This window comes from Astyanax mexicanus, chromosome 1 (assembly GCF_023375975.1).
Source record: "Astyanax mexicanus isolate ESR-SI-001 chromosome 1, AstMex3_surface, whole genome shotgun sequence".
In the NCBI taxonomy this organism is placed as follows: Eukaryota; Metazoa; Chordata; class Actinopteri; order Characiformes; family Acestrorhamphidae; genus Astyanax; species Astyanax mexicanus.
The window spans coordinates 115,672,483-115,816,661 of record NC_064408.1 but is presented as its reverse complement, the minus strand read 5'-3'; the positions used below and the strand labels follow the sequence as shown (position 1 = coordinate 115,816,661).

At 36.6% G+C, this 144,179-nt stretch overlaps 5 protein-coding genes and 1 long non-coding RNA gene across 9 annotated transcripts in view; 2 read left to right on the top strand and 4 right to left on the bottom strand.

Moving 5' to 3' along the window:
- The window catches only part of LOC111192137 (uncharacterized), an 8,117-nt gene extending 613 nt beyond the window's left edge, over positions 1–7,504 (top strand). Inside the window, exons 2-7 of the mRNA XM_022668744.2 lie at positions 972–1,137; positions 2,132–2,233; positions 3,319–3,375; positions 4,598–4,816; positions 5,508–5,630; positions 7,201–7,504. Of these exons, the coding sequence (XP_022524465.2) occupies positions 973–1,137; positions 2,132–2,233; positions 3,319–3,375; positions 4,598–4,816; positions 5,508–5,630; positions 7,201–7,260 (726 nt within the window). The 5' untranslated portion in view covers position 972 and the 3' untranslated portion in view covers positions 7,261–7,504. The remainder of the gene's footprint in view (positions 1–971; positions 1,138–2,131; positions 2,234–3,318; positions 3,376–4,597; positions 4,817–5,507; positions 5,631–7,200) is intronic.
- Positions 7,505–26,893: 19,389 nt separating this feature from the next.
- Positions 26,894–44,860, bottom strand: rpz4 (rapunzel 4). 3 transcript variants are annotated; one of them, XM_049467610.1, is made up of 3 exons: positions 44,773–44,842; positions 31,112–31,176; positions 26,894–29,851 (listed from the first exon to the last, which is right to left on the bottom strand). In XM_049467610.1, the coding sequence occupies exon 3, from the start codon at positions 29,814–29,816 to the stop codon at positions 28,626–28,628; it is 1,191 nt and encodes a 396-aa protein (XP_049323567.1). In that variant the 5' UTR covers positions 29,817–29,851; positions 31,112–31,176; positions 44,773–44,842; the 3' UTR covers positions 26,894–28,625. The 3 variants fall into 3 exon arrangements, with proteins under 3 accessions (XP_049323567.1, XP_007242220.1, XP_022524368.1); XM_007242158.4 differs by lacking the exon at positions 44,773–44,842 and adding an exon at positions 40,063–41,840; XM_022668647.2 differs by lacking the exons at positions 26,894–29,851; positions 31,112–31,176 and adding an exon at positions 41,206–43,078 and having other exon boundaries at positions 44,773–44,860.
- Positions 44,861–64,111: 19,251 nt separating this feature from the next.
- On the top strand, positions 64,112–66,850 carry LOC125784410 (uncharacterized). Of its 2 annotated transcripts, none has more exons than XR_007427202.1 (5): positions 64,112–64,322; positions 65,406–65,562; positions 66,034–66,100; positions 66,598–66,718; positions 66,829–66,850. It is a non-coding gene; the product is annotated as an uncharacterized LOC125784410 (long non-coding RNA). The 2 variants fall into 2 exon arrangements; XR_007427203.1 differs by having other exon boundaries at positions 66,579–66,718.
- An 18,060-nt stretch (positions 66,851–84,910) lies between these two features.
- On the bottom strand, positions 84,911–90,620 carry LOC103039477 (protein rapunzel). Its single transcript, XM_007242157.4, has 2 exons — positions 90,249–90,620; positions 84,911–88,126 (listed from the first exon to the last, which is right to left on the bottom strand). Exon 2 carries the CDS (start codon positions 88,122–88,124, stop codon positions 86,934–86,936), a length of 1,191 nt encoding a protein of 396 aa, XP_007242219.3. The 5' UTR covers positions 88,125–88,126; positions 90,249–90,620; the 3' UTR covers positions 84,911–86,933.
- Positions 90,621–110,796: 20,176 nt separating this feature from the next.
- rpz (rapunzel) lies at positions 110,797–140,270 on the bottom strand. The gene is made up of 3 exons (XM_007242156.4): positions 140,142–140,270; positions 125,753–125,839; positions 110,797–113,078 (listed from the first exon to the last, which is right to left on the bottom strand). The coding sequence occupies exon 3, from the start codon at positions 113,043–113,045 to the stop codon at positions 112,362–112,364; it is 684 nt and encodes a 227-aa protein (XP_007242218.1). The 5' UTR covers positions 113,046–113,078; positions 125,753–125,839; positions 140,142–140,270; the 3' UTR covers positions 110,797–112,361.
- On the bottom strand, positions 116,909–121,147 carry rpz2 (rapunzel 2). The gene is made up of 2 exons (XM_007242155.4): positions 120,726–121,147; positions 116,909–118,734 (listed from the first exon to the last, which is right to left on the bottom strand). The coding sequence occupies exon 2, from the start codon at positions 118,705–118,707 to the stop codon at positions 117,997–117,999; it is 711 nt and encodes a 236-aa protein (XP_007242217.3). The 5' UTR covers positions 118,708–118,734; positions 120,726–121,147; the 3' UTR covers positions 116,909–117,996.
- Positions 140,271–144,179: the final 3,909 nt, after the last annotated feature.

Genomic DNA, 144,179 nt, shown 5'->3' with positions numbered 1-144,179 from the left:
TATAATATAGAGTACTCAGTGTACAGCTTGTATAGCAGCATACATTTTAAATATACCAAATGCAGTTTAAAATACTTATATCAGCCTTTCAGCTCCATACTCAAATACAGTGTAGACAATATAGTACAAAGAAAATAGACTATTTTAATAAATATAAAATAAAATATAAAACAAATAAGATAAATATAAATATAACATAACTAACATACCTGACATTTGTTTCACATATATATTACCTAATTAACATTGGCTTCATAGTCCTTAAAATAGAGCCTTTTGGAATTTGATAAGCTAGTTGACCAGTACAGCTCTTGACCATCCTAGGGTATGTTTTTGTTTAAGATGTTTTTTTAATTTATTCAAGAACCTGTGACCTCTTTGTGACTTTATATGCTTCTATATGATTCTCTATATGACTATATGGTTCTCTATGGGACACTATAATATTTTCTATATGACTCTATACGACTCTATATGACTACATGACACTATATGACTCTATATGACTTTATATGCTTCTATATGATTCTCTATATGACTTTATATGCTTCTATATGATTCTCTATATGACTATATGGTTCTCTATGGGACTCTACTGGACTCTATATGACTATATGACTCTATATGATTCTCTATTACCTCTATATAGTTTTCTATAGGACTCTATATAATTGCCTATATGGTACTTTCTAGGACTCCCTATATGACTATATTACTCTATATGGTTTTCTATAGGACTATATATAATTTTCTATGGTTCTCTATAGGACTCCATATGGTTCTCTATAGGACTACTACTTTCTATTGGACTACATGACTCTATATGGTACTAGTTTATTGGATTCTATATTTCTATTATGTTTTTTTTTTTTTTTTAATCCAAGAACCTGATCTACTTGTTCACGCTTAAAAACATATAAATACATTTCTACAGTGTATTTGTGTTCATATGTGTGTTTTCTGATCTTTAGGATGTCGATGACTGTGTGTAACTCTAAGGCAGTGAATATGTTCACCTTGACCCCCAACCCCAAGAGCATATACCCACTGCTCTGCCAGCTTCTGTGCTGCAGGTCGTTCTACTCCGTGTTTGGAAGCCTGAAGCAGCACATGGCCAGCTTTCAGACAGTGCTGGGGGTAAGCTCTACATTTACCTTGTGAATTGACATGAGTTTGGTACCTCAGTTGGACCACCTTTATCTTTGATTGCTGCACACATTCACTGTGGCATTGTTTCAATAAGCTTCTACAACGTCACAAAATTTATCTTAATCCAGTGTTGCATTAATTTTTCACTAAGATCTTGCAGCAGCATTGATGATGGTAGAGTCTGACCAACCACTGCACAAAGCAGCTCTTCTCCATCCAGCACATCCCAAAGATTCTCAATGAGGTTAAGATCTGGACTCTGTGGTGAACTCTCTCTCAATCCATGTGTGAAAATGATGATCTCATGCTCCCTGAACCCTGAACTCTTTCACAATTCCAGCAAAATGAATCCTGGCATTGTCATCTTGGAATATGGCCATGCCATCAGGGAAGATAAAATCCATTGAGGGTTGCCCTCGATGTACTTCCGAGTCAAAATAAAGGTTGATTGATGGAGTGTTTAATATCTTAGTCTGATTGATACTGCCTACATTTGGTTCTAAATCTGCTGTTCAGTACACGTGGTTTGGCTCCCAGTAAACCAGAGCATTTAAGTGATAGTTTTATATTATATATAAAGATAAAGATTTAAAGACAGATTTCCATTAAGGCTGGGTGCAGCAGCATTAGCATTAGTAGCTAACCGCAAACGAGATAGTGTAGTTAGCAGCTAATACTAATGCTGTCTGATAATATAACCTCAGAGCTAGTGCTTAGTTCGGTTAGCGGCTAATGCTAATGCTCCTTCAGCCTCAGTGCTGGAGAAACTTTACTGCTACTTACTTAACCTGACTGGTAAAACTCATACATAAGGCTCATGGATTATAAGGTGCACTGACGATTTTTGGGAAAATGAAAGGATTTTAAGTGCACCTTATAGTGCTAAAAATACAGTATTATACGTAACGTGTAAAATTTTATGACATGACTCTGTTTATGACTCTTTATAAGCATGTAATAATGCCCTCATCTCTTTCTACAGACTCTACAGATCATGGTTGGATTAGTGAATGTGGGATATGGGGTCTTCATTCTTTATCTTGGCAGTATGATTTGGAGCACCTGCATTTGGCTGGGAGCAGTGGTAAGATCTGAATTTCATTAACTATTTCCTATAAATCTTGGCTTATAAATGTGAATATCAGAATTGATAACTGTTCCCCTGGTTTAGTTGTCCTCTCTGTATCCCTGACTACAAATCTGAATTAAACCAAATCACAAAAAAGGTGATTAATTTATCTTACACTCATTGGCAATAAAAAAAACACCCTGAATTGCTCCAAAACTCAGCATACAGTTAGCCTATGTCTCTGGCAGATATGTAAATGTGGTCTGATTAGACTTGTACTGCCCTAAAAAGACTCTCATTGGCTACTTTTGGGTAGTGTAGCTCTTGGTGAGAAATCATTATCTGCTAGACATGCCTGTACACAGAAAGTTCGTATCTTAACAGCTCGACACTTTTGCGCGTCTCAGCAGAGGATACTGACCTGAGCGTTCACACTGTGAAGATACGCCAACAGCTCATTTAAGGAAACAGCAATGTTATTTTATTCTGTTTATTGTTGATTTAAAAGTTGGATTTGTGCAGTGCAGCATGTCTGCTGAGGGTGCGCAGTGCGCAAGGCCCTCCTGCATGGGTAAAAAAGAACTGTTGTTAGGGTTTTAATCAGTCAGTGGCGCACCTGTGTTTCTCATTGCCAAAATAGAAACAAGCCAGAATTTTACCTAATAACACCTCACTTCCAGACCACCACACCCATCGACGTCGATATATTCCTAAACTCTGAAGCAATTTTAACAGCGCAGGTGCAAAGTCTTGAAAATAGATTGTTGACAGGGTGCAAGATAGCAAAGAGCATTACGACGCACCTTGCCAGAGTGTACGATAGGGCCCATTCTGTCTGGTACAATCATCGCACTGCCTACCACCTGGGTCATATCGTCTTTAGTAACAGATGTCAGGTTAGACTATTGAGTCCTTGGCCCTCCTGTTCCCCAATTTTCATTTATTATTTATATTTATTAGAGCCTCCTTTCAGTTGTACCCTTTTCCCCAATCAACATTTCCTTTCACTCTAATATTGTAATTACTTACATACTGTATATCATCAGTACATTCACACATATAAAGACATTAAGGAGTTTTGTTTTTCTTTATTTTATCAGTTTTTTGCATCTGGCATCTTATGTGTCATTGCAGACAAGTTTCCCAGCCCTTGCATGGTGAGTATTGTGTACCACTCAACATTTACCCAGATTGGATAGATGGATAGATCTAACAATGTATATTTATGTTAATTATATGACATGCAATATACAGAGAGGTGTCAAAAATTAAAACATCATAAACTCTATTTGTATGGTGTTGGGAGCCACTAGAACAGATTCAGGGCTCCTTAGCAAAGCTTCTATTACAAGTCTCTGGAACTGTATGTGAGGCATCTTTCCTCAGTTGACATCTGTTAGTGTTGAACTGGATTGAGATCTTATCACTGTGAAGGCCACAAAATCTGATTTATCATTAAGTGTAAAGTTTGTATAAAGCAATGGTCAATCTCTTATTCTGGTACTAGTGGCCAGTGTCTGGAAATAATTGGCCCTACAGATCCTACAAGTCCAATCAAGGCTTCTTTAGACAGAACTTCCAGAACTGTCTTTTGTATTTGTGCTCCCAGATATGTAGTGGACGTCATTGGCATGTTTCAGAGATATTAGCCATCATTATGGGGCACTGCTGGTCTGGTGATAGCCACAAAAGGACTGTAATTAGCTGTAAAGATGTTTTGATGCTGCTACATCAACTAAATCTTCTTCTCATAACTGATCTGAATAGAAATTCCACTTATTTTTTGAAGAATAAAGAATGAAGAATCTGCCTAGGTTCAGCTGATGTATGTATGGCAGCGCCACCTGAGACTTGCCATTAGTGTTGGCACAAGCGTCTTGATCCAATTCCCTTATTATACTCTGCAACCAGGGTGTTGGCACAAGCGACTCAGACCAATTGCTATATTATACTCGGCAACCAGGGTTTTGGGACAAGTAGCTTATAGCCAATTTCCTTTATTATTGTGTGCAATCAGGTTGTTGCCACAAGCGACTTGGTCCAGTACCCATTTTATATTCTGCCAAATACTCTAGTTGCACCTGCAGCACTTTGCCTAGATGTGAGAAGAGATATTTGGCCACATTTTGGTCTAAATCTTGTATTTGGCCTGGAAATGGCCAAAGTGATGGATGTAGAGTCTCTATTTTAGTCATTAAATTGTTGCAAGGATAAATAACTGTTCATTTGAGCGAAAGCAGAATTTCTTCTAAGAAATAGTAGTTTCCATAATGTAGTTTCCTTAATTGGGTTTGGGAAAGGCAATACATAATATTATTATTATACTTTTTTAAAATTATTATTATTATTTAAGGATGTCCTGATCTTTCTCTTTTACAGGTCAACCTTGCGGTCTTGGGGAATGTCCTCAGTTTTGGACTGTCTATAAATGCTATTGTGGTTTATTCAACGGATCTAGCACAGTTGCCTCGTGCTTTCAGCTGTGCTCTACCTGGCGACTCATATGGATACAGATATCGCTATTATGGGACTACACTAATTCCAACCACGATAGATGACAGAGTGGCAAACTGTGAGCGCTACAAGCACATGCTGGACGTATGTCATTTTGCAGCTTCACTTCAAAAGTTTTTCAAGGCACTTTAGTGTCGTGTTTTAAGCTGAGCTAAGTAGAAATCCTCTCTTATTCACCTTATTTTGCCACGCCCACTCTGTTTTGGAGTTTCCAGTCATTTTATATACAGTAAAATGGAAGAGACCACTTCAATTTCTTTGAATTTGCTATTTATAGGTTTATGTTTGAGTAAAATGAAAATTTTATTCTATAAACTACAGCCACCAATCACCAGCACACACTGCTTTTGAATAACTTTATGCCATTTCCTGGTGCAAAAATTCAACAGTAAATTCGGATTTGATTTCTGATTTCTAAATTGCTTGACTGTTTGCACGGATAATTCTAGCCAGATACAGTCATTCACAATCATTACCACCCACTGCTCAACTATCCACTGTGGGTGGATTATATAGCCTTCTATGATGTATTCCTGATACACACGCAACACTGTGCATCGAGGAATACCCACAAAATACCCACTAAACTTCCTGGTATTCCTTGTACACATGCCAATGAAGATCGAGGACACAGATATAATAACTTGTTCCTGTCCCAAGACTGTAGGCATGTCATTTTATTGTATAACTGTGTTATTATTACAATTATATATATATATACATAATAATTGCTTGCAACCTCTAATGGTGAATTATTCTGCTCTGCTCCACCTAGTTTTCATTAGGAGGACTGGACGTCATGATGATCCTGCTGGGCGGAATCCAGCTTTGCCTCACGTTCAGCTCATGCCTTCTGTGTCTGAAGGCTTTGTGCATGAAGATGAAAGAAGAACAAACGGTATTGATTTTATGGTTGCTGCTGACACTGTATGATACCAGAGGTGTCAGCAGAGTTAATTTACTGGGGATTTACAATGAGGAAGTGGGAGCAAAAGTTAACACATAAGCTATAATGAAGACCTGTATACTTGGACAAGCCCAAGAAAGTTTAGTTTTATAAATTCAGAAACCACATCCTTAACTGTGACGCTGCTCCACTTAATCATTCAATAAATTAAACATATAATAACCACAGACTTAAACAAAGTCACACCAATTTAAGATGAGGGCAAGACCACAGACAGTTAAATTCACTTGAAGAACCAGTCAGATTCTTGTTTTAGGTGAGATTTGGACAAAAGACAGCTAAATTCAGTAAAACAACCAGTCAGATTCTTTGTTTTAGGTGAGATTGGGACAACAGACAGCTAAATTTAGTAAAAGAACCAGTCAGATTCTTTGTTTTAGGTGAGATTGGGACAACAGACAGCTAAATTTAGTAAAAGAACCAGTCAGATTCTTTGTTTTAGGTGAGATTTGGACAAAAGACAGCTAAATTCAGTGAAACAACCAGTCAGATTCTTTGTTTTAGGTGAGATTGGGACAACAGACAGCTAAATTTAGTAAAAGAACCAGTCAGATTCTTTGTTTTAGGTGAGATTTGGACAAAAGACAGCTAAATTCAGTGAAACAACCAGTCAGATTCTTTGTTTTAGGTGAGATTGGGACAACAGACAGCTAAATTTAGTAAAAGAACCAGTCAGATTCTTTGTTTTAGGTGAGATTTGGACAACAGACAGCTAAGTTCAGTGAAACAACCAGTCAGATTATTTGTTTTAGGTGAGATTTGGACAACAGACAGCTAAGTTCAGTGAAACAACCAGTCAGATTCTTTGTTTTAGGTGAGATTTGGACAACAGACAGCTAAGTTCAGTGAAACAACCAGTCAGATTCTTTGTTTTAGGTGAGATTTGGACAAAAGACAGCTAAATTCAGTAAAACAACCAGTCAGATTCTTTGTTTTAGGTGAGATTTGGACAACAGACAATTAAATTCAGTGAAACAACCAGTCAGATTCTTTGTTTTAGGTGAGATTTGGACAACAGACAATTAAATTCAGTGAAACAAACAGTCAGATTCTTTGTTTTAGGTGAGATTTGGACAACAGACAGCTAAATTCAGTAAAACAACCAGTCGGATTCTTTGTTTTAGGTGAGATTTGGACAACAGACAGCTAAATTCAGTAAAACAACCAGTCGGATTCTTTGATTTAGGTGAGATTTGGACAACAGACAGCTAAATTCAGTAAAACAACCAGTCGGATTCTTTGATTTAGGTGAGATTTGGACAACAGACAGCTAAATTCAGTAAAACAACCAGTCAGATTCTTTGTTTCCTGTGCCTTAGAAATGTTAGCGAGACATGTTATCTCTGAGGCCTAGAAAATGCACATATGGGTGTAGTATACAGTGGCAGGTATATTCTGGACTAAAACTGTCCCAGCCAATTTTAATTTGTGCTTTAATTTGTCATGGCTGACCTTAAGTAGGTCTGTATTAACCTTTTACATATTTGTGTGATTTTTACAGGAGGATCCAGAGCTTTACAAGCCGCTCATGAAGAAAGCCCTTCCCAGCCCTGTGTGTTAGATAACATACAATGTCCAGAATTATTATGATTATTGATGATAATTCATTAAGAATTATTTGGAATTTAGATCAACTTTATATCAGATTTTCTTTATTTGCTTACATAATGAAATATAATCCACTGTAAATAAAGACCTCTCAAATAGGAGGAATGTTTAGTAGCTAATTTGTGCCTACTAACAATAAGCGTTCCCTTGATTTACAGACATAAATAAAGATGTAATACATTTTTATCTACATTAAATACTGCTTCTTTTCATGTTCATTGTTCAAACTGCCCAACACATCCCAGTCACAATTATTATGTGGTGCACCATCATTCCAGCAATAAACTGGATAAACTGAATCTATTTATTTAAAAAAATCTATAAGAGATGAGAGGACTGAACTGTTGGCCCTAGGGCCTGTCCCATAAAATACCCCATAAAATATTGAAACAATACATGGCACATTTTGTTCAAAACACATGTCTGTCACACACATCAACAGTAAAGAATGATCAGAATGGCAAAAGGCAAACTGTAAAATGTGTGGGCAAGTGCACGGTGGTCCATGGTTGGCTGTCAGCCATCAGACAGGCATGCATCAGGAGAGCAACACTGAAGACACATTAGAACAGAGAAAAGTTCCTCATTCCAGACCATCCTGAAGGAGAATGTCCGGTCATCTGTTTGTGACCTCATGCTCAGGAGTACTTGGGTTCTGCAGCAGGACAATGATCCAAAGCACACAAACAAGTAAAAGCTCTGAACAGCTTAAAAAAACTAAATGAAGGTTTTGGAGGAGTGGTCTAGTTAAAGTCTGATTGAGATGCTGTGGATGATCTTAAACAGGACTTTTATGCTAAAAAATCCTCCAATATGGCTGAATTAAAACAATTCTGTAAAGAAGAGTGGAACAAAACTCCTCCACAAAGATGTGAACGACTAGTTGTCAGTTATCAGTAAAGCTTGAGTACAGTTTTATTTACACAGGACTATTTTTTTCTTTTCATAAAGAAAATTATAATTAAAAAAGTGCTTTTTACATTTACTCAGGTTGTCAGTTGGCTGCTGACCCTATCAAGCCAGTGGACTTTCTTTGTTGGGAAGTTGTGTAGCCCATCAGTACTGGGACATCAACTGGTTTAAGGACGATGTTGGAGAAAGACTGCTTCCGGTCTCCCACCACCAGATGGCACTAAGAGAACTTACTAAACTTCCAGCTGCCATTTTAAGAAGAGGTGAAATGAAAGGGAAAGATAAGGCCTATACACAGTTGAGAACAGTCCTGAAAATATGAATCCTTATTTTGGATCAGAATTAAATTTTTCTTTAATGTCTTAAAGCTCCAATGTTCTACATTCCATTTTCTTTTTTTCAGTTTTGCTGATTTATATTGTGCCTTCTTTTAAAGGCAATTTAGACTGGAACACTAGGGCGTCAGTGGGCTGATGATGCGCTGTTTGTTATTTGTGTTATAGTTTCTTTATACTAGAAAATGTATTAAGTGGGTTGTGAATGGTACTGTTCTGAAACTGCAAAAGTGCTAACACTACATACAACTCTTATTATACCTTATAAACAAAAGCAAGTTTTTTTTGTTTTTTTTAGATTACGTAATGCTGTCCCATAACATGGCATGTCAGTGTAGAAAGAGTGGGTTGAGACGTTCATTATACCGTTAGCATAATAAATGAATAAATTAATGATAATAATACAAGCTGTGAAACCAAGCTGTTACCATGCAGGTTTCCTGGACCTTAGCTCCAGAATATTTCTGCATGTTATATTGGAATAGTAATACATAAAACTCCCAAAATAAGATTAAAAAAGATATATATATATATTTTTTTTTTTAAATCATATATCCCTTACTTACCTAGGTATTAACAGTAACATACATTTTGTCCTTTTAAGCCTTTGTTTTTGCATGACACATGTACATGTACGTACATACACATAAATACATAAATATTCAGTATATTAAATAGGATTGCCACCTGTTCTGTAAAATACAGGAAGTCCTTTGTTTGGCAATTAACTATAGTGTCCCGTATTGAACCAATATGCAAAGCGATTTGTTCTGTATTGTCCTAAATGTCTGTATGTATAGTATGCATATGTATACACCATAAATATTTGTAATTATCTGTTTATTTGGCGGGTGTCCCTTATTTTCATTTCTAAAAGGTGGCAACCCTAATATTAGAACATACACATTTTTGGGTGTTAAACTTATTGCATCAATAATCTCACTGCATCATCTGGAAACACCTGCTATAATTACAGCATTCTTTCCTTCCCACACAGAATAATGGGTTTCAGTTACAGGTGGCAGTTTTCAGTGGTTTGAGACTGAGATCAGCGAGCGATTCCCAGACAAAGACAGATATCAGAAGCTCTTCACTCAATCCCACAGGCATGTCTGTGTTTTCTGTGCTTTTGTCAGCTCTGGGCTCGTCCTTTCTCTTTCTCTCAGCCCTGCTTTAGCTGGATTAGCTTCAGAGTGAATCACTGGGTTCCAGATAAGACTCCCTTGAGGCCTAGATTACACGGTTTACGTGTCAACAGTGTCAGTACAAACCGGTTTTTGGAACAGTGCAACTAAATTTCTGTTTCACTACACAAATAAAGGTGCCAAAGTTGGTTGTTGGAGCAAACCCGTAGAAAAAAAAAACATTTTGTTTGTTTTAGTGGAGGTTCTTACAGCAGCAGTACACCCAGCATATTTGTTTTTTCTTTCAAATTAAAAGCAGTAGTATTAAAAAATATGTAATTAATTATATCAGTGTCCTCGCATGACAACCTGTACAACCTGTGGAAAAAGTACAGAAAAATTGCAATTCAGTAAAAGTACCTTTACTTTGCTAAAATTCACTTGAGTAAAAGTAAAAAAGTACTCAATTTAAAATGTACTTTGAGTAAAAGTTACATAGTTACTTTTAATTATTTGATGCAAAAAAGTACAACAAATCATATATTATGTTTTAAATGAACTATTATTTCACATAATAATTTGGACCTTTTAGGCAGTATTTGTTCAGACCACCACATAAAACACGCATCCGCGCCAATTATTATTTTTTTTAATTAAAACAATTGTTTTTTTCCCTGCATTTTATTTTTTACTTAGTAATTGTACGTTTTCCAATGTAGCCAAGTAAATTACTTGTGTCAAAATGTACTCGAGTAAAAGTAAAATGACCTATTTTAAAAACTACTTTAAAAATTTAAAATTACTCATAAAATCTACTCAATTACAGTAACTGTATTAAATGTAGTTCATTACTTTCCACTTCTGGCAAAGCCTAATAGTGTAATATATTTATTTTAAAAAACAGAGTGGTCTGTATACACTCTAAGAAATATAAGTACAGATTTGTACTTAAAAGAGTACAAAGCTTGTCGCTGGGGCTGTACCTTATATTGAGGCACAAAAAAGTACCTTTCAGTGAAAGTCCTTTTTTGTACCCATGGTTTTTGTGGCAGTAAAAATCATAAAGATTATAAACATTATCATCAACTAAATATGGCTCAAAAACTTGATGATACAAAATTGTCTGGCTTTCAAATAAAAAAATGTGCAATTTAAATATATATAATTCATTAGTACAGTGATGCAGAATACTGAATGTACCCTTTGGCTGGTTAAATGGTACAAATTTGTACTTATTGCTGTTAGAAATGACTTTGTACTTTAGAGGGAACAAATCTGACCCTGTAAAGACCAATATTATACCTTTGAGGGTACAATTATAAAGAGTGTACCTTCGAGTACAAAAAAGTACTCATATCGTACCTCTGTTTTTTAGAGTGTATGTTTGTTTTTTCTCTCTTTATTGGGGCAGAATTTCTTAAATGAACAAAACATCATCCCACATTAAAATGAATATTGCTCTGTGTAAGTACACATTCTTACCAGAGTCTCTAAATCCACAAAATGTACAGACTGTTGTTTTAAAAAAATAACGGAGTGTCTATTTGCACCCGGGTGCAAATAGCACGTGCCACACAGCAAGGCTATTTTCACCCCTTAATTAAAAAAAAGAAAGAGAACTCATCTGCGCATGTCTACCAATGAATGCGAGGGAGCGAAAAGGCGCAAATTCACAGATGGGGAAACGGAGAGCATAGGAAATGGTAAGCAGAATTTGGTTATTATTTATGTATAAAAGGCCCATCACTCAATTTAACTCTACATTTTAAGATAAATATTTAAGACAGAGTGTGAGAATTATTGTCTATCGAACACTGTTGACTGAAAACGAATAAGCTAAGCTAGTGTTTTGGTGGATCTCAGTTTAAGTTATTTGATTGAATTGAAGTTTGAGGCAGTTAGGTAACTTGTATCTAACCTTATCTTAGTTATTAAGTAAAAAGTTTTGTATTTTGTTGCTTATTCTGATTAATTTAGCTAGCTAGCTAGCTTATTGCTGGCTAGTACAGAGCCCGGGAGGGGCCGTGGGTAAAAAAAAAAATAATTAAATCGAGCGAACGATGTAGCAGTTCATGCCAACAATTTCTCTAATTCGTGTGACTACAGTAAACTGTGAATTTGAAAAAGAGAATATTTTGACAAATTAGCCGTTGCAAATGTTATGTTGCCATGTATTTCCCTGTGCTGAGGGCGCAGTTGTGAAATAAAAGTAGCTTGTTATTCTGGAGTTTGATCGTAGGGTAAAAAGGTATACTTGTTTGCTCTCTCAAAATTCTTTCACTTCTGATCAAGCACTAAATTGTAGGCCTGGCTTAAGTCCAGTGTTTTCCAACCTGATGTTCCTGGAGACAACCTGACCTGCAGATTTTAGTGATATTCCTGTTCCACAAAACACTTGAATTCACTAACCAGCTTCTTAAAAAGAAGTGGATGTGTGTTCACTCTGTGTGTGTGTGTGTGTGTGTGTGTGTGTGTGTGTGTGTGTGTGTGTGTGTGTTTGTGTGTGATTTTTCAGAATGCTGAAGCCCTTTTGAAATTTGGAGTTCCTGCATCCATAAGCCACAGCCAATTGAACGAGACCCGGCTATACATTCGGGATCGAATTGTAGCAGCAGGGACTAATAAAGACTAAATCTTGTGAGGTCCCCCCCAGCCCCCCCACCCTCCCATTTCCCCCCACCACCCCCACCACCCCATCCTACCCATTGCCCCCACACTCCCCCAACTCCACATCCCACCTCAACCTAAAAATACCATAATTCCAGAGAACACAGTTCCACTTCTCTATAGCTCAATGCTGGGGCTTTATACCCCACTTGCTCACACCTGGTATAGGCATGTTAAGAAACCTTGTTCTTTGGGTTGTTTGTTACATGTTTTTAAACATGATGTAAATAATAAAAAACCCAGTTCACTTCTTTAAAAAAATTACAAACTATCTAGAAAAAAATAATTAAAAAAGTCAAATCTGTCATCTGCATTCTGTGAAATTAAATTAAATTAAAGTGGCTGATAATAATGTACTGGTAGAAAGTAATTTTTTATATATATATAGATATATACACATATACATATACATATACATATATACGTATATATATATATATATATATATACATATACACACACACACACGCACACACACATAGAAAGTAAATTTATATATATATATATATATATATATATATATATATATATATATATATATACACACACACACACACACACACACATACAGTATGCTACATAAGGGTGCTACAGACTATATTAACTTACATTTTGTTTTAATATTAGAATTTATCACTGGCAGTGTATATTATAATGTAGTATATACTGTAGCATGTGATTACTGTCATTAGTGGCAAGCGACTTAGGATAATTAAAATGCTATTCAAATTCTAAGAGCATGGTAAAGAAAAACAAAGAAGAGACTCCCAAGTGAAAAACAAAATTCAATAAGAACAAACTTTGAGGTCCACCCCATAATCCCAAACAAAAGTATGTTCACCTCTTGTAAAATAATCTGTAAGTAAAATTTGTTTTGTCACAAAACACAAAAGAATAGTACTAATCTCTTCTAAAACCATAATGTCAGGTGCAAATAGCACACACTGCTATGTAAAGCCGGGTGCAAATAGCACACACTGCTGGATTTACCCGGGTGCAAATAGCACACACTGCTGTGTACACCCGGGTGCAAATAGCACACACTGCTGTGTACACCCGGGTGCAAATAGCACACACTGCTGCATACACCCGGGTGCAAATAGCACACACTGCTGTGTACACCCGGGTGCAAATAGCACACACTGCTGCATACACCCGGGTGCAAATAGCACACACTGCTGTGTACACCCGGGTGCAAATAGCACACACTGCTGCATACACCCGGGTGCAAATAGCACACACTGCTGTGTACACCCGGGTGCAAATAGCACACACTGCTGCATACACCCGGGTGCAAATAGCACACACTGCTGTGTACACCCGGGTGCAAATAGCACACACTGCTGCATACACCCGGGTGCAAATAGCACACACTGCTGTGTACACCCGGGTGCAAATAGCACACACTGCTGCATACACCCGGGTGCAAATAGCACACACTGCTGCATACACCCGGGTGCAAATAGCACACACTGCTGTGTACACCCGGGTGCAAATAGCACACACTGCTGCGTACACCCGGGTGCAAATAGCACACACTGCTGTGTACACCCGGGTGCAAATAGCACACACTGCTGTGTACACCCGGGTGCAAATAGCACACACTGCTGTGTACACCCGGGTGCAAATAGCACACACTGCTGCATACACCCGGGTGCAAATAGCACACACTGCTGTGTACACCCGGGTGCAAATAGCACACACTGCTGCATACACCCGGGTGCAAATAGCACACACTGCTGCATACACCCGGGTGCAAATAGCACACACTGCTGTGTACACCCGGGTGCAAATAGCACACACTGCTGCATACACCCGGGTGCAAATAGCACACACTGCTGTGTACACCCGGGTGCAAATAGCACACACTGCTGCATACACCCGGGTGCAAATAGCACACACTGCTGCATACACCCGGGTGCAAATAGCATGTGCCTTTAAATAAACGCTAATATTAATTGATAATTAATAAAGATGAAGATGGATGATCACAAGCCATCAAACCAAGCTGAACTGCTTGAATTTTTGCACCAGGAGTGAAGCAGCATAAAGTTATCCAAAGGCAGTGTGTAAGACTGGTGGAGGAAAACATGATGCCAAGATGCATGAAAACTGTGATTAAAAACCAGGTTTATTCCACCAAATATTGATTTCTGAACTCTTAAAACTTTATGAATATGAACTTGTTTTCTTTGCATTATTTGAAACTGAAGTGGTCTCTTATGTTTTTCCAGAGCTGTATTGTTAGTAAGGGAAACACCCACTCTGTACATTTTACAATATGCTCTTGTTTGAGTTTCAGTACAGATCCAGTAGAACATTTTCTTTTGCTACATTGCTAATCCTTTAATCTTTCACCATTTATTATAAAATGAAAGAGATGGTATATTATAAGATAATCCTGAGGTATGTCATTGCTAATTGTGCAATATATTATATTAATCACAAGTTGAGATATTTCCTTTCATTCGAAAGCCATCTTTGTTTAACACTCATCTGTTGCCTGCAGAATGTCATATGATTATTTTTGAAGATTTAGAGTGAATAAAACAGGTCTTACTTCAATACTGTGACTAAACTGCAATAATTAATTACAGTGTGTGTAAAGCCTAGACAACACAAGACACTGTTTTCTGTAGCTGTAAATAATCTCGTTTCATAAGAACTTGTGGAGGCCATTGTTTTTTTCAAGTTTGAACCAATAAAAAAAATACAATAGTTAAAGGGTAGGGCTGTGTATAAGCAAGAATCTAGCTATATAACACGTAGTATCATGATGATCATGGGGTTATTATTCAATTTGTTGAGATATATTGCAACACTGTATTACGTATTACTGTATAATACTGTTTTTAATCCCATTTTATTTTTTTAAAACTAGTGTGAGGTAGTGTGAGGATAAGTGGTCAGGAAGCTACTGGAGAGAGTTGATGCTGTGTTTTTTCCCTCTTTTGGTTTTCTCTGCTCCTGCCCTCTATTGTCCTGTCTTGTGTTCCCAGCCATGTGCTTTTTTGAGCACATGGCATTGTTTTATTGTTGTCCAGTCTCCATGCTATATTCCATCCATTAGTGAACTGCATTGTAGGACAAAAGGATTGGGGCACAATTCAGAAACAGCCATTTATTTTAAGCATGTTTATTACTGAAATTTAAAATGAAGTATGCGGGAACAGCGCATTTTTAATGTACAGCTGCACTCAGAATTATGTAAGGTATCAGCAAAAGTTGCTGAAAAATCTTTTAGCTATTTGCAATAAACTAATTCAAGAAGAACCATTTAAATTGTTATATATAGTAGTTTAATTTTAAATCTCTTCAAATCTCTACTTAAGTCTCAACAATTTTCAACCTCTTAGATATAAACATCTTTAGTACTTAGTAGATCATCCTTTTGTTGGTATGACCTGCTGCAAACCCAATGCAAAACCAGATATTTGCTTCTGACTGCATTCCTGAGAAATCATAGCCCATTCCTCAGTGGCAGTGGCCTTCAGTTCACTCATATATTTGGGTTTGCATGATACAACCACCTTCTTCAAACCCCATCAGAGATTTACAACAGGGGTTTAATTTAGGCAACTGTTTAAAGCTAATTCAGAATCTTCCAGGACTTCTTCTGCAACCAAGCCTTGCTTCACTTTAAGGTTTGCTGTAGTCCTCAAAGTCGAAATAAAAGCCTACATGTTGCTGATAAACCTTTTTTGATTCAAGATTCAAGATTTTTATTGTCACGTCACAGAGTACACAGTACACAGATGTAGATATGCAGATATCTAGAGTGTGTGTGTGGAAGTGAGGAAATGTTCCAGTAGGTGACAGAATTACTATGAGTAAGTGCAGGTAAGGAATGAGTTGATGGGAATTGCATAAATATGGGGAAAGTCTGATATATGCAGTGTAAAGTAAGGTGCAGGGTGCATGAGTTTGTATGGGTGTCAGTGGGGTGGGATGGGCAGAACACTGTTCTACTGGCTGTTCCACAGCCTGGTCGCCTGGGGGAAGAAGCTGTATCGCAACCGGCTGTTTCTGGTCTTGCCAATGGGGTTATTGTTTACCGGTGATAGAGCTAATGAACCAAAATACACCATAAAGATTAGACTGCCATATGTTACCATTCTCACAGATATTATACAACCTCTTTTTTATACTCCTGTTGATTTATTTAGCTTCAATGGCTGTGTGGAAATCAGAACATTGTGTTGGTGAGGTTATCTGGTAACAATTTACAGCTAAACAAATATTTGTTTTACATTTAAACACAAATTATTCAGTCTAAGTACATTTCTGAGTAAATGTATTGTAGTTTAGACAACTTTTTCGTATATCAATGGTAAAAAAAATATGTATTTTGTGATTTAATTAACAAATAATTGTATAATAATGTGTTTTTCACCCAAATTTGTATAATTCTAATTGACCTTACTCACATTTACCTGTTAATGTAGGTAATTTTCTGTATCCTTTGCATCCTGTATGTCCTAATTCTCCTTATTTTATAAATTGATTTTTTTGGTTCTCTAAATGAAAATGTAACTTTTTCTATTTATTTTAGTCAATAATGTTTTTTTCCAGTTTTTTGGATCAGGATGTATCTCAGCAGACTGCAGCTCCTCTGCAGCTCCATCAGGCTATTATATAAAGGCCTGATGGTAGAACTCGTGCTCCACAGGAGCCAATCATCTGATCTGAGGCATTTACGTGTCCTTTTTTTGGGGACAGAAATGAAATTATTTCCATAGAGATGGCATTAAGCAAGAGATGTGGTAACATTACGGTGATAAATGGCAGCACAATGTATTCCTGCATCCCGGGCGAAGGCGTCCTGATGCCACGTGATGTTTTTCTGCGTTCCTGAGGTCACCTGATGGGGCCGGACTCAATGCAGGGCTGTTTGGCCAAATCGTATTTATGGAAGAGTAATTCTGGTCTGATTAAAAGAATCTCCTGGGTTATTTCACCAGGAGAGCATCTTCATACCACTGCCAGGGTTCAACACAGCATAGACGCTGCTCCAGTGCTAATCGTGCTTTCTGGGCAAAAGGTCAACTCGTCTACAGAAACAAGTCTCAAAACTAAATCTTTTTTATCTGATGTTTTGTCTGTGCTGTGTTTAGCTTTTCATGTGTGATTACAGTGAATTTCACTGTCTTTTACTCTTTAAAACCCATGGGCAAGCATATTAGCATTGGTAGCTAATAGAGATGTGTGGCCCTATTAGAAAGTATGGGTAGATTTTATACAAAAATCTGAAATAAAAAATGGATTTTATTCCATGTAATACTACCTCAACACATTTTAAATATGTTTATTTGATACAGTGTCAATGTCAAAGCTGATTTACTTATTAATTCAGAATCAATTTACCACTTTATTTCGCTTGGTGAGAGCAACACATGTATGACATGTAACAGTTACACAGACTATTGACAAACATTACACTACGAAGGAAGGTAAAATAAACAAAAAATAGACTAAGAATATAGTTAAAAGTACTAAAGAAATAAAAAGCACTGAAGAGCAATAGAAGCTAAGAGATAAATAATTAAAAGAAAAAAAATATATATATGTATCTGTATATATTGTATCCAAAGATTCCTGAGGTAGGTTTGTGTTTAAATTTTCTTTTGGTTTTGAAAAGGCATTTTGTTCTGAAACTTGATGAACTAAACTAGATATCATGGATTTTTTTATTTGTGTAATATTTAGCGTAATATTAGTCTAAGATTTACATTTTTTCTTATAGTTTCAATAGCAAATACATCGTTTTAGAACTTACATTATGGCACAACATTTTAAAAAATACTTTAAATCATTATTAAGAATGTCCCAGCTAACAAGCTTCCTGGATGTTTTTAAAACATTTTTATTCAGCATTTTAAAGGTTTGTAACCAGGGTTGTTTCAAGGCATATAGGGATTCGGGGACACAAGCAAAAAAAAAAGTTTTTTAGCAATTAGTAGACGCTTTTATCCAAAGAAACTTACAAATAATAAGGTACATTAACAATAGAGGACATAGGAGTTCAAGAATAAAACATTTTTTGACAGGAGGCCAAAGGAATATAGTGGGATAGAGGAGTAGAAGAAGGAAATGAGGTTAGAAGTAGTTAGTGTGTTAGAGGTGTTAGGAGAGTAAGTGCTCTTTGAAGAGCTCTGTCTTCAGGAGTTTATTAAAGATAGTGAGAGATTCTCCTGATCTGGTAGTAGAAGGTAGTTAGTTAGAGGTGTTAGGAGAGTAAGTGCTCTTTGAAGAGCTCTGTCTTCAGGAGTTTATTAAAGATAGTGAGAGATTCTACTGATCTGGTAGTGGAAGGTAGTTAGTTAGAGGTGTTAGGAGAGTAGGGGCTCTTTGTAGAGCTCTGTCTTCAGGAGTTTATTAAAGATAGCGAGAGATTCTCCTGATCTGGTAGTGGAAGGTAGTTTGTTCCACCATTGGGGAACTCTGTATGAGAACAGTCTGGATTGCTTTGTGTTAATGTTCAAATTGTGCCGACTGCAGAAATGACGAACCTGGCTGGCTGGATACTGTCAGTAACTAGTGGGAGGGGCCTCAGGCCAGCTCGGGGCCATGGGCAATTAATTGTTCTGCTTGCCTTGTTGCAATGGACCTGCTGGTAAAATCTCTGCAACATAAATAACAGTGTTTTAACTTTTAGTTTTAATGTTTGTATTTATCTAGCTGAGAATGTTCTAATAACATTGTAATGCAAACCATTATAATGTCACAACTTCTTAGAACATTCTTAAAACAGTATTTGTGTTACATTTTCAAAAACATGTTGCTAAATGTTCCTATAGCATTGCCTGTTAGCTTGGGTAATTCTTTGCCCAACAAAGTTACTTTAATAGGAAAAAATAAAATCTACAGCTCTATATTATTTTTGTTACTTTGCTGACAGAATAGGCTTTTCATTGACCATTGGGAACTGATGCTAAAACTGTAGTGTTTGTTTGATTTACAGAAAGTGTGCAATAATTCTTTAAACCAAGTTTGGCAGGTGCATAAATTTGGGAACCCCAACAGAAAAAATACATCAATATTCAGTAGATCTTCCTTTTGCAGAAATAACAGCATCTAAACGCTACCTATAGCTTCCAATGAGAGTCTGGCTTTTGATTGAAGGTATTTTTGATAATTTTTCTTTACAAAACAATAAATCTCCAGTTCAGTCAAGTTTGATGGTTTCTGATCATGAACAGCCCACTTTAAATCACACCACAGATTATATTTCAATAATATTCAGGTCAGAGGACTGAGATGATCTGAGATGATCATTCCAGAACATTGTACTTGTTCCTCTGCATGAATGATTTAGTAGATTTTAAACAGTGTTTAGAGTGTTTAGGGTCGTTGTCTTGTATCCAGCCCCGGCACAGCTTTAACTTCAACTTTCTCACTGATTCTTCAACATTGTTCTCAAGAATCTGCTGATATTGACTGAAATCCATGAGACCCTCAACTGATCACACAGCCTGATCACACAGCCCCACAGCATGATGAACCACCACCAAAATTTACTGTGGTGATCAGTGTTTATCTTGGAATGCTGTGTTCTTTTAACACCATGCATAAATAACCACCATCCAAATAACTTTTACAATTTTAGTTTCATCAGTTCACAGAACCTTATTCCAAAATCCAAAAATGAAGCTGGCTTGTACAAATGTGCTTTAGCTTTAGCATACCTCAAGCGACTCTGTTTGTGGCGTGTGCTCAGAAAAGGCTTCTTCTTCATTAATTACTCTCCCATACAGCCTCTCCTTGTGTAAAGTGCACTGAATAGTGAATAGTGAACGATGCACAGTGACTCCATATGCAGTAAGATGATGTTGTAGGTCTTTGGAGCTGGTCTCATGCTTAGTTGTGAATGGGGTTTGTAGCTTGGTTGAGGCACTGTAAAAGACCAGGAGATAAAGACACAAAGAGTGCAGCGCTGTGGCAGAGTGTCCATTAAACTAACAATACAAAATACATTTCACCCTAAGCTTCCCTACAGTCTATCCCTGCAGGATAGGAGTAAAATAATGACACTGTTGAGAACTGTAACATCTATATTACCCTTGGTGGATTAAGTAACTAAAGGGAGGATGTTGAGATGTGTTTAAACTTTAAACTAAGGATATACTGTACTCTGTCCACTCCATTAAAATCATGTGGTACCACTTTAAAATAAGACTATTTTTAAAGGGTAATAAATAGTATACAATTAGTTTATTAATTGTTACTAATTAGGTTGTAAATGCCTTAAAAATAATTAATAATCAGTTATAACACATACGTAGAAAGGGCAACAATGACCTGTTGTTTGCTAAATAGTGAACCCACAGTGATCTATATTGTTGCCCTTTCTACATATGTGTTATAACTTATTATTAATGATTTTTAAGGCATTAAAAACCTCATTAGTAACCATTAATAAACTAATTGTAAACCATTTATTAACCCTTTATAAAGGTAGTCTTATTAAAAAATGTTTAATTATATAGTAAGTACAGAATTTAATACAAATATATACTGTTTTCTAAGAGGAGAAAAATCAGTACAGCTTAATAAAATTGTTTTGAAGGGATGGAATGGACAAATATCTAACTTTCTAAATGTTCTACATTTCTAAAACGATCTGAGACTGTATTGCATCATTTCTTATAACTAAATGAGCAAATGAGCAAAGGTACAGTATAACTAATATAACTATAACATCTGTTTTATGATACTTGTATATCATAAGGGGGACCGACTCCACACTAACAACTATATATTTACATATAAATACATTCTGTAATGTGTCCCGATACTTTTGTCCATATAGTGTGCGTTTTCCATATAGTGTATATAGTGTGTGCAGTTATGAAAAATACATTGGATTAGTACTTTTAGTTTTTGCCCCTTCTATAAACTCAAGCAAGGAAATTTAAAAGGCAGTGTCTGTTGGACTTTTTTTGTAATTTATTTGCTGTATTTACTTTTACCTTTTCTGCTGATCTCACTTCCTATTGGCTGTTGATGGGATACAATCAGTCTGAACTATTAATTACATACAGTAATTACAACCCAGAGCCAACTTTAAAAAAAGCTTGATTAGTCTAAAACTCAATACTCACGCAGCAAAATTGAGTGTGTGCCCCCTGACAATTTACTGAGCCAGCTGCCACAACCGACTGCTTTCAGATCTGCAGACTTCAGCAGCCCACTTTTAAAGGGCAGCTAATGTTTTCAAAAGGGAAAAAAGGAGAAAATAAATTGAAGAAATGTAATACACCTTCTTCTACACTACAAAAAATACATATACACGTAAAATTGCTTCTTTTTTACAGTAATAGTGGTGCATTGATTTGATTCGCAGTATTGGTATTGGGCACATAATGGCAATTTCATTGGATTGATTAGAATAATGATCAGAATAATGTGTCGTATGGCCCTCAAACCATTTTTTATTCCTTCGACAATTTATTAAGACTTCAGAGTACATAAAATTCATATTCCCCAGCTTCATCACCTTTTAGTTTTATTTTTTAATTGCTCTTTTGCATGCATGCATCCAATTTAATTTAATTTAGATGTTCGAATAGTATTTTAATTACCATGAACAGGGTGGACAGCCTAAGCTTTACCTCAGGTAAATATGGAGACTACATGATTACATGAAATTGCCGCAGCTAGTATTATTAGTTCCTTGAAAATAAAACAGTGTGAAGGCTGTGATGTCACTGATGCAAAAGGTTACTTTCTTAAATGGGTGGGGTTATCCCAAGATAATTATCCCAAGACAGAAAAATCTTCAAAGCTTTAAAAAAAATATATTTTTTATGAGATGTTTTATTGAGGAACTGGCAATACAGCAAATAAATAATACAAAAAACTGATGGCATAGGTTAACAAGTAGAAAAAAAGTATATTTACTAAGACTACCAGATCCCTCAGATAGTTGTTATAAACCCACAAACACAGGAGAAATGAGAAAAAGAAAGGAAAAAAAATCAGTCAACCAGTAATGTTTGAAGAGAATTAAAATATGACAAAAAAGAGTCCCATTTGCGGTAAAATGCTTACCCATTATCATTGATTGTGCATTAATTTTTTTCCAATTTAAGAAAATAAATAATATCCTTCAACCATTGTGAAACAGTAGGTGGTTTGGGAGACTTCCACAACAGCAGAATACGGCGTCTAGCCAGCAAAGAAGTAAATGCTAGCAACATTTTTTTATTTTATAATTATTTGACCATTATAAAAAAAAGTATTCAACTTAACCAGGCAAAATGTCAAAAAAATTTCACACCCCACATTTAAAAAAACTGTATAAAAAACTGCATTAAAGTGTAGCCCAACGTGTAAAATGTGTTTATTCAAAGTAAATATTGATGAATATATTTAAACAACTATGCTGCGCATACAAAAGTAAAGTATGGATTAGGGGTGGGAATCACAGGGCATCTCATGATATGATATTATCACAATACAATGCTCCCGATAAAGAAGATATTAGAATAATGTGATTCTGTGATAGTTGATACTTGGTAATCAGGGACATGCCATCTCCTTTTTAATTGCAATCAAATCAATGTAATCATATTATTTGAGGACTGATCTCTCTAAAAAATAAAGTATTCTATATGTTTATAATATGTTTATATATATATATATATATATATATATATATACAGATGGCTGTGTTAAGCAATGTGCATTCAGACAAATGTATCATTAACAGCTTAGTACAAGATGTGATGGGAAATGCCTATATGTAAATTTAGGTTGCAATATCAAGATCTGACATGAAAAAAAAAACGTTATATTATATTACACCACTCCTACTTTTTAACTCTGTTCTGCAGATGTTTTTTTTTTTTCTGTGGCGGTGTATATATATATAAACTTGTTTTGTGTGTCTGTGTGGTGGAGTGGGGTTGAACCTAATATAGCAGCACTGCTGGCCACAGTTCCTGTGCATAATTATAGAGTAAGATGGGTGTTTCACTCAGTGCAGAACCACGGCTATTCATTTATTTCTCCAGCCAGTGAGGAAATACTCCTCTACTGCTGTAGAAGAGTGAGATCTGGCCTATAAATAATTATAAAATGTGCAAGTGACTTGTGTCTGAAAGAGTATAAACACAGAACACAAAAAAGAGTATTAAATCATGTAAATGTTAGAAATAAATACTACTACACCCTGTTTGACATTCAGTCAAAAATAATGATTATAATACAACTCTAAAAAGGCAAAACATGTCAAAATAAACATGTTATGTTTGGGTGATAGAAAATTTGTGCTTCCAGACAGATGTTTTAAACCAAATCCAGAATATATGTGCAGTTTTATCTGCAATCTAAAAAGGTCCTGAGAATCTGTTTTTGCGAGTTATTAGATTAGATAGAAAAACACTTCTATGACTAATATTTACATTTGTTTGATGATCTCAAACATGTGACAAACATCCAAAAAAAAGAAGTTATTAAAAGGAGGCAAACACTTTTTCACACCACTGTATATAATAATAAATGTACATATTTGAACCAGTTAAGGGTGGATATTATGACAGTTAGCTTCAGGTCTTAACCTACAACAACAAGCAAACCAGGCCCACCTATCAGTGCTATTCTGTGTGAAGGTTACCGTTAGCAACAGCGTGAGGAACATATTTCAGTTGACATGGATCAACAACAGAAAAGCAAAAACCGTGATAACCGTCTGGCATTCCAGTGGGACTGAAAACATTCACACAGCAACAAGGTCTCCTCCTCCCAGGATCCTCACTGTGTCCCAGCATGCCCAGATGGGTCCTGGTTAAACGTACTAATTCCAGGTTTGATGGAATGTATAGTGTCATCCTCCAGCTTTAGGAGCACACAGGGACAAACAGGTGGATTATGAAGAACATCAGGGTCTCTGTGTTTTAGTGTGAACAGGTTTGATTTTTCTGTCATTAAAAACACAGATAATCTACAGGGGTTGGACAATGAAACTGAAACACCTGGTTTTAGAGCACAATAATGTATTGTGGTGACGGACAGTTCTGGTGGAAACAGGAGAGTTGAGGTGCACATTGAATTCTGCCGTGATTTGATCAGCCGTGGTTTTATGTTTTTTGGATACAATCCGGGTTAGCACCCGAACATCCCTTTCAGACAGCTTCCTCTTACAGCGTCCACAGTTAATCCTGTTGGATGTGGTTGGTCCTTCTTGGTGGTATGCTGACATTACCCTGTATACCGTGGCTCTTGATACATCACAAAGACTTGCTGTCTTGGTCACAGATGCGCCAGCAAGACGTGCACCAGCAATTTGTCCTCTTTTGAACTCTGGTATGTCACCCATAATGTTGTGTGCATTGCAATATTTTGAGCAAAACTGTGCTCTTACCCTGCTAATTGAACCTTCACACTCTGCTCTTACTGGTGCAATGTGCAATTAATGAAGATTGGCCACCAGGCTGCTCCAATTTGGCCATGAAACCTCCCACACTAAAATTACAGGTGTTTCCGTTTCATTGTCCTGTACATTTATTAAAACAAGAGAGGAAAAAGGTAAGACTTTGAGCATAAGTAATAAGCTTGATCGTCTCTTTTCTGGTCTATTTCTCCTAGTCCTCATGCTATTAGCTTAGCCACATTTAGCTATTTGTCATGTTTATGCTAGTTCTATGCTTAAAAACTAATTCCTGTTACTTTGATTCCTGCTTCTCAAAAACATAAAAAGTAACAGGACTGAGTGCCAGTAACAAGAGAGAGTTCAGGTAACAGTAATAAGTTCCAGTAACAGGAGTGAGTTCCAGTAACAGGAGTGAGTTCCAGTAACAGAAGTGTTTTTTTCACAAATATAAATTATTTGAAGATGCAGTCAACCATTTCTTTAAAATATATACTTTCTTGAGAGAAAATCAAAGGAATCAGTGGACTTGTTTTTAAACATGCTTTTTAAATGTCACGAGTTTTGTACCATATTCATCTTAAAAACCTTGTAAAAATTAAGTAAAGCTGCCTGAGTTTGATCATTACATGTTTTAAATAGTTAAATACATGTGTTATTAGATTCAGAGTTGCATTATGGGTAGTAAATCCACCGAGTCTGAAACATAACCCATTGTATTCAATAGACTTCTTGGTCCTATTCATAATCAACAAAGGATCAACAAAGTCCCTATACATCCGGGGTCAGTGGTCAGCTGACAGCATTCGTCACTCACACATGTAAGAAATCAGGTGCTGTCCATGACCATTGATAAAATATATTTATAAAAGCACTCTTGTTTTTTTGGATCTGGTTCTCTCTTAGAAACCTGACAAGGTCTCTTTTGAAGAGTGATGGCATAGACTAGTCACATGGAGTTCTTGTGAGACCCAATGGAGACTAAAACGCTATGAGATCAGCTGACATATGGTTTTGCTTTAGCATTCATTTAGAGAAAGAAGAATATATAAAAATATATATATACATTATTTTGTGACAGTGGGCAGAAAAAAATATATATTCACAAACCTAGCAGACCACTTTGTTTTAAAATTAATAAATAATTTAGATACTACCATTGCAAGGATGATTGCCCCAGCAGACTGATAGCATTATTATTAATATTATGACCCTTCCCCACTCAGGAATACTCAGAGGTGGAAAAAGTACTGAAAAATTGTAGTAAAGTAAAAGTACCTTTACTTTGCTAAAATTCTACTCAAGTAAAAGTAAAAAAATACTCAATTTAAAATGTACTTTGAGTAAAAGTTACATAGTTACTTTTAATTATTTGATGTAAAAAAGTACAACAAATCAAAAATTTTATAATTATTTAATTAAATAATTTGGACCTTTTAGGCAGTATTTGTTCAGACCACCTCATAAAACATTTTTTTACGAACAAGTGGAACAGGTTTCTATGATCCCTTTTTTTTCTTTACTGTTAAAAAGTTATGGTCATATAGATGACTATAAACCATATTTTTATAGTCTTACAGTTTATTATTATTTTTTAACTTGCCATTGCTATGTTTTAACTTATATTTATTTATTTGTTTAACATTTAAGCAGATTGTTTAATGTTTTCAATAAAAACTTAAGGAAATATCATTAAAAACATGAAAACATACAAAAAAAAGGTTGGTCGGTGCATGCGCAGTGCAGTAAAGCACATAACTCGACAACCATAATAAACACTGCTGGGAAAAGTTCAGCTGCGCTGCCATGGAGAACAAAATTTATTCCTTTTTACTCAGTAACGGGGATTTTTCCAAAGTAGTGAAGTCAATTACTTCTGTCAAAATGAACTTGAGTAAAAGTAAAATTACCTATTTTAAAAACTACTTTAAAAATGACAACTTACTCATAAAATCTACTCAATTACAGGAATGTGAGTAAATGTAATTAGTTACTTTCCACCTCTGGGAAAACTACTGCTTTCAATTTAACAGAAACAAATCTTTAGAACTAAAACTATAACTGCACTATATTTACTTCATACAAGCATCATATATATTTCAGCCAACAGTAGCCTTCATCTGGCTAGATAAATAGTGATCACCTCCAACACACAAAAAAAAACAGTTATAGATTAACTGAGACAAAGGATAAAAGGCACTTTTATTGCTATATTTAACATATCAATGTACAAACGCAGTGTAAATTTAGCACTGACGAAGACTTGATGCTGTAAGTTCTGTCATACCTCACACAGCTCAGCTCAGCAGTACAAAGGAATGTTAGTGGTGTAGATAAAGTAGTCAGTAATTGTTCTTTTACTTGGCTTAAAATAAGGAAAATTCAATTCTTAAATTGCTGGATTTGCTTGTCTATGTATATTGTGGGTACTGTCAGTACAACAAAGATAGACAGACTTATTACATCATTGCATCATTGACTTATCAAACTATATATATATATATATATATATATATATATATATATATATATATATATATATATATAGACATAGACATGACCCTAATTGTTTCTGACTAATAAAAGGTCATTAAATTAAACTGATTTGCTTTGAAATATTTAAAATAGAAATTAAACTTCATTTTGCCCTTTAAAGAGTGTAATTATATTATCAAAATATCAATGGAACAAAAGGGTCTTTAAATTACAATTACAGGTATAATTTATCGCACTTTCTCCTTAAACAGTAATGATGACAATAAGTTATCATTAAGGGTGTGACGAGATCTCGCGAGATTAAAATGTAACAGTATTTCTCATCATGTTTTAAATGCGTCTTGCGAGACTTGTGCACAGGTAACCAAAACAAATGTTTGATCATTATGGCGGCAAAAAGCAGGGTTGGTCTCCGTCATAGGTTGCCAGGTCTGTGTAGAACCCTTTGCCAGTGGAAAACAAATCCCTCACGGGGGGGGATGGGGAAGAGAGTCTGAAGAAACTTGTAAAAGATCACACAAGAGTGAAATTGTTGGGTTTATGGTAAAACAAGCTGCAATACTTACATACTGTTCTGTTTTTACTGCATATGATAAATAAAAACATAATTTATAATCGGAGTAAAAACTGATTGACATCCAGTACAAGATGATTACTCACAAAATATTTTAAATTTACCTGTTTTGCATGCTGTGAGTATTAATTAATTAAATAAAATATTTTATACTTCTATAATGTTAAAATCTAGTCTTGGTCTGTCACACTCCTAAGTCATCACAACAGGCCTACTAAGAAAGAAAGTGGATGTTTCAATAAAAAAGAGGTTTATAATATGTTCCTAAGTATTATAGATGTGTAAATAGTCTTAATTGAAGTTATACACGAATCAGGCAAAACATTTGTTAGTGCCACTGAAAAGTAATGTGAAAAAATAAAACTGAAACAAATAAAACAAACAAACAAAAAAAAAACATTGCTTTTTTTTTTAAGCTGACATCACTTATGTGGACTGTGTCTGTCTCTTGGTATCAGATAGCACAGCACACCTTTAAAAGTCTTGGAAGTCCATGCTTTGCAAGGTCAGACAAAGCGTTTTTGATGACACAATATGAGCTGGGTGGTTTTAATGTTATGGCTAATCAGTGTACATTCAATTAGTTAGAAGGCACATGGCATTTCAGCATTGGTGGATTTGGGTGGTAAAAATAGCTATAATTGCAGTGTTCCTCATAGTCATTAACATTCTACAATTATGGAACTATGATGGAATATTGCACAGATTTTGAACAGCTGGTTTATATCATGATTATATATTTAAAAATATATATATATTTTTTAAGAACTACCAAAAGTGAGTTCTGCATAAGGGCAAAAAATATTTGGTCTCTATTTATGGTCTGCTTGGATCTAAGACCTAGGCAGAATGAACAAAGACGTAGAAGTTCTTGTACTCCTCAAAGAAGTGGAGCTCATCTGTAAAGCTCCAGGCGTAGGCCATTTCTTTGCACGATGTCTTGATGACATGGACCGAACATACTGGGATCTTATCGAACAGGAGCTCCGCAACCTCTGTAATAGAAGGTTTCTTCTGGGACTCGACCAGCTGCTGGATCTGGGTTTTATCTACAGGTTCTGGGGAAGCGCTGTAAGAAACCATTACGTTCGTTTTCTCATCTGACAAGGGCACTTGAAACCTGCTCTTTCCTGCCGAGCACTGGAAGTCTTTCTTACTGGCGAATATGCCTGTGCTGAAGAGGCCTGTGGGCGAGTTGAAGACACGGATAGACCAGCCGATCCAGTCGTACTTCTTCTTCAGGGCTTCCAGAATCATGTTTGCAAGCTGCTGGTTGGGTTTGTCCCTGTTGTCCCTCACCAGTCTCTTGATGTCGATCTCGGCCTGGCTTGGAAAGCTGTTGATGCAGTCTTCGATGACTGCGTTCATTTTCAACTGCACCTCCTTCATCTTGTCAGCCCAGTCTTTCAGCAGCCCTTCTTCGTCTTCACCACCTTTGAGAGCGGCGTGCCCCATCAAGGCGATGAGGCCGACACAGAAGAGCTGCTTCAGCCTGGCGCAGAAGTCCTCCACTGCCCTGCGGCTCTTCTGCTCGTAGTTTAGAGAGATCTCCAGCACGGACTCTCCCGAGAAATTATCTCCCGTTACTGCGTTATAAAGAATATTCAGGTTTTTATCACCCCCAGTTTTGCTAAAGTGCTCCAAGAACAGCTTCTTCTTGACCTCCCTGAACTTTGGCTTGGCGTTGAGGATGTCCATGTACTTGCGGAACTGGTTGGTCAGATTCTCTTCCACAGAGAAGTAAGCAGCGTCCGCCCCGCTCTTCTTCACCTCCTCGTTTATGCGCTGGATCTCCTCCGATACCACCTCCAGGCGCTCCCGGACCCTCTGGAACTGCTCCTTCATGTACTCCGCTTCCTTGCTCTCCACGTTATCCAGTGCCAGCTTCACGATGGGAGCTGCGATTGCGAAGACCGGGAACAGATCCCCAGCAATGCTGGCCACCACCTCAGCTCCTTGCTCAAACACCTCCATCACAGTCTCCACCACGTCCTTTTTGTCAGCAACATATTTCTGGAGCTTCTCCGCCATCTTGGTTGATTGGTGTGATGTCAAACGTTAACTTGCTGTGTGGACAAAAATGTAAAAAAAGATAATATTATGGTCTGACACAATGTAATAAACAACTGACAGATTCAGATTACGTCAAAAAGTGAAAAAAAACAAAAAAAACAAACGGCACAAATGGAGATTATGTTTATTATGCAAAGTGGCAACATAATTCACTATGGGCTCTACTTTAGTGATCTATAGGCAGGCCTTCAACCGTGCAGCTTGATTTAGGCCATTAGTTAATCGATTGTGAGGCTCAAAACACATTTAAAAAAAGGCATTTATTAATTATTTTAATTGCAATAATCCCACCAATGTGTCATTTGCCATTCCCTTTAAGAGCCAGGTGTGCTCAGTCTTTGGCAGGTATTTTAACAATGCTTGTTCACACGGTTCACAGCAATGTTATTTAATTTAGTGTTCTGTTAATTGTTGATGTAAATGTTAGGTCTGTGCACTGCTGTATGTCTATGTGAAGCGAGCGGGGTGTACGGGTGGTGAACCTGCATAGCCAGACCAGGGAATCTTGTCAGGGTTTTACTGAGTTAGTGGCGCACCAGTGTTTTTCATTGCTAAGATACCAATATGCCAGAAATCTACCTAAACACACCTCACTTTTTCACCACCAAGTCCATCAGCGTAAATATATTAATAAGCTCCATCACTATTTAAACAGCGCAGGAGCAAGGCATGAAAATAGACTGTGTACGGGGTGTAAGATAGCAATAACCACTGTGACAGCCCTTGCACAGGGTGTAATATAGGGCCCTATATGTTCAAATATATGTGGACACCTGTTCTAATGAACGAAATCAGCTACTTGAAATTGTGCTCACTGCTAAAACGGATGAGCAAATCCACAATTACATTTATTCTGCTTTTGTTATTTCAACAAAAGCAGAACAAACTCTTTGGCTGAAATAAAAAACGAGAAGTCCCATTACTTTTTTTTCCATATTGTGAGTATTACTATGTATTTTGTTGGTCTATATGGTATTTTGATATGCTTTATAATATATTGCTGGTATATCATAATGTGACAACGTCAATAATATTTAGAATGTAAAAAAATAATGTACTTTTGTTGGATTACATGAGTTCACAGAAAAAAAACAGTAATAAGTAGACTGGTAAGAGTACAATAATGCAGAATTATATTTTGATAATGGCTAACAAGAATTTTTTTTTATCAGCTCTAGTAGTTTAGAACAATTCATAATAATCACTGAATCACTAATTTCTCAGGATATAAAAGTAGTAAAATTATAACTTACACTGGCAGTCCTGGATTGTGTTTTTGAGGCTTTAGGCTGAGTGTGAGAGGAGGCAGATGGGATCACTGTGTAAAAAGGAAAGAGAGAAGAGCAAGTTAGCCCAGCGATCACAGCATACCACCCCGTGACGACACACCCCAAGAGCAGTGAGGCAATACTGCAGCAGGAATTCAACACTGAAGGAGATAAGAATCAACAAGAAAACATTACTAGAATACAATTCTACAGTTTAACAGTGTTCGGTTCATCAGTGGTTATTTGTACACACTCATGAACTGAGAACAGCTTCTGAGATACTAAAAGAACAAATGTGTAACAAAAGATTTCTCCCACCTCACCCAGTCAAGCAGCGTTTATCAACCTTGGTTCTGTATTAGAGCAAGGAAGCAACGAACCAAAATTGAGGACCCCTACACAACAACATTAAACTGGTTTTATAACGGTCCTACATTCATACTGTATAATTAGGATTTGGCAGATGCTCTTATTTAGAGTTTTTGTCACTTTTACACAAAAACGTGTATATACAACTACAACTACATACATATCTGTACTTTTTTTACTTGTTGACAATGTGAACCTAATAATGACTTCAAATAATTACTTACATATAAAGGTTCTTTCTTCTCCTTTTTGGAGATACAAGGTTTTAGTGCTACAGTGAAAGTTTTAGTTATACACAATTATGACAAAAACTGATGTTGTCAGGCCACATGAACACCTGCAGTTAGTCAGAACTGTCACTAAGCATAAGAATTAGATTAGAAAGAAAAAAGATTAGATTAGGTAGTGGGATTAGGTAGTGTATTCATACATATATAACTCACAAGACAGACACTTTATTTTTACATAATTTGAATCTCAAAATATCATGGTAAAAACCCAATAAAAAAATAGAAATTTTAAAATTTCTTGGCACAATTTTGACTTTTTAGAAAATTACCTTTTTTAGACCACTTTATCTGCCATATAAAAAATACTGAACATTCATTACAAAGAGTTGATACTTGTTAGCATGCTTATATATAATTCACAAAGAAGAATGAATCTGGCAGTTGCTGTTTAAATTGTATAGAAATGAAATAAAATCTTTTTAAATCAACTTCCAATAAAAGTTTTTTTTTTTTTTTCTTAAAATCTAAAGCTGACATTTAGAAATTGCTTGGCGGTCACAATATGAATCATTTAATGCTTTTTTCCCCCACACAATTTGACCAATAAACAATGTCATCAGACAACATGACTGTCTGCAATTAGTAAGAACAATTATAACCAAATTATTAGAAACTAATAGCTCAAAATAAGATACTACTCATATTATATGAAACTCTAGGCCTACGCAGCATCACTAAAGAAAACGTGTATATGTCATAAATAAAACAAAAATAAGTTATGCACTAAATTTACTTGATTGAAGTGGGTATAGCTTTGTATCTTTAACATTTAACAATGTTAATCGTGCAGTTATTCTTTACATTGGTTAAAAAACAAATAAGACCAAAGAGAAATGCTCCAAAATCAAAGGTAGGTTAGAATGTGTATCTATACTTTATTTTAGTACATTTCCTTCACTAAAGCTCTCAGTTAAACTCAGCCATTACATTATAATTAGCTTCTTGTTTCTGTTTACCTTGTACCTTTTAATATTATAATTTAACATTAATGCTACATTTTTGTATTAATCATTTAATTAACAGAAATAACTATACTTTTTTTTAAATGTGGAAACAATCCCATTCATTGGGGTTTGTTACAGATACTTTACTTTAAAACTACCAAGTAGGCATGCAATAAGGAAAAGATGTATTGATAATCGTTTAATAATCACATTGCAGATCAAAGCATAATGGGCCTAGAGATTCCCACCCATATTGATTTCTACTGAAATTTGTGATATACATATTTTTGTCAATAACTGTCATAACTGATGATTGTTGTCATATTGTAATAAACATCAATAAACAAGGAAATTACTGACATACTCTCAGTGCATTTTAACGGCACATCTGAAACACGTGGTGGAGCAGGTGACTCATTATCTTTGTTGACCTTATACTCAGACACATACGCTGTCTACGGTTAGGACTGTAAACACAGACTGAGAAAAGATGATGCCAAAACTACAAATTACATGCAATCAGAAAACAAACACACTGAAGAACCTACAGGGGTGAAGTAATGACACAAAACACTCCCATAATATCCATAAACACGCCGGAGAGTTGTCTGTTTCTCCAGTGTGTGAGTGGCACAGTGGGTGGGGGAAAATGATTAATAAGGTGGTTCAACTTGCTGGGCAAGAGTACATTTTCCAAAGCAGATCAGACGGTTACCATGGAAACTAGACAAAGAGAACCTGGCTGTCAGCTTTTCTCCTGATGGCAATTCGTTTTTGCCCACCTTGCCCGCCATCTCCCTCTCTCCATTTTCACACAGCTTCTTTTCCAACATCATGCACTAAACTGAACATACAGCTCTGGAAAAAAAAATTAAGAGACCACTTCAGTTTCTGAATCAGTTTCTTGGATTTTGCTATTTATAGGTATATGTTTGTGTTAAATGAACACTGTTGTTTTAAGTTTTAAGAGTTCAGAAATCAATATTTGGTGGAATAACCCTGGTTTTAATCACAGTTTTTATGCATCTTGGCACGTTCTCCTCCACCAGTCTTGCACACTGCTTTTGGATAAATTTATGCCACTCCTGGTGCAAAAATTCAAGCAGTTCAGCTTGGTTTGAGGGCTTGAAATAATCCATCTTCCTCTGGATTATATTCAGTCAGCACCACAAAAAAGGTGACATACTCTAATATTTGGTTGGACCACCTTTTCATGATTAAAAATGTGTGGGATGCTATTAACACTTCACCTTAACTCCAAAATCTGCAGGAATTGTCTCAATATTCACTTGCATTGAATAGATTACCATTAATTTTGCCCACATCAGAACAATGTTCAATCACATATTGTTCCTGTTATCCTTTATCTTTCTCAGAATAGCTTTAGAATCAAAGATTTCTATCTGGGTAAAGCTGTTTGTCTTTACGCGGAATGTGGCGTAAAAAAAAAATCATATTATTATCATGATTATATACTTTTGGCAGTGTGGGCTTGTACCAAGTCCTGCTGGAAAATGAAATCTGCATCTCCATTACTGAAGTAAAGTAACTTTTAATGATATCCTAATTTTTTGAGACGCACTAGTATACATCTTGAATGCTCACAGAATTTAATGTCTAATCTATATTTAATATAGATTTAATAGGACACATAACAGCTGTATATGTACATAATTACAAGAAAATTATCCACAACATTGTCTCCCTACTGATTTAACAAGTACAATACAGAAACACTGATAAACATTTGATATTAAAATGTCATGTGGTTAGAAGGATTTCAATTTGACCAAAAATTATTCTATGAGACCACATGAACGCCCGTAATTAGTCAGAACACTCACAGAACATTCATTAGAAACATCTGAGTACGGTTAGTGTGATATATAACTCACAAGACACATTCTTTATTATATAAAATCGCCTAAACAGCACTGAGAAAGCCTATATTGTGATAAAGATTGAATAATGTTATATTATGCTACTGAAACCTGTTTCTATACTGCACGTTTTTCTCTGCACCATAAAGCACCAGACAGAACCAGTACAGCCCCCTCCTCCCTTGGGTCTCTGCAGCACTTTTGTGAGGGAGTGAGTGAGTCTGTATGAAGGGGATTACACAGAACACACCACTAATGCAATCATAATATATTGGGTAGTGGCTGAGGTTTCATACTTCTTATGAGAAGAATCCTGAGAAGCTGTAAAGAGCTTTCTAAATATCCGTACAATGATAAAAAATAGAGAAAAAAAGATTATACAAGCTCCCTATCTGCTTCTGCACTGTTGGTATTGAATTACTATTTTTCTCAAGCTACTCTGCAATTTTTGTTTTGAGATTAAGTTATTTACCCAAATCTATCCAATTTAGTTAAATAAAAAAAGATTGCCAGATTTAAAACCCATGCCATTTAAAAAAAAAAAGATAAGCAGCCAGCATCTTCATTAGTATAAGCCCATTGGATGACATGGTGGTGGTCTTTTACTGTCCAAATGTGTCCACAAGATAATACATTGAGGCCATGAGATCATATATTGAACCCCCAATATAACAAAGTAGGACAACAAGATAATCAATTTTGACCACAAGCTAATTTATCGTGGCCACAAGATAATATACTGAAGCCATAAGATAATAAATTGTACAATAAATAGTACACTGCGACCATAGGATAATACATCAATGCCACAAATTAATTTATTAATATATAATATAATACAGGCCTCAAGATACACTGAGTGAAAAAGACAATACTTCAAGGCAACAAAATAATATATTTAGCCTACACGATGATGTATTAAGGCCACAAATTAATATATCGAGGTGACTAGGGTTGCAGCGGTAACCGGTTTCACGGTATACCATGGTATTAAAATGCACGGTTATCATACCGTGTGTGTTTGCTTATTACCGGTAAAACGCATGCCAGCGGACAATCTCACCCGCGCATGCGCAACTCTGCGCCGCTTCAGCTTCTCAGCACACAGCGGTGAGAACAGCAGAAAGTGCATCAGACTAAACAAATCTCCGTCCGACTAAAAAAAGGCTAAACTAAAATCAGCAGTGTGGGACTATTTCGGATACCCGCCGAACGCAGGATGGTTATCCGATTTGTGACCAATGTGGCCGTAAAGTCACAGCTAAAGGTGAACATACGTCAAACCTATTCTCCCATCTCCGAGAACACCACCTGTGTTTAGTTTATCATTTTAATCTGAACCTAAATAAAACCTATTTGTAGTCGTGCACAACCCATGCGGTAAGCGCCCGCAAAAGCGCTGAGTTATCCGAAATTTGGGCACGCAGGTGCCGGCGTGAAGTGCGTGCTACGATGGATTCACGTGTCCGTGTAAAGGTCCTGGCCGGACTGGATGTGAAAGACGCCATTCATTTACATGCGTTCATTTTCTAATTCTGACGTGCCTGTTTTTCATATGTTAAAACCAAACTCGGTGTGAAAGCCTTAAAATAGAAATCTCTATTGTGAGGATCATGTCAGAAATAAATCCCCTCTTTCTGCAGTATCTGGTTATATACCAACTTGGCAGTAAAACGGACGTTTATAACAGTTGTTGATCAGACACTGACCCAGGCTCAGTTTATCAGATAATAAATCATTTAAACTTAAATAATTGTACTGAATATTTTAAATACAGGATCTTTACTTATTAGAGTACATGTAATGTGTATAACGTGTGTGTGTATGTGTGTATATATATATATTATATATATTTACATATATATATATTTTTTATTTACACTCTTAATGCCCTTAAGAGTAGTGCAAAAACCTGGTTTCCTTCACCTGATGGTGTACACCTTATTTTTTTTTTTAAGGAGACATTAAAATTATAATTGTTCCAGGTTTCTACAATAAATAGTTAATTGAACAAAAAACCTTTGTTGTAATTTCTTTAAGGGTGATACCGTGATAACCGCTATACCGCGGTATTTTCTGAGACGGTTATCATACCGTGAAAATCTCATACCGTTGCAAACCTAGAGGTGACAAATATATTAAGACCACAAACAAAACAAAAGCCGATGTGATGCCAAAAGACAATATATAGTAGCCAACATCCCCATGTCACTTTACAACTTTTAAGTATGCAAAGTATTCAAGAAATGTGCAACTGAGTTGCAAAAGATGATCTTTATCTTTAGCCTGGTCCAAAAAAATGTCAGGTGCATAGCATAGCATCTTAAGTCAGTCATAGACATTGTACACACTGAATTTAAGTTATATTTTGTAAAACTAGTGCGCATTTCCACTTTAAAACTATTTTTTACTCAGCATTATTTTACTTCTTTCCAATATTATTGTGTATTTATTTACTTATGTTATTCATTGTAATGCTATGGCTAAGCACTTTTATTTTTACATCAAAAGGACCAAATAAAACAAGAGCCCAAAAACATATGTTAGCTACTTTATGGATATACAGTCTAAAGTTTGTTCTAAAATCAGATGTTTGCAACATTAGCTAGCTATACAACTTAACTAACTACAGTTTAAGCTGTATGTTTATTAGCTTGTCTTTTTATGTTTTAGTACAAAATAAGTTTTAAGAAAGCCTGTCAGCTCTGTAACATGTCAAGATTACATTAAAAGTTAGTTTTTGGGTCAAAAGTTTAAAATAAAGAGTCTTAGCTGTTAGCTAGCTGATGTGGCGAGTCGGTATCTTACTCAATAATCACAGTTTGTACAGGAGTATGAGTTTAGTTTGCTCTGCAGACCTATAAGTGAGTTTTAAAAGGTAGGTAGCAGGGTTTGTGGTCAGGCTTAGTCTAGAACAGCTAAAATCAGATATTTACAACATTGGCTAGAGCTACACAACTATACTACAGTTTAAACTCTATTTTTCATAGCTTGTCAGTCCATTTTTCATTACAAAATAAGTTTTAAGAAAGCCTCTCAGCACTTTAACATGTCAAAAGTTGAAAAAAAAAAAAAAGACTCTTAGCTGTTAGCTAGGTGATGTTGGGAGTAGGGGTGTGCCATACTAACATTTTTAATAATTGTGAACAATATTATTCCCTGAAATATCATGCCATATGACCCACCCTTAATGGTCACATCAGGAAACTACTTTCTTTAGCAAAACAATATATATATATATATATATATATATATATATATATATATATATATAGTATAAAAAAGTATTAAGAAAGCCTGTCAGCTCTGTAACATGTCAGGGTTAGGTTATAAGTTAGTTGTTGGGGTCAAAAGTTGCAAAATAGAGACTCTTAGCTGTTAGCTAGCTGATGTTGGATGTCACTGTTTTACTAAGTAATAAGAGTTTGTACCGGAGTTTTGAGTTTAGACCTTCTCTGCAGACCTATATGTGAGTTAACAGGTAAACAGGTAAGTAACAGGGTTTAGGGGCAACTTTAGTCTAGAACAGCCACAATTAGGTTAACTAGGTTAGCTAGCTAGCTATACAACCTAAGCTAACTAAGTTACAGTTTAAGCTCTAAGATTCTTAACCTGTCAGTTAATTTGTTCAGTATAAAATAAGTATTAAGAAATAAGTATTTTACTAAATAATAACAGTTTTTACCGGAGTATAGGTTTAGCCTGCTCTGCAGACCTTTATGTGAGTTTTTAACAGGTAAGTAACTGTATTTGGGGGCAGCCTTAGTCTAGAACACCCAAAATTAGATTTAAAAAACATTAGCTAGCTAGCTAACCTAGGTTAGCTAGCTAGCTAACCTAGGTTCACTAGGTTAGCTAGTTAGCTAACCTAGGTTCACTAGCTAGTTAGCTTTACAACCTAAGCTAACTATAGTTCAAGCTAACTATGTTTCTTAGCTGTTTTACTAAGTAGTAACAGCTTGAACCGTAGTTTTAAGTTTAGACTGCTCTGCAAACCTATATGTGAGTTTTTTTTAACAGGTGAACAGGTAAGTAACAGGGTTTAGGGGCAGCCTTAGTCTACAACACTTAAAATTAGATGGTAAAAACATTAGTTAGTTAGCTAACCTAGATTAACTAGTTTAGCTAGCTAGTTAGCTATACAACCTAAGCTAACTGCAGTTTAAGCACTTACTATGTTTCTTAGCTTGTCAGTCGATTTGTCAGTATACAAGAAGTGTTAAGAAAGCATGTCAGCTCTGTAACACGTCAAGATTACGTTATAAGTTATTTTTTGGTGTCAAAAGTTGAAAAATAGAGACGTTGGGAGTCATTATTTTCCTAATTATTACAGTTTGTACCCGATTATGAGTTTAGACAGCTCTGCAGATCTTTATTGGAGTTTTTAACAGGTAAGTAACAGGGTTTGGGGGCAGCATTAGTCTAGAACACCCAAAATTAGATGTAAAAAACATTAGCTAGTTAACGTTAGTTAACCTAGGTTTAGTAGGTTAGCTAGCTAGTTAACTATACAACCTAAGCTAACTAACGTTTCAGTTTAAGATCTAAATATGTTTCTGAGCTTGGCAGTCGATTTGTTCAGTACAAAATAAGTATTAAGAAAGCCTGTCAGCTCTGTAACACTTCAGAATTACGTTATAAGTTTAGTTTTGCAGTCAAAAGTTGCAAAATACAGACTCTTAGCTGTTAGCTAGCTGATGTTGGGAGTCACTGTTTTACTTAGTGATAATAGTTTGTACCAGAGTATGAGTTTTAACTGCTCAGCAGACATATAAGTAACAGGTAAGTAACAGGGTTTAGGGGCAGCCTTAGTCTAGAACACTTAAAATTAGATTGTAAAAACATTACCTAGTAAGATAATCTAGGTTAACTAGATTAGCTAGCTAGTTAGCTTTACAACCTAAGCTAACTAACCTAAAGTTTAAGCTCTAACTAGGTTTCTTAGCTTGTCAGTCGATGTGTTCAGTATAAAATAAGTGTTAAGAAAGCCTGACAGCTCTGTAATATGTCAGGATAACGTTTAAGTTCATTTTTGGGATCAAAAGTTGCCAAATAGAGACTCTTATAGTTAGCCAAACACGCTAACGTTAGCTGTCTGGGTCTCACGTAACTCTAGTTACTTCCTGGTAAGTTAATGCCCCAAATATTGTTGTTTTGAACAAAAACGTGTAGTTTAGACGTTAAATGACTAGATACCGCTTTAGTAAACCGTTCAAATCAACTATAAAGCCTTCGAAATACTAATATCACGTTAAAAGTCCTTCAGCATTTAGCGTTTAAAGCCAGCAACGCCCTAAACTGTAGCTGAGTAACTTGCTGAACTTGTGCAGCTGCAGCTCTGCCAGCACAGAGACAGTCATTACACACAGACTAACTAATCAGTAAAGGACTTCAGCACAGGCTACTGAAGTTTATTATATGAATTACTCTCTTCCAAAACCACAGAAACTCACCTTGTAATCGTTCAGGAATTAAACAAACAGCCTAGTTTAACGCAGTCCAGTTTCACACGCCTTCAGATCATGTAGTTAGCTAGTTTCCCCATTCCAGCCCAAGTTGAGGCACACCCCATGATCCAAATAAGAAAAGCCTGCATTATCCAGACACACAGACAGCCAGCAGGCTGTTTAGATAGTTTAAAAAAACTTAACCATGAACTCTTCTGGAGGTTTAACTGCTGAAATTATACTGCAGTTATATGGCAAGCAGTTTAAACCTAAAACAACACCAGTGATACAGGTTGTAAGTTACATTTTGCTTGTAAAAATATAAATGGTACAAGGCATATCTTCGTCTAGTACAATGAGACAAATAGGTCATAAATAAAAATATTTATATGTTAAAGAAAATGTAAAAAAAAAAGTATATTTGGCTGTTTTCGTTTATTATGGTATTCTATAGTAAAAATGTACTAAAACTCTAAAACATATTGATTTATACGGTTACTTTAAGTGTTATCATAAATCAAAATAGAAATTCATATTTGATCCACAGGGACTCCCCTGTTCTATTGCTTCTACTGTTCTACTGCTATATATGTTACAAATATATAAGAATACATAACAAAGTCAATCATCCAACATATCACAATATTACATATTCTCCTCCTGAAAATCATATAACTTTTACTTGTAATAATATTAGATTGGCTGATTTGTCAGTTGGCCAAGATGACATATTCATAATGTAATTTTGACAAGTCATATATTACTATTATTTCATATGAAATCCCCTGTTTCCATGAATGAATTCTAACTGGTACAAATGCTAATTTATGAATTTATGTAGCGTTGAGGAGTTGCAATGTGTATTTCAGATATGTGCAGTTTCGTAACATATGGTAAGATATGAAGTTCAAATTTACTTTAAAGATATGTTGTTTTACAATATGTCCAATCAGAATTGATTTATTAATCTGTATATCTGATTATTACAAGTAATTTCCATGACTGATATCAGAAATTAGTTTCATATTAGTAAGAAATGCATTACAGAGTTTATACTAGTGAAATCTGAGTTATGGCTTGTATCACAGGTGTCCTTTTTGGCTTATACCACTTTCCATTGCTCAGCTGCATAATATTACCCAGACCATAACCCTTCAAGATGTTTATTTACTGAAAATATGTTGTAGTTACACTCATAAGTTTTTTTTATTTTCTAAGAACCCAACCCATCTTGATCTTTGTAAACAAAAGTCCACATATCATGTTTTTGGCATGTACAATATAGATTTATAGAGGCATAAACATTAAAAGCGACAGCATATGATTACAAATTGGTACCACATTGTAGTAAGACAGAGTTTTGAATGCTTCCCCCTTTAAAAACCATTGACAAAAGGGTTTTACTATATAATTCCACAATACTGAGGCTGCCAGCATCACAGATTTTCATTCAGTCAACAAGACAAGTCACACATACCTTTTATATTTGCATTGCATGGAGACATTTTCATGCTACCATGATTTTCTTTAACATTTTCTTTAACATAAAACATAAAGATATGCAGTCTTAATGAAACATTATAAGGCAGAGTCACATGAAAGCTTGCGCATACAGTGTACATAGAAGCTGTATAATAGAAGTTTTTTTTCCTCATGCTCATTGCTCGTCCCAACATCACTGGATTACGTAGGTGTTTCATAGAATTTTCTATAAAAAAAAGCAAAATATAAAAAAAAATGATTGCCATTCTGATATTTCCTTTCTGTTATCTCAAGACGACTATTCTGAGTGGATGCAAAGGTATGCCCTTTTGTGAACGCCGAAATAATAGCATTCTGGCTGGAAGTTGTTGGTCTCCTCCACTCTCTTATAGCGGCTGACTGCGTGCACAACGCAGTTGGGTAGACTGTTGCACAGATTCTGTGCTACAGATACCATGTTACCTTTAAACCTCTGCATCTCAATCTGATCGTGCACCTGGCTTCTGTTAAGCGGTTTAGGGTCCACGCTGAAAGACACCACGATTCGAATGTTATTTTTGGTCAGAAGGTCAAAAAATTGCCCACCTCCACCACTTCCATGGTACTTCTTGCCAGCCAACCAATTCCAGAAAAATACACCTCCATGGTTAAAGACCCTGATGGACCAGGAAACCCAGTCATACTTCTTGACAAGGGCCTCTAGTAGATTCTTGGCAAAATCTGGGTCAACGCTGGCTGGCTTCTCCACAAGTTGGTGCTCTACATCCATCTTAGCTTGTTCTGGAAAATTATTGATACATTCGTCCACTGCCGCTTTCATGCGTCTTTCCACATCCTCCATGCGGTCTTGCCATTTCTTGACCATCATCTCTCCAACTGCCCCGTCCTTCAGGGCGGCGTGGCCCATTACAGCTATGATGCCGACCAAGAACAGCTTCTTCAGCTGAGCGCAGAATTCCTCTACTGCCCTTCTGCTTCGCTGCTCTGTGGTCACCACTGTGTCCAGCATTGCGTCTCCAGAAGTGTTCTCCCCAGTGACGGCATTGTACAAGGCATCAATGTTGAGATCGCCATCAGTGTTCTCAAAGTGGCTGATGAACTTCTCCTTCTTCTTCTCCTTGAACTTAGGCTTGGCCAGGACAAAGTCTTGGAACTTCTCGTATTGACTGATCATCTGCGCCTCACGATCGAAGTTTTGCTTGTTCATTGACGTTCGCTGCAGCTCCAGAGCTATTTTTTCGATTTCGTCCTGGATCCCCTCCAGCTTTTGATTGACTCTTTCAAACTGCTCTGCGAGGTACTTGGCCTCTTTGCCCTCTGGGTTGCTGAGGATCTCAGCCGAGGCCACAAAAACCGCCTCCAGGATGGGATGGAACTGGCCCACCGTGGCCGCCAGGATCTCGCAGCCTTGGCCCATTATCTCTACTCCTTTCTCAATCTTGCTCCGGTTCTCCAGAACCCATTCTTCTACTCGATTCATTTTGGATGCCGGAAGAGACAGGCCCTGTCTTAATCCTTTAAGGGCCGGCAAGTGCTCTCTCTGTAACACAGTGAGATAAGTCATGTGAAAACCTCTTTGTCAAGTGATACCCACAATATAAAAATCAATGCCAGAATCAATGCGGTCATCTACAAGGGTCATATTTATTTCCCCAACATGTGATCTTTAAAGTAACTTGAGACAAATTCTGGTCCAGATCATCATACATTTCTTCATAGACAGATACTGCAATCTGGATGTGGTTATACAGGTTTGTCATAAGCCAAAGCCAACAAAATGTGGGAAAATAAAATTCTGGACATGTAGGGACATGCCCAAAGAATAAGCATAATACGCCACTCCTCCAATTCTGAGGCTTGGGCAAGATCAGGTGTTTACCATGGATGAAAAAAAAAAAAGAACAAACACACTGAAAGCAAACCACTGGTCCAAAGTAAACATCAAAAAGCATATGATGACTGCATCTCATTAAAACAAAAGGGAGTTTCGAAATAATGTTGGACGAAAAGGGCAGTTTTCCCTGTTCCAGCACTACCCAAGAGTATAGAACATCTGTTTTCAGCATGGTTTGCTGGGAAAGACATTTAAACGCCTCAGCCGTTGATCACTTGAGGACGTTTTAGGCTAGTTTGATTCCACTGGGGAGATGAGCTCACACATATCTCATTTCCCAAGACCCTGCGTATACACGACAGGAAAAAAGGCACACCCAGATCTGAGAAAATGTGTAACCATTACACTTGTTCAGTAATGTAAGCCATGCACATTTGACCAATCAGCATAAAAAACCTTAACCAAATGCAGAATGAAGAAAAATCCAAATTTTTTTGTGTGATTTTGGCTTGGATGTATAGTCAAGGATGTACCAGTTCTTGATTTAACTCAGTAATAGCTAACATAATGACATCAAGCCAGTGTTTTTGGATCAATTATGTAATAAATTAAGAAAATACAATTTTCACATTTTAAATACATTTATATCCTAACAATAAATCTCAAAAGGTCTAAAAGAGATAGCATTTGAGTACAATCTGAAAAATAGATAAATAAATAAAAAATACTTACTTAAAAATGATTCTCAATGAGGCTTGGATCAAATCCTCCCTTGCAACAATGTACGTTTCATGGCATTGACATAAAAAAAATCCAGGGTGTTTCCAATTTAGAAGAAAAACAGAGCAACTGCCAGCATTTTTCTCACTTTTTTTCTCTAATTGTTAATGATTTACAGAGTTTAATCATTTAAAGAGGTACTTAACAAATTTTCTAAGTAATGCAGCAGAATCTTTGACATTATGACCAAAAAAATAAGAATAGCTTTCCTTTTGATCATTCTTGTATGCATAATCTTTTTTTAGCAGCCACCCTTTACATAGCAAACCACATCCTTGGTTACTAATCCAGCCACATTCACCATGTTAGACAAAGTCTTATGCCAGTCAATATTTACTTAAGCTCAACATCCGGCCATCTCACATTACTTCAGAGGATCCTTTTCTTATTGTACAATACATTTTAAGCCAAAAAACAATTATTGTGTGCGTTTAAAAAAAACAATCTAAAGGGTTTTGTGTCAAAAAAAGACCTGCTTTTATGTCTGTGTGAACTTTCTGTAATGTTTTGTGTTTTTTCTTGGAAAAAAAAGATAAAGCAAATACAATTACAAAGCCAGACAAAACAAAAAGATCAAAGACATCAAAAAAAGACAAAGGCTGAAAAAAGACGAGGCTTACCGTTATTTGAGTAAAGTGGTACAGAGGTGCTCTCTAGTGTTCCAACAGCAGCCAGCTGTGTCAAAGCACCAGCCTCCCAGGGTCCGCATGTATATATAGCCTCTCCCCTTGTGGCACTCCCCCTTTGGATCGGCTCCATCCCCCTTTTGCGAACATTCTTGCGAGCCCACTCGGAGAGAGGGATGAGGGGCAGGCACCAGAGACAGATAACATCCTGTAAACATTCCCTCCTTTTCCAAAGGCATCCACATTCATTTAGCAAGGAGCAGTGCTTTAGAGAGAGCACTGGCAGCCCTGAGAAACAAGTCAGGGGGGGGGGTGTTTTCTTTCTTTTTTCTTTTTTTTTTTAATGCCACGCACACAAAACAAAAAGCCCCTACTTGTTATTCTGTAGGGGTTGCCACTGCCATGAGCTCTTTTCGTGGTTTATTAGGTGATGACTGGACTAATTACCTCAATGCTTTATTATTTTAAAACAAAATGCAGTCATTCAAGTCACACAGTGTCAGTGCATGAATGCTTTATTGCTGATAATGAGTTTGCTAAAAATTGTCGTTTGGTGCTTGGGCCCCTTAAACTCTAACATTATTATTAATCAGTTTAAGATTTTAGCCAACTGTTATGTAACTAATGAGTGAATGAGAATGAGAACTAATATATTAAGTTATAAAAGTGAGTTTGGTGTTGTTCACTACACACAGACACAAAAAAAACCTGTTTGCTAGTCTGGTAATGTCTGCTATGGCTGTATCCACTTTTTTCAGCAGTTTTGGGCTCATATCAATCAATTAATCAACCTTTATTTCCACTCGGTAATACATTGAGGGTAACCCTCATTTTCAATACAGCTAAGCATTTACGAAATTAAAGGGACTAAAAAATAAGTTTAAACTTATAAAAACAAGCAAACAATATAAGATTTAATTAAGAAGAAATACAATAATTCAGAATAAAAGGATATGCAGACAGGCTAAAATGTAAAGCAATAAAACAAAGAGATAAATAATTAGAATAGTAAACTATAAACAAAATTAAAGAAATGACGCGCCAAAGTAAATTAAATAACTAACTAAAATAAATAATTATAAATTTAAAAAAGTATACATAAAATAAAAGGAAGAAATAAATAAAAAAATGAAAAAGGCCAAAAGTAAAACCAGTAATAAAATAACTAAAAGGATGAAATAAATAAAATAAAAGGGCTAAAATATAAAACATAAAATTAGATAAATAAAAAGACAAAATAATTAAAATAAATAAAAAGGGTTACAAAAAAAAACTCAACTCAAACAGTTACAGGCTGTCTGAAGGTGGTTAGAGACTAATCGTTTAAAATGATTTAGTGACACCAGCGAGCTGAGTTTTACTGTTTCCTATAGTGAATTTTAGCTCGCTGTTGCTGCACTGTAACTAAAAGCAGATTTTTCTCGTTCAGTAAAAACTATATAGGAATACACTATATACGCTATAGATTTAACTAATACGCAATACATGCAGCTGTCAGTTTACACTGACATGCCCCAATGTCATGGGACAGGAACTAGTATTATATCTGTTCACATGGACAATGTTAGCCAGACACTGACATTCACAATCACTACCACCCACTGTGCTGTCTACTGTGGGTGGTAATGCCTTCTATGTTGTATTCCCAGTCCACATGTGAAAGTTTGGATTATACAGATATGTAGGGCTGCATCAGTTAGCCGATATAATTGTCATTGTCGGTTTAAAATCGTGGACTCCAAATGTTCATTGTCGATTAATCTGTAATAGTCTGTACTATGTTGTTTCTACACTGAAAACAGAAGCATTTCTGAGTGGAAAATGGACAAATATTGTGTTTAATGGTACCAGTGTGCTGGAACAACCATCCCTGCTAAGCCTAATATATTAATTATAAAAACGGGGGTCTCGGGTCGCAGGAGTTCTTCTGGCCACGTCACATGTCTTTACATACTTACGTCACATGTACAGCCTCTAAAAGAGGATCCGGCTCAGTTTTACTGAACGCGAGCGGCTGGTGGAGCAATGGAGACTTCAGAAGGGGAAACTCGGTTTCACCCAAATCACACTCGCCCAGTTTACGATCCTTCCGCATGTTCGGTGCAATTACCTATTCTTACCAGAGAGGGCCCTAAATCCCAAAACCTATGCACAACGTACTGGGGATAGAAACACAATTTACCCTCACCTTGGCCTGTGTCTTCAAAAGAGCCCAAATACAACAGATAATATATATTTCCTCACTGAACAGTTGCACTTTTCACATTTAAAGGGCAATGTCGTGACATTTAAATGGCATTTAAACCCATTATTAAATGCTTTGCTGTAGAGAAATCTACAAACAGGAGCCATACCCACAGCAAGCAGAGATGGAGGGCATGGCAGAAATAATCATTGACTAATCGATTAATTGGAAAAATAATCATCAGATTGGTCAACTACCTAAATAATCATTTGTTCCAGCCCTGCAGACATGCTAAAAGTCATGGATTAGCTCTGTGTAATGTGTGCATGAACTGTTACTCAGGGGATGGCTTGGGATTGCACACACCAATTTTCATCTAAGTTGTGAAGTGTTATCTTGTGAGTAACGCTAGCCAATGTGTTCATGGCAAAGCACTGTGAATTAATACAGTTGGTATAAGGTATAAAAGTGGGTGTCAGGTGGATGGGTCATGCAGTTTCTAAAGTTGTGTGGGTAAAGACTGTGTCTTAGAAGGCATTACCACCTGCAGTGGACAGCACAGTGAATGGTTATGATTGTGAACAGCAGTGTCTGGCTACAACCGTGCAAACAGCCGCACACACATATCATATCGCATGTGAGCGTAGCATTCATAAGCATAAGTCAGTGTATATACCACTATTGAAGGAACATTGGTGGAATAGATATACAGGCTCAAAACAACAGTGCTCAAGCAAACTGCTTGCTTCAATCTAAGACTGTCATGACTGATTTTGAACCACTGTGCATCCTCAGCTAGTGCAGTGCTGCTATGAGCTCTAGCCCACCCCCCAGCCCTTAAAGCTTCTGGGTCATTTCCCTCACAGTGCTCAACCATGCAGTGAAAGACTCCTCTGTTTCTCCGTCCTCACCATGCCAGACAGCCTGACCCAGAGCCTTTGTGCTGGGGCGTTTTCTCTGCCATGCTGAAGTAGAATGACTAATCGCTGCATTCAAAGCTACGGTTTGACTAAAAATCGATTTTTACTCATTTTCCTATCTTACCCCATACACTTTAAAGCATACTGTTCTCTTTAATAATTAAATAAATTATGTTTTTCAGAGGAACTATATGAACAAGTTCCTTATAACAACTTAGTATCTCAAAATAATGACTTCATATCTCAAAATAATGAATTAGCATCTCCAAATAACAACTTAGTATCTAAAAATAATGGGTAAATATTTCACAATAATGACTTAATATCTCAAAATAACGACTTAGTATCTCAAATTAATAACTCCAAAAAACGACTTAGTCTCTTAAAATAACTTTATGCTATATCAGTTTCATTTTAAAACATGATTTTAACTATTGCAAAGTATTGCACTATCACAATATATGACAATATATTGAATTGTAGCCTCTGTATCATTATATGTATCATATTGACAATTATTGCCAATACACAGTCCTATACTCAGGTGAGCTGTTCATCTTCATCCGAATACTCGCTCCCCGAGTAAGTATAATAGTTATTTTATTGAGAATGTTCTGTGTCATATAGAAATGAAAGCAGGTGGTGTGTGTGTATGGAAGGTGCAACCTTGTGGTTTTGAATGTGCTGGCTCATTTGCATTTTCCCGCTGTGACTACATGACTGTGACTTCCTGTTATTCTGCTTAGAACTTTAAGATTTACCCTCCAGCGCGCACACACCCCTCAGCTGGCCTCATCAATTTTCCACAAATGGGGCCTAATGACACAGACGCAGTGATCTGACCATACTTTATTTTATTGACCAATGGGATATCTTAGATGCATCCTGTTAGAGATTTAAGGATTATAGTAACATTGCTATTAGAGAATCAATGGTGTTACCTTGAACTTAAACATTCAAACATTATGACCACCTCCTTGTCTTTACACTAAATGCTTTTTTTACTTTATTATTTTCCTTCTTTTACCCCGTTCTTCAATGATCAAGACCCCACAGGAGAGAAAAACACCATGGAGTCGATATTACTCTATTTGGAGGGTGCATCATTATTCTCAACACTGCAGTGATTAGCAGTGATTAGCATGGTGGTGGTGTATGAAGAGTGTGTTGTGCTGCTGGTACAGAGTGGATCAAATACAGCAGTGCTGCTGGAGTTTTAAACACTGTCCTCCACTCTATTACACACTCTTTGATGTTCATCATCTTCCTCAGCAGTTTGGTTTCTCAGCCAGGCTGTTCCTCATCATCTTTCTTAGAAAACATGCTCCTCACCAGAAATATAATTAAGATGACAATACTATCTTTCAATAAAAATCAAACAAATCAGTTAAATTTACAAAAAACTATTGCTATTTATAGCTATATGTTTGAGTAAAATTAACATTCTCATTTATTCTCGATTTAGAGCATTTAGTCAAAGTCAAAGTCAAAAAAAAAAAATTGTGAATGACCCCACTCATCCCTCACACGAACTGTTCTCCCTCCTGCCTTCGGGAAGAAGGTACCGCAGCATCCGGTCCAGCACGACCAGATTCTGCAACAGCTTCTACCCCCAAGCCATCAGACTCCTCAACTGCAGAGACTGAATTGATGGTTTTTCTGTACATGCACACACTCTTACCCCACTTACCCCAGAAAATGTAAAGCACTAAAAACCCTACTACCTCACTGGACTCTATTGCACACTGTGTAATAGAGGTAATTACTACCTCAGTGGTCTTTTTTGCACACTTTTTGCACACTGCATAATTTGCACACTGTCTTGTTATTTATTATTCTTTGTCTGTATGGTGTTGTATTGTCTGTCTGCACTTTTGTACTGTTGCACTATTGTTCTGTCTACACTGTGTTTATGTGCACCATGGTCCCTGGAGGAACGTTGTTTTGTTTCACTGTGTACTCTGTATATAGCTGAAATGACAATAAAAACCACTTTGACTTTGACTTTGACTTGAACAAAAGAACCTGAACCTGCTTATTTAGCAAAAAGAAATAGTTTTATTTACAAATCATTCAGAATCCAAATGCAGTCCTTCCAAAATGGAAACGTGGAGATACACAATATGTATAGAACATACAGTACTGTGCAAAAGTTTTAGGCACATTTGCAAAGCAAATTACACTAATCTATTTATATCAGCAATATGTTGATATACCTGTTTCACCTGAACAAAGCACCACATATGATTTGCACAGATGCAAATAAACATACATACATTAAAAAGTAACAAGGAACTTTCATTTTTAACTAAGTATGTTATATCCTGTGAGCCAAGCTGAAGAACAAAGTTTAGTTTCAGATTTCTCCTGGATGCTCCTCAGCCAGCATGTGTATGTTCAGTTCCATCAGCAGCTCACTTGATTTACCAAATTGACCAATTTACTAAACCAGGTGTTGATTAATATGATGAGAACCTGAAATAACTCTATTAAACTCAGATGAGGAGAGATTAGGAGATGTTTCAAGGAAAACAGTGATGTTAAAGCTCTGCTTTTTGTAAATTTGCTGTTTGTATGTATTGTAATGCTGGTGTTTTACTGAGCTAATAAACACTTGCTTCACAGATAAGAAGCGTATTCTTTACTGAAATACCCACAGGTGCCTAGTATTTTTGCACAATACTGTATATCACCCTGATAAATGAATCCAATTTGAATATGAATACTTAACAATAAGTATTGGGTCATCTGCTGATTCACCAGACATTGATTTACCATAGTTTGAAGAGCCCATCAGCCACACTTTCCAAATCTGAATGGGGCTTAAAAAGACAATGTTGTGTCAAAGTTACTATAAACACTTAATACACAAATGTATTGGAGTACCTGTTTGTTCATCACTTCTTTTGAAATTAAGACTATTAAAAAAGAGTTTATTCTTCTTTTGTTGGAGTAACTTTCTTTACCGCCCAGGGAAGGATTTCTACTAGATTTTGAAGGAATGCTGTGAACATTTGATTGTATTCAGTGACAAAAGCATTAGTGAGGACAGGATGATGGATTATCACCATCCTTCCTCATCCCCAACTCATCTATCATCAAAATAAGGGGATAGAGCACCATCATTCCAGAGAACACAGTTCCACTGCTCCACAACTCAATACTGAGGAGCTTTATACCTCTAAAGCTAGGGTTTGACAATATGGGCAAAACTGGTATCACACAATGTTCTTATTTTTGGTCAAATCTGATTCAATTATTTTGTATCTGTACCTCCTGTCCAGGCCTAGTATTGTGCATGATGTCAATAGGTTCAGGTTTATCTGCTCCAGAGAGTTTTATTCTATATTCAGTGCTTCTCTTCATGCAATTCATGGGAAAAACACTAAATTCTGTACAATTTGCCAAGTACAATATGGCAGTCAGTGCCAGAAACCTATAATTATAACACTGAACAAAAAACTCAACTGAAACTGTAGCACCTGCTCATTGGTTTCTATTAAAAGCATGTTTCGAGTCAACATGGTTTCTGTTCTTTTTTGTGAGAATAATTGGGGTATAAACTGGTATAAACCACCCAATATTTCTAGCTCCAGTGTGAAAACAGAAGTGTGAGAACCAAGAACAAACCTGCTAATGTAATACATTTGGAGGAAAAGGAAAACTTCGTAAATATGATTTCTGAATGAGGCAACAGTTGAGAGCAATGGTGAACCACAGCGATGTGGGAGGGGCCGGTGGCTCTTCGTGTCACTGCGATATCTCGCACTGTGCTTACTCGCTACAGTCCGAAATGCGAATACGCCTTTGCAGCAGTATAACGGTATGCAGTCGCTCATGCTTAGGGAGGCAAGCTGGCTCCTAGTTTTGCTGTGTTTGTTTGTGTTCAGATTATTAATATTTCTATGCAGCAGAATTTACTTTACTAAGTGAGCTAACACATTTTTTAAAACATTTTCCCAGAACTTGCATGTGAAACCAACTAGTCACTACATTATTGTTTGGTCTTATAGATTTTCAGGTACTTTAGGTTGCACCCATTGCTGACACAGATGTGCAAATGCGCACACATAGCTTGTCTAGTCTTTTTACTTAGCAACTGTCAATAGGACTCTCTGGAGGAGATAAACAAAGATTAACCTATTAGCAGCATGCCTAATGCCTGGCCATGTATTTGATGATGGTGCTCCACCTAATACTTTTGGGATAGGAGTTGGGTAGTTGTTCCAAAATGCAATATCCTAAGTATCATTTCTGTTACATTAAATAGATATACAAGTTGAAGGTGAACTGATCTCCAAAAGGCCTAAAGTTGAAGATCAAACATACTTTTTAGTATTAGTGTCCCAATAACTTTGTCCATATACTGTAATTTTTCACTACCTCAAGCTTAATCTTGGTCTGGGAAACCAGTCTGGGACACCAGGTGGTCCAGTATTAGCTTTTATCTAACTACACCTACTGTTTTAGCTACAATGTCCAAATGTTCCACTGTGTTTTGAAAGCGAGGGGAAAAATGCTTTGAACTTTGAACAGGTTTTATGGAGCAGCCAAGCCATTCGTCTTTTGTAAGGCTGAACAATGGAAAAGTCATCATTCTAATAGCTACCAGCTGAGCAAGGTGTGGCAGGCATGCTTGTAGGTTGCCCATATTTTGGTTGTTAGAGCTTGGACCCCTTTTAAACCCTTTTTCAAGAATGCCATTAGGAGAAAGCTAGAAGTATTGGAACATCTGCATGTTAGTTGTTTCTCTTTAAAATGTTCAAAATGTTCTGCTTTTGTTGAAGTAACTGTCTCAACTGTCAGGGAAGGCTTTCTACTAGATCAGAAGTCTCGGACTTTGTGATCCCTGGTATTATGGCATTTAGCTGATGCTCTTATTCAGAGTGACTTACAAGGTTACTTATATTACAGCTGCCACTATAATCGGGAGATCACTGATTCGAATCCCAGTCATGCAGCTTGCTGCCAGCTGCCGGGGCCCTGAGAGAGCACAATTGGCCTTGCTCTCTCTGGGTGGGATTGCGCTCTTTCACCTCATCACTCCTAGGGTGATGTGGATCAGCACGAGGCGTCTGTGAGCTGATGTATCAGAACCGAGTCACTGCGATTTCCTGTGATGCGACTTGGCAATGCTGCATCAGCAGCAGTTCGAAAAGAGGTGGAGGCTGACATCACATGTGTCGGAGGAGGCATGTGCTAGTCTTCACCATCCTTGTGTTGTGGCATCACCAGTGATTGAGGGTTATACTGTATATATATTTAGTAGTTGCTGAATAGGTAAGACAATCAACCTAGCTAAATTGGGGAGAAAAATGGAAGAAAATTAGAAATAAATATTTGAAAAATTAGGAATTTGATATTATATTGATATAAAGCAGCACACACTACATGGTGTGGTGACTCATTAGTGGTGTAATCCAGTGTGCCACACCAACCACTACAAGGTTTTCCTTAATGTTCAATGTCCATTAGTCTCAAGGTTCAGATTCAATGAAATGAGTCCTAGATTGTGCAGCATTGTTGTAGTAATTTGACTGCATTTAGTGACAAGAGTCACAAAGTAGCTGGATGTTATTCATTACAGGTGGTGCCCACAAGCATTTGGACACCTGTGGCCTATACATATGGGTGTAGTGCTGCCAAAAGGAATTCTGGGAACAATGCCACAAAAGGACTACTATTAGTTTACAATAGTCCTTTTCAGTTGATATTTTTTTCTAAGAAACTCTATTGAAACCACTCAAATGAACGTTCCCTGGGGAACCAAAAGTGGTTCTTTTGTGGTATTATGGCTCCAAGGAACCCTTACTACACAGTTTCACCATAGGGATGAATGGCGGAAAAGTGTGCGGGTTAAATTCCTTATGCTTACCCTTAGGTTGTTTCAAGTACATACAAACAATAAGATTTCACACAAAAATTACTAGTAATGACCTGGAAATTTAGGTGAGGATGCTTTGTTGTTTAATTTGATTAAAAAAAAAAATACAGATTAGGCATTACTTGCTTGAATAATAGCTTTGAGATAGAAAAAAGTGTTGCTGTGTGGTTGCTCTGGTATACATTGAGATGGCTAAGTGGTTTCTAAGTGTTTTAAAAGCAATTGCTGTGGTGTTGCCAGTTGGTTGCTGTGGTATCCAAGATGAATTTAGTAGTATTTTTAAAATGGTTGCTATTGTATCCTAGGCAATTGCTAAATGGTTGCTAGGTAGTTACTATGTGGTTGGTAAGTGGTTACTAGTTGGTACTGGTATGTTATTGCAGCGGGTTGCTATGGTGTTGCTAAGTGATTGCTAAGATATTGCTATGGGTTTAAAGCTAATATTCTTTTTTATATGTTGTCCAAAAACTAAATGGTGAATTGGCTAAATGGTGAAATCAAATGCAGATGTTTAGGTAATCGAGCCGTATGCATTCGATTAGTTAAAAAAAAAACATAGAACAAAACTTATGTGTTAGATCTATAATTGTGCCAAATATGGTGGTTGTATCTTGAAAAATATGACCTGAAAAGAAGTTAGAAATGTATGGACACTTTTCAAAATGAAGAAGACTTTAAAGTTTTTTAAAGATGTTTTTTAAAGTGATTCCCACAGTTGGGATACACAGTGTACAGTATATTAGCACTGGAGTAAGAGGATCCCCATTAGCTGATGCTAAATCTGTTAACCACAAATGGTGTCCAGCACTTGACCTTGGCCTCTCCTGCACTTTAATGCACCCATTACCACAAGATGTCACGTTTGTTCACAGCAAATGGCTTCTTCAGTTCAGATGAGCTCTCTGATAAAACAGCTGATTAAGAGCATTGATGCTGCACGGTTTAACCAGAAGTGTCTGTATAATAATCCTCCGTTCTGCACCTGCTGAAACTGTTGTATACAGGAAGAATGATGCTGTACTGTCTATCGGGAACGCATCCAACACTAAACAAGCAGGAACAGGCCAAACATGAGTGGAGCGCAATTTTACAATTACTTAATTACTGTGGGAATTAGCTTGAGGCCGATTCCATATCAACATTCAGACTTTCAGGTTTATCCTGTAAACAGACACAATTAGTCATAGTTTTTGGAACTTACCAAGAAGAAACAGTACATTTGAAAACAAAATTCTGAGTTTAAAACCTCATCATCAGTTTTCGCAACCTCGCTAAACTTATAAACTGACCCAGCACTGCATTATTATTGTGTTACTGTAAATTTATAATCCAACTGTCACGTCCTGGCCTTGTCTCATGTCTCTGTGTGTGTCCCACGTGACCTGTGCCCCTGTGTTCTGTCTCAGTACTTTTCCACCTGTGTCAATTTGTAGCTCCGCCCCTTCCCCAGGTGTTTCCTGTTCTAGTGTGTTTCCTGTTTCTTTATATAGATCCCCTGTGCCACTTGTCCTTTGTCGGTCTTTGCACTAACCTCTGTTGTTTTGTCTCTCTGTGTTTCTCCGCGTTTCATAGCCCTAGTTCTTGCTCCGTGTTTATTTATTGTTTAGTTTTCTAGTTTCTTGTTTCTTCCTCGTTTCCCCAGTTCCCTGCTTAGTGTTTAGTTCCTTGTTATTTCCCTGTATATATCCCTTGCCTTGTTTAGTTTTGTATTTATTCCGTCCCTCGTTTGTTTCTTTGTTTATTTACTCCCGGTTTGTTTTTTAGTTATTATCTATCTAGTTTGTTTAATTTATGTTCTCTGGTTTCTCTCGTTTGTTTTGGTTTGCTTTATTATTCCGTGTTCTTTGTTATTTGTTTATCTTTGTTATTTATTTATATATATATTTATTAAATTATTCGTTTCACCATACCTGCACTTGCGTCCGTCTCCTCATCTCCTCATTTTCCTTTGAAAGGTATAATAGTTCAGCACTAGATTTAAATGAGAACTCTGGTGTGAAATGGACTTTGGGTGTATTAAAACTAGGGGTGTCAACGTTAAAGCGTTAACGTGCGCTGTTAATTTGGAATCCTATTTTTTTTATTTAGTTAATTAAGGCACCAAGTTTGACACCTACTTCCGCCATAATCTGTCTCGCCCCCGCCCAACGCACTGATCTATTTTCTGGCTGAATGACTGAGCGGCGCGCTCATACGGTGTCCAGCAGTAACACACTGGTTCAGACTTCCAGCTTCGACCCGGTTAGAGTTCTCTCTCTCTCTTACTCATACACGCGGGCGTGCACACACACCCACACACACCCGCACTCCTGCACTGCACTGCTCCTCATCTCTGATATTTTTTAAATATTCAAGTTAAGTTCGAATTCATAAATCCTCACAACCAATTTTACAGTCCAATTTATCATGCATTCTTTATTCCAGCACCCTGCGTTAATTTTTATCTCCCCTCAAACATACAAGTATATACTATTATTTTAATTGACACCACTAATATACTGGTACGCAGCCTTGTTCTCCTTCCATACTACCGGACTCCATTTCCCAGAATTCCCCTGGTTATGACATCAATAATAACCTTTCACCTTCACCCAATCGCGTTACGCTCCGACGCTCTGATTCACCTGTATTCTGAATTACTTCCGGTTCATTCTTGTCTAGCTCCTGTATTTTAGGCATCCGTTTGTAAACAAACACCGCGAGGTATTGTCGACTCATGTTGCATACTAAGCGTTTTCCTATGTTCTGTTTTTGCCTTCTCGTTACGACCCTGTTTTCGGATTATCGGTTTATGTCTTTTGTTTTGCCCTTATTGGATTTGTTGTACGGTTGGACTGTTTCTCGGTTTCGAACTCGGACTGTATTTTTGACTACGTCTTCTGTTATCAGTGAGATCGCTGTTTGCCTGGCTTTCCTGTTAGCAGTATCTGTTAGCTTGCCTGCTAATAAACCTGTTTGTACTTTTAACTCGGCTCGCGTCACTCCTCACATATACATATAATTGCATTTTACATTTCTTACATTCATTCTTTTACGTACATTCAAATATCCACTATACTAACTTACATCTGAGGAAAAACAAATGCGATTAATCGCAGTTAATCACAGAATTTTGTTGTGATTAATCAGATTAAATGTTTTAATCGATTGACACCACTAATTAAAACGTGATAAAAAGTACTTACCTTTGTTGAACAGCCCCACCCCTGGTCTACCGCAGCTTTTTGAGATCTAGTATTTTGTGCACTTTGCCCAAACAGGCTTTAGACTGAGTGAGATGGAGCATATTTTACCCCTGTTATTCAGGCTTAAAGTAGCTTCACACTTCTCATCAGTAGAATCCAGTGAGCCCTGACATTTAAAACAAGGCATTTAGAACTTTCAAACTGCACAAAACGTTTATTAAGTGTTTTAGACATTCTCTTCAGACTCTCAGTTTATCTAGAATAAAGCATTTCACACTAATCCACTCTGAATTACCTTATTTCTATATAAAAGCATTTAATTCTGCAGAACTGTTGAGAAATCAATAAAATTCCTCTTTACATCCTCTTTACAGAACCAAGACTGTTTTCCCACACATTTGTACACATTTCCCTCTCAACACACACATTCATTCTTTCCATTACAGGATCATTGTATAAGGACTGTGTGTGTAGCTGTATTGTCAAATACACTACATACACACATGGGGTGGGTGATATGGCATGAAAAATATTATGTATGTAGATTGTGGAGATATAACATTTTTACACAGAGAAGTTTCACTTCCAGTGTCAGATTTTAAAAACTACTATCAAAAACCACTATTAAACAAATAATGATTGTAATACAATTTCATAATTTGCTTTACTACAGCCATTTAAACAAGACTAATGATGCTCTTAGTAATAATGCCCAAGAAACAACATTAATGCACTGACATGACAAAAGTCATGGGACAGGAACTAGTGTGTTTTCATGTCCTTTGGAATCTAAACAACACTACACTGATCTATGAGATATGGTTGGGCTCTTTTACATTGAATGTGGGTGTGATTTTTGCCAGTCTGTTCACAATAAACTTATTTTGACCAGAGGTGCCCACATGTTTGCATACCAAGTTCATCCATTTGTTTATACTCTTGGACTGGTATGAAAGACTTGAGTTTATCTCTTAAAAACAGGCAGTGCGTGTGGGAGCAGCTGTTTCCAGTAGGCTGAATACCCGAACATAGCTCTCAGTAAATGAAGGGAAGAGCAGGTCACGATACACAGCAGAAGAATACTGCTCTGATGACAGATCAGATTTTTTCAGCTTCCTCTGTTGAGAAGAGGACAGAGAGGAAACAGAAATAACAGCTTTATGTTTCTCCAAATCCTGAGGATCCACGCCTAGAGTAGAGTTGGTGAAAGTGTGTAAGATATTCTGAAGCACAGAACTGATTTTGACAATGTTTTCCCCACCCTCTGCCAAAAAAGGACATTGTAATTGATTTTGCCTCTGTTTTTGACACTGTTGTCACTGTTGTTCTGAAAGGTTGTGCTGCAGTTTGACCTGCATGTATCCTGATCACAGTTGAAATCAAGTTTCTGATTGGTCACATTTTGAAGAATGTTGTGCTGAAGCGTAAATGTTGTGGATATAAGTTTCCATTGATTGTTAGGTACATTTGCCTTGTAGCTCCAGTTCAAAACTAAAGAAATAAAAGAAGTACATTTCGAACACATTTTGTCTAAAGGAAAACTCATTCCCTGTTCTAGCCTCAGTGTTGGGAAGTAACGGACTAACGCCGTTACTTTTTTTCAGTAACGAGTAATCTAACTAATTACTATGACTGTAACTATAACGCCGTTACCATTTCCGACACCCCGTTACTGCACGTTACTTTAGCCGCTCTATGAACTTTTTTTTGTTGTAACTTTGGTTTGCCCTGGTTAACCTCCTCTGTCCGGTGAACTTGAGCTTCTGGCCGCTGTGCCTGTGGTTTGGCGTGGTGAAGTGAGGCACAATTGTAACGATTTGCTGCTCTAATCAATTCAGTGATTGCCGTGGACAACCCAAGTTCCGAATTAAGGACGTTAAGCTCTTTTTAGCTGCTCCGGTTTTTGTGATGCTGCTGCTTTCTCTTTTAGAGCTTAGATTCTCTGCCCGAATCCCACCTGACCTGAGGACCGACCCGAAATCAGGCTCCTATTTTTATTTTATATAAAGATCTGGTGTGATAATCACAATGTTGCTAAGTAACCAATTATTATTGTTCACTAAAGTGAACGAAATAGCGAAAATTGAAAGTGAAAAACATTTGTGTTAACTGAATCTAATAAAAACGGTAATTAAAAGGAAAAACATAACTTCTCAAACTGTATTTTGTGTTTATAAAACTAACTAAAACGAATTTAAATTACTGATAGAATACCCTCATTTTTGTGTTTAATTTTTGTGTTGTACAGCGCAGTTGTACAGCGGGAGGTGTTGTGCCGAGCGCGCGGCACCTCGTGGTCCTTTAGTTCTTGTGTAAAGCGCTCGCGCTAGCAAGCCCACCCTAAAAACTTACTGAACAGAAAAAATAAAAACAAAATAAAATTAAACTATAATAAAAATGAAAACTGTAATCACGTAGCTCTGGGCGCACGTGAACGCCTCCGCGTTTGACTTGCAGCATTGTGTGTAGCTGTTCTTAAAAATCATTTAAATTAAATAATAGTTCTATGCTTCTATGTTACAGTGTTAATTAACATAATTCTGATTATATTTCGCTCATTCAATCAGCCCGAAAACAGACAGTTTATGGGGCGGATCGGGTCGGGCTCATAATGACAGTTTATGGTTCGGGCTTGGGCAGAACGTGCACAGGCTCGGCTGGGTCGGGTCGGATTTTTTGGGCCCGATTTAAGCTCTATTCTCTTTTGGTGAAGCTGTTATATTAATACCATTTTAACGGGCATTAAATTGTTGTTTTTGTCCATTATTTTGTTTTATATATACATATTGTGTGGCTTGGTTTGTTTAATTTCATCCCCAGACGCGTTTTTCCGCTTTTTTCAGTATTACAAGTTTTAGTAATTTTCTTTGGTTGTGTGGAGAATTTCGTTTTATTTTTTTGAAATTCGTTAGATTATATTTTTGTCAACATTTTGGGTTTATTTTCGTTTGTTATTTTTCTAATAATAATAGTAAATGCATAATTGATTTCCTTTTTTTTGAAGGGCGAATAATAAAAAGTAACGCGATAGTTACTTTTACTGGTAACTTATTACTTTTATAGTGGAGTAACTCAGTTAGTAACTCAGTTACTTTTTTGGAGAAGTAACGAGTAACTATAACTAATTACTTTTTCAAAGTAATGTGCCCAACACTGTTAACGGATTACATGTAACGGCGTTACGTAATCAGATTACAAATTATAAGTAACTGTAATCTGTTACAGTTACTGCTTCAGTAAGTGGTAATCAGATTACAGTTACTCTGCTAAAATAAATGGATTACATTGCGGTACTCTCCTATTTTTATTCTTCCAATCCAACACTGACAAAACGCAATCACATTCACATAAATCACGACTTCAGAGTATTCTATGATTCACAACCTCCTGGTCAGAATGTTGGTGAGGCGTCACTCACGTCAGACACCCTCACCTGTTTATCAGACAGTGCTAGTCCGTGCAATGGAGCCTGACGACGAGAGCCTGCCATGCCCTGGCATGGAAATCGACTCGGCGGACAAACAAATAAATATTGTTTTTGAGGTGAAATTGCTCTGATATGACAGGGAACACTCCACCCTGTGTGTGTGTGCAGCGTTGTCTGTGTAAGTGCAAGCAGCGAGACGGGAGGAGGGGTAGGAGGGGGAGCGTGCTCCAGCAGAAAGCGGCTCCGCACACACATCTTCATATATTTCTGGTTATAAAGCAGTCACAGAAAAGGTTATGTGATAATCCTGGCAAAAAATCCACCTGCAGAAAGTGGCAAACCTGCAAATAGATAGCTTACAGTTGTTGGTACATTGTTTGGTTTTTAATGGTTTTATCATCAATTTATAGAAGTGTTTCATAAAATTGTTTGATGAAATGGTTTCAAATGTTTTTTGATAAGGGGATTGAAAAGGCTGTTTTATTTGTTTATGTATTTGTTAACTGGAAAGAAAAAAAAACAATAATATACAATATGTGGTTGCTACATTCATTTAGGCTTAAAAAACGACAATATTGTAAGTAATCCAAAGTAATCAGATTACGTTACTTACTTGAACGTAACTGATTACGTTACAAATTACATTTTGAGTGATGTAATCAGAAATCTGTAAGGGATTACATTTTAAAAGTAACCTTCCCAACACTGTCTAGCCTACACCAGAAACAAGCCACGTCTTGATCAGTATGTCTCTCACCTCTCTCAGTTGAGGAGATGTAGAACCCAGATAACCGTCCAACCCTGACAGAGTCCATCTGTCAGACTGGCGAGATCAATGCAGGCCCCAGGAAAAAAGCGCTAAATGTTTAGAGGCGTGTTAGACTGGCCATTGATTTCGCTTAGGTTCACCTCAGCATGTCTTTCAGCTGCCCTGGCAAAAACTGAAAAACACAGTGAGCGCAGGAACACAGACCCACGGTACCCATGCTAATTACTAACTTGATTACAATGCGGAGTCTGAGTGAAGGTGAAGGGCTGGTTATTCTTTTAGAGCTTAATGAAATGCCAGGCTCGCTTGTAGGTCAATGCAGTTTCTTTATGACCATCTGCCACTAAACCCACGATCGTCTCCTTGATGTCCTCAGTAGCGTCTCAGGCAGGACGTTAATTCACCTCTGCGAGAGCTTTCAGCCTGGCAGTTATGACTGTACGCTTCCACTGAAGGACGTTTCCTGCCAGTTTTATTTGGGTTTAATTGTAGGCTGGGGTCAGATAAGCTGTGGAGGACGTTGGAGCACATGTCTGAAAAGCACCTGATTACTCATGCATACCCATTACACACTCCATATTCTGGAGCTAATTTTATTGTGCTTGTCCTCTGAAATTCAGTGTTTGCTTTGTTTTATGAAAGAACAGTCATAAATCATTTCCAAAGACTGTTTATATTTACCTCTCTCTATTCTTCAGAACTAAACACTGCTTTCTGATTTAGCCACTCTATCAGTTACATGGTTTCTTTGGAAGGCTGTTTTTCACTCTCTGTTGTCATGCCCCTTCCTGAAATTGAGACTATGATTGGTTGGTTCTGCTTCTTATTTTTTATCTAAACTGTGCTTTAATATTGCAAAGACATTAATATATATATATATATGCACATTTCTTGACCCCAGAATTTACTGTGTTTAATACTCTGTACGCTTATATTCAGATTTCAGGGCAATAAATCAATTTAATTTCTTTGATACGAATTGTTGTGTTACTAAGCATTGTAAGTGTAAGATTCTACTTATTTTAGGAATTATTGTCTTATATAATCTTACCTAGAATTTTCACCTTATTATAATTAATTTGAACCAAAAATAAGCAAAATTAAATATCCCCAGTCAAGTTATTCTGATAAATTTTACAAAATTAAGACAGAAAAGAAGGAAATTTTGCCTGATATAAGACTTTGTGATTGCTTACAAAAATTACTCACCCCATTGCCAGATGATTTTTTTTGCTTAATTTAAGCATAAAAATCTTAATTTATATATATTTCTTCCTAGTTTTTGTGCTGTTAATGGTGCACTGCAAAGAATCCATTGACAAAAACTATATAAGATTTATGTAAATTGAAAAAATAAATGCTTAAATTAAGCAAAAATAACTGCCAATGGAGTAAGTAAAATTTTCTTATAAAGTATTCTTAAAATAAGCAATGACAAAGCCTCAAATGAGTAAAAAAGACTCAAATCAAGCAAAAATATTTTATTTTCTAGCTTCAATGTTTTACACAAGTATCAGAATTACTTGAAAGTTATGGAGAGTTTATTATACTCTGTTTTTTTTAGATATTTTATTATTATTATTATTATTATTATTATTATTATTATTATTATTATTATTATTATTATTATTAGGGGGGCCTTGACGCTTTCAAGTTGTAATCAGGTGGGCCGTAAGGTAGAAGACTGAGAAACCCTGCTCTAGTACAAGCAACTATTCACAGTGACTGGCAGAATAAATAAATCACAAAACTGTATACCCTGGTGATGAGGCATACTGGCCCACTACTCCTACTTATTCACATGGCTGATTACAGTATTTTTAAGGTCTGACTAGGTCTGTTAATTGTTTTCTCAGTCACATGGGTAACACTGTGTGGTGACTTTAATGGAAACCATTATAGACAGGATTGTGCAACAATAGCCATTACCTCACAGTGTAGAAATTATGAATTCAGAATTCAGCCCGTTTTCCCTTCTCCTCAGTTACAGTTACTATGGAAGTATTTGACAGAACGTAACTGCTGTCCCATTTAAGGTGGAACAGGAAATTTAGCTAGTTAGCTACCTAGCTACCAAGAAGTACTAATGTCTAATTCTTTATACATTCTTCTATACATACTTTATTTGTGGGTTTCTTCGGTCAACAAAATTGTGCTTTAATTTTGGTTTGCTAAATTTATAGATTTTTTGGTCAGAATCAACATGTCCATGTCTTAATTAATTGATAAGGATATAGCAGCTACGGGACTCAAAAATCAAAACCAAACAAACAGCTGCCAGAAAGAGGAAAGCTGGCAATACTGTGTGAGAAATGTTTACACTGGTACTGAATGGATATCTACTACTACTGTAAAGAGCTGTATTTGTGTTGTATATTTTGGGTTATAACTCCCATCTCTCTATGCTTTTTTAAATATATTTTTATTTTCCTTTTTTAATTTGGATTTTTAATTTATGTTTTTATTACCATTTATTTTTTGCATTTATTTCTTACCCAGGGGCGAGATTAAGGGTTATGTGTATCAAAGTGGCACGTGCCACTGAGTGGAGTGGGCCTCCAAATTAAATAAAAATATTTACTGCAAGCAATTGATATTTTTAATGTATTATTTCCATGCGTTTTTACATAATAATTTCATTTCTTTAGGGTTTTTATTTATTTTTCTCTCTTATTCTGTAGATAAATATATATTTTTCTTATTTATTTATTTTTTTAAAGTTCTTATTTCTGTTATTCTTATTTATTATTTACTTATTTATTTGTCTTTCTGGATTCTATATAATTTTCTTTCTTACTTCTATACATTTTTGTGTATTTCCTTAGATTTAATTTTTTCTTTCTTACATTTTAATTTCTTATTTCTTTATATCTAGTGTATCTTGTTTTATTATCTGTGTTTTATTATGATTTTACAGTTGTCAAAGTGTTTCACCACTAGATGTGATATATAACTGTTTATGGGAGGAGCCGCTCGCTGCAGCCTGTAGGAAGGCGGAGTTGGACATCCAACCCCGCCCACATCCAACTCCGCCCATGTCCAACTCCGCCTTACGTCTAAAGCAACACCCACCTTACGTCCATCACGAACGCCTACATTTACTCCAGGTAAACAGGAATTGTAGCCGAGAAAGCAGCTAAAGCATCTATCTGATTTATATCTCCGGTTATGGCGGTAAGTACAAATATTGAGTTATTTTTTAAGTTAACAGAGCTATTTTTATAATGTCCTCTTGTTTTTCTATATTATATTTTATGAGTAAACGGTGAGTCGTTGATACGCACATGAAGGTTCTACATCGGCGCGTGTACCATGTGGTTTGTTTGCTTCTAGCTAGTCATATTGCCGTTTTTTTGATGGATTCTAATGCAGAATTGCACCCAGTCTTGTCTAATTCAAACTTTAGTTATCTTACCTTCTGTTTTATGGGCTAAAATGCTACCAATTAATGGTATCACAGATAAACTCTCATAGCTAGTAGTGAGCTAGGCATCAGTTTTGTTTTTAAGGCATAGCTAGGGGTTATAGTCAGCTAACCTAAAAAACTGTTTAAACTGTCTATACAAGAAGTTAATTGGCTAACAAGATAGCAAGATAATCTAGCTAACTAAAATTGGTTCAAAGTCTTAGTCATACAAATAAATATTTGAAGATATCAATGCTTAATCCTCCTATTTAATTTGTCAGGAATAGCAATGGTATTCCCGGGTTAATTTGACCTGGTTCATTTTAAATTATCCAACATATTTCTGAAACCAAAATAATCCTAACCAGAAGAGTAAATATTTAATAACTAACTCCATTGCTGATTGTTCTATCAACATTTAGTACAATAGTGTACAATAGAGGTAATAGTTCAATTAGGATAATTCACTTGTTTTTCCATTTTAAAAAATCTTACTTTTTTTTGTTTTACTACTTTGTTACTTTTAAACGACCAACACAATATTTTTACATATAAATGAAACATAACATTACAATTTCGTTTTAGTTTCAGTTTTTGCAGGGGGTTGTTGCAAATATGAAATTAACCATTTTCATGTTATGTGTTAATTATTCAAATAAAGGCAAGCTGAAGACGTTTCATACAGAAAAAATACTTTTACTATCTTACTAAATGGATCAATTTGACCCGTAACGTAACAGGAGGGTTAAGTCGATGCACATTTATTACCTTTGTACTGAATGTAGTTACAATTAATGTGCACCGATATAGTAATTGTAAGCTCATGTGTTTTGTTGCTTTCTGTTTTACAGCATACAGCACCAACACATGTCCAGGCCACTCCTGACCCTTCACGGTTTGGCCAGTGTGGTGTTTTCAAATGCCCCTGCTTCAGTTTTGACACTGACCAGCGATTTAATAACAGCCTACATCTACAAAACCATATCAAACAAGCAGTCGAGAATAACGGTATGGGGAAGTATTTCTTTAAACAGAGAGAGAGATATTGATTTCATTGGCTATAACAAATAAACATGTAAATGTAATATCTTGAATCAACAAATGCACTTACATCTTACACTCAATTGATGGGCATAATGAGTTGAAGAATATTTATATTTATAGGCTTATTTGCATGTTGTGTGCATTTTGGTCTTACAGTTTCCTTCATCTCTAAACTGCACACCTACAGCACACTTTTATTGTGTCTATTGCAGCCATACAATACTATGCAAAGACCAGTTCAGACATCATGTATCTCTGTGCAGCAGTGCAACCAAGACCACTATAGCAGAAGTGTTTAATCCACAGACTGTTGCTACTTCTGATGCACGTCCAGCTCCCCCTCTGCCAGCTACTCCTGATACACCTTCTCCCAGTTCTGGTCTTGCTTCCTCTGTGCATGGTATTAATTATATTAATTATTATATTTTCTCTCAGGAAAGTTCAGCGTGTTGAACGTGTGACTGATGAAGGAGATAGAATGGGCAACGTCTCCTTTGAACAGGTGTGAGGGTGTGGATGTGTGTTTTTTTATTTCGGGTTAATTTAACTGGGCCATTTAAAATGTTTTACTGTTGTGGTTTGTTTTCAAAAGTCTGAATTGGGCTGAAAAGATAAGTTGACATTATTTGAAATTTCGACTTGACCTAGTGTTGACTAGTCATTTCAAGGGCATTTGAAGCCCATAAGCTATTGGAGTGCTATCATTTTAAAGGGATAGAAAAGCAGAGAGCTGTTTTGTTACGTTAAGGCAGAGATTAGTCAACAGAATGACGCTGACTACAGTCTTCAGGCAAAAATGCTAGCCATTCCTACAGTAATCAGAGATTGGGGATATGATTGAAATAATAAGTGCCAACTCAGATTAATAGAATACCAAAATAGTAATTGGTTGCAGCCTTAGAGTGTTATCTGGTCATTTTTTTCAATTACTATAATTTTCATGAATCAAAATCTACATGCTTCTATAATGTTTTTCACAGATGCCCCTTATTCTCATAGATACAGTTCTGGAAGAGGGTGACAAAGCTTTTTTAAAGCTGTCACTGGTTTGTCGTCTCTTCCGGGACATTGTTTGGACAACAATCATTCCGGGCCCGGGCACATTTCGAGTGGCTTGACAGTAAGCATGATATTTCAGTACAGTTAAGATGTTTGTTTTCCCTTAGAAAAGGAATTACACTCACTGATTTTAAAATCATTTTAAAATTCTTGATTTTTTTAAACCTACAGGTGTAGTGCCATGAAAACATCATGTTGCATGTAAAGACGAGTTTCGCAGGATGTACGAACTGCAGTGCTGCCAGAACTGTCAAGAAACTTATAAAGACTGCATACTGGGTATGTTTGTTCTAAATAAATTTTGATATTTTTTTCCTGAGGTCAGAAATTGGTACGTCAATATATTTAAGGTATTGGGGCTTGAGAGATTGTTACTTTGTGAAAGTGTGTGCTTTTACTTATATTACAGGCTACGTTGGGCATGGGAGACGAGGGGAGCTTGTGGCATTTTACAGCGAAAACGAGCACCCTGGATTCTGCAGCCAGCTTCATGAGTGGCTGGGTGTGTGAGTGGCTGGGTGTGTGAGTGGCTGGGTGTGTGAGTGGCTGGGTGTGTGAGTGGCTGGGTGTGTGAGTGGCTGGGTGTGTGAGTGGCTGGGTGTGTGAGTGGCTGGGTGTGTGAGTGGCTGGGTGTGTGAGTGGCTGGGTGTGTGAGTGGCTGGGTGTGTGAGTGGCTGGGTGTTGCATTTTTAAATAAAGACTTCTGTATTTGTTTGACCAAAGCATGTAACCAAACATTTTAAAGGCTAGTGTGCCAATAAATGCCAATAAAGATATTGTATTAGCTTGGACAAAGTGTTTGTAAATGGAGTTAATTTCCCTGGGAACTACTGTCAGCCATACAAAATTGGGAGAGGAGAAGCAGGAAAGGGATATTATTATTCTTATTATTATTATTATTATTATTATTATTATTATTGACAAAATAGCTATGTATACATACATTTTTAATTTCTGAAACCACAGCATTTGATATATTGTACTCTATCGTTATACACTATCCAGCATACCATTATTACCACCTGCTTGTTTCTGCTTCTATTATTCTTTTTTTAGCTCCAATTAGCATCTAGGACACTTTAGTTGCATAATGGTTTACTGGTGTATAATATACAATAGGTATAAAACACTGTTCACTCTATTAGACACTTCTACCAACAGCTGCTTTACATTGTGAGTGAAAAGTCAGAGACAGAATCTTTAAATCTGTTGCTGCACAGTTTGTTGCTCATCTCTGCAAATTCTTCATCAGTGCCCATGGGATGCTGCCTACTTGATGCTGAATACAGGACGCTGCCCACATGATGCTGGTTGATGGAGCATTTCCTGTCCAGTAGTGACAATGAGGTGTTTAAATTCTCCAGAGGCACTACTTTGTCGGATCCACTCATACCAACACAGCTCTTAACACCACTATGTCAGTGTCACTGTAGTGTTGTGAATAACCAACAAGCCACATAATAGCTGCTCTGTGGTGGTCCTAAATTGTATGCTATACAGTGCAGCTGTGTCATTCTCATCTGTAATATTTTCAGCACCCTGTTGACAGTGAAGATGCAGAATTACTTCTAATATCATTATTATATATTAGCTATGACTATGACACAAATAGCCTTCCCCCTGCTGAGTGGTGATAAGAAGCACTCTGTCTATCTGTAATATGAAGTATAGAGCATTACAGTACAGAGAACAGGTGTGATCTAACAATCAAACACTTTAATAATCAGATGCACCCTTTGACCAGCCTCTACCAGTGCAAAGCCATGATTGATAGTGTGCTCTTTATTTCATATGGAACATAACCAAAAACTGTATATTGTACGTTTTAACTTTATATAATAAGTAAATAATGATTCCTATGATAGCTAATCAATAATTCTGGAGATATTTACCAGTCTAAAATAAATTTATAAAATCTACACACTCTGGCAACTAGTTTAACAAATTTAAATGTAAGGATTAATGCAGTGAAATAATGGCTTACTCTGCTGGTGAGTGGGACAGATTAATGTATAATGTATTGTGATATACAGGACAGAGGCAATTGATCTTTTGGAAAGAGCAAACCGTTGTATGCAATTATTTGCTTATTGTATAAAATAAAGGAGAAATGGCACACGTGATGAAAAAGAAGAGCAAGAGTTCCCAGCCTCATAAACCACATGTTAGCAGCATGCCATATAAGAAAAACAATAAAATCATACACTTTTAAGTTCACATGATTCCTTATGTATTACTTTATTTACAATGTTAAACCAAAAATGAATGAGAAAGTGTTTCCAAACTTTTGGCTGGTACTGTATATATAGCATATTTTTTGTGATATCTGTGCATTACACTACAGCATGTGTAGTGCTGTAGCCAAGGCTACGTGGTGGAACTACTCACAAGATATGCGTAAATTTAGCGCAACATCGGCGTTATATGCGTATTTCACGTGGCACACAGTGCTTCTTGAACAAAAAAGTAGGGGGGTTGGCGTACAAGAGCACATGTGGGCGGGGTTGGATGTGGGCGGAGTTGGATGTCCAACTCCGCCTTCCTACAGGCTGCAGCGAGACGTACTTGGTTTATGGCTCCTCCACCTGCTCGCTGTAATTACACGTTTTCACCAGAGATGTCGCTAAATCCCCAAATCCAAAAATCCATAGAATGTACACACAGTATCACTTCATATTTCTCTTCAATTAATCATTTCACACCCAATCTCAATCTGACTGTATTTATGACATCTTATAATTTATATGACCAGGAGTGGATGATACCGAGCCATCTCTAAGGTTATACAAAGTAATTTATAAAATTTAATTACTATAACTTCTGTTCCAGTATATAAAAACCTAAATGAATAAAGCTAAAATACAAGATGTATTTCTAATTCTTCTTATATAGACAAAAGTAATAATGCACTTTAACTACATTAAACTTTAAGACAATGCAGTGGTTATTGTCATTTTTTAACAAAGAAAACACTACATTTGTTGTTGTTTTTTTTTGGTCACTTTGGTCAACGATTAAAATAATTGAATTACTGAAACTTCAGTTCCTGTAAACTACCCTAAATAAAGCTATAATATAACAGCAGTATATGATCAGTAAAGAGTGTGTAGTAGAGTATAAAGATATATGAAAGAAAATATAAGAAATATATGGAATTCAACTATAACCTGACTAAACACAACATTGCATGTCTATTAGAGTAATTGAGGGAGTTCTGAGTCTGAAGCCCCTGCCTGACTGTGAGGTTTGTAATTGTTGTTTTCAGAGAGGGGAGGGGCTGGAGAAACAGAAGCATGCTCTAACAATAGAAGCTGAGGATAGATCAATATACAGATTACACTTTTAATACGCTAATGGTTCGGCCAACAGACAAACAGGCCTCCGGTTAATACTCAGGGGCTGAATCCCGAACGATGCCATACAGTATAGTGCACTAGATGTAAAAGCCATTATTTCAGGCTCACTAGAGCAGAGAATCATTGCATCATTTTTTCTGTAGAATTTAAATGTATTTTCCTAGATTTCAATTTTTTTGTATTTACATTTTTAGTATTATTTAGTATTTTAGTATTTTAGTAAAATTTCTTATTTCTTCATATTATGTCTTGTGAATAATGACATCCTGGAGTTTTCATCTCATAATCCTATATACTTCTTCTACTGCCTTTATATTATAGCTTTATTTATTTATGGTATTTTACTGGAACTGAAGTTTCAGTAATACGTTTTTTTTTTTTATCAATTTTAATTTTTTAGTTTACAATTACACTCACATGCCAAAAGTCATGAGATAGCAGCGTTTCACTTAATCATGAAGTATAACCTGAAATATGGTTTGGTATCATACACACCTGGTCACATAAGTTAAGGTGTTAAAGTAAGGTGTTATCTTGTGAGTGAATTATGGTAGTTGGAGTGAGGCCTGACTGTGAGTGGAGTTTTCCATGTAATGATTCTGTTAAACTGCATCCGTTAATGTCATTTGTAATGTCATTACTGGTAATGCTGGATTAATGATTACTGTATTTATAATTACAAAAGCAATGAACCCCTCACTAAAAAAAACAAGTGCATGTGTTCTATTGCTTTATAACCCAATCTGTATTTGTTTTTAACACACTGTGGTAAACGTTGGGTCAGACCTCAACTCACTGCTTTTTATTTCATATGTGTTTGTATTTACATATTATTTATTTATTCATTTATTTTAGCTTTCTTTTTTCTGTATGTTTCCATTCTCATTTCTATTTTTAATTCTACATATTCTTCCTTTTTCTTATTTTTTTTTTTACTATTTGTATTTATTTATATATATTACTTTTTATTTAAGATTTCTATGTATTTGTAAATGTATTTTAAATTTTCTATTTAATATATATATATAAATATATATATAAATATATATATATATTTATTTATTTATTTATTTATGTATTTATTTATTTATTTATTTATTTATTTATTTGATTAACACACATTTTCTCATATACATTCTGATATGTTAAAAATTTCAAGATTTGCACTAATAAAAATCCTGTTAATAAGAAATTTGGACACTGTCAATGTGTAAATGTTTGTTCAGACTATGAGAAGTGTTTATAATGTACAGTACCATGTCCAAATTTGGACACACCTTCTTATTGAATGTTTTTCTTTATTCCTTTATTTACTTTATTTTCTACATTGTGAATTAATAATAAAGACATGAAAACATTTAAGAGACACATATAGAATTGCATAATAAACAGTAAAAACGTGTTTGTCCTCCACAATCCCTTCATCTAAACCTGACCAACTGAGATGGGGATTTGTGATGAGCTAGAGCTTCGCAGCGTTCAGCAAACTCAAGGAACTCCTTCAAGAAAACTATTTCAGGTGACTCTACCTCATGAAGACTCTGAGAAAATTATTCCAGGTGGCTCTGGATTTAGTTTGGAGCTCTGAGTTATTACACTCGGTACAGTTATTAGAGTTGTAATGCTGGTACTCTGCTGGAGCCCTGATGGAGACAGAAGTTCAGGTCAACATTATTAATTATTATTTTCCATGTCCCCAAGCTGAGTGACTGCTGCACTGTTTCCTGACCCTCACTTCCTATTGTCCTCTCTCTCTCTCTCTCTCTCTCTCTCTATTCTATTATTTCATACTATTTCTTGCTGTGGGGTCAATGAAACCCCAGCCCATGTACTCTCTCTCTCTCTCTCTCTCTCTCTCTCTCTCTCTCTCTCTCTCTCTCTCTCTCTCTCTCTCTCTCTCTCTCTCTCTCTCTCTCTCACACACACACACACAGGGGCCAGGGTGAGTGAAGCTGTCTTAATTAAATGTCTGTGGAACAGGATGAAGATTTTACTGAATTTACTGCCTCATTTGGCTGCAGTTCGCTTTCAGGTTATCTATAATTACACTGAAACTGAACTGACTTTCTTCTCATAATACAATAATAAACTGCAATTAGTCGCTGTCACGCAAATTGTTTTGGCCTTTTTTGTCATCTGTCAGTAGTCTTTTATCTTGTGTTTATCTTTGTCTTACTGTTGAGTAAATTAACCAACAAATTCTTGTTTTAAATGAAAAAGCTTACATTTTTAGTTTATTTTATTGATATAATATATATATATACAGTGCCCTCCATAATTATTGGCACCCCTGGTTAAGATGTGTTCTTTAGCTTCTCATAAATTGAGTTTTGTTCAAAATAATATAGGACCACGATGGGAAAAAAAGTAAAGTCCAACCTTTAACTCAAGTAAATTTTAAGGGGGAAATAAAATCCCTGACTAAGAAATAATTATTCTTCATAAAATCACCTGTTCCACAATTATTGGCACCCCTAACAATTCTTAGGAAATAAATTTAATAAAAGTATTTCTGTCACTTCTACAGTAGTTTACGAAGTTGATCAGACTATGTAGGAACATTTAATTAGTAATTCACAACTTCCTGTTTCCCTGGGGTATAAATATGACGTGACACAGAGGCCATTTATCTTCAACATGGGAAAGACAAAGGAACATACCATTCAAGTGAGGCAGATGTGTGTTGACCTTCACAAGTCAGGCAATGGCTACAAGAAAATCGCTACTCGCCTACACCTGTCCATATCTACTGTCAGAGGAATTATTAAGAAGTTTAAAACAACTGGAACAGTGGTAATCAAGCCTGGACGAGGACGCAAGTTTATTTTGCCACCACGCACAGTGAGGAGGATGATAAGAGAAATAAAAAGTTCTCCAAAGCTCACTGTTACAGAATTGCAACAAATGGTAGCTTCTTGGGGTCACAAAGTCTCCAAAACAACCATCAGGCGCTATCTACATGCCAACAAGCTGTTTGGGAGGCATGCACGGAAGAAACCATTTCTCACTCACAATCATAAACGCAAACGTTTGGAGTTTGCTAAGCGGTACTGGGACTTCAACTGGGACCGTGTGCTTTGGTCAGATGAAACTAAGATAGAGCTTTTTGGCAACAAATGCTCTAAGTGGGTCTGGCGTAACACAAGAGCTGAGTATCCAGAAAAGCACCTCATGCCCACTGTGAAATACGGCGGGAGATCAGTGATGCTGTGGGCCTGTTTCTCTTCTAAAGGCCCTGGGAACCTTGTTAGGGTGCATGGCATCATGAATGCTCTAAAATACCAGGACATTTTAAAACAAAATCTGGTGGCTTCTGCCCGAAAGCTGAAGATGGGTCGTCACTGGGTCTTTCAGCAAGATAATGACCCTAAACATGTGGCCAAATCTACACAGAAATGGTTCACCGCACACAGAATCAAGTGGGGTGAGCTGAAGAGGAAAGTGCAGAGGAGAGGACCCAGGTCGTTGGATGATTTAGAGAGAATGTGCAAAGAGGAATGGTCAAAGATCCCTCTTTCTGTATTCTCCCATCTTGTGAAACATTACAGGAGAAGATTAGGTGCTGTTTTGTTGGCAAAAGGGGGTTGTACAAAGTATTAACATCAGGGGTGCTGATAATTGTGGCACACATGATTTGATGTTAAATAATTGTTTCTTAATGTGGGATTTTTTTCCTACTGAATAAATTCACTTGAGTTAAAGGTTGTATTTTACTCTTTTTTTCCATCGTGGTCCTATATTATTTTGAACAAAACTCAATTTATGAGAAGCTAAAGAACACATCTTAACCAGGGGTGCCAATAATTATGGAGGGCACTGTATATATATTTAAACCGCATTCTCGAAGATTGCTGGTTCGAATCCTGTTCATGCAGCTTACCATCAGCTGCTGGAGCCCTGAGACCACAACTGACCTTGCTCTCTATGGGTAGGTAGATGGCGCTCTTTCCTCTCATCACTCCTAGGGTGATGTCACTCACCACGAGGCGTCTGTGAGCTGATGTATTGGAACTGAGGTGCTGCGCAGCAGTTAGTAAAGTGAAATAGTGATAGGGGGAGTCTTAATGAGTGGGTTGGGTAGTTGGCCTTGTAACTTGGAGAGAAAATGGGATAAAAACTAGGGGAAAAATCATATAAAAAAAGATCAAACTCAGTCTCAAGTTTAAACTTTAAAATTTGGCAAGTGCACATTAACAAAAACTGTAGAAACTTTTACCTTTACGCCATTTTATTACATAAAAGCACAATCAGACAGCGAGTTTTCTCTGTGCGCTTCGTGAAGATGGAATGGGAGTGATAAAAGTGGGCTGTGTGGAGCAGAAGACTGACAGGCTGATATACTGCAGTGCTGGGAAGAGTCAACACTGAAGAGAGGGGGGGCTTATCTCACTGTGTGTGTCGGTGGGCGTGAGAAACAGAGAGAGAGAGAGAGACGAGGCGGGTAGGGAGAGAAAAAGAGAGAGACAGAGAGAGAGCGAGAGAGAGAATAGGGGAGTTAAAGCCAGATGAAAAATGAGAGACAGACTGAGAGAAAGAGAGAGAGAGAGAGAAAGAGAGAGAGATAGACTAAGACAGAGGGAGAAATTCCTGAGTGCTGACGTGTTCCTGGGAGGCAGGCAGTGTCAGACAGAGATCACTGCTGATCTCTGAGAGGGAGGAGGAGTACAATCAACCAACAGTGCTGATTCACATGTACAGGCCCAACAGTGACCAATGAGGCCTTCAGCACAGGCCTACACCGCCACCATTTTATAAACTGATAAGCTGCCAGGGCTTTTATTTTGAAAAGTTTTAAAGGTGCCATTTAATAGAAACTCATATTTTGAAATTTAAGAGTTTAATGAAACATAAGTTATCCTCTGTGTATGGAAACTAAAAAAAATCTATCTCTCTGGATAAGGCTGTCAACTAAGTACCGTAAATGTAAATGTAATTGTGAAGTGGCAGTCTATTATTTTTTTCGAGTCTGAAAGCAGAACCATTACTGAGTGCAAAAGGGATAAAATATTGTGTTTTTATGGAATGATCATCTCTGCTAAGCCTAATATATTTTTTCTAAACACTGTGGTGTCGTGTCGCTTTTCGCAGGAGTTCTTCTTGCCCCGTCACGTGTCTTTATGTACTTGCGTCCAGTGATGTCAGTAACGCGTTACTCAAATCTGACCCTTTTTTTCAGTAACGAGTAATCTAACGTGTTACTATTTCCAATCCAGTAATCAGATTAAAGTTACTTATTTAAGTCACTGTGCGTTACTCTCTCTCTCTCTCCACCTCACACACACACACACACACACACACACACACACACACACCGCTCCCTTACCCATTCCCCCTCCGCTCTTCCCCAATCACACGCGTCTCGCTTTCTCCCCTGTCTCTCTCTCTCTCGCGCTCGGCGTGTTTTTAGTTTCTGCCCGTTTTTGTTTTTCGCCAGTTCTCAGGCTCCCTATCTCTTTATAAAGGCATTTTTTTTGCGGCCGCGTCCCAATTCACTAGCCAGGGCAGCGGTCTGCCACAAATTTGATTGGCAGAGGAGAGTGTTTGAAGATTTTAAACCCCACGTGATTGGAAGTTCACTGTGTCACAGAGCGCACATACCGTAAAGACAAGAAAAGTTCCGGTGCTTTAAATGAACACTGTCAGAATTAAATCCTTCTCAGTAGTTGGGTCCGGTATGGGTCCGTATTGGACAACGTCTGGGTCCGGACCCGGACCACAGTCTGCAAATATGTGATCCCTGGTCTAGACCATATACACGGTTCTGTTTTATAAAACCACTCCTTGCTGCCCTGCAGAGAACAACAAGTTCACTGTTCAGTTTTACAGTGTTAAATATGTCAGGTCAAGAAAGACTTTCTTTATTTTATATATTTTTATAAAAACAAGTATTTATGTTTAGTAAAATCAAGAAAGACCATATTTTATTTTTTATAAAAAAAATATTTATGTTAAGTTAATTTTTTTATTTTTATAAAAAAAAACTAATTTTTTTAGGAAATAGATTAACTTAATAGAGATAAATTGTTGCTGTTAAAAATGCATTTTCCAATAATGGGAGTATTGGCAAAACTGGTTATAATGTTTATGTTAAGGCGGCGGGAGGTGGTGTCTGCAGCTGCTGAAAGTAACTTATAAAGTAACTTGTAAAGTAACTTAGTTACTTTTAAAATCAAGTAATCCATAAAGTAACTAAGTTACTTTTTAAAGGAGTAATCAGTAATCAGTAATCGGATTACTTTTTCAAAGTAACTATACCATCACTGCTTGCGTCACACATACAGCCTCTAAAAGAGAATCCAGGATCAGTTTTACTGAACGCGAGCGGCTGGTGGAGCAATGGAGACTTCAGAAGAGGAAATTCAGAGCTCTGTAGCTCATTCACTCATAGTAAAAACAAAGAAAAGGTGTGAAGTTTCTGACTAAGCTCTCTCTCTCTCTCTCTCTCTCTCTCTCTCTCTCTCTCTCTCTCTCTCTGACTGAACATAACCTGGAATCGGATTCATCCGCTCTGAAAGGAGACCGCATCACACCCGCCCAGTTTAAAATGATTCTTCCGCATGCTCAGTGCAATTACCCATTCTCACCAGAGAGGGCTCTAAATCCCAAAACTTACAGACATCAGCTTTAATCATGTATGTTAAATTCCTGTATGTTCTTTTTTTCACAAAATGTAGCTCCTCTTATTTTAAAGGAGGGACATATAAGTTATATAGAGCTCCTCAACACTTTCTTCTTTTTTGAATTATTGAGACTTCCTGTTTTCGAGTGATTACACTACTCATTCTGTATGTTTATTAACACTGTGGTTGTCATCTATATCAACGGATCCGCTGTTGTGCCAAAAGTTTTACCACAAAGCTAACAGAGATGGTCCACGTAGTGTTAAGGGCTACATATGTAGTACCGTGTTTTTACAGCAACAGAACATGAGCACAGTAGAGTAGAGAATGATTACTCAGTCTTGTGGTGTGATGCTCGCAGAGCCATCAGTGATCCCTTGCAGATCACTCGCCTAGCAAATATTTGGTATGCTAAATATCTGATCCAGTCTGTAACTGTGAGTCAAGAGCAGTAACTAACTACTACTTACAGCCAATGGGATCCAGTAGAAAGAGAGAACTAGAGGCCCAAAAAGCATCTTCTACATGGTCAAGGCTGTTTCTGTTTCCCCTATTAGTATATCAAGAATTCACTATAAATGGGGTGAATGAAGCTTAATAAAAATACTATTAAAATGTATGAGTATTCCTTTAATTTAAGAAAGTACCATAATGTATCTTAACAAGCAAAGAAAGTGTACGTGTAGGTTTTTCATTTTTCTACAGTAAAACTAATTTACATAGTAAAGGCAGTAGCATTACTGCTGCTGTGATCTGATTGGTTGGTGAGCTCAAGCTGGAGTTTCAGGCTAGAGCATGTAAAACAGGTTTATAACTTTTAATAGGTTAAAATGTTAAAATTTAGGTTAAAAACCTTATAAGATTATATCTGTGGTTTTGTAACATTGATAATATTGCTCAGTGTTGGGGTAATAAGTATTTATTTCAGTATAAAATTGATCAGATATTTATACATTTCTTGCTTTATATGAAGCCATTCATTTTGGACTCACTTTAAGTGCGTATTCTCCTCTTGGTAGATTCCCTGGCATGGCATTGTGTTAAGTCCTGAAATGTTCTTGTGACAAAACATGTTTCTAGAGGTCTACCAGGTAAGTCAGCAATTTCCCACTGTGAAAAAACATGTCATTTGTGTCACTAATAACTTGTGTAGTAAGAAAGTCTCAACAACTAAAGGACTCGCGATTACAGCCATTACAGTCATGAAGTAGGAACAGCACAATGACTGACGACTTAAAAATTCATGTATTGTGAACCTGGCATTTGTTGGCCAATTTTAGGGTTTTTAATTTAATGGAGGACGCAACAGGAGACCAGTAATGGAAACGCAGCATAGTATTCTACTGCAGAGGGAGCCCAGGAGCAAATATACAAATTATCATATAAAGTTGCTTTAAAGTAATAGAAAATGTAGAATATTGTCCCTTTAATCCTGTGGGAACAGAACTACAGGACCACTGGCGTAAAAATGAAGTTCCCAATCTATACGGCTGGTCAGGGTGAGCTGCTGTGTGTCACCGAACAAATGTTTTAATGCTTTTTATCAGATCAGGCCACTTAGGGAGCAGCGAGTGGGTCGATGGTCCACTCTGACGAATGGCTAATATCATTAGCTCGGGCTGCGATTGGCAGATGCAGCAGCACCGAGGCATCCTGGGATTGATCGACCGCCTACAGCATGCAGCCCTAATGCTGGCCTTGGTAAAATCACTCATATATGAAATATTGATATTGGCTGATATCTCTTCCTGTACAGGGCTGGACCTGGAGAGCTCCTATCAAAGCAGGGCTGATTTAAAGCAGAGGATAAACAGAAGCTAGCATGCTAATGTGTGTGGAAAATCTCTGCTCTGTGTTATAGCTCCATTGTGCACTGTCTAAATATTTTAAAATGATGGTCTGTGCACTCTTAGAGGAGTGAGTTCAGTCAGCGGAAGAGGCAGAACACACACACACACACACACATATAGAGTGAGACACTCACACAGGAAGTTTTCTCAGCGTTCAGGCAATAAATGTGTTGCTAGCGCCATCTGTCACCAGAAGAAGCACAGGCAGCAGCAGTGCCGCCCACTGTTTTAAAGGAGGAAATGGTTCAGATGGGTTAAAAAAATCACACTGGTTAGCTTAGCAGCAACAGCCAGGGTTAAATCTAACCCACAGGAAAACCTTTATCGGAGATAAGAGCTCTGCAGATCAATAGCATCAACCAGAGCAGAAGCCACTCAACCGCTAATGAATACAAGAGTTTTTCCACTGCCTCAGACAAGCTAGGCTGTCTGTGAAAATACAGAAGAAACATACCAGAAACGTCTGATATTGCAGACCTTTCTACAATATTGTTACTTGTATTTTAGTAATTCAGTTAAAAGTGTGAAACTCATATATTAATTATATAGCTGTATTACACCCAGAGTGATCTATTTTAAGCCTTTTTTTATTTTATTGTTGAAGATAATTGATTATGGCTTACAGCCAACACAAAAATCAGTGTCTCAGAAAATTATAAGATTATATAAGGCCAAAAGGTACTTTTGGCAGTGTGGGCAGAGTGCCAAGTCCTGCTGGAAAATGAAATCCACATCTCCATATGTCAAGTATTAGGTCAGTGCATTTTCTGAGAGCAATAAAAGTAATAAACACTTAAAATAGATCACTCTGTGTGTTTAATACATCTATATAATATATGAGTTTCACATTTTGAACTGAATTACTAAAATAAATTACCTTTTCAATAATATTCTAATTTTTTGAGATGCACTAGTATATCAGTGAATTAAAGGATAGTCAGTTAAACCACAAATTAATCTAGCTGTTTTTTTGGGCAATGCAAACAGTGTAATGATGGTTGCCACCTTTCAGAAATTAAAATGTTTTTTAAAACTAAAAAAAATAAGGCACGTCCACCATGGCGCACCAGTTGTATGTTTTATTGTGTGCTGGTGTTTTTAGTAAAGGGGTAATCAAGAAAGCAATTAGTCATACTTAAAGCTTTAAATGCTTTATTACGAATGAACGCATTTTCTTATACAGTGCAGTTGATTCAATATAGAAATCTGTTTGTGTGGAGTGTGCTACTGCTACTATGAATTTTTGAAAATATAAACTAACTAAATTGAGAACCTAATGTAGCTCTTTAAGTGCATAACTATTAGTTATACAAGTTTCTATTTTACAGGATGGGTAAGTTTTCAGGGAGTTTGCCTTTAAAGGATCATTTTACCAATTTTACCACCAAAAACTGCTTTATTCAGTCACTGAGATGTAAGCAAAGTTATCCAGTTTGAGAGTGGTTTGGCGTGGCCTGGTTTATTGTAGAGAAATTGAGATACGTAATGGCTAATTTTACATTGGAAGTGATATGAACTGGGGATCCACTGGGGATTTGTTTACTGTCCAAGATCACCAGTTAACCTTTTGAGTTTTTATATATATAATGTAAGTAATAGTAAAATAGTAGTACATATATATTTAGGTAGTATATTACAAAGATCTGCATGCTTTATATTAACTTCCATGGGAAGTTGAGAATCTTTTTTTTTTCTGTAAAAGCAGACAGCAACAATATGTTGGGCTTATATACACCCCAAAAAATTATTACCAAATGACCAAAAGATAAATAAATTGACTCAAAATCACATTTGAGCTATGACTGATTTAAAATATTAATATATTAGTTTATCTAAATCAAATGCACAGTATCTCTCTAATATAATCTGGTGGAATAACCCTGTTTTAAAACAGTTTTCATGCATTTTGGCATATTCTCCTCCACCAGTCTTACACACTGCTTTTGGATAACTTCACTCCACTCCTGGTGCAAAAATTCAAGCAGTTCAGTTTGGTTTGATGGCTTGTGATCATCCATCTTCCTCTTGATTATATTCCAGAGGTTTTCAGTTTGGTAAAATCAAAGAAACTCTTTTTAAATGGTCTCTTATTTTTTTCCGCTATATGTTAATGTGACACACATACTTTCCTGACTAAATTGTCTAATAAGATAATAAGGGCAAATGTTACAATTTTAGAGCAAAACTGAGGACAATTTTGTATGACTCTATTTTTAGGGAAAATAAAATGATAGTTGTTAACTATGATTTGTAATAAAGAAAAATAAGAGTTATAATTTGTAATAGAATTTTGAAAACACAAAACATTGATTTTGTTTAAATTATTGGAGAAAAATATTATTTTTATATACTTTTAGGTTGTTAAACATGGTTGACCCTAAGTCAGTTTGACCTGAGATCTTTACTTCTGTCCCTTACAGTTCAGCATAACAGGAGGGTTCAACCTAATGAACCAACCTTTTAAAAGCCAATCTATACAACTGCTCATGGTGAGCTGCTGTGACTAGTTTGCCTAATTTCCCTACTATATCAAAATATTTCCATATGCAAAACCAGGAGCTGAGGGTTATGGTGTACATGGTGAATGGTTCAGAGACCACACGCCCCATTCATTTTGGCTGTATTGATTTACAATAGAGCATCGTGCTACCTTAAGCCCTTATTCTACCTCTCTTTACTGACAAAGAAATGATGGATTATTCCCCAGCTCCCCTCCCCTGCAGCCCTAATGACTGCCTCCATCCAGCTGAGTTCAGCATTCTGGGCCTCGGCTGAAGCGCAGCACTGGACTTACTCTCCATCTATTGAAACCAGGGAAATGCTGACTTATGTGTAAATGCTGTAATTAAATTAAACGCGGCTTTGAGTGGTGTATGTGTCCGCCGCATAGATTTAACAGCAATCCCCGTCAACAGAGGTTTGTTAATCATGGTATTGTGGAACAATAACAGGAAATGAAAATTGTATTATGCCTGACATGTATAACTCTGACGGATGGCTGTAGCTATTAACTGTCATCTGCTGCAGATTTACAGTGAATTACAGCAGGTCTGAGCAGTGCATAGTTTGTACATCATTACATTACTACAGTATTAACCTTTACAGTTGTGATATTGCAATTATACATATTCATATACATTATATACACCAATCAAGCATATCATTATGAACACCTGCTTGTTTCTACAATTATGATAAATTTTATAAGCTCCACTGGTCATATAGTAGCACTTTGTAGTTGTACTATAATTACAGGCTGTAGTTCTGTATCTGTTTCTCTGTATACTTAATTACAGAGGTGGAAAGTAATGAATAACATTTACTCAAGTTACTGTAATTGAGTAGATTTTATGAGTAATTTGTAATTTTTAAAGTAGTTTTTAAAATAGGTAATTTTACTTTTACTCAAGTACATTTTGACACAAGTAATTTACTTTGCTACATTGGAAAGCTCCCGATTACTGAGTAAAAAATAAAATGCTGGGAAAAAAAACAATTGTCTGAATTTAAAAAAATATTAATTGGCGCGGATGCACTGGCGCACTGATGCTCGCGCGTGGAATAAGGAGGCAAAAAACGTCCTCATGCAATACAAAATGTGCCCCGGACAGAGCTGATTTTTAGATGGGTACTTTTACTTTGACTTGAGTAGAATTTTAGCAAATAAAGGTACTTTTACTTAATTACAATTGTTCTGTACTTTTTCCACCTCTGCTTAATTATCACCCCTCTGTGGGTAGGTAGTTTGTAATAAATTGGAGGACAGAGAGAGAAGAACACAGTGTTTAAGAACTCCAGCAGCACTGCTGTATCTGATCCACTCCAAGACCCCATACATCTGCTCTGTGGTGTTTTTTTCTCCTGTGGGTTTCTGAGTATTGAAGAACAGGATGAAAGAAGGAGGATAATAATAAAGTATGTAGAGAAACAGATACAGAACTACAGTGTGTAATTGTGTTAGAACTACAAAATGTCCTATCATATAATCAAGGAAGTTGTAAAAATCGATAATGATTGGCAATCAATAAACCTATAAACTTAGATGAACCTGTTTACACCATGCCTACTGCTAGATGTGGGAAAGAGGGGTATAAACTCCCAGGTTGGAGCATCGATCTGGAATTATGTTGCTTCATTAAATACGTTTTAGAAGAATTGATCATCCAACATCCTCCCCCTCACTTACAGGGGTTGGACAATGAAACTGAAACACATGTAATTTTAGTGTGGGAGGTTTCATGGCTAAATTGGAGCAGCCTGGTGGCCAATCTTCATTAATTGCACATTGCACCAGTAAGAGCAGAGTGTGAAGGTTCAATTAGCAGGGTAAGAGCACAGTTCTGCTCAAAATATTGCAATGCACACAACATTATGGGTGACATACCAGAGTTCAAAAGAGGACAAAATGTGTGTTTGTATCAAAATCTTGCTGAAGCATCTGTGACCAAGACAGCAAGTCTTTGTGATGCATCAAGAGCCACGGTATCCAGGGTAATGTCAGCAGACCACCAAGAAGGACCAATCATATCCAACAGGACTAACTGTGGACGCTGTAAGAGGAAGCTGTCTGAAAGGGATGTTCTGGTCTTAACCCGGATTGTATCCAAAATACATAAAACCACGGCTGATCAAATCACGCAGAATTCAATGTGCACCTCAACTCTCCTGTTTCCACCAGAACTGTCCATCACCACAATAAATTATTGTGCTCTAAAACCAGGTGTTTCAGTTTCATTGTCCAACCCCTGTATGTTTGCTTTGTTCCTGAATATAATCAAATCCTCACAACAATGCTCCAAAATATAGTAGAAACAGTTACTCCAAAAGTGGAATAATTACCTCAATTTCAGAAGAAACGATAGATCAGCAGGTGTCCCAATACATCTGTACACTTGGTGCAGTAATAGATTATAACAGACACTACTTAATTTAAAGACCACAGAATTCTCCATGCAGTTTCTAATGCTTCTGTTTTATTTGTACTTGCAGTTCAGCAGTGTTTACAGAGTGAATAAAGCTTTGAGGTTAAAAGGCATCTGGGTGAGAATCCTGAGCTGCTGAGTCTTTTCACTTTGGCCACTCTTTTCATGGTTGACAAGCCATCCTTCATGCCCTCTTTCAGGTCTATGTAGGCCAGCCTGAGACAGCAGAATCACACACACAAAATAGGACAGCACTGGGGCGAAGCTGGAATGGAGAATGAGCTGTCTGAAGGGAGGTTTCTGGCTGGAGTGTTCATGTACACACTATTTATCAGCATCTGTGCTGTATAAGAGAGTTTTCTGTTTAGAAGAACAAAGAGTTTCTGAACAATGTAGTTTATAATACATTTTAATGTAGAATGCAGTGCTGCAGGACACTAAAGCCCGTTTCAAATCGATTTAATGAATACATTCCTTGCATATTACCTTTTCAAGGTGAAATAAGAAATCATGACATGGCAATTTTACATGATAACAATCACATTATGTCTGTTTTACAGTAAGCAGCAAAGCCTTATACTAGTGCAACTCAAAACATATATATATATATATGATTAATTAGTTCAGTAATTCAGTTCAAAATGTGAAACTCATATATTATATAGATATATTAAACACACAGAGTGATCTATTAAAATGTTTATTTCCTTTATTGCTGACAATTACAGCTTACAGCTAATGAAAACCTAAAAATCAGTGTTTCAGACAATTTGGATATTATATAAGACCAATTGGTACTTTTAGCAGTGTGGGCCGTGTACCAAATCCTGCTGGAAAATGAAATCTACATTTCCATAAAAGTTGTCAGCAGACCAACACCAGCAGATGACATGGCCTTCGTGAATTTCATTTTCCAGAGAGACTTGGCACACTGCCCACACTGCCAAACGTACCAATTGTTCTTATATAATATTCTAATTTTCTAAAACACTGATTTAGGGGTTTTCATTGGCTGTAAGCCATAATCATCAAAAATAAAATAAATAAAGAAATAAAATAACTTTTCCATGATTATAATTTTTTTTGGAGATTCACTTGTATTTAGAGCTGTTAATTTAAGCTTTTTCATTTAGCTATATCTACAGTATTTATGCAAATTTGTATCAAATTTGAGGGCTAAAGCCTTAATTTTATAAGTTTTTAATAAAGGCTATGTATGTCTATTTTTCTGTCTGATTAAACTCGTATGATTGTGTCTAAAACCAACAAAACAATAAATAAATTACACAAATTACAAATACGATTGCTATTAATTGACACTGATACCCGTGCAGGACACATTTATAAAGTGCAATCAATCCAAAATTTGTAAAAATGCATGCAGTGCTTAACCCTTTCAGGCCTCCAGTGATGGAAAACCATGTAGCTAAGAATGCTGTTTCCTGTCTGCAATGCACAAAAAAAAAAAAACTTAAAAAAAAAAAAAAGTTTTTTTTAATTTTTTTATTTCCATTGCATTGGAACCCTGTGTACAATATTTTATATTTCATACTGACCTTTTTATTTTATAAACGTCCCAAAACAACAAAAATAATGATTATAAGTGTTCTAAATCACATTAAATTAGTAAAAAATATCTGTTACTTTGCCTCAATGGGCCAAGTTACTGTGTAATTGGTTTATAAACTTGTTCATTGGCTGGTCTATTCTGATGGACAACAGCTCTCAAATAGTGTTATACGCAGCAAAACATTTAAAAATTGTGATGGATTCAGGGTCTGAAAGGGTTTATAACAAGACACATGTAGATTATGATTATGTTAACAAGCAGATTAGCTAGTGTTAGTACGGTTATAACACTATGGGTTTGTTTCCCAGACAGGGATTTAGTCTAGTCATATACTGCATAAGAGTCTAGTAAATCAGGACCTTTTTTTGAAAGGAAGATTTTAGCGTAGGACTAGGCTTAATAACTGTCTGGGAAACCAACCCAATATATTTACATACAGAACATGAATAAATGTTAATAATGCAGTCATATACCTTGTCATAACCCTCTTATTAGTTAACACTTAACAGTAGTGTTTTTTATTTTATACACATTCATATAAAGAGTTTATAAGGAGATTTCAATATGTACTATATAACTAGATTTGAAAGTGAAAGATTAGAATTTGGAATTTAACCACTTTTAGCTTTGATATCTTTAAATAAAGATTTATTTCTGTTCACAGTTGCATACATTTTCCCCAAGATCTTTTACTGCTGATGGGAGATTTGGAACACTGCACATGGTCTTCTCCAACACATTCCAAAATGGAACTGTCCTTTTACATTTTTAAATAATGTATTAGACAGCTCTTAACCTGATTTTAGTAGTTTCAGCAGTATCTCCTTAGATGCTTAGATGCATGACAATAATTTGACCCTTATGAAAGTTTAGCGAAACAAATGCACCCATGCAGTAATTTTCCAATAGGAGGCTCTTATCTGTTTGCTTAGTTAAATCCAGGAGGTGATTTTTTTTTGGCCAGACAGTGTGTATCGCCAAAATGTTCTTCAGTTTTCCCTATTGAAAGGTGAACAGAAACACTGATTATGTTTATTGACAGTGGCACCTGATAGAGGTGGCATCTCACTGTTAAATGTATACATTCCTTAAGGGACTGTGTGGAGGAACCCCTGAAGTTGCTTCGAGGAAAATCTTCCCAAAAGCACATTAAGTTATTCCTACACAGTTTTGAAGAATCTGAAGAACCCCTAAAAGTTCCACAAGAAAAATGTAATTTTAACAAAGTCAGGCACAAGTGAACAGTCAGATTTTGAAGATGTCAAGCCTACAAATCTGAGACACTCTGACAAAAGCCAAATTGTGATGGGTAAATCACTGGATCAGAACATCTACAAAACATCAATAAATTCTTGTAGGGTGTTTCCAGTATGCAGTATTTAGTACCTACCCAGTATGGTCCCAACTGGAGAAAGGCTCATGGGAAAATTGACTTTTGTTGTAGTAATACATGATAAAAAGTACTTACCTTTGATAAATAGCACACCTTTGTTCTCCCACAGGGTTCCGAGATCCAGAAATTCTAACAGTTTGTCCAATAGTTTGTTTGGAACGCTGTGGGAGAATGGAGGTGTGCTATTCATCAAAGGTAAGTACTTTTTATCATGTTTTACTACAACAAAAGTCTATTTTACACCAGAGTTCTCCTTTAAAGGATCTGCTGCTAAAGTTAGTCTAGGTGCCAGATACCACAGAACACCTTCAGAAGTGATAAAATGTTTATCAAACTATTGGAGGATACTCAATATTGGTCAGGTGGTTTTAAAGTTTTGGCTGATCAGTGTATATATATATTAACATTAACATATGAACATATGAAGTCTCATATGAAGTCACAGGCACTGCTTATTTAACTAGTATTCAAGAATGTATAGGACCAAGACAAGATTTTAGCATTTTGCTTATCATTACATCTCTCATATATGTATATGTTTAATTATATATACAGTTAATAAGCTTCATGAATCATCTGAATGCACACACAAGCTGACATTTTTATGTCTATCCCAGTGATGACACTCCTCTGGAAAGTTCCACACTGCGTGACTCTCCTTATGACGACTCACGGCGTGGACAACAAAACCAGGCAGTTGCTTCTCCAGAGTTTCCGCCACAGCTTTGGCGTCTCCTTTCTTAGCAGGACCGTCCATCAGCTGCTGGATGCTTTCTTTGGGAAGAGGCTGGGGGTTGCTGCAGTAGGACACCACCACGTTAGTGTCGTTCACCTGCAGAACGTCGAACCAGCTCTGACCAATCACGTACTGGAAGTTGTCGCCTGCTCTCCAGTTGCGGTAGCTGCTTCCAGAGTGGTTGATGACGCGCACCGACCAGCTGACCCAATCGTACTTCCTGACCAGGAAAGTGAGGAGCTCCTGGGCGATGTCCTGAAGACTCTTGTCTTCCTTCTCCTGGATCAACCTCTGGACGTCCAGCTTTGCTTGTTCAGCGAAGAACGCCACACATTCTTCAATGCTGGCCTTCATCTTGGTCTCAACCTCTTGAATCTTCTCGCTCCATTCTTGAATCTTCTCCTGCTCCACGTCTTCGCCTTGGGTAAGAGCACAGTGACCCAGCAAGGCGATCAAGCCCAAGCAGTAGAGTTCCTTCATCCTTACGCAGAAATCCTCCAGAACCCTCCTGTTTCTAGCCTCATATTCCTCCACAACCTCCAGAACAGACCCTCCAAAGGTGCTGCTCCCCATTAAAGCATCATAAAGATCGTAGAGATTCTTCTCTCCACCCGTTTTGCTAAAATGCTCCAAAAACAACCTTTTTTTCACCTCACGGAACTGAGGCTTGGCCTCCAAGATGTCCAAGTACTTGCGGAACTGGTTGCGTATGTTCTCCTCCACAGAGAAGTACTGGTAGTCCAGTCGACCCTTCTTAATCTCGCAGTCGATGTCCTCCAGCTGATTGGAAAGCACGTCAAGCTTGTTCCTCACTGCTAGGAACTGTTCTTTCACGTAGACCACCTCCTTGCTCTGGACATTATCCAGAGCCAGTCTCACCACCGGAGCAGCAACTTCACACAGTGGAAACAGCTCCCCCACTGCGCTGGCCAGCACCTCCGACCCTCTCTCAAAAGTCTCCATCACGGCCTCGATGGCCTCCTTCTTCTGCGCCACGACTTTCTCCAGTGGATTCGGCATGGCTGTAAAATATACAAGCAAGCAAAGTGATGAGAATGCAGTCTTGGCCTGAAAGGAAGGGTCTTGAATAAAGGGAGGCACACTGTAATTAAAATGAATCCAGTTTAAAGGTAAATAGATAAAGAGACATAAATATTTTTTTATCCTGTAGAATCCATATCCTATTTTCAATTGTAGTTTTTACATAAACATTTCCAAATTACTCTTTATCAATAGATTTAATGCTGCCTTTTACCATCAAGTGGTGTCCAGAGGGCTAAGCACTTCCACTATGATTGGGAGATCGCTCGTTTGAATCCCAGTCATGTAGCTTACTAGAATAAGTCTATGGTCTATACAAAACATTGTAATGGAGTTCTTTGCACAAAATCCCTCTCACATAGAGATCTCACCAGCTCTATTCTTGTCAGTTTTAGTCCCTTTCAGAATGAGCCATTTAAGGGCTTTGTCACTTTCATGCAAATAAGCTGTTACTGGCCAGGCCATTTAAAAAGCATAACACAAACAATCTACTTCATGCTTAACCGCAATAGAAAGTACTTACATATCCCTCATCTACTGACTTGGCTATGGACCCACCCTGACTTGCCACAGATCCCTCCTTCAGATGAAGTCTGCTGGCTAATCTGGTTGTGTACTGCGTTAGGTTCTCAACCAGCAGAGCAAAATGGCATTTCTTCAATTGATGGGTGAGGGGGAAAGCCAGGGTGGTTCTACATATGTTTCCTTAGAGTGGAATCCCAATAAGAGAGCCTTCCAAATGGCTCAAAGAAACATATGATTTCTGACACCAAGATCTTTCAGCTGATTCACAGAAAATGGCTGGATGGATTGATTTTTTTTTTTTTGGCGCTTGTTTACAGTGTTTACAGGGGCAGTCGAGACCCAAGTGGCAATACAAAAGGACACAATAAATTAGTATAATATAATATAAACATCAGACCATGACACATTTATATAAATCTCAAAGTTTAAAAAATAACTCTCTAATGTTATAAAACACACCCACATAAATAATATATGAATAATAGCTATTTCCAGCAGCATTTACCACCAGGGCAAAACACAAACAATCTAGTTATTGCTTAACTGCAATAGAAAGTCCTTATATCACCCTCATCTACTAACTTGACCCTGACTTGCCACAGATCCCTCCTTCAGACAAAGTCTGACCAGACTCTTTCAGCTGATTCACAGAAAACGGATGGATGGATAGTCAAAACCCAAGTGTAAATACAAAAGCACACAATAATTTAAACATCAGACCATGACACTCCCTAAAGTAAAAAACATCCTCTCTAATACTATAAAACACCTTGTTTTTAACACATAATTAATATATAAATGATTGCTATTTCCAGACGCATTTACCACCAGGGCAAAACACAAACAATCTAGTTCATGCTTAACTGCGATGGAAAGTACTTGCATCTCCCTCATCTACTGACTTGCCACAGATCCCTCATTCAGACGAAGTCTAATCAAACTCTTTCAGCTGATTCATAGAAAATGGCTAGATTTTTTCCGCTTGTTTACAGTGTTTACAAGGGCAGTCAAGACCCAAGTGGAAATACAAAATGACACAATAAAAAATATATAATATAATATAAACATCAGACCATGACACATGCATATAAAACCCAAGCAAAATTTAAAAAGTAACTCTCTTATGTTATAAAACACACCCTTGTTTTTTAACACATGAAAAATATATTAATAATTGATGTTTCCAGCAGCTCTAAAGTCATGACGCATGAAGAGGAGTCACCTCACCAGCCTGTCTGTCTCTCTCTCTGTCTCTCTGCTCATCCTTTATCAGACAGCAGAGGAGAGCTAAAATTGGAAATATCCAGTGGAGGAAAAAAAACTGAAAATTCCCAGTTACTGGATGGGTCTGTCTGGGATGTGCTGTTTACTCTGACACTGGTAACAAAGCAACAAAAATGCAGGGGTGTCCAAAGGACACACCTTAACGCATAGATAGGGAGTGTGCATATGTTTCTGCACCCCCCACACTCTCTCTCTCTCTCTCTCTCTCTCTCTCTCTCTCTCTCTCTCTCTCTCTCTCTTTCTATCTCTCTCTCTCTAAATGAAAGGCAGAAAGAAGCAGGTTATTTGTTTTACCCTGAGAGAAGCGCAGATCTGCTCCAAGATCTCCCACAAGTTCTGCTGCTCAGCTGCTCAGATCATCCACCGACTGGAGAGCACGACGCATCTGGACTCAGAGAGAGAGAGAGAGAGAGAGAGAGAGAGAGAGAGAGAGAGAGAGAGAGAGAGAGAGAGAGAGAGAGAGAGAGAGAGAGAGAGAGAGACTCGGAGAGAACGAGAGAGAGAGAGAGAGAGAGACTCAGAGAGAGAGAGAGAGAGAGAGGGTTGCGCGCTCTGATCCTCCATGAACGTCACGCTTTTGGAGAGCTCTTGGCGCAGCACAGCCTGAACCTGCTGCTGTCAGTTCTTTCAGAGCTGCTGGAAACCAAAACGCCTCGTTTTTGTCTCTTAACCTTTGTCGCGTGATTTCCCCCCAAACTGCCTCGCTGGAAACGCGCGTCGTGTTCAGCAGAGAGCGCAGGGAATTGCGCACAGTGCAGCCTGCGCTGTGATTTACCCACAGCCTCCACCTTCACCACAGAGGAGGTAAGAGCTTCATTTGTGTATTGTGGTTTGTTTAAGGGCTCTGCTCAATTATCCATCTCGTTTTTGAGAAATTATACCCTTGATTTTTATGTGTTATTGTGTTTAAGCTGTAAAACTATCTTGCTTACTTATTTATTGTACAAGATTAATGGGTTTTCATGGCTGACACAAACAGCATTCTGGTTAATCTGGTTAAGATGGTTGACTATCTTAGATTTTGACCAGTATGGGGTATGTCTTTGATTGAGTTTAATGGTTTTAAGTTGGCCTACACGCATAAGCAACCAGATCAAGCTAGATAACTATACTATGACCAATCTTAAACATGCTGGTTATCTAGTATGTTTATGTATCTGGTTAAAATGGTTGACTACCTTAGATTTTGGCCGGTATAGGGTAGGCTATGTTTTGTTTGACTTTAATGGTTTAGATGCTCTAAGACATGCTGGGAGAGGAGAGGACATGCTGTTTATCTATCATTTATTTATATTTATCACTATCCATATATTATCCAAACAAATTATAGCCTTGATTAATATAAAAAAATCAATCTAGACTGAGTGCAAATAATATTTGAAGGCACATTTTTATGCTTAAGCTCTCAAAAATAACCTTGTCCACATATTTATTGCACAAGAACATTTTCTTTCAATGGCTGACAGCATGACCAGCTAAGCTGTATTACAGGCATGATCAACCTGATCAAACTAGATAACTACAGTATGACTGAGCTTGAACATGCAGGTTATTTAGCATTTACTTCTATTTACTATCATCCATGTCTTTTCTGAGCAAATATTAGGCTTTCTTAAAAATGAGAATCCATCTTCACAGTGTGTTTAAATATAATCTAAAGGCATCTGCTTATGTCTGAGCTCTAAAATCCTTGCTTACTAATTTATTGTACAACATAAATGTTTTTTTTATGGCTGACAAAAACAGCATGGCCAGTTAAAGCTGGTAAATTTGGTTAAGATGTTTGACAAGCTTAGATTTTGACCAGTATACAGTATAGTTAATGGTTTATCTGACCTACAAGCATGGCCCAAATAGTATGACCAAGCTTGAACATGCTGGTTATCTAGCATTTACTACTATTTCCTATTATCTATATTTTTTGAGCAAATTATAGCCTTGGTTAATATAAAAATCCATCTAAACTGTGTGTAAATACCAGTTAAAGGCATCTTTTCATGCCTGAGCTCTAAATCCAACTTGCTTAAAATGGACATTTTAGTTAATCTGGTTAATATTATTAAGACTATCTTAGATTTAGCCATTACAGGGTATGATTTGTTTAAGCTTAATGGTTTTTAATCTGTTTTACAATCATGGCCAACCAGACCAAACAAGATAACTACAGTATGACTGAGCTTGAACATACTGGGTATTTAGCATTTACTTCTATTTACTATCACCCTTACCTTTTCTGAGAAATTATAGCCGTGATTTATAGAAATATCTATACACACTGTGGGTAAATATAATCTAAAGGCATCTCATTGTGTCTGAGCTCTAAAATGACCTTGCTAACTAATTTATTGTACAACATAAATGGGTTTTCTTGGCTGACAAAAACAGCATGGCCAACTAAAGCTGGTAAATTTGGTTAAGATGTTTGACAAGCTTAGATTTTGACCAGTATACAGTATAGTTAATGGTTTATCTGGCCTACAAGCATGGCCCAAATAGTATGGCCAAGCTTGAACATGCTGGTTATCTAGAATTTACTACTATTTCCTATTATCTATATATTTTTGAGCAAATTATATGCTTGATTAATATAAAAATCCATCTAAACTGTGTGTAAATACCAGTTAAAGGCATCTTTTTATGTCTGAGCTCTAAAACAACCTTGCTAAAGCTGGTCAGTCCGGTTAATCTGATTAAGATGGTTGACTAGCTATACAGATCTTGACCAGTATAAGTATACAGTATAATTTGTTTGAGTTTAATGTTTTTAAGCTGTTTTACAAGCATGACCAACCAGACCAAGGTAGATAACTACAGTATGACTAAGATTGAACATGATGGTTATCTATAATTTGTTTGTATCTATTATCATCCATATCTTTTCTGAGCAAATGATAGGCTTGATTGATATGGGAATCCAACTACACTGTGTGCAATTATAATTTAGCATGGCCTGTTAAATCTGCCAAAAGCTTAGATTTTTGCCATTATATGGTATGTCTTTGTTTGAGATTAATGGTTTAGCTTGTCTACAAGAATGACCAAGCTTACATGAACAAGCTTAAACATGCAGGTTATCTAGCATTTATTTATATCTATTATCACCTAAAGATTCTCTGAGCAAATTATAGATTTTTTAATATAAAAATACACCTTAAAATGACATGAACATTTTTTTTAAAAAAGGTGTTGTATTGTGTCTGAGCTCTAAAACGACCTTGCTTACTAATTTATTATACAAAATAATTTAGTTTTAATTGCTGACTAAAACAGCATGGCCAACTAAAGCTAGTCAAGTTGGTTAAGATAGTTGACCAGTAGAGGAAGGACAATATATCACTATCACAATATATCACTATCGCTGTATATCATATATATATATATATATATATATATATATATATATATATATATATATATATATATATATATATATATATATATATATATATATATATTATTTTTTTTTTCTGTAATAGATTATCAATATGTGCCATTAAATTCTAAGACTTGCCACCTAATTTAACATGCTATAGTTGCTTCTTCATTACTCCACATGGTTTTATAAACCTGTGTGAAGAATATTTGTAGAACAGAAATAATCCATAATTCCTGGTATTTAATTGGTAAGTATTGATGAGAATTGTCTTGTAATATATTGAGTATCGCAGAATCACAGTTTCATGATATCATCGTTATTGTGGGCAGCGTATCCATGCTGGTTGACCTAAATCAAACATAGTAACATAATTCACTAAGCTGGTGTAAGCTAGTTAGCTTACAAGTATATGGTATGTTCTTTTAGTTGAGCAGCTTTTTAACCACGTTAACAATTAAAAGACCAGCTTAGAGCATCTAAAACCAGCTACCAGCAAAATCTGGTCTCAAACTGCACTATTCAGCAGGGCTCAAGTGCTATTCATGCTCCTGAAGAGAGCTGATCCAGAGGAATTAAACTCTAAGCCCAGCTATCTGTTCTGTTCTATTCAGAGCAATGATAGAGCCTTGATTTATATGAATGATCAATTCAGACTGTGTGTAAATATCATTTAAAGGCGTCTCATTGTGTCTGAGCTCTTAAACAACCTTGTCTGCTTATTTATTTTAGAAGATAAATGGGATTTCACTGCTGATGTGGGTTGTCTGCTCTTGTCAGGAAAAAGCTAGCTGTTTTTACTGTCATAACCTACGTAGCTAATTAACTAAAAACAACGAAAATGCCTTTTAAAATGCTTAAAAGCATCATTTTAATACCATACTTTGAAATTAGCTTTAAAAATCCAACTCTATTTCATTGTAATACTACAAAAAAGGGACTACAGTAATGTTACATCTAAGAAATAAGCAGAGATTGATACTTCATGTTAGCTTAGCATCTCTGATTAAAGATCCCCATAGGAAATAATATAGAGGAGGGGGAAAGACCAGTAAAGGCAGCACAGCTTATTTTAACTTTAAACTGTGTGACTCTTAAATCTGGATTCTCTTCAAGCAACTGCCTTTTTTCCGTTTCCTTGCAGTGAGGCCCACAAACCAGTTTTACTCACTTTTAAAGGAATGTTTGAGGGGCTTAAAGAGAAGTCTGAGGCTTGAAACATGAGAATGTTGGTTTGAGAAGATTTAACACATTTTAAATTGCATTATTTTCATGTATTTTATGTGTTTATTGTGTTGTGTGAGGCATTTTTTGCTGACCATCATTAATAACACATCCGTTTTATGATTTAGTTCCCCTTAGTGAAATATGGCATAAGGATGAAATTTAACTTGGTAAGATAAGATAATTCTTTTTTAATTTTACATTATACAGGCTGTTTAAAGGTCAGGGGTGAAAAATAAAAAAGGCACCTGCTTTTGAGCACTTCTCCATTATAGAATTCACCACAACCATTGGGACAGTACCTCATAGAGGGTGGCTTAAAAGTAGGGCTGGACAATATGGCCAAAAATTGTATCACGATATATTTAAAAATTTTGGTCGAAACAATATAATTCCGACATCATTATGAACAGTGTAAAATACACCGCACATGTTATATATGTATTCACACTGACTGTGATGGGTAATCATAAAAAAATATTATATCTATATATATATATATATATATATATATATATATATATATATATATATATATATTTTTTTTTTTTTTTTTTTTTCTTTTTCAAAATTTTATCCCATTTTCTCCCCAAGTTTACATGGTCAATTATCCAACCCACTCCCACTATCACTAGTGATGCCCCAACACCAGGAGGGTGAAGACTAGCACATGCCTCCTCTGATATATATGAAGTCAGACTCCACCTCTTTTCCAACTGCTGCTGATGCAGCATTGCAGAGTAGCATCACAGTGCACTCGGAGGAAAGCACAGCGACTCGGTTCTGATACATCAGCTCACAGACATCACCCTTGTGCTGATCGACATCACCCTTTGGAGTGATCCATCACCCAGAGAAAGCACGCCTTATAGTGCTTTCTCAGGACTCCGGTAGCTGATGGCAAGCTACATAAACAGGATTCGAACCAGCAATCTCCCGATCATAATGGCAGCACTTAGTCTTTTACGATACACAGTATTTATTGCAATATTTTTACATTCAGACAAAAGGCAAACGCAGTGGCAGAATCTTTAAATACTGCTTCAAATACTCCTTTTCATGTACAGTAAAGTACAGTGATTATTTTCAGTGCAGCCAAGCATTCACAACAACAGGGATTGAAAGTGAAAAAATAAAGCAAAATTACAGAGGAAAATAAGCAAAAAAAAAAAACAATACAAGAAAGTTAAATAAAATGCAAATTAATAGAATAAAACACTTAAGGTTTAATAAATACAAAATTACATAAATTGATATATAAAAAAGAGAAGATAAGAATGAAATAATATAACACTTTAAATAGATCTAACAAACTAAATTGTAAAATAAAAAATAACAGCACTATTAAAAATACATAGTTAAAAAAAATATTTAAAAGGACAAAAATGCAATAAAAATAAAATAATTCAAAGATTAAATTAAACAGTTACAGCCTGTCTGAATGTGTTAGAAATCAAAAGTTAAAATTATTAAGTGACACCAGCTAAATGTAGCTAAAGGCAGATATGAAACAACAATATGAATCTAAAAAAGATTAGAGGAAGAAACACTAATTAATCCCCAGTATGTGTATATTGCGGTAAACAGTGCGCAGTAATAATACACTGCAAAACTTAACAGTAAATAGATAGGAAATAAATTGTGAATAAGTAGTGATATTGCACACAGTATCCAACAATGATTCTATTGTTAGTTCAAGGTCTCCTATTGGTGTAGGGTGTTGGACTTGTGCAGCTGAACACTAGGGCCACTGAGAGAGCAGTGTTATCATCCACTACAATCCACACACACACACACACACACACACACACACACATTGTAATATGAATAATGATACTGTGGAAATTATGGTCCACTCTAAACTTCTAAAGGGGGTTCTTTGAGTGAAGCAAGATAAGAATCAGTAAGAACAATGGGGCATAGAATGTGTTAGAAACCGTTTAAATGGATAAAGGAGCTGAAGTATTAGCTGTTTAGAAATTCAAAACTTCTTCACAAAACTGTATCTTTACAGAACTGAAGGTGGTTCTTCTACAGTGTTCAATCAAAGAACCCTTCTTAACACTTTTATCTTTAGGAGTTTAGCAAAACAGGGGATGTTGTCAATCATAGTACTGTCATCTTAGCTTGTCAACAAAAGCATGTGTACAGCTGTACTCATTTAATCACTTATCATTTTTAATATTTTACTTTACTTTTACTATTATCTATTTACTTATTTTATATTTTATAAATTTTATAATTTTTATGTCAAATTTTTTTGTTTTGTTTTTTTTTATGGTATTTTTGAATTTTCTGTTTTACATATATATTTTTATTAAATGTTGATTTAAAATGCATACTTTTATATATATTTTTTTATTATAATTTTCTTTTTTACTATTTTATTTCTTATTATTTCTAAATTATCATTAAATGTGTTCAATCCCTTTGATGTTATAAAGGCTCGGCAACATTGTAAATGAGGGTCACCCTCAATGTTTCTTCCCGAGTGAAAATAAAGATTGATTGATTGATTGATTGATTGATTGATTGATTGATTGACAGGAAGGGGCTTGAAGCACGATTTGATGGCTACTGAGCCAGAACATCTCCAGAACATCAAAATATCAGACAGGATTTGTGTTTTTGGTATGCAATGATCAACATCTACCAGAAGTGGACCAGAAAATGTTTTACACTGACTTACCTTTTGCATAACATCACCATAACCATAGCAACTAAAATTAAATTAAAGGAACAATATCTTCTACATGACAGCAAGAGCGTAAAATAGCTACTGAGATCCAATTTCAAAACACTTGAGAAGTTTGTAAACCCATACTCTCCCCCAGATGTGAAGCTCACTAGGGCTGCAACGATTAGTTGATTCATTAAGTTTGTTCATTTTTATTGTAAACTAATCGTTAATTTGTAACAGTACCGCATTGCACAAGGTGCTGCGGACAGAAATGCAATGGGAGATGTGTATATGGCTCACAAACACAACACTCACTAAACAATAGTAATTTCCACATTTAAACAACATCTAGACATTTAAATGCCTTTTAAATATCATGTTTAGCTGTTTCTATTGTTTTAGAGGTGGAGGTCATGGCAGAAATAATCGTTAATTAATCCACTAATCAGCAGATTAGTCGACTAGCAAAAAAAATCATTCGTTGCAGACCTTAAGCTCACACGGGTTGCCAGATTGAACCAACATGAACAAGCTAAATGAATTTAGAAACTCTCAGTCATATATTGTGTTGTGCTGGTCGCTGCTGAGCTACTTAACAGATGTGGTTGGTCTGCTCTTCCATTGTGACGTATAGCAGTTCAGAGTATTAGCCAGCACTACTCTGGATCACTTTACCTATCTCAAATTATGTCTACCTTGACACCTACAGGGGTTGGACAATAAAACACCTGGTTTTAGATCACAATAATTTATTGTTCTGATGGACAGTTCTGGTGGAAACAGGAGAGTTGAGGTGCACATTGAATTCTGTCGTGATTTGGGCAGCCGTGGTTTTATGTTTTTTGGATACAATCCGGGTTAGCACCCGAACATCCCTTTCAGACAGCTTCCTCTTACAGCGTCCACAGTTAATCCTGTTGGATGTGGTTGGTCCTTCTTGGTGGTATGCTGACATTACCCTGGATACCGTGGCTCTTGATACATCACAAAGACTAGCTGTCTTGGTCACAGATGCTCCAGCAAGACGTGCACCAACAATTTGTCCTCTTTTGAACTCTGGTATGTCACCCATAATGCTGTGTGCATTGCAATATGTTGAGCAAAACTGTGCTCTTACCCTGCTAATTGAACCTTCACACTCTGCTCTTACTGGTGCAATGTGCAATTAATGAAGATTGGCCACCAGACTGCTCCAATTTAGCCATGAAACCTCCCACACTAAAATGACAGGTGTTTTAGTTTCATTGTCCAACCCCTGTATTTACACATGGACCACTGAGTATGAATGTGACTGCTCGAATGTTGAAATTATTAAAATGCTCATCCCTACTAGTGATTGTGATAGATTGCTAAAGTAATATTAGTGTTTACCTGTTCAGGAGAAAATTGGCAGCTCAGTATCTGTCTTGTAGTCCTTCTGGGCTCTAAACTGTCAAAGGCATTGTAAATACATTTATATTTTAAATATTTATATTAAAGGAGCAATCGGCAGGAGATGTGATCAAGTATGTGAGTAGCTACAGCGGTGCAATTTCCAAACACTGGAGGCCCACCTACTCCCCACCAGACGTAGGTTGCCAGATTGACACACAGTAGCAAGTGTTACTCTCTAGTTTATAAGTGAATATACAGTATACGTTTCAGTGATCAAAATGCCTGTCTCTACTATGCTAATGGTGGTAGTAAATTACTCAGCTATGGCTAGCAACCTTACTGAAGCTCAGTGATTACCTGTTCAGCAGAAAAAATTCCATGAGTAAAACACACTGTTTGCTTGCTTTTGTTTATACCTGGCACGCCAAGCTGCTTGAGGTGTAGTGTTAATTTTCCACAATCAGTGATGGTTTGGAGAGACATGTCTGTCATCTGCTGGTGTTGATCCACTGTGTTATATCAAGTCAGTGCAGTAAGATTTTCCCACAAAATCTTGTGGATTTCATTTTCCTGCAGGACTTGGCACACTGTCCACACTGCCAAAAGTATCAATTGGTCTAATATAATATTAAAATTTTCTGAGACACTGATTTTTGGGTTTTCATTGGCTGTAATCTATAATCATCAACAATAAAATAAAAAATGCTTAAAATTGATAATTCTGTGAGTAATACATGTATATAAATGACTAAATAAGTTTGGACAGGTGGTCTTAATTGCTGGTGGTCCACAGCTCATCAGTGTATAGATAGCACCATTTGCTTCCAGGTCTGAAAGCAGTTAACCTAACGTCTCCACTGAATCAATCCTGCTGCTGATGTTGTCCTGCTGCATGCTAATTCTGCTCTTCAGATTTATTTAAATCAGTGTTCATGTGAGGGTCATGTTCTGATTGGTGCTTGGAACGTCACATAAATCCACAGAAATGGGACATTGCACTGTGTGGTGGCATGGGAGTTGCGTACAGTCAGAAACTCTTGATAGGATATTCATACAGCTTGTCAAAATATGGTCCTGAACCTTTAATATTAAAAACAATATCACTGTATACTCACTCTGTATGTTCTGCATTCACTGACGGGTCAATGTGGATAGGCATTTCAAGAAGGATAGTGGATCTGATCTGTCTGTTTATTAATATAGAGCAGATCTGTGTTGTCTCAGACTTATCAGAGTTTATCATGGAGAACTCCTAATGCATTAAAGGCAGCATCCATGATCATCCTTAATCCTGAGGAACATCTGTGAGTATGGAGGTAGTATCAAAGAATGGCTACAGCTACAGTGGTATGAAACGTTTGGGCACATCTGATCATTTTCCTGATTTTCCTTTATAAATCATTGGTTTTTAAGATCAGCAATTTCAGTAAATATATCATATATCAGATGAACAGAGTGATATTTGAGGGGTAAAATGAAGTTTATAGGATTTACAGAAAGTGTGCAATAATACTTTATTAGAATATAAACAAAATTAGAAAGGTGCATAAATGTTTAAATATTTAAATTTTTAATCTCAACCGAATCTATGTAAATGAAACTGTAATCAGAATACAGTCACAATTCAACAGCTGTCTTTATATACTATTTTTTGAAGCATTGAAATCAGGATTCCAGTTAGTAGTTTATGGTGAGACTGAATGGATTAGGCACATTTATATTTTTTCACAAATTTAAGCAGATGTACAGGTGCACCTAAAAAAATTAGAATATAATTGAAAGGTTAGTTTATTTCAGTAATTCAGTTCAAAATGTGAAACTCGTTTATTATATAGATGTGTCTCAGAAAATTTGAATATTATATAAGAACATTTGGTACTTTTGGCTGTGTGGGCAGTGCGCCAAGTCCTGCTAGAAAATGAAATCTCTCTCCAAACCATCACTGATTGGTGGAAACTTCACACTAGACCTCAAGCAGCTTGAACTGTGTGTCTCTCCACTCTTCCTCCAGACTCTGATCCCTTGATTTACAAATGAAATGTAAAATTTACTGATGATCAGTGATGGTTTGGAGAGACATGTCATCTGCTGGTGTTGATCCACTGTGTTTTATTATCAAGTCTAAAGTCAGTACAGTGTTTCCCAGAAAATCTTACAGCACTTCTTGCTTCCCTCTGCTACTGACAACTTTTATGGAGATGCAGATTTTATTTTTCAGCAGGAATTGGCACACTGCCAAAAGTACAAATTGGTCTTGGTGTTTAATACATCTAATAAGCATTTTAAACTGAATTACTGAAATATCGTTGTTCAATGATATTCACATTTTTTGAGATGCACAAAAAAATACTGATTTAAATGACTTTCACTAAGAGCAGCACATTTAGTGATAATGTGTGTGTTCCATCTCTATTATTAGACATTACTGATTCTAATACTGGCCTTGCTATTTTTTGCACACGTGAGAAAAAGGCCTGCAGTGCTTCCTGACCTCTAGTGGCAGAACGTGATTCATACCAGAGTCATCAGCATCAGGGGTGGCTGTCAGACCTGGAAGCCAGAATAAATGCTCTGTGTTAACTCTTTCACGCTCGGAGTCTAAAAAACTGCTTCTGATTGGAATAATTTGAAAAAGCATACTTTTGATTAAATTTTTTAGGTGAACTTTTTGCTTAACTGAGGTTAAACCAGATCTGCTCTGTAAGAAGCATTCACCAGAGGGTTGTGGGTAGGGTAGGTTTGTTTTTTTCTGTGTTTTAATTAAGTTAGGTCATTATTATAGTATTTGTATCATAATGAATTTTTCATATTAGTGCTGCACGATACTGAACAAAAATTTGACACTGCGATATTTTGCTGTTCTGTTATATGTATATTGCGATTAAAAAAAAAAAAAGAAATTCACCATATTTCGCTATACATCAGTGATCCAGCATGTCTTGATGTTAATAATGCAATCTTAGTCCTTCTCCACTAATGTAGTTTGTTTATACCTGGCATCCCTTAGGTCTAGTGTGAAGTTTCCATAATCAGTGATGGTTTGGAGAGACATGTGATCTGCTGGTGTTGATCCACTGTGTTTTATTATCAAGTCTAAAGTCAGTGCAGTTTTGTTTTCCCACAAAATCTTACAGCACTTCATGCTTCCCTCTGCTGACTTTAACTTTTATGGAGATGCAGATTTCATTTTCCAGCAGGTTCTAGTCACATGTGAGGAAAATTTACACAGAGAAGGCACAAACGCAGAAACTTTTGAACAGTAAAATAAAGTAGTAGGTAATGGTGGGTCAGGCCTGTGGATTAAAAATCAAATGTCTCCATCTAGAGGCAGTGAGAGAAGTGACAGAATAGGGGCTGTTTAATAACTAAACTCTTACACTGCAGTGCTTCTGTTTACAGCAGGGGTGTCCAAACTTTTTTTGTTGGGGGCCAGAAGGAGAAATATATTTGAAGTCACAGGCCACAGACTCTGTAATAAAACAAATAATGAAATATACCACTTTAAAAATACATTTTTTCCTGATTATTTCATTTACACACCATTTTACTTGACTAACTATCCTTGACAGTGTTGTGTAAACTAAGATTTTTCAAATTAATGTTTAATTTCATGATGTCTCTTAACATAAAACTCCTTAATCACGGCAACTTATAGACTCTTTGGCCTGTTTTTCTGCGCTAGAAATGCGCACTCTCTCCGCTTTTAGACTCTTTTGTCCCGTTTTTCTGCGCTAGAAATGCGCACTCTCTCCGACTCTTTGGCCCGTTTCTGACACCTAGCGTTCAAACTTTGAATCTCACATTATAAAAACCTGCTTAACACATTGACAGTATATATTAACTGGACCAAGCCATCCCGCTGATTTCAACGGAGCCAGGTGAGGCCAATCGTGTCACTTCCTGGTCGGCTTCTCGTGGGGTGTTAACCAGGCCCCCAGCTTTTCCCTTCCAAAACGTGCCACCGGAAGTGTGCTGCTGAGGAATGAGAGGACCATTTGAGCAAAGCTATCCATTCACTTCCATTCATTTCGGGGTGTCTTTGAACCAATAATAAATGTATTTCCAAGCCGTTTTCGATTATGACACGACCCGTGTTCTTTTCTACAAAGAACGGATTTTCTGCAATTTGATCCATAAGATTAATAATCTGTTCATGGCTTTAGAAAATAACATTTTTATACAACTATGCTAACGATGACGTAAAAAGACAGCGACCCAAAATACCGTGCTGTAATGTTTGGAGAAGTTGCTCCTCTTATTTAAAAGTACAGAGCTGATTGAATTAGAGCAGGGTCAAAGTAACCTCTTATTATGCAAATATAATACTACTACTAACAGTGATAATACATTGTAGATAGTAAGATAGTAATAAATAGAAGTAAGATAGACTATGAGAATTATAATGTATAGATATACCTGTAATTTATATTACATATTTATTATTCTTATTACTGAGTTTCTAAATGCTTGTTATATAGACAAACTATGAATATTCTTCAGTAAATCCGTGGACTAATATTGGATATCAGTAATTCTAGTTTTTATCTGCTGTTTATTGAATAAAAGCCTCATTCTGGGACGGAATTGAGCTTTTCTCACTGTGGAGTGAATAGTTCTGTGCAGCTCCTATAAACAGTACGGCTGTTTGCACGGCACGCGGAAGATTCGCGTCATGCTGGCGCCTGCGCAGTCTCTCACTTTCCCGGTTAACACCATTGACAGTATATATTAACTGGACCAAGCCATCCCGCTGATTTCAACGGAGCCAGGTGAGGCCAATCGTGTCACTTCCTGATCGGCTTTTTACGTCATCGTTAGCATAGTTGTATAAAAATTTTATTTTCTAAAGCTATGAACAGATTATTAATCTTATGGATCAAATGGCAGAAAATCTGTTCTTTGTAGAAAAGAACATGGGCTGTGTCATAATCGAAAACGGCTTGGAAATACATTTATTATTGGTTCAAAGACACCCCGAAATGAATGGAAGTGAATGGATAGCTTTGCTCTAATGGTCCTCTCATTCCTCAGCAGCACACTTCCGGTGGCACGTTTTGGAAGGGAAAAGCTGGGGGCCTGGCTTAACAGTGGGCCAACTTTCATTCTATTTCTAAAATTCCTCTCCGCTCCAAAAAAGGAAACGGGCCGCAAATGGACCGCGGGCCGTAGTTTGGACACCCCTAGTTTACAGCAACAGATACTATCTTTATTTGCTATAATTATGAGTGTTTTAAAGTTGTATACAGTTTTAAAGGGACAAACACAATTTTTGCTGAGATGAATAGATAATAAAACTGTTATAATTGCTTAGGTTAGGCCTGTCATAATAACCATTACCATTTTTTTTATTATATATTGTGCCAGAAATAACTGTGATAAATTATACTTTTATAATTTTAAGGCCATGTTATGTCTTTTAGAGAAATTAACTTGTAATTGTAATTTATAAATAATGATAAATAAATAAATAAATAAACCATACAAAAAAAAAAAAAAAAAAACAGATTAAGCTTAAATCCATCTATTGTACAATTCCAAGTCCATAATGTAAACATTTTCAGGCTTACGTAGGGTCCAAGTAATGTTTACTTAATTTAAAATGTACATAAAAGAACTATATTGTTACTTTTTAATAAAAATCTTCAAACAAATCTCCAAAACAGCAGCTTTACAGGAGAGAGATAAAACCTTTATAACTTTCAATGGAAGTCAATGCAAAAGAGAGGTTATTTCGGGTCAATTTGGATAATTTCTATTGGTCCATTCATAAAGAAATTTGGCCAGTTGGTTTGTTAAAATTATGTTTTCCTAAAATTGACAAAAAATGAGAAACTTGTTTTTATTGGACATATTATGGTTATATTAAATATGCAAACCACCCAGGCTGTCACAATAGTGACCATTTCCATAAAAAAAAAATGATCTCCTTATATATTCAGCTATTGCCTATAAAGTAATTTTGAGGATGAAGTGGATGAACAGCCATCATCCTGACCTCACTTACACTCAAATCAAATCCTCACAGCAATGTACTCCAAAATTTACCAGTTAATGATGATACAACTCTAAGTTCATATTCATTAGGATTTAAGAGTTCAGAAATCAATATTTGGTGGAATAACCATGGTTTAAAAACTGTTGTCATGCATCTTGGCATGTTCTCCTCCACCAGTCTTACACACTGCTTTTGGATAACTTAATGCCTTTACTCCTGGTGCAAAAATTCAAGCAGTTCAGCTTGGTTTGATGGCTTGTGATCATCCATCTTCCTCTTGATTATATTCCAGAGGATTTCAATTTGGTAAAATCAAATAAAATCATTTTTAAGTGGTCTCTTATTTTTTTCCAGAGCTGTATGTGTGTATGTTAACAAACACAAATAAAAAAAAAAACAGTTTTACATTTTAATGTCATTTTTATTAGTAGTGCTGCATAGTACTCTCTACAATATTGATCAGCAACAAAAAAATAATAATGACTATATAGATTTACATGAAAGCATCTTCATATTCAGCGAACCTCCCGTCGTCTCCAGTCGCAGACTGAGCTCTGCATTCATCAGCATGCTCTGGAATACCAAACCCGATAACGTCAGGCTGCCACCAGGCCCACGAGACGCCCCTCGAAGGATGTTATCGTCCCTCTCATTTTAAAAGTGCATAATAATTGGATTTAAGCGCATATACATACATTTATGTGATTTGGAACCGTGACAGATGGCCTACAGCCTAAAGAGCTAAGCGAAAGTAAGGGACTAATGGAGTGAAGTGGAAACTGATTTAAGGTACATCTGAAGTATGCAGGAGGCACTAATGGCAGGGTTTGGTAAATGGCCTACCTAAGCAGAGTACACTCTGAGCAATATACTGTATATCGTAATAACGCTAATGTAAATACAACTTTTAGTCTTAAGATACCGTCATCCAGCTTGAACAGGCAAAAGTTAAATCTAAGTGAGAGGGAAACAGGCAAAATGACATAGAAATATATATATAAGAACAAAAAGCACTTCAGTGTATTCTAACACCACCAAAAAACACTTCTTTTCAGCAAATTAATGTATAAAAAGGCATTCAGACTGAGCGTTTTGACCTATGTAAATACAGCTTTTTCACAGAAAGCTGCAATTCTTCACATTCGTCCAATGAAAAATGAATAAACAATTATTCAAAGATTATTATGGCACTTAATACCAAATGAATAGTCTGAACAGATTATCATAGCATTTAGATTTACAATGACTGTAGAAAACATGGACACAGACAGCGCAACTTCCCTCAAAACTTCCATTTTTCTTCTCTAATCTGTCTCTCCTTCTCAAGTGTCCAATTCTAACCATTACGGTTCCTATTTACCCCCAGAAATCAGGTTTTAAAACATTAGATCTTAAGAAGGCGGAGCCACACTCAGGAATTAAGTGATTAACAGCCTTGTTTGGAACAGTCTGTCTAAATTACATGGAGTAGTTGTGAGCTATAGTTGAACTTTCAGGCAACTAGATGGTTAATTATACTATTATCAAGCATGTGGTGGTGTTGTGTGCTGTTGGTTGCAGTTTGGTGCAGTGGATAACACCACTAATTCATCACTTGGGAGACGGGAGTTCAATTCCTGATCTGGGTGACTAAATGCTGCACTACGCCAATAATGAGTCCCTGGGCAAAACCCCCAACACTACTAATCAACTATAGTTGATTATAGTATTATTGAGTTACCTCATTATGTGGGAGACAGGGTTCAATTCCCAGTCTGGTGACTGAATGCTGCACTACACCAATAAAGCCCTATCCCGACGGGATTAGTTTCTCAGGGGGACGTCTGTGAAAAATATTTCACACTTCTACTCAGTGATAAAACTCTTGCATCCGGACTGTGATTGAAAAAAAAAAAGAACAGAAGGGACCAGTGAGTTTTTTTCTTTTTTTGCTTTCTTAGTCATGTGACATAGTGTTCAGTAGCTCCTCCATTTCCACTCGCTGTTACATTTACGTGGATCGCCATGGAAATGCAAGCCCTAAGTGTAGTTAAGGTGTGTGGCAGTGGACAAATAGCTATTTTATTAAACGCAAGGTGATGAAACTCAGAGATGTGAGTCTGGACGGGACTAAAACTACTGGAGGACCATGGAGTTTAGAGAAAAACAGTAGATAATTCAGTAATTCTGTAATTTTCTCAGATGATGTCTGAGAAAAACATGTACATGGTCGTTCCGGACAGGAATAAAATCACAGAGGACCCCCTTAAAAGAGAAAGTCTAGAAAGGGCTAGACTCCTAACATTACATTGGTCTACCTCTGTAATAGGAATATCCTTATAAGCCGCTCTGGATAAGAGCGTCAGCTTAATGCTATAAATGTAAATCTAAGTGCATTAACACACTATACACGTTTCTTCATATTTTTTTGGTGTGGAAAGTCTGATGCTAGAGGCCAATGTAATTTAAATAGCGGTTAGCCAGCCAGCTAACATTGAATTTACTAATATTTGTACTCATTCTTAGTTAGCGATCTTATTTTATATGTGTTAGTCTGGACCTAGTCCAATTATTGTATGAAACATCATGAAATATCATTTTTCTTTTTTTCTTTTAATCATAAATGGTGCTTGCTGACTTTCCCACAGCAGCTCGGGGGTTAAACTGGACTGTAGTAGCTTTGGTTCATCTCATCAATAAACAGAGCAATTTGAATGAATGTAAATGTTTTGATATTTAATAAAATACACAAACTGAACTTTTACTTTTGAACCATTATGCTCACTAAATAAACTGAGTATCTAATCATAAAAAAATCACTTTGCTTTTGCACTGTAGGCTCAAGGAAGGCAGTCTGAGACTCACCTGGCCTAGCAGAAGGGAGCGGATCTACTAAATAAATAGGTAAGTCTGGCTTCACCTCTGATCTTTACTGCTCTTTATGACTCTGGATGCAAAATTTGACATCAATTTCCAAAGAACATGAAGGAATTGAGCCATGGTGTCCATATTTTCCACAATCATTGCCTCAGAAAAACATAAATATTCCATATAGTCGCCAGAAGTGCCCTCATACACAAACCTATAGCCTAAACCCCTAAAACAGATTAAATTTAGTAGCAGAACCACCAGCAGAGACGACTGAATCAATGGATGTTATAAAGACCATCCCAAACAGGTCTCTGGGCGTGAGCATGACATAGTGATACCATTCACCTGAGACAGACTAGCCAGTGTGAAATATGCAAGTATAGACAGAGAGCATTAAGCCCTCAGCTTTGTTACGGAGGCTCTAAGATGTGGGTTGAAAGACTATATGGTTAGAAAAGCCAAGTGCAGAGCTTTAGTTTGCTGTTTGAGCAAGTGTTTTTGATCCACAGGCATTTAACAAGCACGTAGAATGTGCCAAGAAGTGCACAATGATTTCAGGCAATATACTAGAAGACTATTGGAGGAAAAAGTGATCATTTGGTGGGGATTTACTGGTTATGTTTAGCATTAACTGGGTTGAGACATTTTTAAATGAGAAATGGTGTGTAAAGTCTTTAAAATGAGGCCGTTTATGGTCCTGGAGATCGAGAATCTTGAACTTAAATATAATATATCAACAACACACCTTATTTTAATAGAGATGGGTGCTTGTGAAGAATCATATCTTTCAATATACAGCTCTGGAAAAAAAAGAAAACCACTTAAAAAATTAAGAGTTTCTTTGATTTTACCAAATTAAAAAACCTTTGGAATATACCATCAAGCTTTTTGCACCAGGAGTAAAGAAAGTTATGCAAAAGCAGTGTGTAAGACTGGTGGAGGAGAACATGCCAAAATGCATGAAAACTGTGATTAAAAAACAGGGTTATTCCACCAAATATTGATTTCTGAACTTTTAAAACTTTATGAATATGAACTTGTTTTCTCTGCATCTTGTTTAGTTATTTCAGTCATTTCTCATTTTCTGCAAATAAATGCTCTAAATGACAATATTTATATTAGGAATTTGGGAGAAACCTTGTCTGTAGTTTATAGAATAAAACAAAAAAATCATTTTACTCAAACATAAACCTATAAATAGCAAAATCAAAGAAACTGATTCAGAAACTGAAGTGGTCTTTTCATTTTTTCCAGAGCTGTATATATCTTCTTTACTAATTTAACAGTCCTTTATGCATCTCTGCCTTAAATATGATTTAATTCTGGAACCAAATGTATTTTTTTTATGGCAAAGGTCTTGGTTAGTTACAACCAATAAAATCTAGGAGCGGAAACTGGATTTAAGGTGCAGATTTGAAGTCCTGGGTACAAATCAAGGTTCTTCACATATTACTGAAACCAGATATTGTTTCCTGTTTGTTAGAGGTCTTCAAATCTGGGCCTAGAATCCAGTTTTTAATCCTGGACTTTTGTAATCCTTAAGAGGTGCAACATCCTGGGTTCCTATTGCAATGGTCAAAGAAACATGTTAAATACCTTTATTTTTGAGTGAGAGACACCAGAAGAGTGTAGATCCACCTGATCTATGTAACAAAAGCCTTTAAGGGTATTTTGAAGTTCTCACATATGAATTTTGGAATCAGGTCTGGACATTATCCAGCCTTGCCCTTTTAGACATTTAGCATACAGCTAATTTATGGGTTCTCATTACAGGTAAGATTTTGCATGGCTTAGGCAAGGGGTGGTGCCTGACCCAAAATGAATAGCATAGTAAATTTCCATAAATCACCTGTTCTATTCATCATTCATTCAGATTTGTAATAGCAGACTGGCAACATTAGGTCTGGTTTAGGTCTAATGTTTAGTACATCTGATCTAGACATACATCTCCTCACTATGCTTTTGTAAAAAGGCTTATGACAGGTAGGCCTGTCACAATAATTGCAATATCGATTTATCGTACAAAAAATTAACCTGACCTCAATAATTTTTGATAATCGTGATATTCTATTGTTCTATTGTGTTTATTTGTATGTTTGTTCAAATATAAAACAGTGAACAGTATTTTAGCCAGTCATGCTTTAACAACTGACTCCATACACACAGTGTGGACTAAAGCAGGTGAAGAAATGAGTATATAATTCCATTCAATTTTTGCTGTCTTTAGAAAGGTTATAATTGCTTTTTTATGCTATTCTGTTTTTATACTGCATTATGTCAGTGGCATTTACTGTATTAGTCTGTATTAATTACAAAAATATCGTGTATCGTAATCATTTCTGGGACAATATTATCGTCCACAAAAAAAAATCTTATTGTGACAGGCCTAATTAGTAATAAGTCATGTTCATTGAATCAGAAGATCACCAGATTAAGATAAAATAAGATAATCCTTTTATAGTCCCACAGGATGACAGATAATAGGTCTTAACATGTGTTCATTGCTTGCTTTTGAGATTTGACAACTTTAGGTCTATTAAATGGGACTGTATCACAGTGTGTGAGCGCCCTCACCCACTAGAGGGCTCCCTCTCTTATATAGGACTACTGTTTTTATAATCAAAAGATGATACAAGACAAAACAGTGAAAAGAAAGAAAGGAAAGACAAACATAGAAAGAAAAGGGACAATGAGACAGTATAAAGAAAACAAAAAATAAAAAAAACAGGGTAACAGTGAGATTGCCTTTGGGGGTAATGGTCACTATTCATCCTTCTCCTAGGAGATCAACCTTCTGCAATGTTTAATTTGAACCATAAACTGTATATAGCTGGACAGGGCATCGTCTCTTAAAAGTGAAGCCACCACAGGTCGGGCGCCCCCTGCTGTTCGGTTTCAGAAAGCTGTGTAACCCCACCCATCCCCATAGGTTTCAATGGCAAAACAGACAACTTTCAATCACGTTTTTTTCTAATATACTGTAATTCTACCTCCATTATTTAAATGCAACAGCTAGTGTAACCTCTGCTTATATTGTCAAATTTTTATATCCCCACAGAATTCGGTTTTTAAAACGTTATTCAGCTCTTTTCAAAAAAGGTGTGGTTATGGTAAAAGGGCTGGTTATGGGCGGGACCAATAACAGACCGTCAGCTCCGCTCCGCCCCGCTCTGCAGTCTGTGACCGCGAGGCAGCCCTCAGGGGCGGGGTTATTTAAATGAGTAGGCTGTCTCTCCACAGTCTTTCTCCCTCCTCTGGTCTCTACTGCGCAGAATCGGGTGGCAGGATTGCCAACATGGAGGAAGATTTTGGCTTCATTTTCATTGAATGATTGGGAACGGAGACACGGCGTCCATCTTTTTTACAGTCTCTGATTTGAACCGTAATATGCCGATTTTAATTTCGATTCTGGAGAAGGATTAAGCCTAATCAATAATATTTTCTTTTCAATGGAAAAACCTTAATTCAAAATGCATTTAAAATGTAGGCCAGGACTAGAACCAAATGTTATAATAGTTTGACCAAACATACTAAAGTGGCCAATAGAGGTGTGGCATATCGTATCGTATGAAATAATATCGGGAACATATTTGAATATTGTGAATATGATATTATATCCTGAAATATGGTGCCATATCACCCACCCCCAATTATCACATCAGGTTACTACTTTTTTACTGTTTTTAGCAAAAGAAAAATAATTTACACTGTTCTCATTTCCCATTATATATCTACTAGTATAGATATAATTTCCCATTATATCTGTCCAGTATCATTTATTTTACTTTAATTCTGGATATATTGAGATGTTTGGAGTTTATTATTAGTATCCTGACACCCTGGATAATATCTGGATCATAATGTTTTGCCATATTGCTAAAAGTAATAATACAAATACAAATAAATATTGTGATATTATTTTAAGGCCATATTGCCCACCCCTAGTGGCCAATGATTAAGGCTAGGTTATAAAAATATATCTGATACTGATTCATGTAAAACTCTTCTTCTATGTTAGATGTGTCTATGTTGAACAAAAGCAAATATATAATAATAATAATAATAATAATAATAATAATAATGTAACAGCTTTGGATCATTTTTTTATGTAAACACTAAGAGGCAGACTTACTAAGGGCCAGACAGATTTTCCATTGAGATGAAAATATAGTCTATGGCTTAATCCCTGTCTCAGAAACTGACCTTAAGGCTATGAACAGACTAGGGCTGCAGCGATTAGTCGATATAATCGACAATGTTGATTATTAAAATTTGTCTACTTTAAATTTCATTGTCGACTAATCGTTAATTTGTTATGGCATTGCATTACACAAAGTGCTGGGGACAGATGCGCAATGGGAGGTGGGTAAATAATTACAGATTTACTCACTATATATCAATACTCTCCATACTTAAACAACCTCCAAGTATTTAAACGTCTTTTAAATCTCATGTTCAGCTGTTTCTATCATTTTTAGAGATGGAGGACATGTCAGAAATATCGTTGACTAATCGACTAATCGCAATATTCATCAGATTAGTCGACTACCAAAATAATCATTAGTTGCAGCCCTAGTACAGAATGCATTTTTATTTCTTTTGTATTTTTTATTTGTTTCTAAAACTAAATAATCAAAAATCAGACATAATCTGTTATTGTAACTGAAGTAGAGTCAGATTGGAAAATTAATCAAACGAATCAAACTTGTCAATCAAAATCAAATCATATCTCTAACAATAATAGGATTATTCAGTCAATAATTTAGTCAGTTTGGTCAAACATGTTTGTTTGAAACTAAACTCTGCACCAGGTTGGTCTCCAGAAGGATGGGTAGAAGGATGGTGACCATTATTATAGGGAATATATTGGGATTACATAAGGAGTCCTGTGTTTAGAAAGGCAGGAGCAAATCACTTGCACCTCCTCAGCACCTCCTGCATCCTCTCCTGCACGTTCTCCATCTTCTCAGCCCATTCCTCGCTCAGGCCCTCCTCATCATCCCCGATGATGGCGGCGTATCCCATGAGCGCGATCAGCCCAATGCAGAAGAGGTAGGTGAGGCGGGTGCAGAGGCGCTCCATCACGCGCCGGTCTCCGTGGGAGTGGGTCATGTAGACCTCCAGGATGGGTCTGCTGAAGAGCTTGGGCTTGCCCATCACGCCCTCGTAAAGCGTGTGTAGATTCTGGTCGCCCATGTCGTTGGCGTAGCTCTCCTCGAAGTCGTCCTTTTTGCGCTGCTGGTGCTCGGGCCGCGCCTCCACGATATCCATGAACTTGCGGAACTGGTTGCGGATGTTTCCCTCCACGATACTGTACTGGCCGTCCAGCGTCTCCTTCCTAATCTGCTCCAGAGTGCTGAGGTTCTGGCGGGAGATCTCGTTCAGGGCACGGTTCACGCTGCCGAATTCTCGCTTCAGCGTCTGGATCTCTTCGTCGTCTATTTGGTGCAGGACCACGCGGATCAGAGAGCCCGCCACGCCGAAGATGGGGTTCACCACAGCGGCTGCAGACGAGATGGTAGCCACACACTCCAGGACTTTCACCAGGCCTCTCTTCAGCTTGTCGCGATCCTCTAGGATTTCAGTGTCAGCCATATCAGCAATTTCAACAAAGGAAGAAACAATGGCCTGAAAGAATAGAAAAGGCTCATATTAACCATTATATTAAACCATTATAACACTATAAACCTCCTTCACTGAAAAATTTCCCTAGATAACATGCCCAGGTGGGGTTTATATGGGTAACCCAACTGGTGACCACAAAGTTTTGTTCCAATTTGTTTCCACATGTGGATGTCAGTGATGGGCGCCATTAGGATCAGTGATTAGTGGTTCCCATTTGGGTGGGTTGTACACTGAACCTGTGGTCTAGATAAGACCCAAATTAAAATGGGCTGTAATTCGGGCACAAAATATTTGGCAACTAAAAATATTTGTCCGAAAATAGCGAAAGCGTTGAGGATTCATAAGGCCCACACCCCCCATACCCTGGCAGTTTATATATAAAGAGCAAAGTTTGATAGACAAAGCAGACAAGGAGAGATGACAAATGGTGATGACAAATTTATTTTTTAATCGCCTATATGCATATTTATCTTGCTTTTCGAAGCAGTTTTAAAAAATATTACGTGAACTTTTAATCTTTTTAATGCCATAGCAGACATCCCGCACAAAGTCCAATACATCTACTTCAGCAGTGCAATTTTAATAATGAATTTACTTCCTTAGTGCTTTGCCAGTTATAAATGTACCTCAGGGCACATGTGAGTAAAATCTCCCCCCTTTCTGAAGACATACAATAAACCCTAAAGTCAACTAGTTAGCATCTAGGTTACTGCACTTTAGCGCTCCTATTGATGTATCGGGTGCTTGAAGGATTTTCCCAATTCTAAGGATGGAGGATCTCTCCCTTTCCATTTAAACGCCTTTTAAATCTCATGTTCAGCTGTTTCTATCATTTTTAGAGATGGAGGACTTCATGAAGGAAAAAAAATAATCCTCAGTTTAGTCAACTACCAAAATAATCTTTAGTTGCAGCTCTAGTACAGACTGCATTTTTATTTGTTTTGTACATTTTTGTTTCTAAAACTAACAAATCAAAATACAGACAAAACTGCTATTGTAGGGTGCCGAGTGGTCCAGCGGTCTAAAGCGCTGTCACTATAAGCAGGAGGTCGCAGGTTCAAACCCCCACTCATGCAGCTTTGCATTCAAGCTGCTGGTGATCAGAGGGAGCAAAATTGGCCCTGCTCCCTCCGGGTGGGTAGATGGCGCTCCCCCCACATCACTCCTAGGGTGATGTCAGCAGCACAGGGCGTCTGTGAGCTGATGCATCAGAACTCGAAAAGAGGCGATGGCTGACTTCACATGTATCGGAGGAAGCATGTGCTAGTCTTCACTCTCCTGGGAGGAGGGGGAGTCCTAATGAGTGGGTTGGTTAATTGGCTGTGTAAATTGAGGAGAAAAATGGGGGGAAAAAAAAACTGTTATTGTAACTGAAGTAGAGTCATTGAAAAAATTATCTGTTCCGAGAGGAAGGGTTACACTCAAAAACAAGGGCTAGGGGTAAGTGGTAAAATGGGATTAGGCCTTAGTCACAGTAACTACACAAACCCACTCAGAGCCTATGCTTACCTAGTGCACAGCCTCCTATGTGGGTCACTGTGTCATGTGACAGCCATTCAAATAGAGAGATTATATGAAAAACGAACACAAAATACTACTTGTTGTACCTTAGTACAATCCAATATGGCTTCTTTTATTCATCAATAAAACAATGACCATTGTGCCTGAGCTTAAACCCATCAGGAGAATATAGGTATTAAACTGGGAGTAGCTCCTATACACAGTAATGAGGAATATAGGCTGTAATGCCTGCAGTGGCTCACCACAAACTAAATGCAAAACATACCTATTTACATATCCAGTTGGGTTGAGCAGCCTAGCAATGAGAGTTACACCAGTGAGATACAGTATATGTCCAAATGTTTGTGGACACCACAGAATTTCCTCTAGGATTGTTTTTTTTTTTTATTTGAGCAGCAACAGCAAGTACACACATCTATGATTTCCATCTAAAGATAACTGGCTGAGCTAACTTAGCCTTTGTATTTGTTAGTTTACCAAAAGACTGGCCTGCGTCTACATTTTAATCACATTTGATCTACCATGGCTCTTTGTGGTCTCAATATCCTCTTGAGACCTTGTGTCCTCATATGAGGTCATAACATTTCTGCTTCACTGCACCATGATACATTTATTAAAACATTGACCCTTAGGCCAACGTTACGGGAATCCCAGTCAAAAGTTTCTACAGCCAGTCCAGACAGAAATTCTTATCCAATTTTAGTTTTTACAAAATTTAGCTTTTGTACTTGTTTGGTCCTTCTAATCCTAAATAGCTTGGATAAATTAAAAATTAACATAAAAAAAAGTACGGGTCTCAGGAGGATATAGCTTTAATTAAATATTGTGCTGTCAAAAAAAACTATGTGGTGTGCTATGAAATACATAGTAGCAGATATAAATGAGTTTCAAACATTACCAAGTATAACCTCCCATATTTTAAAGTTAAAGCAGTGTGAACTTCTGTGAGAAATAGACTTTGGGGTGTATTAAAACATGATAAAAAGTACTTACCTTTGTTGAATAGTTCACCTCTGCTCTCCTGCAGCTTTCTGAGATCCGGTATTTTGTGCGTTTTGCCCAAACAGGCTTTTAGAATGGATGATATGGAGGATATTTTGCCCCTGCAGATAAATCGCATTTTACATCGTTATTTAGGCTCAAAGTAGCTCCACACTTCATTAGTAGAATCAGGAGAGCACTGACATTTAAAATGAGCCATTTAGAACTTTAAAACTGCACAAGAAGTTTATTGAAAGCCACAGATTACATCCCATAGCGTAGGTAAATCTCCAGGCGCCGCCATCTTAAATTTAAGTCATAATAAGTCAACCACTGAGCATTAATAGTAAAACATTTTGAGGAATGTTTATGTAATTGGTTGTTGGTTCTTCGCATTCTAATATCGACAGTAACCAGATATTTTCAGCAACAAATGAAATTTATGCATTTCCAGGGAATTAATTTTGCAATCTGCCGAACTATCCTACCCTATTTGTTTGTGATCGACGGTTTACTTATTGTGACTTAAATTTAAGAGGGCGGCGGCCAGAGATTTACCTACAATATGTGATGTAAACAGTGTTTTTTAATAAAACTACTTGTGCAATTTTAAAGTTCTAAATGTTTCGTTTTAAATTTCAGGGCTCTCCTGACTCTACCAATGAAGTGTGGAGCTACTTTGAGCCTGAATAACGGTGAAAAAAGTGATTTATCTGCAGGCGCAAAAATATGCCCCATCTCACTCATTCTAAAAGCCTGTTTGGGCAAATTGCACAAAATACTGGATCTCAGAAAGCATCAGAAGAGCGGAGGTGGGATTCTCAACAAATGTAAGTACTTTTTATCAAGTTTTAATACATCCAAAGTCCATTTCACACCAGAGTTCTCCTTTAAGCTACACTTGCAATTTTATGATGTTTTATAAGATTCTGAAACAGTAGCATCAATTATTTTGCAGTAATTGTCTAGTTTTTACAGCTTATCTAGTCCCTGTAGAAACGTTTTGCCAATAGAATAGAACTCTTTTAAGCAGATTAATATGAACTTTTTGCCAGCATGTTCAACACCCAGCATGTGACTGAGATGTTTAAATCACACACTTTTGGGATGAGTTGCAGTAACGATCATCTAATATCCTGATATCACAATGCTCTTGTATTCATTAATGCAATCCATTCCTTATAGCAATGCTTTAAAGTCTAATAAAATGTGTTCTCTGGAAAGGGAGACCAAAAACTATGTTTAATACCTAAAAATTGAACAAATCACTGTACCAAATCATGCATTTTAATTCTAAAGCAATACCAAAAAAACAACCAAGACTGCTACAATTCTGAATATGGAAACAGAAAATATTTATTGCTGTGCAAACAAGTCAAACAGTGTGGTCCACAGTAGCAAAATCTGAAAACTGAACAACAATAATAATAAACAGTATGAAAAATAAAATACACAAATATTCCAGCTTTACTATACATTCAGCCACACTAGAGGACCCTGCATATGAGCATACCTGAAATATTGCATACACAAAGACCTACTGAAAATGAATAATAATAACTATAGAAATTAAGTGCTATACAAAAAAGATGCAAGCTGCATAGGAAAAGCTCCAGCAAGAAAAAAAAAGGTTCCTTATTACCCCCTTATGCTAAGTTCACACCGCAGATAAAAGTGCCCTAAATTCTATATATTTAAATGGACAACAGCAATGAGTAAGGGTTTCAGTGTTGGGATAGTGAGGTAACAGTCATCCAACATTTGGGCCCAATCCCATTTTACCCCTTGGTCCTATACTTCTGTTTCTTCTCTTCTCTTCTCTGTGAACAAGCAACCAAAGAAACCCAAAAATTAGAATATTTTCCTTATTAAAAGTGACGATTAGCACTATATTACGAGAGTTTAATGTGTACTTTCAATGTTTTATGGCCAAACTCTACATAACAAGCATAAAACAGATCGCTAGTAGTTTGTCTCAGTAGCTAGATAGCTAGCTAACTTTCCCATTCCACCTTAAATAGTGCAACAGATGGCAGAGGCTGCAGAATTTAAGGCGGAACAGAATAATAAAATAAAATCTAATAAAAGCTGGAAAAATTAAGAAATGGACACTAAATTAATTTCTGCACCATCCCTGTCCTCCTTTCTGAAGACAAATGATAATGTCTTAAAGAAGTTAACCAGCAGCAGCTAGATTACTAAACTTTAGCGCTTCTGATGACATATCAGGTGATTGAAGGGTTGTCCCAATCCTTTCATGCTAGAGAAGATGTCCATATACTAACATCAAGTTTGGGTCTGGTTTATCTGCTGTGTGGATGTAGCCATATTAAAGTCACTTTGGTTTCTTTGATTGCTCCATTGCAAACTTTTAGAATATGAGAAGTTGCCTATATTATAAACACCCTTTCAAATGCGTCTAGGTTCGGTCCTCTTCATCACATTGGTCCAGAACCTCTTGCATCTTGGCCTGAATGTCAATGACCTTTTGGGCCCATTTCTCCCGGACCTCATCCTCGTCGTCCTCCGTGACCGAGGTGTAGGCCATCAGTGCTATGAGGCCGATATGGAAGAGATTGGCCAGGTGAGAGCACCTAGCCTCCATCACCTTCCTGTTCCTGTCGCAGTGCTCCAGATAAACCTTCAGCAGGGGCCTGCCAAAGAGCGAACCAGTCCCCATGACCCCACGATAGTACACATCCAAGCTTAAGTCACTCTTGTCCCTTTCGTAGATCTTCTCAAAGTCCTCCATGTATCGGCCTGCATTTTCCGGGTCCAGCTTGACCTTCTCCACCATGGTGTTGAAGGCGCCGTACTGATGCTTGATGTATTCCTCATACTTTCCAAAGGTCTCGTTGACCTCGTCTATGCGAATCTGCCGCAGGGTCTGCTTGTTCTTCGCTGAGATGCTCTCCAGCTTCTCGTGGACCTGACGGAAGTCCTTGTCCACTTCCTTATCTTCTTCATCATCTCCCAGCCCCTTCCTCACAACCCCGACCAGGGAAGTGACGATGCCAAACAGGGGGTCTATGGAGGAGGCGAACTCTGAGATTTTCTCTACGTAGCCCAGAACCTTGATCGCCGTCTGCTTGATTTGCTCCTTGTCTGCCATGGATGCTGAGCTTTTCATTCACCAAGTCTTTGCTCCACTGCGATTCTGAAAAAGAAGGAAATTATGGTTAATAGAGGTCCTCATACATGTGATTCAAGCAATAGCTGTACAAGAAGCCAATTTATAATTGGGGGTTTTGACAGTTAAACAATATTAATGTAGGGTTGGGCAATACAATTATATTTTATCATAATAATATACATTGTTATAACAATACGCAATACGCTTTTATGAGTAAATTATCTACAATGGCTTAAGCATAGGTGTTCGTACACTGACCAATGCTAAAACCAATGCTAAAATCATGGGATAGCAGTGTGTAAACTGCTCATGAAGTGTTACCTCAGGGGACGGCTTCGGAATACTCCCTGTATAACTTGTGAGGTGTTATCTTGTGATTGGCCAGCATGCTCCTGGCATAAACATTTAGCTTTTCTTTAATCTATAGTCCTAGGTGTGTAACGGAGTGTGTAATGTCATGAGGGCACATTACCACCCACAGTGGACAGTGTGGTTAGTGGTAATGATCGTGAACCGCGGCTTCTGGCTAGAATAGTCCATGCAAAAAAGACAAGCTTCTCTCATCCACAAAATCACAGCTACATTCAATGCAGAAGACCCTGCACACATATTGCAATAGTCAGTAGTGTTTTTTAGCTTAAATGGGATACGACAAAAGTCATGCTACCATGTGGGAGACTGCGGTTCAATTCCTGATCTGGGTGACTGCATGCTGTGATACACTAATAAGAGTCCTTGGGTAAGACTCCTAACACTACATTGGTCCACCTCTGTAATAGGAATAAACTTGTAAATCGCTCTGGATAAGAGCGTCCGATAAATGCCATAAATGTAAATGTAACGTAAACGTAAATACGAAGTCTTCCTGTCCCATGACTTTTGCCATGTTAGTGTATTTATAATGCTTAAGGAATGTAGACCATAACGGCATGTTTCACTATTAGGAGCATAATTTGTCCCATTCATTTTTGTAAAAATTACTGCACAAAATATGAGAAACTTAAATACTGGGTCAAAATACTGCAATTAATAGTGTGCACTTTAAAAATGTATTTAAAAGTCATGATAATATTTTACCCATAAATATCGCCCAGCCCTACATTAATTCCAATAATTCGTAAATGTGGTTAGCTTTTTTTTACAGTTTCAAAAAAAAAAAAAAAAAAAATTAAATTAAATCAGCATCATCATCGTCATCATTACAAAGCAATCCAACATTTTGCCCCCATTTGCCCCCCCCAACAAGGAATATGGGAGCAGTAGGTTGCTGTCCAGTTCTGAAACAACCCAGGAGAAAACTGTGGCGTACAGGTTTCTTTCACAGAGACTCAGCTCCTCCACCCAGCATATAATCAATATTCTTATATATATTAAATATATTATTTTACAGACGTAGAATACAAGATTATATATATCTTCTTCTAGACTAAACTGGTGTTTTAATACAGGTACAAGTTGTAGCTTCACCCTCATCACCAGAAGTACTCATCTTCAAAACCTGGATTTAAACAAGGTGTCATAATTTAAAGAGGAAACTGATGCAAGCTGATTTCCTGAATTTAAAAGGAATGCAAAAAGGGATGTGTTTACTTTCATTTTCACAAAGAAGCTGATATAAATGATCCATTTCTGAGAGAGAAAAAAAACAAAACATGAAAGTGCCTCAGTTACTCCCAAACCAAAATAGAATTGCCTAGTACAGATATAGCACAGTAATCAGATGTCTTGTGCAGTTTGTTCAGAGAAATTTAAACATAAACACAGTTAAAATACTAAAAGGCCCTCAGTGCATATCTTTAAATCATTCAGTTACAGTATGTCTGTACAGTGCAGGGAGTGGGGAAATGTAGCACTGCCTGTTTTCCAGGCTAACCGGATAGCTTCAAAAGAAAAACAAGCTCACATCCAGCCTCACGGACTACAGGAAACAGACAGATTAGCACATAAATGACTTCAGGAAATGCATGCTGCGTAAAAGTATGGTAAGCAGAAAGCGACTGGGCTAAGAATCTTACCTGTGTTAGGTCTGTAGCTGTTCCCTTCCTAATGGTGCTGCTGCTGCTGCTGTTTTTGTACAGGCAGCCACCATTTCAGTCTCCGGCAGAGAGAGGCAGCTCCAGCCCCTGAGCCGTATAAGGGCAGGGTGGGGGAGTGACTCATGTCTGAGCAATGCTGATTGGGTTAAGGAGGGAAAAAAATGCAGCTGTTCCGCAATCCCTTCTTCCACCGCACAGAAAATGGCTACAGCCTGCTCTCGACTGCTTTCATTTGGCCATAAATCAGAGGCTGCAGAGTATGTACTCACTTAATTACCACAATATTACATTTAGGCCTAAGTTATTACCAGAATACTGTGCATTCAAAACATCCAGCCCTCTAAACCTTTTAAAATAATGATACAACAACTATATTTTCCATTTTAAAGCAGCAATCTCTTAGATTTTTCTTTAAATTGAAAATTAAAGCAGTTTTCTTAAGTTAGGAAGGGACAAAATATTGTAATTAATTAATGGTATCAGTTTCCCGGCTTAACCATCCCTGCAATGTCTAAAATATATTTAATGTGAAAGCCAAGCCAAGTGGTCTGGTAGGTCTGTTAGATGAAGTTACTCTCTACATTTTTACATTACTTCATAAATGAGCTAAACAGTATTCTCAAAAACACAGAAATTCACACAGCAATTTATTTATATTCTGCCGCATTAAAAGCACCCTTTTCACATGCTGTGTGCAATTACACATTCTCACCAGAGAGGTCAGTAAATCCCCAAATACACAAAACGCACTTACTTTCTATTTTGTCATGAATTCAAGTATTCAAGGAGTTTTTATCGTCATTTCACATCACACATGGTACATGAGGTGGAACAAAATTGTATTCTCATGATCCAGTTTACACCCAAAGAGCAATTGTTAAAATATAACAAATATGAAGACTAAATAAAATAGAATAAAAATACATTAATAAAATGGATAAAATAAATATACAAAATATAAAAGAGTAGGGAGGTAGCAGCAAAAAGTGCAAATTGCTATAGCAGCATGGGTAATTATGAATGAATATCAGTAACATGAAAAGTGATAAAGTGTCTCAGTAGAAAATAAAGTGTCTCAGTGCGGGACGACAGTGACGGGGGTGGACTGTTATAGGGTGGACAATCAAAGGGGTGGACTGTTATGGAGTGGACAGTCACAGGGGTGGACTGTTATGGGGTGGACTGTTATGGAGTGGACTGTTATGGAGTGGACAGTCACAGGGATAAACTGTTATGGGGTGGAAAGTCACGGGGTGGACAGTGATGGCTGGACAGTGACGGGGTGTAAGGTGTGAGTGGTGAACAGTGATGGGTGGACAATAACGTGGCGACAGTGACTGGGGGGGTGTTGACGGGGTGGACAGTGGCGAGGAGGCCAGTGACGGGGGTGGACAGTGGCAGGGGAGGGCAGTGGCAGGTGAGGGCAGTGGCAGGTGAGGGCAGTGGCAGGGGTGGACAGTGAAGGCGTATAAGGTGACAGGGTGAAGAGTGGACAGTAACAGGGGTGGACAGTGACAGGGGAGGACAGTGGCGGGGAAGGACAGCGATGGAGAGGACAGTGAAGGGGTGTAATGTGACGGGGTGAACAGTGATTGGGAGGACAGTGACAGGGGTGGACAGTGACAAAGGTGGACAGTGATGGGGTGAAAGGTGACTGGGTGACAGTAAAGGAGTGGACAGTGGCAGGAGAGGACAGTGACGGGGAGGACAGTGGCAGGGAAAGTTGGCATGTGGTGAAAATGTGGTTGGATCAGTGGCAGATTTTTCTAAGTAAGGAAAACAGTATTCATATAGGGATCAAGTATTATCTCAGCAGCCACACCGCGTTCAAACACTTGAATGTAATGTCAGAGACTGAAGCAGCTGCTTCACTGTCAGCTGTTTTCAGCTGTTTCCTCTAAACAGCTGAGAGGAGCTCCCACACAAAGCCTGTTTCTTTCTGAGGTTTTCTTTCTTTCTGTAGCCGGTCTATGGCTGACAGTCCAGTTCTGCTTGATAGTCTACAGACAGATATGACCAGGCTTGATTGTCTAGTTGTGTTTCATTCTTGCATCTTTTATTATAAAGAGGAAATATGAACATGCGTGAAGCTGTGTGTGAAACGACTTGCCCTACAGTTATTTCCATAGTATACTATGTGAGTAAACTACAGACTAGCATATTTTCAAGCACATTTATTGGGGATGAGATGGAGCTTCAGATTAAACTCAGATCAAAGCCTATTTTTCTATAATGATAAGTTTGGATATTCGACAATCAAATTATTCAACTTAAGAAAAGCAAAAAAGCACTTAGTGTTCGTCAAAATAAATGAAAAAACTATATGATACATATAATAATTTAAACCAAACATTCAGTAATTACTTAATTTATTCTACTGTACTTTCATGGCATGACTACAGGGAAGTTAAAATTGAACATAAGTTAAGTAAAGGTTTTTAAATTTAATTTTTGTAACCGCTCTGTTTCTTAATTTTGGAGAAAAACATGGACAATTTAATCGAAAGCTGAGAAAAAAAAGTTCCGTATTCGGCCTTTTGCTAAATGTTTAATTTTGTTCAGTTTCAGTTCAGGACAAAAATGTTAATGTTGGTGCTTTTCTTGTTTGTTATTTGAAATTGTGTTGAATCAGACTGTGTTAAGTAGACACATTGGAGCAAATACTCCATTCTCTACTAAAGAGACTAAAGACTTGACTCTGAGTCAAATCCATAGACTTCAAACCCAAGTCGGAGTCAAAGCCTAGAGAATTGACTCAGAATCAAAGCCCAGAGACTTGAGACTTAAGTCACAGTCAAAGCCTAGGGTCAAAGTAAAAGCCTAGAGACTTGAAATTCGAGCCAGAGTTAAAAGCCCAGAGACTCAACTCGGAGTCAAATCCAGAGACTAGAGACTCAACTCCAGAGACTTGAAACTCGAGACAGTCAAATCCAGAGAAAGTCAGAGTCAAAGCCTAGAGAACTGACTCAAAATCAAAGCACAGAGACTTGAGACTTAAGTCAGAGTCAAAGCCCAGAGACTTGAAACTCAAGCCCAAGTCAAGGCCCATACAATAGAGACTCAACTCGAAGTCAAAGTCGAAAAACTTGAAACTCGACTCAGAATCAAACCCCAGAGACTCGTGACTCAACTCAGAGATGCCTACAAACTTGAAACTCGAGTTGGAGTCAAAGTCTAGAGACTTGAAACTCGAGTCAAGAGTCAAAGACCAGACACTCATGACTTAAACAAAAAAAATATAAAATTGAGAATTCACTCAATGTCAGGGGCTAAGATTTGAAAGCCAGAGATTTGCTGAAGCTCTAGAGACTAGAGTCTCAATGCAATTTATAAGCAACTTATTAACGTCTCCATTATAAAACTTTAACCACAGTGGAAACACTGGGCCGATACTCCTATTTCTACAGTTTGGCATCACTCATACTATAGAGGTGCAGTAGCTGCAGCACGATGGAGGAAGTTGTGGTAAAGGCTTTCCACAAGCGAACAACAGAAGGGTTCAAAGGAAAGTCAGCGATGCCAGCGGTGATAACTGACTAAGAACAGAAAAAACTGAGGTGTCAAAAAGAATAAAATGTCGCAGTAGAAGAACCCTTCTAGAACTCAAAAAAATATATTTTATGGCTTGTAAATGAGATGTATGAATGTGAGTGACCTTTATAAAGTCTACAGTAATTGTAATGTTAATTATGCTGTTCCAGAAATGATAGTCAATATACATGATAATAGTTTCAAGACAATTTCTTGCAACTAATATAATTACACAGTATAAACAATTAAATAAATAAATAATTACATACAATATTCAGACATCAATAAAATAAATCTTAAATGTTTCTAATATGCTAAATAAATAAAACCTAAATATACATATTAACTCATTCATACCAAACAATGAATGGTATTTATCTTAAATATATAAAAAACTGTGCTTTGTTGTTCTGTCTGCTGATATGTAGGGATTTTAATTTTTTTTAAGTTTTGTAAGTGCTAGATTTAAAAATCTATTTAATTTATTAAATGGAGACAATTTAGACTAAATAAATAAAAAAACTAAAATAGCTAAATACTGTAAGGCATGTGAATTTAAAATAAATTCTTGCTTTGTACCAAAGGATGTATCTATAAAAAAATTCAACATTAGAGCAAATGGACTGGACTATTTATTTTTTAATCCAATTAAAAACTCCAGTGTCAAAATAAAAGTCCCCCACTATAAAAGATGCATAAACACAAAATGATCCCTAAAATTATGAATTAAAACTGCTGTCTCACAATACCATGTTTAATATCTGGTTTCCAGACAAATGTTTCATTTTTTTATTTTAGGTACATCCTAAAAATAAAAGTACTGTTGTTTTTTTATTTAAAATAATTGTGCATTTACAACAGTAGGCTATTTTCAATAAGTAAACATAATCGGCAAGTTTGTAAATGATTGAGATTATGACCATATATTGTATGATAAATAATAAGAAAATGGAATTGTTGTAACAGGTCTACTTCTACATATATATATATATATATATATATATATATATATATATATATATAAATACACATATACATATATAAATATATATGTATTAAACAAAAGTAGAGTTCCTAAAGCCTTTACACACTGAAATTCCACATCAATTGCTGCATCAGTGTTTGAATTGTCAGTATTGTTTTTTACTAATCTAAACCAGCTATTTACTAATCAATCCATTGCAAAATTTTCTAAGAAACACACAAACAGGAAGCCATGCTGGGAATATGCTAAAATATTACCACCATGTGAGGAACACCACCCTGTAAGCCCCCTTAATTTTGGATCTGGATGGAGTCTCAACTAAGCAGTAAATTATGGGTTCATTTAATTGTGTAAAAAAGCCCCCTGGCATGACATTTTCCTGTGTAGTTAAAGTTTCAGTTTCAGTGAATCATGAGCAGATGCAGCTGTAGAAGCCTCCACCAGGGCCACCAGTAGAAAGAGTGAAATAGTTGAGAAAGTTGAGTCTTACGTTGCAGTCTTCTCCGGGGCGTGTACACACAGGCCTCCACTCACTGATACACTCAGGATACTTCTCAGGTAGTTCCTCTCAGAGTTCCTGTGAAAATGAGAAGGAATTATAAGGAATCAGTGTAATACCTTTAATAAACATGAACATGTTTCACAGACCTGTACACTGTACCATGGTCAATCACATGCAACAGTATCTTCTACTGTATTTCCATACAATTCCAATACTTATTTCTTTACAAAACTAAGCTACACTTAACTGAGCTGTTTTAACCCTGTATAGCCAAATATATTCGTATTGATATTTTGTAATTTGAAACATCTGCAGCATTTGCCTCATATATAAAATTTATAGTCTTGAATTATAGTGTCAGAATAAATATTATATTTAAGATGTATAATGTATATAATTAATAGTCTTAATTCATAATATTATATTAAATATTACAGTAGATTTAAAATTATATTCAAATAATAATACAAATATAGAATAAATTACCTAAAAAGTAATGCATTACTTAAATAAGACAATAATATTTAAACAATTTCTGCTCCTTGGTGGATTATTGGTGCACTGCATGCTCCAGAAAAATAAATACAGATTTCTAAATTTGAAATGATTTGAGAAACCCTTTGAAGTGCAACTTCAAACAGTTTTGTGCCCTGTATGTTAGTGTAAAACTTCTGCTATTATGATCTGTTTTAAAACGATAATCTATAGTATATTAATTAGCCACACGCAATTATTGAATTAAATGTTACTTATATTTTTGCCATTGCTTATATTGTTCTATGTTGTCTAATTCTGTGATGTTTCCTGTTTCATGGTATGCTGTTTCAATGAGTACTTAAGTTTGTGCATTATTTGACATTATCTGACATTATTTGTATACTTGCTTGTTGAATACATAATATAAATAAATAAATAAAACAAACAAACAAACAAACAAAAACAAATAAATAATCTGAGTTTTGGGGAATTGGAGACCTCTCTGGAGAGATTGTGTAATTACACCAAGTATGTGGAAAATGCTTTAATGCACGCTAGTGTAATACATTGTTGTGTTAGTTCTGTGTTTTAACAATACTGTTTTGTAAAATTTGTCTATTTAGGCAATGCTACAAAAAAAAAAAGAACAATTACATCCAACAAACCTACCAGACCACTCTGGTCTTTTAGAGTTAATATAAAAGACGCTGCAGCGAAGGTCTTATCCAGAACACTCATAATATTATTTATAATATTTTCCCTTCCAACTCAGGAATATGACTACTTTCAATTAATCAGAATCTTATGTACTTCTGCTTCAATGATAAACAAGTCAAAAGGTCAAAAACCACTCCGGTTTTAAAGAATTTGAGTTTTCTTTCAACAATTTATATCATATTTAAAGATTTTTAAATGTTACATTAAAACACTTCACTGAAAATGTGCAACTAAAATGCATTTAATACAGATAACAGTGTGTGTGTGTGTGTGTGTGTGTGTGTGTGTGCGCACTGTTTCAGAACAGATCCGTTATTATAAATAGGCTCATCATATCATAATAGGCAAATCATATTTATTTCTTTAAACCCTTTGATATCCGACCCTTATAAATAAACAATATGCAGTTACTAATGGATTAACCCATATTTTTAATTAATGCAATATTTAAATGCAGTGCAGCCGTAAAGCTGCTGTATTTTAGAAACATTCTTCATTTCTTCAGAATGCAGTTCAGTTCCTGTTTATCTTGGTGTGAATAGAACCGGCAGCTGAGGAAGTTATCTGGCCTCAGGCGTTACAGATTAAAGCTGATAAACTGACTGTGGTTTAACACTGCAGTAAGAAGCAACAGGAGAATTATATATATTATTTTGCAATATACACAAACACTAACTAAATACCCAAAACATGCAGAATGTATATATATCAAAATATGTGGGGACACCACTTTTATAGAATACAGTGTTCAGCTATTTAAACAGCACCCACTGCTGACACAGATGTGCAGATGCACATACACAGCATGTCTAGTCCGTGTATAAAAGTACTGCCAATAGAATAGGACTCTCTGGAGCAGATAAACATGAAAAGATTGTCTTCTTTGCTAGCCATGTCCTAGAGGGTTATAAGGCCAAAGATTTGTGACTGAACGCAATCAAAAATACAGTAGAAAGCTGACAGTAGAGACGAGGGAAGGGAATTTCACAATACAATATTATCCCAATACGTTGCCCATGGTAACGAGGATATCACAATGATATGATTTTGTGATACTCGTTATATATCACAAAACAATTCACTATGATATTTCACAGCATCTGTGTTACTGAAGAGGATAAAATACTTCTTAATAAATAAATACCAGGAATTATGGATTTATTATGGATTTATTGTTTCAAACCATTTAACAACCAATAATATTCTTTACTGCAGGTTTACTCTATTCATTTGATTATAGCGCCACCATCATAGAGCGCTTATGTTTCAATAAAAATGTCCATGTTTTACGCCACATATTGATAATGTATCACAAATGAAAACTACAGGATATATATTTTGTCCCACCCCTAGTAAAGATTTTTATTAAACTCTTTTTAATCCTTATATTGCTTTTTTCATACCCTTTATATACATGTCCATATATGTAAAAAAATTGTATTTGTGACATTAAGCTTCAAAAACCATACCGTTTTCATTTCTAATTTCTATATATATATGATTAAATGATGTAAACATAAAAGGTATTTTCCAAAACTATCAGTGTGGATAGTGTGCAAAATAGTTTATGTGCCACTTTATGTGAACTAAAACATTTAGGAAAAAAGATATTGACGAAATTTTCCATTGAAATTCAGTCAGCCCCGGTTCTATATCAATGGAGCAAGAGATCTTCTTTAATTAAATGCACTTTACCCTTTTTTTTAGATTTTTTTTTAATTTATATAAAAATTCTGAAAACCATGTATCATTTTTGTTCCACTTCACACTTATGCTTAAGCACTTTGTGTTTGTCTATCACTTCTCACTAGCTCAATAAAATGCTTTTACATTTTAGGCTGTAAGGTGAAAAAATGTGAAAAAAAGTTCAAGGGGTATGAATACTTTTGCAAGCCACTGTATATAAAATAAGTATAGTATGATTTAGCAGATGTAAATTAAAGAGATAAAAAATATACCTTAATAGGTTCCAAATCTGGACCACAAAACCACATCTGGGCCATCATTTCAAGCAGTTTGTAGGCCACTAACTAGTAAAAGCCACACGCAGCTTATTAAAATGTAACAGGTAGTGGCCTTCATGAGAATATTATCACTGCAAAATTACAAATTGTCAATGCTTAAAGCTATAAACTTTATTTGTTCCGACTTTGATCTGTGTTTAAGCAGAGGCATCAATATCAGTGACTCAATGACTAAGCTGTTCTTAAGAAGAAATTTCTTCTTAAAACTAACATATACAGCTTTTACAAAGATTGTGCAAACATTTACTAAGGCTTTCTTATTTGAAATGTATTCATTTTTAAGACGACAATACTTTTGAGACCTTTTGGCCCAATCTCATTTCAGCCCTTGGCTCTAGCATTAACCCTACCCCTCTGTTTTGCGTGTGCACGCTAAGGGGTAGGGGTCTCCTGATTCTTGTTAGGCTGGAGGGGTAGGTTAGGGGAAGGGATAGGGCTTGTTAGCCCTTCATATGTTTTTTTTAGATGCACACTTCAAACCGAGGGCTATCAGAATCACTTGTAATAAACCCACAAATGTAATTATTTTCCTTGTTAAAAGTGGCGATTAGCACTATATTACCATAGTTTAAAGTGTAGTTTAGATGTTTTAAAAATAAGAGTAGTAGTAGTTTGTCTCAGTAGTTAACTTTCCTGTTCCACCTTAAATGGTGCAACGGACAGCAGGAGCTGCAGCATTTAAGGCGGAACAGAAAATAATAAATAATAATAATATAAAATTAAATTAAATAAAAGCTAATTTTAGCTACCCTTCACAGATAAATGAGGAAATGGACAATAATAATTAATTTAATCTTGCTACTGCTTTATTAATAAATAAATAAATTAATACATTTAATTTATAAATTTACATTACATTTGAAGATTTTGAAATGTTCAATTAAAACCCTTTACTCAAGATGTGTATCTAAGGCTATGTTCAACATTACCAGGCTGAAGTGACTCAAATCTGATTTTTTGCTCAATGTGGCACAGGTCAGATTTTTTCATGGCTGTGTGAACGTGCGAAATCCGATTTTAGTCAGTCACTTTCATATGTGGTCCTAAATCAGATACATATCCAATCCATGGACATGCGACATGAATGTGAACAGCTAGCTAGCTAACTTTCCTGTTCCACCTTAAATGGTGCAACAGACAGCAGGGGCTGCAGCATTTAAGGCGGAACAGAAAATTAATATAAATTTATGTTAAATAAAAGCTCCCCTTTCACAGATAAATTAGGAAATGGACATTAATAATTAATTTCTGCACCACCTGCCTCCTTTCTGAAGACATATAATAAAATAACTAGTTAACCAGCAGCAGCACTGAACTTTAGTGCTCCTGATGATGTATTGGGTGTTTGAAGGGTTGGCCAAAATCTTAGTGAAAGGATTTTACCCCATCATCATCTAACTCTGTTCCAAATAGAAGGGTTAGACTCAAAAACAAGGGGTAGGGGTAAGTGGTAGGGCCAAAGGGGTAAAATAGGATTGGGCCTTAATTTCTGCTGTCCGATGAGAAACATGTATCTCTATTTCTGTTAGTTTATAGTTTTCTCCATCATTTTAATCCAGTAGCTGCTCTAGTCTGCACAGTGTTGCCAGTATTTCTAGATGAATGGACCAACAAATGTGCTCTAAAATGACTTAATTAACACTTACTTTACACTGACTTACATTCAAATTTTAGATATTTTTGGTCTTCTGGTAACCCTTTAATTTAATCTGTTGTGGTTCAAACAATTGTGCATTTCTGCAACTTATTTAAAAAGGATGCATAAACAAGTGCAATACAATGTGGACCTCTAATTAAACATTAAGAGACCACCTCAGTTTCTGAATCAGTTTCTCTGATTTTGCTATTTATAGGTTTTTGTTTGAGTAAAATGAACATTGTTGTTTTATTCTATAAACTACAGGCAACATTTCTCCCAAATTCCAAATAAAAATAGTTATTTAGAGCATTTATTTGCAGAAAATGAGAAATGGCTGAAATAACAAAAAAGATGCAGAGCTTTCAGACCTCAAATAATGCAAAGAAAACAAGTTCATATTCATAAAGTTTTAAGAGTTCAGAAAACAATATTTGGTGGAATAACCCTGGTTTTTAATCACAGTTTTCATGCATCTTGGCATCATGTTCTCCTCCACCAGTCTTACACACTGCTTTTGGATAACTGTATGCTGCTTCACTCCTGGTGCAAAATTTCAAGCAGTTCAGTTTGGTTTGATGGCTTGTGATCATCCATCTTCCTCTTGATTATATTCCAGATTTTTTTTTTTAATATTATTATTAGGAAAAATCAAAGAAACTCAACATTTTTCGGTGGTCTCTTATTTTTTTCCAGAGCTGTATACACTAGAGTTGCACGGTGTACCGAAGGTTCGATTCTTTTTCGATACTACGTCATCACAAACGATTCGGTTCTTTAGCGTTCGATGCTTTCGATACTGTATATAGCCCAGTCACTAGCTTCAAATGAGTCAAATTAGTAGGCGCGATTTGATTCAGTTCATAAGAAAACTGATTCACACCGCAGCAGTCGGTGTGGCAGGATTCAGATAAACTTAGTGTTCTGAACAAATGAATCGATTCACGCGCAAGCCAGCAGAGCAGCAGCGAGTGTAGAATGGCGACGGCTAAAATAACAGATGTCTCTCATCCGCGACTTGTGGACAAAACGGGCGCGAGGAGTGAAGTGTGGGAAAATAGTCTGAGATGTAGGCATCTGTTTTTTATTGATATTTTTATTTTTAAATAAAATAACGAAAATAACGAAAACTGAAAGTGAAACTAAACTACTTTATTTATTAGCGCTGTTTTCACTCCCGCAGTTGTACAGCGGGGGGTGTTGTGCCGATTCTGTCCGCGAAGCGGGAGTCGGATTCAGTAGCGGATTCGGCACAAGCGCGGCGGCACCTCGCGGTCCGCGGTGTTAGTTGTAAGCGCTCGCGCTAGCCGCAAAATACGACAGAAAACACTGAGGGAGACTTATGTGTGGGACTAGAATATGAGCACGAGGAGATAAAAGAGAACCTTTACCTGTGAGTAGCTCACATCAGAACACGCAAATCTCTCTCTCTCTCACTCTCGCTGTGTCTCTTTCTCTGTTTCTCTCTCTCTCGCACGTGAACGCCTCCGCGTTTGACCTGCAGCACTGTGTTTAGCTGTTCTTAAAAATCATTTTAATTAAATAATAGTTCTATGCTTCTATGTTACAGTGTTATTTAACATAATAGCAGACAAGCACCCTGATCTCTACAAAGAGCTGAGAAGTCGACAGGTTAGTGGAGTTAGTCAAGATACACTCTGTCTGTAGCTTTACTAAGATTTACTAGCGACTGCTTATTAAAAACGGTAAACGGTTGATTAATAAAACGGAGCAGTGAGTGTTAAAATGAACATAACATTGTAATGTTCTTCTGTCTCTTTATTTTCCTTATTCAGAACTTAACTTCTGCCCGCCCGTCAGGTTCACATAGTCAGGCTACCATTACCTCTGGTTTTAGTTTTAGTTTTTAGGAAGTGTTTAGATAATTATGTTATAGTTAAGGTTATAATAACGAAACTTGTTTTTTGTTCAAATGTTTCATTTTAGAATAAAAACGTTTGCACCTATTGTTCAGTGTTCAATCCAGTTCAGTCAAAAATAAACATTTTATGTTCAGATATTTTTATTGTTTTTTTTTTCTTCCAAGTATCGTTTTGGTATCGAGAATCGTGATACTACAGTTGGTATCGGTATCAAAGTCAAAATTTTGGTATCGTGACAACCCTAGTATACACGGAGCTAAACTTTAACTTGGAGAACTAATAGAAAATTGCTAAATCACTGGAACGTTTTCACAACTTTTCATAATGTTATGACACACTATTAAATTGCTGTATAATTTTACTGGGCTTTCTCAAGAAGACATTTCTCAAATACATTCTCAGGTAGACACTACAGAATGAGACTTGTTGCTTTTAAGAAAGGGGTTTAAATTCCATGAAGGTGAATCCAGTACAGTATATGAGAATGGTATGAATGATACGACAGAAAAGGAGATGTTTGGGATGGGTGTGTTCACTCTTTTTCCACAGAAGCTTTGTGTTTAGGTATTTCTAAAGAATCATGGAGGTAAAGCCTAACAGCACGGTTAGTGCACTTCATGCTTATGAGATGTGTACACTGTAGAGACAGACAAGCTGACTGCTAAGAAGTAGGGCTAGGCGATAGTGGCAGGAGTCTAAAAAGCTGCCACTATGATCGGGAGATTGCGAATCCTGGTCATGCAGCTTGCCATCAGCTGCCGGAGCCCTGAGAGAGCACAATTGGCCTTGCTCTCTCTGGGTGGGTGGATGGCGCTTTCTCCCCTCATCACTCCTAGGGTGATGTTGATCAGCACAAGGCATCTGTGAGCTGATGTATCAGAACCGAGTCGCTGCGCTTTCCTCCGAGTGCGATGTGATGCAACTCGTCTAGTCGTCACCCTTTTATATATTACTAGTGATGTGGGATATACAGCTGAGTAGCTGCTGAATGGGTGGGACAATTACCTAGCTAAATTGAGGGATAAATAGAAAAAAATTCTGTAATATTATACCTGCTATTCAGGTAATCTGCAGTTCCAAAAAAATGTGCATGTGTAATGTTTGCCTGAAAATGGTTTAGTATCTGATGTCTGATGTTTGGGATGTCTCTTAAAAGAACACAGCATTGTGCAAATTATAATTTTCTCTTTTATTTCACCATATTAAACAACATAATTCAATAGAGATTGTGTTAGTTTGAGTCAGAAAACTACCACAACGACTGCAACTGATTTATTTGTATTATTTGAAATATATATATATTAAGTAAAGGTGTAAAGTTGGATATTTATTATTTAAATATACAGAATGCTTTGTTTTGTGTTACAAAGAAACACTGATTCTATACAAAGTTATACTTTGTTAAAGTATTTTTTAATTACTTAAATCATATTGTATATCGCAAGTTCTCTTGCGCATATCAAACTTTTTGTTTTTAGTCACATCACCCACCACTACTACTAAGCTAGTGTTTCATTGATTTTTGAAGTTGGATGACCGAGTTCCAGTGTTCCAGTTAAGCATTCAGATATTAGCATTGTTAGCATTGTCCCAGGTTAGCATTGTTAGCAATACCAGTTTATAAAGACTTTTTTACAGTAATGTGCACATCCAAAAACAGTGTAAGCATGTCTACAGATGGAAGTTGAACTGTACTGTGTCTATGACGGATTTAATGAGACTTAAATAGCTGATAAACTGTTTAATAACACTGCTTTTACTACAGTAGATGGCCTGTAGGGTCATGCCAGTTAAAATGTCATTATTGGAACCAGAAAATTTCAACATCAGATATTAAATGGAAAACAGCATTACTTCGTAGCCTAGGGGTCGTTCTTTCTAAACAACCAGAAGCACACCTGACTCTACTTGTTTAATCTGCTGATTAGCTTACTGATCACAGCTGATCACGTGTTTCTGATTCCCTGGAATCAAAACCTGCAGCCTTAGATATTTTATCAACCCTGTACAAGACCAGGGTCATGTGGTGGAACAGATGGACAGACGCCAGACCGAGTTGGTTGGACTGGTTCTTAACTGTGACACTTGTAGTTCACACCCACTCACATACCACTGGGGACAGGCCTTTGACCCACAGTGTGTCTCTATTACTTATACCAAGCTTTTAACAGGAAAGCTGCCCTGAGGGCTGCCCTAAAAATCCTGTAGTGGTTCTATAGCTTTTTGTAGCCTTTAAGTTTAAATAACACACCAAATTTACTACAATTGTTCCCTCGAACCACCACAGGGGGCAATAATTATTATTTTTTCCCCACTATATATTAACAAAACCTTTCACACTGATTAATGATGCCCAACTGAGTGAGTTTCCTTACTACTGTGGAAATTCTATAGCTTTCTGTAGCCTTTAAATAAAAAAAAACACACTAAATTTTCCAGGCCTGTTCCCTCAAACAACCACAGTGGCAGTAATTTACATTATTACCCCTATATATTACCAGAAACTGTCACACTGTTTAACGATGCCCGACTGAGTAAGTTTGACTGGTTCTTGATACCCACTTACCTACCATCAGAGTCAGGTCTTCCTACTTACATTAAGATTTCTACTAAAAAGCTGCCCTGAGTGCTGCCTTAAACAAACCTGTGGAGTTTCTGTAGCTTTTTGTAGCCTTTACTCTAAAATAACACACCAAATTTATCACAACTGTTTCCTCGACCAACCAGAGGAGGCACTAATTTGCATTTTTACCCCTATATTTTACCAAAAACTGTCACACTGATTAACAATACCCAACTGAGTGAATTTGATTGGTTCAGGAAAGCTGCCCCGAGGACTGCCCCAAACAAGCCTGTGAAGGTTCTATAGCTTTTTATAGCCTTTACTCTAAAATAACACTCCAAATTTACCACAAATGTTTCCACAACCAACCACAGAGGGCAGTAATTTACATTTTTTACTCCTATATACAGCTCTGGAAAAAATTAAGAGATTGTTTCCTTTTTTTGAATTAGTTCCTCTGATTTTGCTATTTATTGGTTTATGTTTAAGTAAAATAAACATTGTTGTTTTATTCTATAAACTACGTACAACAATTCTCCGAAATTCCAAATAAAAATTTTGTCATTTAGAGCATTTATTTGCAGAAAATGAAAGTGGCTAAAATAACAAAAAAGATGCAGAGCTTTTTACCATGTCTGTTCCCCCACCAAACAGGCAGTAATTTACATTTAATTTACACTTAATACAGCCCCAACTTGACTGGGAGGCTTACTCAGACATTCTATAATCCCTGTATGCAGATCAGGCTACTGGGGAAGAACTTATACTAGCAGATAAATGCCAAACTGAATGAGTTGGACTGGTTCTTAACCCTGACACTTGTAGTTTACACCTACTAACATACCACCAGGTACAGCCCCTACCACTTACATCAAGATTTCCACAGGAAAGCTGTCCTGAGGGCTGCTCCAAACAGGTTTATGTACTTTATTTGGCTTTTTGTAGCCAAGAGCTGTACATTAAAACATCACTGCAGACTTACCACACCTGTTTCCTCAACCCCCCACAGGAGGCAGTAATTTACTTTTCTTTTTCTACATTCATGACCAAAACCTGTCACACTGTATTCAGACACAACTTGACTGGGCCACTGAGAGAGCTCAAATTTAACCCTTTACCCGCCAGACACTTTTAAACAGTGAATTTTTAAGCTATACACAGAAGATTATGGCTAATAGATCATGTATAATAGAGAATTATACTATTGTACTAAAGAAAATAATTCCACAGATTTTTCATATGTTCTGCATGATCAAATCATTAACCAATAGTTATTTACAATGTGTAATGTGGAAAAATGTGAAGTTTTAGAATAAGTCAGAAGAGTTTAATGCCTGTAAAAGCTACATCACAAAGTTTTTACACAAAACGATCACAAATATGCTGCCTAGTTCTACAAAAATAGGATTGTTGCCTTGAGGGCTGCTCCAAATAGGCCTATGGGTTTCTATGGCTTTTTGTAGACAAAATCTGTACACACCAAATTTAACATATCAGTTCCCTCAACCCACCACAGGAGGCAGTAATTTACATTTTTTTCTCATATATTACCGAAACCTGTCACACTGAATACAGACGCAACTTGACTGTTAGGTCACTGAGAGAGAGAGAGAGAGAGAGAGAGAGAGAGAGAGAGAGAGAGAGAGAGAGAGAGAGAGAGAGAGAGAGAGAGAGAGAGAGAGAGAGAGAGAGAGAGAGAGAGAGAGAGAGAGAGAGAGAGAGAGAGAGAGAGAGAGCTTCATTTTAACCATACACTTTTAGGCAGTAAACTTTAAAGTTATACACATACGTTTATGGATTAAGTAATATTAACGATTAACATTAATATTAAGTAATAAATAATTAGATTAGATTTTTCATATGTTCTGCATGATCAGATCATTAACTTATAGTTATTTACAGTGTGTTATGTGGGAAAATGTGTTTTTTTAGAATCAGTCAGAAGAGTTTAATGTCTCTAACAGCTACATCAAAGTTTTTGCACAGAAATATAAAAAATATGCTGCCTAATTTTAATAAAAACAGGACTGCTGCCCTGTGGGCTGCTTCACATAGGCCTACTGGGTTTCTTTAGCTTTTTGTAGGCAAAATCTGTAAAATTTACCATATACATTTCCTCAAACCACCACAGGAGGCAGTAATTTACATTTTTTATGTTACCAAAATCTGTCACACTGTATTCAGACACAACTTGACTGTTAGGCCAATGAAAGAGCATTTTAAAGCTATACACAGAAGATTATGGCTAATAGATCATGTATAATAGAGAATTATACTATTGTACTAAAGAAAATTCCACTGATTTTTCATATGTTCTGCATGATCAAATCATTAACCAATAGTTATCTACAATGTTTAATGTAGAAAAATGTGAAGTTTTAGAATAGTTTAATTTTTAAGTTTAAGTTTTAGAAGAGTTTAATGCCTGTAAAAGCTACATCACAAAGTTTTTACACAAAACGATCACAAATATGCTGCCTAGTTTTACAAAAATAGGATTGTTGACTTGAGGGCTGCTCCAAATAGGCCTATGGGTTTCTATGGCTTTTTGTTGACAAAAGCTGTACACACCAAATTTACCATATCAGTTATCTCAACCCACCACAGAAGGCAGTAATTTAACAGCTACATCAAAGTTTCTGCACAGAAATATAAAAAAAAATATGCTGCCTAATTTTAATAAAAACAGGATTACTGCCCTGCAAAATCTGTACACTGAAACAACACACCAAATTTATCATATAAATTTCCTCAAACCACCACAGGAGGCAGTAATTTACATTTTTTTTCACATATATTACCAAATCCTATCAACATGTATTTAGACACAACCTGACTGTTAGGCCACTGAGAGAGCTCAAATTTAACCCTTTAAATGCCAGACACTTTTAGGCAGTGAATTTAAAAGCTAACTTTAAAACACAGTTTTGGATAATAGATGATATAAAAGAGAATTATGCTTAAGACATTTTTTTAAATAATTCCACAGATTTTTCAGATGTTCTGCATAGTCAGATCATAAACTAAAAGTATTTTACAGGTTGTTCTGTGGAATAATGAAGTTTTAGAATTAGTCAGAAGTTGGTTATAAGAGTTTAATGCCTCTAAAAGCTACATCACAATGTTTTTACACAAAATGATCACAAATTTGCTGCCTAATTTTATAAAAATGGCTTCTCCAAATTAGGCCTATAGGGTTTCTATTGCTTTTTGGAGCCAAAATCTGTACACTGAAACAACACACCAAATTTACCATATCAGTTCCCTCAACCCACCACAGGAGGCAGTAATTTACATTTTTCTTATATATTACCAAAACCTGTCACACTGAATACAGACACAACTTGCCTGTTAGGCCACTGAGAGAGCTTAAATTTAACCCTTTACATGCCAGACACATTTAGGTAGTGCATTTTAAAACTATACACAGCTGTTTATGGATAATACATCATATAAAATAACAAAAACTGACTGTTACCTCAAATTTAAGAGCATTTTACTTCTTAAAACATTTATTTAGTTTAATTTATTTAGGAATGATTTTGCATTTTTCACATTTGTATATTATGTACAACATTAACTTGCTATTTTTTAATTGGGTTAACCCTTTCATTCCATCTAATACGCTTCAAACTACATTTGTGCATTTGTGGAGCTTATTTCCAATAAATGCATGAAAAAGTGCATTACTCTGTGTGTTTATAATGAAACTGGAGAATAATCTAAAAACATTTTTATAGAGAAAATGTGCTAAATTATATTTGTAAGCACTTATTTTAGTTTCAGGATTGTTTTAGAGCCTTTTAATAATGCTTATGACATTAACGGGCAATTAAAGGGTTAAATGGGATGACTTGTGATTTATTTATTTATTTGATAACTATATATACATACTGAAAATTAAATGTATATCTCTAAAAGTGATTATACATCCACATAAACAAAAATAAAAAGTACTTTCACTACATTCTCATATTGTAACTGACTTTAAGGCACTTTAAACCTTTTTGGGAGGGGCTAGTGAAGTGTGGACACACCCCTTTTGGTTAATAAGGCATTGTAATGAAAAAATAGCCCTTGTTTATAATACTTCCAGCTCATTTGAGCGACCAGAACTCAAAAACAGTGGCCCTGGTGATAAGAATCGTTGTCAGATAGTCTTTGTTTACCCTGTAATCAAAGTGTTAAACGGTTAAACGGGATCTGTCTCTGCCTCTTCTCACTTTCTACACCACTGATCCTTCCACAGAAAGGGAAACCTTAGGTTTGAGGCTTCTGGTCTGTGTAAACAGTGAGATTAGGCCACAGCACAGTGTCCTACTTGATTGGGAACTTCTTGAATATGTGTTAATTATACATTTTATTAATTAATTATGAGTTTTAAGCATAATTATAAGCATTTTCATATCATAAGGCCTTGAAAACTTGGTATACACAGCAGAATGGGGCTCAACTCAGGAAGTAGGCAACTTCAGCTGTGTTCACTCTACTAAGGAGCGGCCATCTTTAAATCTCACTGTCAATACACACAGAAGGCAGTTAATCTGGTCAATTTGACTAACAAAATGGCACAAAACCAAACTAGACATGATGATTTGCATAGATATATTTACTCTGAAGGCCTTTCCTTCTCCATACATCACTTTTATAACCGTTTCCTCTCTTTCTTTCACAGAGAACATAGCCTGCTTGCTAATCCTGGCACTCCTCTCTGGACAGAAGCCCTCAGACCAAGCAATAACAGCTGAAAAACTGCTTCCTACAGCCACAAAACAACAATGCAACCCCCTTTCCTGTGTTTATCTACAAAAGTAAGTAGCACAAAGGGTCCACATCCCTTTTACAGCAGATCACAATCAAGCCCCAGCCTGGTCAGGGCAGTTAGAGCTCCCCCTAGCAGCCATTGCACAGCCCTATATGTATGCTGATCTTCAAATCCCCATTTCAACCCAATAAATACCCAATATGCCACCTCTAAACATGCATCCTGTGGCATGGATGTAATCCACAGTGCCTCACAATGTAGCCCATCCATCCACTGGCAGCCTAGCCATTGGGCATCCCAGTCCTTTCTTACCTTTTCAGAGAGCTACCTCCCTCTCCAAATTCCCAATCCGACTGTACTTCTTCTTCCCAGCAATCCCTGCAACACAGGCCACTTCCATGTCAGCTCTCAAAGCAGGGGTGTTCATATTGGACCATACCATTTAAGAGCCCTCCAGAAGGCCCTGATACGTCCAAAAGGGCCCAACAGGCACCACACATGCACAAGCCTCCACTTGCTACAGTCAAATGGTATGCACACAGCCTTTTAGACACCAGCCCCCTCCTCATGCTGCACACGTCCTCCCCTAGTCATATTCAAATATTCCAGCCTTCCAACAGCCACACAGCCTATACAGAAAGGCAACTGTGACTCTGGAGACAGCTGGATGCGCACAGAGTCTCCAAAGAGCTTTTGTGAGGGTGCCAGACACTGACACTTGCCCCAAAAGGTCAGAATCTATTAAAGGAAGCTATTCTGAGTTACTTCTGTGCTAATTCAGCAGGAATAAACCAAATAAATGAAGAAATAAAGGCAGGGAATTATGAGAAATTCAGTGGGAGTGGCAGAGGTGAGGGAACCGAAGCACCTGTCCAAAGGTGCAGGTGCATCCAAATAGGAAGATACATTTCTAAAGCCCTGAATCAGAGCACTAAAAACTCTTCCTCATATCCTAAAATATACTTTATTGTTAGTATTTATATAATAATTCAAAAATAAGGACTGACCTTTGCCAAATTGTAGTGTTTTTATGTGTATTTTAAGTTTTAAATTTTAAATGCAATAAAAAAAAGTATTGCTATGGCTCATTGGAGTGCAAGGCTCTCCAAGCCTTTTAAAAACAAATTACACAATGTAAAACTACATCAGTTGTATTTAAAATAAGAATATACTAATTTTAAAGTACAAAAAATAGAATACCAAATGCAGAGCTTTATTATGCTCAGTACATCAGCAATAAGTGCAGGTAGTTTGGCTAGTTTGGCTAGTTAGCTCAGAGTGGTCATATTGCATCCAACAACAGAAAATTGTTGCATTTAAAGCTACTGGGGAAAAAAAGTTGCTATCTTAATAGCTAAGGGGAGATTAAAACAATAAAGTATAGTTTTTCTTGACAAAAACAAAAATTTTCCAGATTTTAATGTTAAATTTTAGGCAATAGAGCCATAAAAATATATATATTTAACACACAGCATATCCAGCTTAACATGCTAGCAGGCTAGCACATGTGTATTGCTGTTTTAAGTTTAGTTGTTTTTTAGTGGCTCATTGAAATACACACTCCAAGTCTAGTGCAACCAAACTTATACAATGTAAACCCATATTAAACGTATAATAAAAGCAATATCAAATAAAACACCAAATAGCAGAGCTTTATTAGGCTTCAGACATAGGAGCAGGTAATCTAGCTATTTTATGGTGATCCTATACACCTGCCTATCCACCGCAACAGCTAAGGGGAACTCATTAATATGCTATTTTGCTTTTAAGAAATGATAATTTTTCAGCCACTCAACACACAGCATACCCATGAAAAAACATATCAACCATATTTAAAAAATAATATACTAAATAATTGAGCTTCAATAAGCAGCATATATATATATATATATATATATATATATATATATATATATATATATATATATATATATATATATATATATAAAGAAGAGAAGGTAGTTTAGCAAACTCAAGCAGTAAACTTACATATCAACCTCACATTAATATGATATTTTGCTTCATAAATTGTCTTTTTTCCAGCTTTCAATATTCAATTTTTTCAACAGAGCTAGACAAAATAGCCTAGTCACTTACCACACAAAATATCCAGCTCAAGCCTTGTTAAATCTAATTAGATCATATAAATCACATTAAATGCATTTAAAGATACAAAAATACCAAATAATATAACTTCATATTATCAGCAAACCTGCCTAGTCATCTCAATAGCTGAGAGAATATCCTTTTTTCAGATTTCAATGTTTAATTTTAGGCTACAGAAGTAGACAAATATTGAATGTATTTAAAGATACCAATATATAAGCTTAGTACTTATATAGAAATGAGAGCAGGTAGTTTAGCTAGCTCAGGGGATCCTATGTTAACAGTAAACCCGCATAGTTATCTCAATAGCTAAGGGAATACCACTAATATGCTATTTTTACTTTTTGTCCGCAAGTTTCAATGTTTAATACTAGACCATAGAGCTAGAATAATGAGCCTAACCACTCAACACACAACATATCCATCTTAAAACATTATTAAATTAATTTAACAGATTAGTAGTAAACCTGCCTATTCACCTCAATAGCTAAGGGGATATCCTTACTGGCAATTACTTACTTATATTGCAACTATATATCTTTTCAGGTTATACTGTTTAATTTCAGACCACTGAAGTAGACGAATGAGACTAGCAATGTAAGCCATATTAAATGTATTTATAAAGCTTTATTAGGCTCAGTACTCTGTAGAATAAGAGCATGTAGCTTAACTAAGTTATGGTGCTTCTTTAAGGTCACTACTTAGCTGACTCAGGGTGGTGCTATATTAGCATTGGATCATTCTCCCATTTGCTTATGTTAAATTCTAGGCTACACAGCTAGACAAATTAACCTAGCCACTCAACACACAACATATCCAGCTCAAGCTTTGTAAAACCATATTAAATTAATTTAACAGATACCAAAATTCCAAATAATAGAGCTTTGTTAAGCTGAGTACTTATATAGGAATAAGAGCAGGTAACTTAGCTTAACTAAGTCAGGGTGGTCCTATATTTGAGAAGAAAAAAAAAACTCCCTGTCCATTTCTATAATTAAAGGGATATTATTAATATGCTATTTACTTCTAAGAAGTGGCCGTTTTTACATTTCTAGGCTACAGAACTACATTACATGTATTTTAAGATTCAAAAATACCAAATAATAGTAAATCTGCCTATCCACCTCAGTATCTAAGGGGATATCATTACTTGCAAGAAAGTATCCTTTTTTTCAGGTTTCAATCTTTATGTTTAAGCCACAGAGCAAGACAAACGAGCCTAGCCATGTAAAACCATATTAAATGTATTTACCAATAACAAAATACAAATTAAAAAGCTTCATTAAGCTCAGTACTCAGAAGAAATAAGAGCAGGTAGCTTAATTAACTTAAATATCTAGGGGTATATTATTAATATGCTCTTTTACTTCCAAGAAGTGACCATTTTTCACATTTCTGGGCTACAAATCGAGAAAAATAAGCCTAGCCACTCAACACACAGCATATCCAGCTTAGCATATGGTAGACTCCTTGTATATTTGATGGCATGGTAAAAATAAGACCACAAAGCTGGAAAATCAGCTTTTGTCTACGTTTAAAACATAAAAAACAGCAAGCCCACCACCCAAAACAGCTCAAAATAGCAGAAGCTGTAATGACCAGGGTACATAACCTACAGGTCCAGACTTGAAACGTGTCCCTTACCTTCTCTTCCTCGCCTCTGTGTTCAGCTCTGCGTTAAATCAACACAGGAAACTACTCCATCTCACTCAGAGCAGCATAAAAAGTACCCACAGAATTACCACGATTACGCACAAAGGAAAATGGTCTCCAAAATAGGCATGTAACAGTATGCGTAATTTATGCGCTCCGTATGTTCCCCAGGCTCTCCATATGGACAGTATGGGCTGTAGTGATGAAGCTAAGGGTGTACACTCCTTTAGCAAGCTTTAATACGCACACAGCACATAATAAAGGCAGTAATATAAAGACACAGACAGGTGCTGCTGCTGCTGCTCATCACTTAGCCACACAGCCAGCCCGCAGCATGCTGCAGCAGCAGATGGTGTATGTATGTATATGTATGTGTGTGCGGTGCGTGTGTGTGTACCGGGCTGGCTGTGTGTCTCATGTTTCAGCGGGACACACACACAGTCCCCCAGCGGCCCACAGCACAGACCTGTCCTCAGACAGTACTCCCCCCTCCCAGCGCGCGCTGTGTTTGCCTGGATTTACAGTAAATCCCTGTTTAGGCGCAGCAGCGCAGCCTTGAGCAACACGCGCCTTAAAACAGCGGCGCGTTAC

Excerpts from the sequence above, each read along its gene's own strand:
- rpz4 (XM_049467610.1), bottom strand. The coding sequence starts at position 29,816 with ATGGCGGAGAAGCTCCAGAAATATGTTGCTGACAAAAAGGACGTGGTG.
- LOC103039477 (XM_007242157.4), bottom strand. The coding sequence starts at position 88,124 with ATGCCGAATCCACTGGAGAAAGTCGTGGCGCAGAAGAAGGAGGCCATC.
- rpz (XM_007242156.4), bottom strand. The coding sequence starts at position 113,045 with ATGGCTGACACTGAAATCCTAGAGGATCGCGACAAGCTGAAGAGAGGC.
- rpz2 (XM_007242155.4), bottom strand. The coding sequence starts at position 118,707 with ATGAAAAGCTCAGCATCCATGGCAGACAAGGAGCAAATCAAGCAGACG.